Source organism: Oncorhynchus masou, chromosome 27, assembly GCF_036934945.1.
Source record: "Oncorhynchus masou masou isolate Uvic2021 chromosome 27, UVic_Omas_1.1, whole genome shotgun sequence".
NCBI classification, from domain to species: domain Eukaryota; kingdom Metazoa; phylum Chordata; class Actinopteri; order Salmoniformes; family Salmonidae; genus Oncorhynchus; species Oncorhynchus masou.
Genome location: NC_088238.1, coordinates 41,755,078 through 41,899,256, shown reverse-complemented (window position 1 = coordinate 41,899,256; position 144,179 = coordinate 41,755,078). Strand labels below are relative to the sequence as shown.

At 42.8% G+C, this 144,179-nt stretch overlaps 8 protein-coding genes across 8 annotated transcripts in view; 3 read left to right on the top strand and 5 right to left on the bottom strand.

Annotated features, from left to right (window-relative positions):
* Window positions 1-4,949, bottom strand: part of LOC135516193 (SLAM family member 8-like) — a 5,268-nt gene extending 319 nt beyond the window's left edge. Inside the window, exons 1-7 of the mRNA XM_064940298.1 lie at window positions 4,584-4,949; window positions 1,666-1,968; window positions 1,167-1,436; window positions 881-988; window positions 627-682; window positions 466-543; window positions 1-336 (exon numbers count right to left, since the gene is read on the bottom strand). The exon at window positions 1-336 is cut by the window's left edge and continues 319 nt beyond it. Coding sequence (XP_064796370.1) covers window positions 262-336; window positions 466-543; window positions 627-682; window positions 881-988; window positions 1,167-1,436; window positions 1,666-1,968; window positions 4,584-4,656 — 963 coding nt within the window. The 5' untranslated portion in view covers window positions 4,657-4,949 and the 3' untranslated portion in view covers window positions 1-261. The remainder of the gene's footprint in view (window positions 337-465; window positions 544-626; window positions 683-880; window positions 989-1,166; window positions 1,437-1,665; window positions 1,969-4,583) is intronic.
* A 34,420-nt stretch (window positions 4,950-39,369) lies between these two features.
* Window positions 39,370-43,513, top strand: LOC135515461 (uncharacterized). The gene is made up of 7 exons (XM_064939115.1): window positions 39,370-39,614; window positions 39,778-39,890; window positions 40,095-40,153; window positions 40,237-40,314; window positions 40,437-40,507; window positions 41,014-41,183; window positions 43,377-43,513. The coding sequence occupies exons 1-7, from the start codon at window positions 39,370-39,372 to the stop codon at window positions 43,511-43,513; spliced, it is 873 nt and encodes a 290-aa protein (XP_064795187.1).
* An 8,015-nt stretch (window positions 43,514-51,528) lies between these two features.
* On the top strand, window positions 51,529-57,508 carry si:cabz01074944.1 (natural killer cell receptor 2B4). Its single transcript, XM_064940297.1, has 7 exons — window positions 51,529-51,769; window positions 52,790-53,095; window positions 53,215-53,484; window positions 54,501-54,608; window positions 54,833-54,891; window positions 54,976-55,053; window positions 55,178-57,508. The coding sequence occupies exons 1-7, from the start codon at window positions 51,697-51,699 to the stop codon at window positions 55,250-55,252; spliced, it is 969 nt and encodes a 322-aa protein (XP_064796369.1). The 5' UTR covers window positions 51,529-51,696; the 3' UTR covers window positions 55,253-57,508.
* Window positions 57,509-63,017: 5,509 nt separating this feature from the next.
* On the bottom strand, window positions 63,018-67,851 carry LOC135516194 (uncharacterized). Its single transcript, XM_064940299.1, has 4 exons — window positions 67,625-67,851; window positions 65,041-65,355; window positions 63,954-64,226; window positions 63,018-63,222 (listed from the first exon to the last, which is right to left on the bottom strand). The coding sequence occupies exons 1-4, from the start codon at window positions 67,677-67,679 to the stop codon at window positions 63,086-63,088; spliced, it is 780 nt and encodes a 259-aa protein (XP_064796371.1). The 5' UTR covers window positions 67,680-67,851; the 3' UTR covers window positions 63,018-63,085.
* Window positions 67,852-68,547: 696 nt separating this feature from the next.
* Window positions 68,548-79,347, bottom strand: LOC135516190 (vang-like protein 2). The gene is made up of 8 exons (XM_064940293.1): window positions 78,561-79,347; window positions 73,311-73,572; window positions 72,977-73,100; window positions 72,148-72,755; window positions 71,184-71,320; window positions 70,880-71,015; window positions 70,104-70,350; window positions 68,548-69,656 (listed from the first exon to the last, which is right to left on the bottom strand). The coding sequence occupies exons 2-8, from the start codon at window positions 73,379-73,381 to the stop codon at window positions 69,396-69,398; spliced, it is 1,584 nt and encodes a 527-aa protein (XP_064796365.1). The 5' UTR covers window positions 73,382-73,572; window positions 78,561-79,347; the 3' UTR covers window positions 68,548-69,395.
* A 1,167-nt stretch (window positions 79,348-80,514) lies between these two features.
* LOC135516188 (rho guanine nucleotide exchange factor 11-like) lies at window positions 80,515-109,829 on the bottom strand. The gene is given in 43 exon segments (XM_064940287.1): window positions 80,515-83,911; window positions 84,110-84,242; window positions 84,406-84,737; window positions 85,037-85,135; window positions 86,326-86,559; window positions 86,669-86,839; window positions 86,977-87,035; window positions 87,153-87,233; window positions 87,391-87,472; window positions 87,961-88,143; window positions 88,383-88,458; window positions 88,873-89,021; window positions 89,244-89,361; window positions 89,446-89,571; window positions 90,939-91,015; window positions 91,305-91,445; window positions 91,663-91,811; window positions 91,907-91,957; window positions 92,259-92,462; window positions 92,571-92,700; window positions 94,980-95,009; window positions 95,205-95,298; window positions 95,598-95,727; window positions 95,989-96,012; window positions 98,763-98,885; window positions 99,071-99,167; window positions 99,288-99,330; window positions 99,601-99,699; window positions 99,789-99,893; window positions 101,646-101,714; window positions 101,879-101,974; window positions 102,080-102,117; window positions 102,202-102,250; window positions 102,382-102,489; window positions 102,864-102,935; window positions 103,128-103,177; window positions 103,180-103,320; window positions 103,481-103,538; window positions 103,665-103,714; window positions 103,811-103,915; window positions 104,005-104,096; window positions 105,583-105,618; window positions 107,611-109,829. Coding segments are annotated over 43 exon segments (4,380 nt in total). The 5' UTR covers window positions 107,646-109,829; the 3' UTR covers window positions 80,515-83,870.
* A 5,029-nt stretch (window positions 109,830-114,858) lies between these two features.
* LOC135516187 (myeloid-associated differentiation marker homolog) lies at window positions 114,859-122,219 on the top strand. Its single transcript, XM_064940286.1, has 2 exons — window positions 114,859-114,923; window positions 119,009-122,219. The coding sequence occupies exon 2, from the start codon at window positions 119,154-119,156 to the stop codon at window positions 120,003-120,005; it is 852 nt and encodes a 283-aa protein (XP_064796358.1). The 5' UTR covers window positions 114,859-114,923; window positions 119,009-119,153; the 3' UTR covers window positions 120,006-122,219.
* A 19,197-nt stretch (window positions 122,220-141,416) lies between these two features.
* LOC135515354 (uncharacterized) overlaps window positions 141,417-144,179 on the bottom strand; it is a 5,574-nt gene continuing 2,811 nt past the window's right edge. The window contains exons 8-13 of the mRNA XM_064939027.1: window positions 144,081-144,131; window positions 143,645-143,719; window positions 143,482-143,544; window positions 143,281-143,355; window positions 143,085-143,147; window positions 141,417-142,994 (exon numbers count right to left, since the gene is read on the bottom strand). Of these exons, the coding sequence (XP_064795099.1) occupies window positions 142,987-142,994; window positions 143,085-143,147; window positions 143,281-143,355; window positions 143,482-143,544; window positions 143,645-143,719; window positions 144,081-144,131 (335 nt within the window). The 3' untranslated portion in view covers window positions 141,417-142,986. The remainder of the gene's footprint in view (window positions 142,995-143,084; window positions 143,148-143,280; window positions 143,356-143,481; window positions 143,545-143,644; window positions 143,720-144,080; window positions 144,132-144,179) is intronic.

The window sequence follows — 144,179 nt, the reverse complement described above, 5'->3', positions numbered from 1 at the left end:
ATACGAGCTTGTGTGATCACAACACCTACTTCTGCCTATGACAGATTTCAGAATCTCCTAATTGTAACTAGGCCTTCAAAGAAAGGCATAAGGCCTTATGACATACTATATATATGAGAATCAAAGGGAGAAAGAAGTTAAAGTAAGCAAATAGACAGTAACGTCTAGGCCTATCTACAGAAAGTACACGTGTAAGATGCAGAGCATGCAGAGGGTTCCATATCTATGGGAGGCCCAACCTATGACCACATCCTGTTCAGCTCACAGTACATTCTGGTAGGGAGACTGCGGGCCTTCTGGGCGTCCAAATGCGATCTTGTCATACAGAGTCTGCGGCTACATGTGACAGATAATCAAGAAGAAACTGTTTCAGCATCAAGAAGGGTAGTGACTATTCTCAAAGTAGACTACATAGTCTTTCATTCAATCACAGACATTTTACCATTATGACCATTTATATATTACCTTGTTCAATCTTGGGATAACCAGATCATTGACAGTTTCATAGGTGGATATTGGGTTTACATGACTGTTTGATCTTGTCTGGAATCAAAATACAGCCCATTACAATACAGTACATACAGCTTTAACACATTCAGATACATAATAAGGCATTGTATACTTACATCTCTACTTCTTGTGTTGAACATAACATCAGCATATATTGTGTCAGGTAGATCTGCTGTGTTTCATAAGAACAAAATGTCAACCAATCAGACACATTTTATACAGGATATCAACAAACATACCCAGGAATTAATGAGGGGTCTCACTCTTTTTCTAGCAAATCCCCCCCAAAAATCTTATCAGCTGAAGAATAATTCTAGAACCACCTGAAATGTCACTTTAAGTGTAGCTGAGGGCCCTAAGCTGTACATACCTGTGTTACTTCGTCCCCTGCAATACCACACCGCCACAGCTACAGTGAGGATCAGCACCACAGTGCCTCCTACTGATATTCCGATGTAGATGGTGTACCATGTCAGTCCTGTCACATATTGCACAACACACATGATTAGACGATACAATATGATAAAGACGAAATGGCTCTATATCATATACATCCAATGTAATCACATGCATTACATATTATATTTGACAACATAAGCGTATAAGCACACTGAAAAGTGTATGGAAGGGAAGAGATTATTATGATATCGAGGTACCTGGGGTGGTTGTGTCATTTCTACACTTCACTGTTGCAAAGGCAGTTGCCCAACTGACTAGGTTGGAGGCGTTGCAATTTACACTGATGTCTCTCTCTGCTGGTGAGAGAGAGAAGTGAATCTGCTGGCCATCCCCGTAGATCTCATTGTCTCTCGCCCAGGTGTAGGTAAGGTTGGGGTAGCAGGACACGTTACACACCAGCCGTACCATACAGGAGTGGTTGGCCAATAGCTTGATGTCTGTCTGGATCGCCACCTTGGATATAGGCTCTGACCAACCAGGAGAGAGATAGAGACTCATAATGAGTGTACTAAATGAACCCTACCATAGCCATACCACCAGGAGATAGACGACAGGATAAAACTTTAAAATGTGATGGATTTTAACAAAGCACAGTGAGTAAGGTCAGTATAAAACCACAAAACCTGTGTTATAGTTTAAAGATCATAAATAAGAATTATATCAAAATTGGATGCAATAATGGTATTAAAATCCTACCGTGGACCTTCAGAGTGATGGTCTTACTGCCAATCTGACCTTTGTCCTCTTCACCTGTAAGTAGAAAATCGCCTGAGTCTTGCAGTGTCAGTTCTCTGACTGTTAAACTGTAGTTTTCGGCGTCCATCTTTAGTCTCCCCTTAAACCGGGATCCAGGTGAATATACAACTTCTGAATTGAATTCTGCAATATCCTTTCCCATAAACTTCCACACCAAGGATTTGAAATGTCCCGTCTCTAAGCCTGCCAGCAGCTCCACGGAGTCCCCCACTCTCTTGTTGATGATCAGAGGAACACCCACAACTGAAACACACAAATACACACCTTATTCTGACATCAATCAATGGTTGCACACTATATTACAATGATCTTATTACTGTGAAGTTATTCATGTAGTACAATGTAGCAAGTGTTGTAATTACTCATTGTTACACTCTAATACTTGTTACAGTGTGCCTACATGAATAATTACACAAAAATATACTGCAATGCAACGTCCTACCGAATCAATAATAGATAATAATGGATTAGATTTATATAGGCCATTTCCAGGTTTCATTTATACTGTACATGATACCTTACATATTATCACTTTATATATTTACGTATCTGAGTGCTTGGGTCCTCCTCCCCCAAATTCAGTAGAACAGGATGAAATTACAGGAAAAGAGAAGTGGGGGTGGATCTGATAACCCCCCCTCAGCACACAAGTACAACTCCCACTATGTTAGATGTTTAATAATTCACCTGAAATGTGTCATATACAACGCATGTCAGTCTGAAGTTATGAATTATAAACCCTTACACTAAAAAACATCTGTCATGAATTAAGACAAAATAAAGTTACAACTCAATGAGGTGGGATATTTAGGGCATAACTGCAGTTATCCTAGTCTGGCAATGTCTCATATTATGTAATAGAAACAATCATTTGATACAGTCCCATATCACTTTAATTTTAATGAATGGCAGCCATTAGGCACAGGGTCTTAAGATCTGTTGCGATCTAGAAGAACTTGTTAGGTTCTTAGACACGGGAGAAGCTTAAACAAGTTGAAATCTTCCCAAAGGGTCAACACAGCTGTAGTCAGACAAAGACATGTTCCCACCATCACAAGTACATATACTCCATCACAAGTATATATACTCCACAAATATATATATATAATCCTCCTTCTCTCCAATCCTTACATCTTATGGTTCGGCAGGAAGAGGGTAATAGGATAATAAACCATTATTTCTCCCTTCAGGGGGTTTGACCTGACCTCCTGACCTCAACCCCTCCTTCGCCTAATGCACAGATGTCCACCCCCTTCCCCTATAGCAATCCTGTGACCTCCTCCTGTCCACCCAACACATTCCAAAGCCATCTGTCCTTCTACAGAGACCCATTACCTTCTGACATAAAACCCAGTCTCTTTCACTCCTCTTTACACTATGCGTGTCTTTCGTATCTCAATTTTCAAAGTTAACCCCGAAACCAACACAATGCAACAGCTACTGACCAAACCACACCATTGGCACTCATTCAAAACTGCAGAATCACTTGTCAGGAAAATAACCTCACACTCAATGTCAACAAAACTAAGGAGATGATTGTGGACTTCAGGAAACAGCAGAGGGAGCACCCCCCCCCCTATCCACATCGATGGCACAGTAGTGGAGAGGGTAGTAAGTTTTAAGTTCCTCGGCGTACACATCACAGACAAACTGAATTGGTCCACCCACACAGACAGCATTGTAAAGAAGGCACAGCAGTGCCTCTTCAACCTCAGGAGGCTGAAGAAATTTGGCTTGTCACCAAAAGCACTCACAAACTTCTACAGATGCACAATCGAGAGCATCTTGTCGGGCTGTATCACCGCCTGGTATCGCAACTGCTCCGCCCACAACCGTAAGGCTCTCCAGAGGGTAGTGAGGTCTGCACAACACATCACCGGGGGCAAACTACCTGCCCTCCAGGACACCTACACCACCCGATGTCACAGGAAGGCCATAAAGATTATCAAGGACAACAACCACCCGAGCCACTGCCTGTTCACCCCGCTATCATCCAGAAGGCGAGGTCAGTACAGGTGCATCAAAGCAGGGATCGAGAGACTGAAAAACTGCTTCTATCTCAAGGCCATCAGACTGTTAAACAGCCACCACTAACATTGAGTGGCTGCTGCCAACACACTGACTCAACTCCAGCCACTTTAATAATGGGAAATGATGGAAACTGATGTCAAATATATCACTAGCCACTTTAAACAATGCTACTTAATATAATGTTTGCATACCCTACATTACTCATCTCATATGTATATGTATATACTGTACTCTATATCATCTACTGCATCTTTATGTAATACATGTGTCACTAGCCACTTTAAACTATGTCACTTTGTTTACATACCCTACATTACTCATCTCATAAGTATATACTGTACTCGATACAATCGACTGCATCTTGCCTATGCCGTTCTGTACCATCACTCATTCATATTCTTTATGTACATATTCTTTATCCCTTTACACTTGTGTGTATAAGGTACTAGTTTTGGAATTGTTAGGTTAGATTACTCATTGGTTATTACTGCATTGTCGGAACTAGAAGCACACGCATTTCGCTACTCTCGCATTAACATCTGCTGACCATGTGTGTGTGACAAATAAATTTGATTTGATTTGACCGTGATATGTTCCTGAATATAGGTATTATGTAGGTGTTATCAAACAGTAATAAAGCAAAATATTCTAAATACCCAACTAATCACTGATGGCAAGGCTTTCTACAGTTAATACACACTGTTGCAATGACCAACAAGTTAGCTAGAGAAAGCTAACGGTTTTACTAACTTCATAATTCAAGAAAGCACATGCAATAGATATACAAAGATTGAACAGGATAAATATATTTTTTTTACAGAACTTACCATAGTGTAAGTTGGAGAGTAGGAGAAGCAGTATTCCCTGTTTGGAGAAGCAGGAGAAGGGACCACCAGACATCTCTTTAAGGCTTGACTGTTTCCTCTGGCTGTATGTACTTATCTATCACTGTCACTGGTAGCTAGCGGTTGACTAACCGATACACACAGAGAAGGAATTGTAGTGTAGAGAAAGAGCAGAGACGTCCTTTTGATGAAGGCTGCTGTTCTATAAAATTATGATTGTATGTTAGCTGAAAAGGAAGTCACATTCTATAGTTGCTCTCTGAAAATAACCCTTGACTCAGCTTGAGAGTTAGACGATGAGACGTGGGTGTGTTTGGGGTCTGTCACTGTGTTGATCAGTCTGATGGTGCTGGTTTGGAGCATGTGTTTCCTAGCTGCTGCTAGTTGTGTGGTTAATGGTCGTGGTCTTGGTGTTTCACAGATACCGGTAACTTGTTACTTTATGAGCAAACCACTCAAAGTTGCAGAGAAAGATAGGGGGCTCAGGGGAGGAGAGAGAGAGTGAGACAGAGACAGAGAGAGAAAGAGAGAAAATGATAGAGAAATACATACAGAGAGAGAGAGAGAGAGAGAGAGAGAGAGAGAGAACAAAAGATAACAAAAGAGGGGGGGGGGTTAGAGAGAGTGAGTGAGGGAGAGCAAAAATATCAAAGCAGTTTGTGTGCATTTTCATCTATGCTTTGTATGCCTGCAGACGTGTTTGCATGACTTCTTCTGCATGCTCATATGTCCAGTGACAATGACCTGGCTGCCGGTTGTCTGTCTAATCACATACACATAAACACATAAACACAGGAACCCCCTAACTGGAACAGTGACCTTCCAGACCATGCAGGGACACTGGACATAGCAGTAAGAGTCATACACCACTAATGTCATCATTCGTCGGGACCAGTCTGTAGGATGAGGAGGCAATATGGGAGAACAGGTAGTCATTCATACGTAGGTTACTAGCTCCTCAGAAGTCCTGCAGAGTAAATTACATCATAAAACTGAGAAGAATTGTTCTCTTCAGACACAATCTTCCCCAAAAAGTAATTCTGAAAATCTCAATGGGTCTTCAGCTGATGGGGTACGGCATTTGAACTTTGCTCATGGGGCATTTATGTTATATTCTTCAAGATTCAATGGGTAGATGAAATTAAGTCCAAAAATCGATGTAGAAATAGCAGATTGCCCCTTTAACTCACACATTGTGGAGCATAAGATCTCTACTAGGCTGAAAGGAGTTTTGACCAAATTAGGTTTTATGGAAAAGTTGATGACGATGACAATATCCATTTACTGTAAGAAAGCACTCATTCCATCTGGTGGATAAAAAAAATGCTTATTAAAAAAGCACAGATCAAAGATAATGTAAAAGTACAGGCCATTAGAAGAAAACATGAATAATTATTCTAATATTTAGGAAATTCATATACAAATATGTTAGTCTATCATCTGAATTACAGATATAATAAATCAAAGACAGTAGGTTTTAATAAAGTTACACATAAAAAACATTACAATGCAATACACAATACATGTAAGGGGTGCGTACTGGTGGCAGAGAAGTCAGGCGCAGGAGAGCAAAAACTGTGTTTACAACGGCGCAATTTAAAAATTAAACCACCGGAAACAGAACAATATATCAATGGGTACAAAACCCGTTGTCACGCCCTGGTCGAAGTTTATTGTGTTTGTCTTTATTTATTTGGTCAGGCCAGGGTGTGACATGGGTTTATTGTGGTGTGTTTTGTCTTGGGGTTTTGTTAGGTATTGGGTGTGTGGCTTAGTGGGGGTATCTAGCATAGTCTATGGCTGTCTGGAGTGGTTCTCAATCAGAGGCAGGTGTTTATCGTTGTCTCTGATTGGGAACTATATTTAGGCAGCCATATTCTTTGAGTATTTCGTGGGTGATTGTTCCTGTCTCTGTGTTTGTTGTCACCAGATAGGCTGTATAGGTTCACGGTCCGTTTGTTGTTTTGTATTGTTCATTTTTCATCGTCATTAAACATGTCTCGAAAATACCACGCTGCATTTTGGTCCTCTTCTCCTTCACCAGACGAGAAACGTTGCATACCAGAATAACATGCACAAGCACTTACAATAAACAATTCCGGACAAGGACATGGGGGGGAACAGATGGTTAAATACACAACATGTAATGATGAGATTGAAACCAGGTGTGTTGGAAGACAATATGGAAAATGAAAGTGAAAAGTGGATGGAAAAATGGAAAATGAAAAGTGGATCGATGATGGCTAGAAGCTGGCGGCGCCGACCGCCGAACGTCGCCCAAACTAGGAGAGGAACCAACTTCGGCGGAATTCGTGACAATACAAAGCAGATAAAATTACTGAAGCTGCAGATAAGATCCATCATCATTACAACTTATAATAAAAAAATCTGTTACAGTGAAACACAAACCATGCTTAAGTATAATATACAGTGGGGCGAAAAAAGTATTTAGTCAGCCACCAATTGTGCAAGTTCTCCCACTTAAAAAGATGAGAGAGGCCTGTAATTGTCATCATAGGTACACTTCAACTATGACAGACAAAATGAGAAAAGAAATCCAGAAAATCACATTGTAGGATTTTTTATGAATTTATTTGCAAATTATGGTGGAAAATAAGTATTTGGTCACCTACAAACAAGCAAGATTTCTGGCTCTCACAAACCTGTAACTTCTTCTTTAAGAGGCTCCTCTGTCCTCCACTCGTTACCTGTATTAATGACACCTGTTTGAACTTGTTATCAGTATAAAAGACACCTGTACACAACCTCAAACAGTCACACCCCAAACTCCACTATGGCCAAGACCAAAGAGCTGTCAAAGCTGTCACATCATTACATGTCAAATGCATTAATCAATTTTAAAAAATGATTTACCTCTAAACACATCTAAGTTGTTTGTTGGAGAGTTTGAGACACTGTGTGACAAAACAAGGTAAACATCTGGGGTTTGTTATCGACCCCTTCTGTTCAGGCCTGAAACTACACCACATTCTTGTGGATCACAATATAGAAACTAATATGGTGATTGGTCCATAGCAACAACATAACCCCTTCCTCTCTCTATGTCATCATATTAGTTCAAACATGGACCACTTCTGTATGGGTTCAATAGAATCAATAGAAGTCAAATCTGGATGTGGTTTACAGAAGACTGACAGCAATATTTTCCAAGCAATACAATGATGTTGGGAATCAGGACTTTTGTTTGACGTATGAGATTTAATACAACATTTAAAATCCAAAATCCAACATACCCTATGTTGTCTTACGTCAGTTGGCGTCACTGCTATGCAATCACCGTCGTGTGAAATCATAGCGCTGTCTGACGTAAGACAATAAACACCCTCTTCGTTCAAGTTCCATAGTGGAATACTAATCTGGCTCCTATAACTACTGTAAAAATACAAACATAGAGACATAGAAGTGAAAATTATGTAAAATGTATATAAAAATAAGCCTTAATTGAATTAAAAACAAACAATAAATGTGCCAATTTAGCTGTTAAAGTGGTATTAGCAGGCCGGCCAACCAAGTATAAACCCAGTAAAACACAGCAGCCTGGGCAGCACAGAGATGGAGACAATGAAACCTGGAGGGACTATTGTAACACACACACACACACACACAGCTCTTCTCACCTCTCACTGTCGCCCAGCTCCATGGTGATTCTCCTTCACTATATTTACACTTGTAGGAGCCTTCATCTGACTTGGATACTACAAGGATGGTCATCTCTCCATTGGTCTCATTCCTGATGAGTACTCCATCTTTGTAGAAATCAGCTGTGCAGTTCGGTTTTGTTTCCTGATATCTATTTGTACAGCGCAGAGTCACAGAGTTTCCCTTAGTCATGGGATAGGCAGGGCTCTACAGGATCAGAGGGCCAACTGTGTAACATAATACATCATTCTGTAAATCTGAAGTAATCGTTCACAATATATGAACATTTTATTAGCTTGTATTTCTGAGATGCAAACATTCAGTTACAGAATTAAACATCATTATCATACATTGAAATATAAAAAATGTTAGTGAGTGTTCTAAAATAGACTTATACCCTGACTACACCGCTCGTGTGCACGAGCGTTGCAAAAGAAATTTAGAAATCTATATTCTTCAATTAATTAAACCCACACTGCAATTAGCATCTGCGTTGCCAAGGGCTAAAATAGAAGTCAGTTTTATGTGTGATGCAGATCACGCTGCCAGTCCTGCCTCTTCCATCTCCTCATTGGTTTAGAGAAGCAGATACCCACATGCCATCTCCTCATTGGTTATACCCACGTGTGTGATTGAAAGATGAACTGTGTTGTCGGTCGTCGTGGTAATACTATGAAAGTGTAGATGCCAATCACCATATAAGTTTTAAGAAGAAAAAGCCTGGAAGGAGGAGAGATGACTAGAAATGATTCGGTTGACCATTTTATGTGTGGATTAATTATTGGAGTAGAGCACCTTGTTCATTTCAGGTCAAATAATAACGCAATGTTTATATCCCAGGACAAATTATCTAGCAACAGCAAGCTAGCTAAATAGGACAAATTAGCTAGCAAGTGCAAGCTATATAGCTAAATTGCCATAAATGTTTAATGCTTTTCAACCTGTCCCAAAATTCATGTAATTGGTTCAGAGTTTGTTTTGATATATTAACCTGCGTGTCATGATCGCATTTGGTGTGGGGGGACAAAATAAATGTATGCACGATGGGGCACGTGCGCACGTTCTGGTGTGAACAGCCGGTGTCTTCCACCATGGCCTGGTCATCGCTCAGTTCTGCAGAACATCCACAAATATGATATGATTGGTTACAGTAAGCTAAAATAATCTATTTTCTTTCAACATGAAATGACATTACTGTAACATTGGCCAACAATCACTGAGTAACATAGGCCAACTGATATGTCAGACTGCAGTATACTACAGTATACATACATAAAGAGCATAGTGTAGATGTTAGGTAACTTACCGGTTCTCATTGCTGAATGTACGGATGATAGATGCAACTAGGTAGCAGCTCAGATTGGGCTGAGGTCTCCGCCCAGCCTCCCTCATACTCAATCCATGGTTGAGGACATGGTCAACCAATGTGGCCCTGATCTCATCTGAGACAACTGTCCTTCCTCGTCCTTGTCCACCTCTTCCTTCTCTTACTCTCACTCCTTCACCTCTAGCTCTTGCTTCACCATTGACTTCCATTTCCCTCCAAAACAGGAGAGCTCATCTGTGGCTTTTTATAGTGCTAAAGCTCTGATTTCTAAGTGAGCAATTCAGCAACTAGTGTTTACACCTGTGAGGAGTGGGTGTTGCCAATTGGTGTATAGAGCTTGGCATTGTGATCGGCATTGCTTTTCAAAGGGTCTAAAGAGATTTTAATTTTGAATATTGTGCCTAATGTAGAGAACTGTGTGTAGTGTTTTGCAAAAAGTGTGATATAGAATTGAAAACTGAGTGTAAAGCAGGAATTGTGCTTGCAATTTTGCAAACTTGGTTTAGGGAGTTTCAGGTTTTGGTGATGGCATTCCAATTTTAGTGTGTAAACAATTGGGAAAAACTGTAAATATGATTAAATGCAGTTTCAATGCAGTTAGTTACCTCTTGACCAGAAAAACTGAGGTTCACTGTAGAGTGTGTCATAGACTGGGTCTCCTCTCCCATCTCTACACACATCTGGGTCTCCTCTCCCATCTCTACACACATATCCTCCTGTGTGACGAGAACCAACAGGGATCAGAGTGTAGGAGTCTTCAGTATTCCCATTACCAGATAGAGGCTGTACAGAATAGGGCCTATCTGACAGGGAGGGTAACCCAGCTGTGTAGGCAACAGTTTGGTACCAGAAGAACCTCCAGCCTGTAGATGACTCTTTAACCCCACAGCTCAGAGTAACTGAGTCTCCAGGGTTCAGCCACTGAGGAGAGACACTCAGGACAGTTTGGGGTTTATCTGTTATGAAGGAGATGAGTCTATTAACGTGTTCAGTCTTTAATTAAATCATTTTAGTTTAACATTTCTGCCCATTTTGTTATGATGGTATTGTAACTTATCCCAAAATCAAACTATAGTTTTGTTCCATCATTGTTCTCACTGTCTGCTATGACCTCAAGCCTTTTGTATTTTTCTTACAATTCTGTCTCTTTCTATTGGAATCCCATAAAAACAGACTTACCTAACATGGTTAATTGTATAGCATTACTTGTCTGGGAGTGTTTTAAGCCATTTGTTTTCTGAAGACCTTCACAGGTATATAAACCATTCATTGCAAGACTGATTCTGTACTCAGGCTCTGTTTTGGAGTAGACTGACTTCCCGCTGTTATAAAAATAATACTCAATCTCTTCTCCCCCCTGTATGTCACATCTGAGAGTGACAGTCTCTCCACTGAATATCTGGGACCAGTTGGGTTGGAGGGTCAGAACAGCCACAGGTCTCTCTGCACAAACAAATATTATCACATTAGGTAACCTAGTGGTTGGAGTGTTGGGCCAGTAACCGGGAGGTTGCTGGATCGAATCCCTGAGCTGAAAAAGTACAAATATGTCATTCTGAGCATTTAACCCAATGTTCCCCCTGTGCCAAAGCTGAGAAATGAAGTTGGGGTTCGTCTTGTCCTTATCAACTGACACTGGTACTGACCAGCCTGATCAAGGAGAGAGATGGTGGTGGTTTTACTGGTCTGCCTGGAAAGCCGTTCTTTATTTATTAACCAGTGGTACATCCAGTCTGTGTCGTCTGATAGTTCACACTGCAGCTTGACTGTGTCTCCCAACTACAGTGTCTCCTGAGTAGTGACTATCTTCACAGACGCTGTAGGCAGAGCTGTGGAAAAAGTTCAATGAAGATAAATGCAGTTAGTGCACCAATCAGTTAAAAGTATGATCTTAGTACCATGCACCATATTTCTTCAATTATTACATGAAATGGGATTTAATTAATGGAGGAATCTGAACAGCAATGGTAGGCAATAGCCTTCTTAAAATGGGGCCCAATGTCAAGTTATTATGGGCATGGAGATATTGATGTGAGTGAGAGATACGATGATATACCTGTCACCGTCAGTCTGACTGCATCACTCCACTAGAGTGCTTCTTCCGATCAATATGTGTACCCAGACAACTGTAGTCACCAATGTCTGAAATCTTTAATCTCACTGATTTCATATTCATGCTCGCGACTGAGGAAGTCTACATCATCCTTCCTCCATGTGTATTTCCAGGCAGTGACTTCTCCCCTCTGTATGTTACAACTGAGAGTGACAGACTCTCCACTGAATATCTGGGAGGATTTGAGTTGTATGGTCAGAACACCCATTTCCTGTCCTGCACAAAATAAAACCAGCAATTGCTTAATTCGGGATCGGTGGCCTTTTCCACGGGACGGTTGAGCTAATGTAGGCTAATACAATTAGCATGAGGATGTAAGTAACAAGAATATTTCCCAGGACATAGACATACAGTGGGGAGAACAAATATTTTAGACACTGCCGATTTTGCAGGTTTTCCTACTTACAAAGCATGTAGAGGTCTGTAATTTTTATCATAGGTACACTTCAACTGTGAGAGACGGAATCTAAAACAAAATCCAGAAAATCACATTGTATGATTTTTAAGTCATTCATTTGCATTTTATTGCATGACATAAGTATTTGATCACCTACCAACCAGTAAGAATTCCATCTCTCACAGACCTGTTAGCTTTTCTTTAAGAAGCCCTCCTCTTCTCCACTCATTACCTGTATTAACTGCACCTGTTTGAACTCGTTACCTGTATAAAAGACACCTGTTCACACACTCAATCAAACAGACTCCAACCTCTCCACAATGGCCAAGGCCAGAGAGCTGTGTAAGAACATCAGGGATAAAATTGTAGACCTGCACAAGGCTGGGATGGGCTACAGGACAATAGGAAAGCAGCTTGGTGAGAAGGCAACAACTGTTGGCGCAATTATTAGAAAATGGAAGAAGGTCAATCACCCTCGGTCTGGGGCTCCATGTAAGATCTCACCTCGTGGGGCATCAATGATCATGAGAGTCCCATGCTATTTCTTGAGGAGAGTGCACAATTTTGAACATGAAAAGTTATTAATAAACAAATTAGACACATTTGGGTTGACTTGATACAACATTTTGAACAGAAGAGCTGTAATAATACATTATGGCCTTTCTCTTGTGTTTCAATAATGCTAGTACAAAAAAAATACAAAGTAAAAGTTGTATTTTCCTTTGTATGATCTTTTACCAGATCTATTGTGTTATATTCTCCTACATTCCTTTCACATTTCCACAAACTTCAAATTGTTTCCTTTCAAATGGTACCAAGGATATGCATATCCTTGCTTCAGGGCCTGAGTTGCAGGCAGTTAGATTTGGTTATGTCATTTTAGGTGAAAATTGTGGGGAAAGGGGCGGATCCTTAAGAAAAAAGGGGCGGATCCTTTTGAGTCACTCAAAACACAAAATATGTCTATCCAAAAGCAGCTTTAAAAATGACAAATAAAACATTTGATGAAGCATTAAGAGATGGAGGCTTGATCAAGTGTACAAATATCTACCACCATCGTCTTCAGTGTCCAGAGTAGATGTATGTACTCAACACTACAACAAAGAAATTCACATTGCACCAATATAAACATGAAATAAATAACAACATGCCATATTCATGTTACTGTTGTTATTAGTCACATGCACCAAATACAATTGGTGTAGACCTTACAGTGAAATGCTTACTTACGAGCCACTAACCGACAGTGCAGTTTAAAAAAACATGGATAAGAATAAGAGATAAAAGTAACAATTAATTAAAGAGCAGCAGTAAAAAATAACAATCTATACAGGGGGGTGCTGGTACAGAGTCAATATTTGCTGCAATTTCCTTTGAGTGCCATTTACTAAGCTTTTGCACTGTTTTCTCAATAAGGGCACACCAAAAACACCAAAAACAAAGCTAAAGCATGAAACTGACTTCATTTCCATTAATGTTTTATTTGTTTTTCTCTTAAAGTCATAATTAACTTCTTATGGGCAGGTGGGACGGTAGTGTCCCACCTGGCCAACATCCGGTGAAATTGCAGAGCATGAAATTCAAACTACAGAATTATAAATGTTTTACTTTCATAAAATTACAAGTGTAATACATCAAATTAAAGCTTAACTTCTTGTCAATCCAGCCGCTCTGTCAAAAAAGGCTTTACGGCAAAAGCACACCATGCGATTATCTGAGGACAGCGCCCCGCATTCAAAACCATGAAAAACATATTTCAACCAGGCAGGTGCGACACGAAAGTCAGAAATAGCTCTATAATAAATGCCTTACCTTTGATGATCTTCTTCTGTTGGCACTCCAAAAGGTCCCAGTTACATCACAAATGGTCCTTTTGTTTTATAATGTCATTCTTTACATCCATAAAAACTCAGTTTGGCTGGCGCACTTCAGTCAATAATCCACCCAGTTTCCCTCCATTAAAATGCATACAAAATTAATCCCAAACGTTTCTAATAAACTTTTCCAAACAAGTCAAACAACGTTTATAATCAAACCTTAGGTACCCTAATATGTAAATAAACGATAAGAGAATCCTTAGTCTTTACCAGAGAAAAATACCACAGAACGCGCTCTCATTCACGCGCTTGGAAACACTACAGCCAAAATGGGCCACCTAGAAAAACTACAATTTCTGGCTCAAAAACCAGCCTGAAACTCTTTCTAACGACTGTTGACATCTAGTGGAAGCCCTAGGAACTGCAATCTGGGAGGACTTCGCATTAAAATAAAAGTGACAACCATGGCAGGTGAAACCAATAGTGGTAGGCGGAATCTTTTTTTTGGGGGGGGATGGTTTGTCCAGGGGGTTTCACCTGCCATATCAGTTCTGTTATACTCACAGACATTATTTTAACAGTTTTACACTTTACAGTGTTTTCTATCCAAATCTACCAATTATATGCATATCCTAGATTCTGGGCCTGAGTAACAGTCAGTTTACTTTGGGCACGCTTTTCATCCGGACTTGAAAATAATGCCCCCTACTCAAGAGAGGTTAAGACATGAAGATCAGTCAATCCAGAAAATTTCAAGAACTTTAAAAGTTTCTTTAAGCGCAGTCGCAAAAGCCAACACGCGCAATGATGAAACTGTTTTTTGTGAGGACCGCCATAGGAAAGGAAGACCCAGAGTTACCTCTGCTGCAAATAAATGCTTCACAAGAGTTCAAGTAACAAACACATCTCAACATCAACTGTTCAGAAGAATCAGAGTGAATCAGGCCTTCATGGTCGAATTGCTGCAAAGAAACCTCTACTAAAGAACACCGATACGAAGAAGAGAGTTGCTTGGGCCAAGAAACACGAGCAATGGACATTAGACCAGTGGAGATCTGTCCTTTAGTCCGATGAGTCCAAACTTCAGATTTTTGGTCCAACAGCCATGTCTTTTATGAGACACAGAGTAGGTGAATGGATGATCTCAGCATATGTGGTCCCCACCGTGAAGCATGGAGGAGGAGGTGTGATGGTGTGGGGTTGATTTGCTGGTGACGCTGTCAGTGATTTATTTAGATTTCAAGGCACACTTGACCAGCACGGCTACCACAGCATTCTGCAGCGATACACCATCCCATCTGGTTTGTTCTTAGTGGGACAATAACCCAAATCACACCTCCAGGCTGTGTAAGGGCTATTTGACTAAGAAGGATAGTGATGGAGTGCTGCTTCAGATGTACTTGCCTCCACAATCATCCGACCTCAACCCAGTTGAAATGATTTGGGATGAATTGATAGTGATGGAGTGCTGCTTCAGATGTACTTGCCTCCACAATCATCCGACCTCAACCCAGTTGAAATGATTTGGGATGAATTGAACCTCAGAGTGAAGGAAAAGCTGCCAACAAGTGCTCAGCATGTGTTGGAACTCCTTCAAGACTGTTGGAAAAGCATTCCTTATGAAGCTTGTTGAGAGAATGCCAAGAGTGTGCAAAGCTGTCATCAAGGCAAAGAGTGGCTACTTTGAAGCATCTAAAATTGAGGAAATATATTCTGATTTATTTAACACTTTTTTGGTTACTACATGATTCCATATGTGTTTTTTTTTCATAGTACAGATGTCTTCACTATTACACTATGTAAAAAATAGTTTTAAAAAACAAAAAAAACTGGAATGAGTAGATGTGTCCAAACCTTTGACTGGTACTGTACATGGCATGTCTGTTGTATTTTCTATACTGTATTAATTCTCATATGTTAAATAGAAAGTGATGAATCCCCACATCATTGTATTTCTTTAAAATTTAATTTAATTCAAGGACATATTCCTTTTTACGGTCTGTATTGCTGAGTTGAAACAATGCTTTTACATCTTGAACATTCCTAAACACTTCTTATTGTGTAAAAATCAAAATCTCTATGCACCATAGTGCTCTCAGTTTTCTGTAAACTATATTCTAAGTTGACTTATATGAACCCATAGAGATGTGGTCCATGTCTGTACTAATATGATAACCTCAGAGTGAAGGACTGAGAGAGGAAGGAATAAGTGGGCAGATCCAGTAGACTGAGGGGTTATGTTGTTGCTATGTGACCAGTGACCATATTAGTTTCTACTCCACAAGAATGTGGAGTAGATACAGTCCTGAAGCGAGTGATAAGAAACCCCTGATGTTTTCCCGAGTAAACACAATAATAGTTATGATTTTTAACTGATTTCCCCTGTAACCTGTCTCTCCCCATGTTGGTTTCGTCACACATGTTGTACATGTGTCTCACACTATACACTCTAGAACATACCACTTAGTTATTTTTAGAGGTAAATAGTTGATAAAAATGGATTCAAGATTTCAACATGTGTTTGTGTATGAAGACTAATTACCTAATTTAATAAAGTAGTGATGAACTGTCTTTTCTCTTTGCTTATTTGAGTTGTTCTTGCCATAATATGGACTTTTACCAAAATATGGTCTTTTACCAAATAGGGCTATCTTCTGTATACCACCCCTACCTTGTCACAACACAACAGATTGGCTCAAACATATTAAAAAGGAAAGTAATTCTACAAAATAACTTTTAACAATGCTCACCTGTTACTTGAAATGCATTCCAAGTGACTACTTCATGAAGCTGGTTGAGAGAATGCCAAGAGTGTGCAATGCTTTCATCTCAAATATAAAATATATTTAGATTTGTTTAACACATGTTGGGTTACTACATGATTCCATATGTGTTATTTCATAGTTTTGAAGGCTTAACTGTTATTCTATATTGTAGAAAATAGCAAAACTGGTGCTTGACTGGTGCTGCATATAAAACATAGCAAAATCAGGTTTTTACCGTACAAGAGTGGTTGGCCAATAGTTTGATGTCTGTCTGGATCGCCACCGTGGATATAGGCTCTGACCAACCAGGAGAGAGATAGAGACTCATAATCAGTCCTACCATAGCCATACCACCAGGAGAAAGACAACATGAAAATGTGATGGATATTTAACAACGCTTGGTGAGTAAGGTCAGTATGAAACCACAAAACTTGTGTTATAGTTTAAAGATCATCAGCCATGGTTATGGATATAAATAAGAATTATATCAAAATAGGATGCAAAAATGGTGATAACAGCCTGCCGTGGACCTTCAGAGTGATGGTCTTACTGCCATTCTGACCTTTGTCCCCTTCACCTGTCATAGTTTAGATCCCCTGAATCTTGTCAGTTCTCTGACTGTTAAACTGAAGTTTTGGTGTTCAGCTTTAGTCTCCCCTCGAACTGGGATCCAGGTGAATATACAACTTCTGAGTTGAATTCTGCAATATCATTTCACACATTATAAAGGGTAAATATATATATATATATATATTTAATAATTCTGACATCAATCGATGGTTGCACACTAAATTACAATGATCTTATTACTGTGTAATTATTCATGTAGTACAATGTAGCAAGTGTTGTAATTACTTATTGTTACACTCCAATACTTGTTACAGTGTGACTGTAATACTTGTTACAGTGTGCCTACATGAAAAATTACACAATAATAAACTGCAAGCAATGTCCTATCTATTCGATAATAGATTATAATGGATTGGATTTATATACAGCGCATTTCCAGGTTTCATTTATGCTGTTTGTGGCACATTGCATATTTTCACTTTATATCTTTATGTATCTGTGTGTGTGTCCTTTTTAACTTCATTAAAGTCCACTCCTCCCCCACATTCAGTAGAACAGGATGAGATGACAGGAAAAGAGAAGTAGTGGTGGATCTGATAACCCCTCTTCAGCTCACAAGTACAAATACCAATGTGTTTAATGTGTAATTATTCACCAGAAATGCATCATATACTGCATGGGCAACATTATAATTACATATCAGTCTGAAGTAATGTTTTATAAACCCTTACAACAAGAAAATGTCAATGTATTAAGAAAGAAATACTGTTACAGTTCTTTGAAGTATTAAAGACATAACTGCAGTTATCCTAGTCTGGCAATGTATCATATTATGTAATAGAAACAATAATTTTAATGAATGACAGCAATTAGGCACAGGATTTTAAGATCTGTTGCGTTCTAGAAGCACTGCAACAGCTGCTGACACAACCACACCATCGGCACTCATTCATAACTGCAGAATAGATACATTTTGATATGTTCCTGAATATAGGTATTATGTAGGTGTTCAAACAGTAGTAAAGCAAATGTTTTGAGATATCCAACCAATCACTGATGACTAGGCATTATACATTCAACACACACCATGCAAATACCAACAACAAAGTTAGAGAAAGCTGACGGTTTTTCTTACTTCATCATGCAAGCAAGCACATGCAATAGATCCTGTTTGGGGATGATTCTAACCTCTTGGTTTCACATTAGAATAAGGAGACAGTTGAAAAGACCCTAAGCAGCCAACTGACTAAAGTCAATAAGTGGTTATCCATTTAGGCAAGACAGAATGTATCATGTTTGGTTCCAAACACAAAGTGAAAAAACTCTTCCAACTTCTCGGTCAAGTTTAATGGTGTAGTGGTGAATTAAAAATGCTCTGTTACATTCATTGGGGTGTGAACTGGACCAAGACATGACATGCGAACTTGAGGCTCTGAAGGCCATTGGGAATGTTCACTCCAGGACAAAGATCCTGTCTTGGATCTTTTCTGCAGCTGCAGTAATTGTATCTGCTTTGTTTTGTGTATTGAATTGTGATGTTGATTTATATCTGTCATTCAGATGATAGAATAAAATATCTGTACATGAATTTCCAACAAGTATTATTCACGTTTTCTTCTAATGGCTTGTACTTTTACAATATCTTTGCGTTGTGCTTTGTTAATAAACTATTTTCTTCCACCAGATGGCATGAAAGCTTTCTTACAGTAAATGGATATTGTCATCATCATCATCAACTTTTCCATAAAACTTCCTTTGATCATACCTCCTTTCAGCCGAGTATAGATCTCCGACTCCACAATGTGTGAGTTAAAGGGCAATCTGCTATTTCTGCATCCATTTTTGGACATAATTACATCTACCCATTGAATCTTGAAGAATATAACAAAAATGCCCCAAGAGTAAAGGTCAAATGCTGCACCCCATCAGCTGAAGACCCATTGAGATTTTCAGAATTACTTTTTGGGGAAGATTGTGCCTGAAAAGAATAGTTCCTCTCGGTTTTATTAGGTCATATACTCTGCAGGAGTTCTGAGGATCTAGTAACCACGTATGAATGACTACCATTTCTCCCATATTGCCTCCTCAACCTACAGACAGGTCATGATGATTAATGACATTAGTGGTGTGTGACTCTTACTGCTATTTCTAGTGTCCCTGCATGGTCTGGTAGGTCACTGTTCCAGTTAGAGGGTTTCTGTGTCTATGTGTTTATGTTTGTGGTCAGACAGACAGCCGGCAGCCAGGTCATTGTCACTGCTTCTGAGAAACAGTCACAGGAAGTGGCATCACCACAAGATGTTTCCTGAAACGTAGAAGGGGGGCCTCTGAGACCTACTGCCTTCCGATAAAGTTGGTGGGTGTTTCATGTCCCTCAGCCACACTGACCAATGAGCATGCAGAAGAAGTCATGCAAACACTTCTGCAGGCATATGACGCCAAGAGGAAACTGCACAGACATTTTTGCTCTCTCTCGCTCTCTCTAATCCCCCCTCTCACACTCTCTCCCCCCTCACTCTTCGTCTTTCTTTCTCTATCTCGCTCTCTCTCTTCGCCTGAGCCCTCTATCTACCTACTTTCTCTGCAACATTGAGTGGTCTGTTTATAAAGTAACAAGGCTACCGGTATCTGTGAAACACCATGACCGTTAAACACACAACCAGCAGCAGTAGGAAACACGTGCTCCAAAACCACCACCATCAGACTGATCAACACAGTGACAGACCCCAAACACACCCACGCTTCATCTTCTAACTCTCAAGCTGAGTGAAGGAGTATTTTCAGAGAGCAACTATAGAATGTGACTTCTTTTTCAGCTAACATACAGGAATGATGTTATAGAACAGCAGCCCTCATCAAAATGAAGTCTCTGCTCTTTCTCTACTCTTTCTTCTCTGTGTGTTTTGGATTATTATTACGTCATTACAGTAATCATGTCAATTTAATTAACTAAAAAGTCGGGGCACCACGGAAAATCTTTCTTTTGGGAAGGAAGGCTAAGGAACATTGGTCTTTAATGGACCTGGGAAGCTATTCTCACATAAATACATACTGTATGCCACAAACAATCGCTCAATCGGAAAACTAATGCACACTATTTACTTGAAGCTGGTGGTGTGATGCTCTGGTTTTCCCTGTCCTTTGTGGTATCTTCCAGGTCGTCTTGTGGTCTGGACTGCGGAGGCCCCGTTTACACACGTCTTCCGTCACTACGGGGTGCCTGAGGATATAGTTTCTGATCGGGGTCCCCAGTTCACTTCCTGGGTTTGGAAGGCGTTCATGGAGTGTCTGGGGGTCTCGATCAGCCTGACCTCTGGTTTTAAACCCGAGAGTAATGGGCAGGTGGAGAGAGTGAACCAGGATGTGGGCAGGTTTCTGCGGTCGTATTGCCAGGACCGACCTTGAGAGTGGGCGAGGTTCGTCCCATGGGCCGAGATGGCTTAGAATTCACTTCGCCACTCCTCCACGGACTTGTCACCGTTTCAGTGCATGTTGGGCTATCAGCCGGTCCTGAGAGAGAATAAAGTAGACGGGACGCGTCAAAATGTTGATTTATGACCCTATGTCCGAATGACACGTACATGCCCAAATATGGGCATCCGGACAGGACATCCTGTTGTCAGGTGTTAGAGGGTGTGTTATTTTATATCTATACTGCATCTATTCCTTTGAAGTTGTTATGATGATTGATGTGTGGGGACCTGGTTGAACTGGGGGGGTGTGTTTGAACATTTCAAAGAGAGTGACCCCACACCCACCCTATTTTATTGCCCTTAGGGTTGTTGTCTTCTATGAAGTAGGAATGTCTGGGGGGGGGTTGTATTTGCGGCAGAGGCATTACAAATAAAGCCCAGAACAAGACATGCGGCCCCAGAACACTAGCAGGTATATTTCGTAAGCTCTTTAGGATGGTTTTACCATTTATGAAGAGAGGCCTCAACATAGCCAAACCACATTTAAAATCAGCGGCTAAAAATATAGTAAGTGAGGTTGTAGCCAATTCTATGACCAGAAGGGCGTCACCAGATGCCAAGCATCAAGAAGGCTTGGGGCTTATGATGTTGTCTCGAAGACCACAAAAGAGACCTCCAGGTATAAGGCACAGGCTTACCCCTAAAAAGCGGAGGTTAACAGTTAAAAGAAACTCAGGAAGTCAAAGATGTGGCAAAGTGAGGAGGTCTGGACCAAAAATGACAAAAATAATACTCTGCTGTATTTTCTTAAAGAACAAGCAACATGGCTCTTTTACACCGCATATCCTCTGAAGCTATAAAGACAGCTTGATCTTCTCACTGCCCCCTTAACCCAACATTCAATAGATAGGTACAGTTATGTGGAGATAGCCCCACTCTCTGCCATTACAGACATCGGACCTATAGAATTGTTCATACCAGGCCACTGTGACAACTATCTGGACCTCAACAACACCTTGGTGCATTTACTTCTAAAAGTGTCCAAAAGAGATGGTGCTAATATTGCATTCATCTTTATTAATTACCCAGTGGCCACCATCTTCTCCCAAGTGGATGTGACTTTGGGTGAACGCCTAATCAGTCAAAGCAGTGTTACATACCCTTATAGGGCCATCATGGAGTGTTTTCTCAACTACTCCAAAGACACTCTCAAGACACAATTCAGCACCAGGTTGTTTAGCAAGGATACTGCAGGAGTCTCTATGGAATCTACAGACCTTTCCACCGGTGCAAACAAAGGACTGGAGGCACGCGCTCGCTACTGTGCAGAATCAATTTCATCTGCTAGGGCCTATACACTCTGACATTTTCTTTCAAGAACGTTTACTCTTAAATTCGGTTGATTTAAGCAAGTTTTATTTATTTATTTTTAAAATTATTTTTAAAAAATGACCCCCCTTTTCATGGTATCCAATTGTTAGTAGTTACTGTCTTGTTTCATTGCTACAACTCCTGTACGGACTCAGGAGATGCGAAGGTCGAGAGCCACGCGTCCTCTGAAACACAACACAACCAAGCCTTCTTAACACAGCATGCATCCAACCCGGAAGCCAGCCGCACCAACGTGTCGGAGGAAGCACAGTACACCTCGTGACCTGGTCAGCATGCACTGCACCCAGCACACCACAGGAGTCACTAGTGCACAAAGAGACAATGATATCCCAGCCGGCCAAACCCTTTTGCCTGCAATATCAGTTCTGTTATACTCAGACAATATTTTTACAGTTTTGGAAACTTTAGAGTGTTTTCTATCCTAAGCTGTCAATTAAAGCATATTCTATTATCTGGTCCTGAAAAATAGCCTGTTTACATTGGGAACGTTATTTTTCCAAAAATGAAAATAGTGCCCCCTAGTTTCAAGAAGTTAATAACACTAATTAAGCAATTGGTTAAGTTTTTACTTTTTTCAGTGACCTTTGTATGAAATTTAAAGGCTGAGGAACTTTCACATCTGTTTGTCATAGTTGAGTGGTCATGGTTGGCTCTCTTCAAATGTAGTAGAGTGGTTTTGTGAAGGAAGGCGTTGTGGGAACCTGTCAAATAGAGATATGGTTGTAGTCATGCAAAAACCTAGTTGTTGGGCTAATGAGTACACATGAAAAGGTGTGCAGGGATGTATGTTCTTTTCAGAGAGAAGAATATCTATGTTCTTTCAGCATACATATTGTATAGTTCACTTTTTAATGTACCTTTTACATTCAATCTGTCACTGTGATCACTATATTCCTGGGTTATTACTTTCAACAGTTGATAGACCCACCTTATTTTTGCTGTAACTCAAGAACAGAATGTTGATTTAATTTACAGCAAGAGGACGTTGTTTAGAGATGAACATGACATCAGATGCTATTTTTTTCTGTTCCTCAATAAGCGTGTGTACCTTTCTAATTCTGTCAAAGCCCCATTCGTGTCACAGCCTCAGGAACTGAAGGAGTGCTGGTGTTGACAGTCACTTACCAGCGGCTCAGAATGGAGCACACTTCACTTTATGTGATACTCTGTGAGTATGATTGATGTATTTATCTGTATTTTGAATATTGTTAGCTAACTATTTCCCCGGGGGACTGGGGAAAAGACTGTAAAAGGACTTATTCCTTTTACAGTCTGTATTGCTGAGTTGAAACAATGCATTTACATCTTGAACATTCTTTACACTTCTTATAATCTAAAGCAATACTTTCAAACAAAATCTCTATGTACCGGTCACGATCGTTTGTAGTTATGGACCAAGGCACAGCAAATGTTGAGTTCCACGTAATTTATTAATAGTGAAACTTAACAAAAACAATAAACAAACAACGAACCGTGACTACAGAGTGCTACATACACTTACTGAAAATACTCTCATAAACACAGGTGGGAAAAACAGCTACTTAAATATGATCCCCAATTAGAGACAACGATTACCAGCTGCCTCTAATTGAGAATCATACACAATCACCAACATAGAAAAACAAACCTAGACCCCACATAGAAATAACAAACTAGACTAACCCTCCAGTCACTCCATGACCTACTCTACCATAGAAAATAAGGACTCTCTATGGTCAGGACGTGACAGCACCATATTGCTCTCAGTCTTCTGTAAACCACATTTAGATTCTACTGATATGAACCAATAGAGAAGTGGTCCATGCCTGTACTAATATGATGGCATAGAGACTGGAAGAAATAAGAGGGCAGACCCAGTAGACTGAGGGGTTATGTTGTTGCTATGTGACCAATGGCCCTCTCCCAGTTGGGGAGAGTGATGAGCTCTACAGCAGAGTCTCACAACTCAGTCGCTGGTTGAAAACCAAAAGATAGAATTTGGCCTGTTGAGGATTGACGGATTCCCTTTTAGCTGGATGGGTGCTTTCATCTTATCTATTAACATCGACAGTGCTCTAACTCCTCTAGCTTCACATTGAAATAGGGTGTAGGCCAGGCAACAGGCTCTTAGCCAGCCTGCCAGCTTAGTGGAGTCTGCCACTAGCACAGTCATTGTATTCAGCTCAGCTATCCCCATTGAGACCGTGTCTGTGCCTCAATCTAGGTTGAGCAAAATTAAACATGGCAGTGTTCGCCTTAGCAATCTCACTTGAATAAAGACCTCCTCCATTCTTGTCATTATTGAAAGAGATTGTGATATCTCACATCTCAAAATAGGGCTACTTAATGTTAGATCCCTCACTTCCAAGGCAATCATGGTCAATGAACTAATCACTGATCATAATCTTGATGTGATTGACCTGACTGAAACATGGCTCAAGCCTGATGAATTCCCTGTGTTAAATGAGGCCTTTCCTCCTGGATACAATATTGACCATATCCCCGCGCATCCTGTGAAGGCGGAGGTGTTGCTAACACTTACCACAGCAAATTTCATGAAAAAATTATAATAATAACTGCATTTTGGTCTTTTGAACTTCTGTCATTAATACTCAATCCCTTTTTTATAGCTACTGTTTACAGGCCTCCTGGGCCATATACAGCGTTCCTCACTGAGTTCCCTGAATTCCTATCGGGACTTGTAGTCATGGCAGATAATATTCACATTTTTGGTGACTTTAATATTCACATGGAAAAGTCCACAGACCCACTCCAAAAGGCTTTCGAAGCTATCATCGACACAGTGGGCTTTGTCCAACATGTCTCTGGACCTACTCATTGCCACAGTCATACACTGGATCTAGTTCTGTCCTGTGGAATACATTTTGTAGGTCTAAATAATCCTGGACTATCGGACCACCATTTTATTACATTTGCAATCGCAACAAATAATCTGCTCAGACCCCAACCAAGGATCATCAAAAGCTGTGCTATAAATTCTCTGATAACCACAAGATTCCTAGATGCCCTTCCAGACTCCCTCCACCTACCCAAGGACGTCGGAATACAAATATCAGTTAACCACCTAACAATTTAAACTTGCGTAATAACCTAGATGTAGTCTCATGGCTAAAAAAAAAAAAAAAAATTAAAAATTGCTCCCTGGTATACAGAAAATACCCGAGCCCTGAAGCAAGCTTCCAGAAAATTGGAACGGAAATTGGGCTCCACAAAATGTCTTCCGACTAGCTTGGAAAGCCACTGTATATAGATTTTTTGTTTTCTTTTTTTCTACTGTATTATTGACTGTATGTTTGTTTATTCCATGTGTAACTGTGTTGTTGTATGTGTCGAATTGCTATGCTTTATCTTGGCCAGGTCGCAGTTGCAAATGAGAACTTGTTCTCAACTAGCCTACCTGGTTAAATAAAGGTTAAATCAATTAAATTAAATAAAAAGACAGTACCGTGCAATATCGAAGAGCCCTCACTCCTGCTGGATCATCCTATTTTTCCAACCTAATTTAGGAGAATAAGAACAATCCAAAATGTGTTTTCAATAGTGTTGCAAAGCTAACAAAAAAGCAGCATTCAACAAGAGAGGATGGTTTTCACTTCAACAGTGATGAATTCATGAACTTCTTGGATGAAAAGATGGTGGTCATTAGAAATCAAATTATGGACTCCTCTTTGAATCTGCGTATTTCTCCAACACTCAGTTGTCCTGAGTCTGCAAAGAACTGCCAGGACCTAGGATCAATAGAGACAATCAAGTTTTATCCTGTCTCTTGACACATTTATTAAAATAGCCATGGCCTCTAAATCCTGAAGCTGCATATTGGACCCTACTCCAGAAGGTTGTAAATAACATTTTAATGTTGTCAGACCAAGGCTCTGCATCTGTGCTCGTGCTCCTAGATCTTACTGCTGCTTTTGACATCATGGATCACCACAATATTTTGGAGAGATTGGAAACCCTAATTGGTCTACACAAGTGGTTCCCAAACTTTTTATAGTCGCACACCCCCTATAGCACAAGGTTCAGATCACTCTCAAATGTTGTTTTTTGCCTGCCACACACATACTATACGACACATTTATTAAACATAATAATGACTGTGAGTTTTTGTCACAACCCTGTTCATGAGAGGTGGCAAAGATCTCTTATAGGACCCTGGGCATAAATAATAATTGTCTGACTTTGGTTCCTTGTTTATGTCTTTATTTTAGTTGGTCTAGGCGTGAGTTGGGGTGGGCATTCTATGTTGTTTTTCTATGTTTTGTTCTGTTGTTATATTTCTATGTGTTTGACCTAGTATGGTTCTCAATCAGAGGCAGGTGTCAGTCATTGTCTCTGATTGGGAGCCATATTTAGGTAGCTTGCTTTCTGTTGTGTTTTGTGGGTGTGTAACGGGTGGGCGTCTGTCCATGGTGGCGGTTCCGGCTCGGGACGTGGAACCCGCTCCATAAATGTCATAGTTCCTCCCCTTCGCGTCCTGGGATGATCCACCCTCGCCGCCGACCATGGCCGAATAGTCCTCACCCAGAACCCCACTGAACTGAGGAGCAGCTCGTGGCTGAGGGGCAACTCAGGACTGAGGCGCAGCTCGGGACCGAGGGGCAGCCCGGGACTGAGAGGAAGCCCAGTACTGAGATGTAGCCCAGCCAGGCAGTTGAATCCGGCAGATCCTGGCTGACTGGCGGATCTGGAAGAGTCTGGTTGACTAGCAGATCTGGAAGAGTCTGGTTGACTGGCAGATCTGGAAGAGTCTGGCTGACTGGCAGATCTGGAAGAGTCTGGCTGACTGGCAGATCTGGCTGCTTCATGCTGACTGGCGGCTCTGGCTGCTCCATGCTGACTGGCGGCTCTGGCTGCTCCATGCTGACTGGCGGCTCTGGCTGCTCCATGCAGATGGACAGCTCTGGCGGCTTCTTGCAGACTGACAGCTCTGACTGTTCCATGCAGACTAACAGCTTTAGCAGCTCCTTCCAGACTGGCAGCTCCTTGCAGACTGGCAGCTCCTTGCAGACTGGCAGCTCCTTGCAGACTGGCAACTCCATGCAGACTGGCAACTCCATGCAGACTGGCAACTCCATGCAGACTGGCAACTCCATGCAGACTGGCAGCTCCTTGCAGACTGGCAGCTCCTTGCAGACTGGCAGCTCCTTGCAGACTGGCAACTCCATGCAGACTGGCAACTCTGGCTGCTCCAAGCAGACTGACAGCTCTGGCTGCCCCATGCAGACTGGCAGCTCTAGCTGCTCCATGCAGACTGGCAACTCTGGCTGCTCCATGCAGACTGGCAACTCTGGCTGCTCCATGCAGACTGGCAGCTCTAGCTGCTCCATGCAGACTAGCAGCTCAGGCTGCTGTATACAGACAGGAGGCTCCGGCAGCGCTGTAGAGGAGGAAGGCTCTAGAAACGCTGAACAGGCGGGAGACTCCGACAGCGCAGGAGAGGGAGAAAGCGCTGGCTGCGCTGAACAGGCGAGGCGCACTGAAGGCCTGGTGCGTGGTACTGGAACTGGTGGTACTGGATCGAGGACACACAGAGGAAGCCTGGTGCGGGGGTCTACCATCGGAGGACTGGTGTGTGAAGGTGGCACAGGATGGACTGGACCGTGAAGGTGTACTGGAGAGCCTGAGAGCAGGACTGGCACAGGACGTGCAAGGCTAGGTAGGTACACAGGAGGCCTAGTGCGTGAGGCTGGCACATTTTTCACCAGCCGACTAACACGCACCTCAGGACTAGTATGGAGCGCTGACCCAGGTGCCATTAAATCCCCGACACGCTCCGTCGGACTAATCTTATACCTAAAGCACCAAACTAGCAACTCCCTCATTACTCTCTCCTCCAATTTCCCCATTAACTCCTTCACAGTCTCTGCTTCGCTCACCTCCAACACCGGTTCTGGTCTCCTCCTTGGCTCCTCACGATAAACAGGGAGAGTTGGCTCAGGTCTGTCTCCTGACTCAGCCACTCTCCCTCTGAGCCCCCCCCCCCCAAGAAATTTTTGGGGCTGATTTTCTGGTTTCGCTCTGCGCAGCCGTGTCACTCTATTCGACTCCATTCTCCTATAGCCCTCTTCGCACTGCTCCAGCGAATCCCAGGCGGGCTCCGGCACTCTCTTTGGGTCGGCCGCCCACCTGTCTGTTTCTTCCCACGTCGTATACTCCAATCCTCTGCTGTCCATAACGTCCTCCTTCCGCTGCTCCAGCTGCCTGTTAACACGCTGCTCGGTCCGTGTGTGGTGGGTGATTCTGTAACGGCGTTCTTCGTTTGTCGCAAGAAAGTCGGACCGAAATGCAGCGTGTTGGTTACTCATGTCTTTAATGAAACAAATGACGATACATGAAATAACATATAAATACAAAAACAACAAACGGAACGTGAAAAACCTATACAGCCTGTCTGGTGAACACTAACACAGAGACAGGAACAATCACCCACGAAATACAAAGTGAAACCCAGGCTACCTAAATACGGTTCCCAATCAGAGACAACGAGAATCACCTGACTCTGATTGAGAACCGCCTCAGGCAGCCAAACCTATGCAACAAACACCCCTAATCAGCCACAATCCCAATAACTAAAAAACCCCACTAAGAAATACAACAAACAATAAACCCATGTCACACCCTGGCCTGACCAACTAATTAACTAAAACACAAAATACTAAGACCAAGGCGTGACAGGGTGGTTGTATCTTGTGCTAGTGTTTTCACCATACGGGACTGTTTCAGTTATTTGTTTGTACTTTTTTTCAGTGTTCTGTTGATTTTATTAAATATATCTTTATGGACACTTACCACACTGCACATTTGTCTGATCCTTGCTACTCCTCCTCTGAAGAAGAGGAATTCTGTTACAGAACCACCCACCACTCAAGGACCAAGCAGCGTGGTAACGGGCAGCATCAAAAATCTCGGGACTCATGGACATGGGAGGAGTTTCTGGATGGCAAGGGACCCTGGTCACAGGCTGGGGAATATCGCCGCCCCAAGGCAGAGCTGGAGGCAGCGATATGAGGAGGCAGCACGGCAGCGCAGCTGGGACGAGAGGCAGCCCCAAAAATGTATTGGAGGGGGCACACGGGGAGTGTGGCTAAGTCAGGTAGGAGACCTGCGCCAACTCCCCGTGCTTACTGTGGAGAGAGGTGGACCGTGAGAGAGGTGTGGAGGTGTGGAGAGAGGTGTTATGTCGTGAGGCGCAAGATGTCCCCGGTGTGCAGGCATAGCCCAGTGTGTTACAGCGCAGCACCTCGTATCGCCCGGGCTAGAGTGGGCATCGAGCCAGGTGCCATGAAGCCGTCTCAGCGCATCTGGTCTCCAGTGCCTCTCCTCGGGCCGGGGTACATGGCACCAGCCCTACGCATGGTGTCCCCGGTTCACCGGACCAAGGAAGCGCGCTGGAGGTCTCGAGCACCGAGCCTGCACAACTCCACCTGGTTGGATACTCCCCGTAGCCAGGCCAGTGCGGCGAGGTAGAAAAGACCGCACTGGCCTGGCTACGGGGAGTATCCAACCAGGTGGAGTTGTGCAGGCTCGGTGCTCGAGACCTCCAGCGCGCTTCCTTGGTCCGGTCTATCCGGTGCCGCCTCCATGCACCAGCCCTCCGGTGGCAGCCCCCCACACCAGGCTGTCTCTCCGGTGCTAGGGTCCCTAATCCGGGGTCGGTGGTGAGGGTCGCCACTCCTAAGGTGCCACATAAGTGGGCAGAGACTATGGCGGAGTGAGGTCCACGTCCCGCTCCAGAGCCGCCACCACGGTAAATGCCCACCCAGACCCACCCCTACAGGTTCCAGTTTTGTGGCTGGGGGGGGGGGGTACTGTCACGTTCTGACCTTAGTTCCTTTTTTGTCTTTATTTTAGTTGGTCAGGGTGTGAGTTGGGGTGGGCATTCTGTTTTCTATGTTTTGTTCTGTTATATTTCTATGTGTTTGGCCTAGTATGGTTCTCAATCAGAGGCAGGTGTCTGTCGTTGTCTCTGATTGGGAGCCATATTTAGGTAGCCTGTTTTCTATTGTGTTTTGTGGGTGGTTGTATCCTGTGTTAGTGTTTTCACCATACGGGACTGTTTTGGTTGTTTACTTTTGTTATTTTGTTCAGTGCTCTGTTGATTTTATTAAACATGTCATTATAGACACTTACCACGCTGCACATTGGTCTGATCCTTGCTACTGCTCATCTGAAGAAGAGGAATTCCGTTACAATAATATAAAAAAAGTCAATCATTTTGCACCTTATTCAACCATCTCACATATAAAACCTTATTTGTTCATCGAAAATTGTGAACAACTCAAACAGGTTAATGAAAGGGGTGTGCTTGAAAGGATGCACATAGCTCTGGCCATATACTCTTATAATATCCACCTGGCACAGCCAGAGGACTGGTTCCCCTCAGAGCCTGGTTCCTCTATCTATTTTTACATTTCTCTATACACTTGGCTGTGTTAGGTAAGTCTGTTTCTGAGGGATTGCAAGAAAAAGCAGACAGTAAGATCAATAATGGAACAAAACTATAGTTTGATTTTGGGATAAGGTACAATAACAAACTTGGTAAACATTTTAAGGACTGCACATTTGATTTGTGTAATTTCCTTCATAACAGATAAACCCCAAACTGTCCTAAGTGTCTCTCCTCAGTGGCTGAACCCTGGAGACACAGTTACTCTGAGCTGTGGGGTTAAAGAGTCATCTATAGGCTGGAGGTTCTTCCTTGTACCAAGCTGTTTCCTACACAGCTTGGTTACTCTCCCTTTTGGACAGGTCCTATTCTGTAGAGCCTCTATCTGGCAGTGGGACTACTAAAGACTCCTACACTCTGATCCCTGCTGGTCCTAGTCACACAGGAGGATATGTGTGTAGAGCTGGGAGAGGAGACCCAGTCTATGACACACTCTACAGTGAACCTCAGTTTTTCTGGTCAGGAGGTAACTAACTGCATTGAAATTGCATTTAGTCATATTTAAGTCACCCTCATGTGTGTGTATATATAACCACTGTAAACGTTTGACTCTGTCACTCTTTGTTTCAGATCAACAACCTTCAGTGTCTCAAAATAAGACCTAAACAGAACTCAACACTTTACATCAAAGTTTCTCTCACTAAGCTGTGAGGAGAAGAGGAACGACTGGACTGAAGAGATACAGAGAGAAAGCAGTGGAGACAGAGTGTGGCTCTAACTGGGGATCAATAGCAGGGTCCACATGTACCATCAGATTCACACGTAAAAAGGACAGTGGAGTTTACTGGTGTGAGTCTGGATCAGCAGAGTACAGTAATGCTGTCAACATCACAGTGGATGGTACATCTGTTGTACAACAGTGACTAACCTTTTTTACTTTTCAATGTATGATAATGTTCAATTCTGAAACTGAATGAATGTATCTTTTATCAAATGTAAGCTCATAAGAGGTTAATATATTGTGAGTGATTACTCAAGATTTACAGTTTAATTTATATATTATTTTACACAGTTGGCCCTCTGATTCTGGAGAGCCCTGCCTATCCCATGACTGAGGGAGACTATGAGCTGTACAAATATATATCAGGAAACAAACCCAGGGTTAATTTCTACAAAGATGGAGTACTCATCAGGAATGAGACCAATGGAGAGATAACCATCCCTGTAGTTTCCAAGTCAGATGAAGGCTTCTATAAGTGTAAATCTAATGAAGGAGAATCACCAGAGAGCTTGGTGACAGTGAGAGGTGAGAAAACGGTCATGATCACATGACCTGTTCATAATATCTGTGGTCATCAGTCATTTGTTGTGTTAAAAAGCATACTGTAGGTATGGAGTTACAAGCTCAGACTGGTCATCTGATCTCAAGTCAGTTGTCAAATATATATTCCCTTTGTCCACTATTTATTTTCTACAACTACCTCAGAACCTGATGGTGATTTGCTGTTCCCTCTCCAGGTGTAACTCCTGGACCCTCTACATCAGTCCTAGGTAGGAGTGGTTGTGGGCCTGGTTGTTGCTGGTGTTCTACTGGCCTTTATCCTGGTACTGCTGTGTCGATATAAACGTGTCAAAACTGTAAAGACCTGATATAATCATATACATTTCTCATTGCAGGTTCTTGTTGTAACAGGACATTCTTGTGAGTACACCTGTTTCAACTATGTTCATGTTTCATACAGTAAAATATAAGCTGTGTGTTTCATGACTATCTCTCTCCATGTAGGACCCCCCCAGCTCCAGAGGACCAACCTGGACCCCAAACAGGACCAAGGATCTACCCAGGGCCGAGCTCCTGATGCCGGGTATACACGTCTGCAGCATGGTTAGTCTCTTAGTCCAGACCACTGTCACTCTCCTCTCTCTGTAACTCCACACACTGACTTTTCACCATCCACTTTGCATACAACATGTTACCGTACTCTATGTCCCTAGGCAAGCTGAGGGAAAACCAACCAATTCCTCTTTCTCTCTCTTCCTTGACCAACAGGTGGCGCTAACATCTACGATACAATCACTTCCTCAGACAGTAATGACAGTGGAACTGTACACTATATGTTATGTCTAGCATGAATACAGTATATAGTTGTTGTTGCAGTTGTTCTTCATATGTTTAATATTACTAGCATACTAACAGTAAGTAGATATATTAGTGTATTACCTGTATATTGCAGATGCTGGTGCTGCTTACTGCTTGATCAAGTGAGGTGACGTACATACAGATTCAACTCAAAAAGTTCGACAAGAAAAAGAAAAGTAATTCTCAACTGTTACATAAATTAATACTAAATGTAGCAGTGTATTTACTCATCAAATTTGATAAAAACTTACAAATTCTCTCTTCCTCCTCCTCCTCCTCCTCAGAAATGCCAGCTGATCCAAAAGAAAAGCCAGTCTATTCTGAGGTCAAGACAGGGAAGGCCACAGGTGACACCCATTCCACAGATTGGCCATCAGTGAAATCTAAATGTGCGATTTTTGAGTTTCAAAGAAGAAGTAGAATATGCAATAGGCTAATTCCTTCATTTGTTGACTGGAAATGTCCATTTTCAGCAGCAACTGGTCTTGATGTTGATGTGACCTATGCTGAGGTTGACCTTAAACAGAAGGCCAAAGCCAAGAAGAAGAAAGGTAAGACTGGACATCCTGATTCACCCTATTAATATACACACCCTGATCTGTTTCAGCTGTCTTTGTGATTGAATCCACCCCCCTCCAGATGTCCCCTTTCTTTCCCATTATCACTTGTGTATTTATACCTGTGTTCTCTGTTTGTCTGTTGCCATTTTGTTTCTATAAGACTACCAGCGGTTTTCCCTCTGCTCCTGTCTTTCGATTGTTCCTGTTTCCTTGTTTTAACAGTGTTGACCATTTTGCCTGCCCTGACCCTGAGCCTGCCTGCCGTCCTGTACCTTTGCCCCACCTATCTGGTTTACTGACCTCTGCCTGCCCATGACCTGTCTTTTGCCTGCCCCTGTTGGATTAATAAACTGTTGTTACTTCGACGTTGTCTGCATCTGGGTCTTACCTGAAACGTGATAATTCTGTAATTAACTGGTAATATTATTCTGATATTTTATCTTCACCCCTTATAGAAACAGCAACCACCACTGAGGCAGATTCAGTCTGTTCTGAAGTGAAGCCAGGCACATCCCATGTAAGACTAATAGCCAAATGCTATTGATACTTAACATGATAACAATATGGAACTAATGCTCTGATATCAAAGTATACTCTATTTATTTAAGGTATGTCTTTTGGTTGATTCTTTAGAGTTTATTTGACTGCATGTCCTAAACAACTTTGTGTGGTGATATGTTGCAGGTCCTTGAGGGGGGCAGGGATGGAGGGATTGAGGGATGGAATAATGGAGAGATGGAGGGATAAAAGGATGGCGGGATGGAGGGATGGAAATATAGAGGGGTGGAGGGATGGAGTTATGGAAGTATGGAGGGATGAAAAGATGGAGGGATGGGTGGACGGATGGAAAGATTGCGGGATGAATGGATGGAACAATGGAGGGATGGAGGGACACACCATCAGAAGACGAGCAGAAGGAACACAGGAACATGGATTATGCACATTCAACGAACACAAGCAAACACACACATACACACACAATAACATCTTGTACATTAAGGATTTTTTTCTTATTTTATTAACAAACAGATATATTGTATTTAAGCATGGGTTAATTGTGTTTCACTGGAACAGTTTTTTTATTATAAGGTTGAAATGATGCATCTTATCTGCAGCTACTGCAATTGTATCTGCTTTGCATTGTGTACTGAAATGTTTTGTTGTAAATTTCTTAAAACATTATCTTTGATTTATTATATCTGTAATTCCGATCATATAATAACGTATTTGTAAATGAATTTCCAAAATATTACAATATAATATTACAATATAATATAAGTATTATTCACGTTTTCTTCTAATGGCCTGTACTTTTACAATGTCTTTGCGTGGTGCTTTTTTAATAAACTATATTTTATCCACCAGATGGCATGAGTGCTTTCTTACAGTATATTGATTGTAATCATCATCATCAACTTTTCCATACAACCTAATATGGTAAAAACTCCTTTCAGCCTAGTATAGATCTTACGCTCCACAATGTGTGAGCTATTTCTGCATCCATTTATTTCTGCATCCAATTATATCTACCCATTGAATCTTGAAGAATATAACATAAATGTCCCATGAGCAAAGTTCAAATGCCATACTCCATCAACTGAAGACACATTGAGATTTTCAGAATGACTTTTTGAGGAAGAGTATTTCTGAAGAGAACAGTTCTTCTCAGTTTTATGATGTCATATACTCTGCAGGAATTCTGAGGATCTAGTAACCTAAGTATGAATGGCAACCAGTTCTCCCATATTGCCTCCTCATCCTAGAGACAGATCATGACGATTAATGACATTAGTGGTGTGTGACACTGACTGCTATTTCCAGTGTCCCTGCATGGTCTGCAAGGTCACTGTTCCCGTTAGAGGGTTTCTGTGTCTATGTGTTTATGTCTATGTGGTGAGACAGACAGCCGGCAGCCAGGTCATTGTCACTAGAAGTGGCATCACGACAAGATGCTATATGAAACGTAGAAGGGGAGCCTCTATCAGTAACACGGGGACTACTACCTTCCGAAAACGTTGGCAGGTGTTTCATGTCCCTCAGTCACCCTGACCTATGAGCATGCAGAAAAAGTCAAGCAAACACTTCTGCAGGCATGTGAAGCCTAGATGAAACTGCAGAGACAGTGTTTTGACATTTTTTGCTCTCTCTCCCCCCTCTCTCTCTCTGTCTGTCTTCTCTTTCTCTGTCTCGCTCTCTGTCTCACTCTCTCTCTTCCCCCGAGCCCTCTATCTACCTCCTTTCTCTTTCTCTGCAACATTGAGTGGTTTGCTCATAAAATAACAAAGCTAATGGTATCTGTGAAACACCATGACCATTAACCACACAACCAGCAGCAGCTAGTAAACACATGCTCCAAAACCACCACCATCAGACTGATCAACACAGTGACAGACTCCACGCCTCTGAAGCTGAGTGAAAGGGTAGAATGTGAAGCTGAGTGAAGGGGTAGAGTGTGACCTCTTTTTCAGCTAACATAAAGGAATTATTTCATAGAATAGCAGGCCTCATCAAAAGGAAGTTTCTGCTCTTTATTCTCTGTGTTTTGATTAGTCAACCGCTAGCTATCAGTGACAGTGAAAGACAAGAACATACAGCCAGAGGAAACAGCCAAAGCCTTAAAGAGATGTCTGGTGGTCCCTTCTCCTGCTTCTCCAAGCAGGGAATACTACTTGTCCTACTCTCTAACCTCCACTATGGTAAGTTCTGTCACTGTTTTTATATATTTCAACATTTTAAACAAAGTAGAACCATCAACCAGGATGACACAAACAAGTTTAAAAACGTATCCCCATTGTGGTCCTCTTGAAAATACAATAAAATACAGTAAACACAAGATAACATGAACACAAAATACATCTCATCATTAGAGATGAACCCGTAAAAGGAATAAAATAGATTACCAAGTAACGTTCATTGAAACAATTATACTTGCACAGTTTTAAAGCATTTTGCACATAAACCCTTTCTTAACTTGATACTACTACCCATCCCGGATCCGGGATCGTGAATACAGCCTCAGGCTCATTACCATAACGCAACGTTAACGATTTCTGAAAATCGCAAATGAAATGAAATAAATATGCCTGCTCTCAAGCTTAGCCTTTTCTTAACAACACTGTCATCTCAGATTTTCAAAATATGCTTTTGAACCATAGCAAATCAAGCATTTGTGTAAGAGTATTGATAGCTAGCGTAGCATTTAGCGTATCATTTAGCACGCAACATTTTCACAAAAACCAGATAACCAATCAAATAAAATCATTTACCTTTGAAGAACTTCGGATGTTTTCAATGAGGAGACTCTCAGTTACATAGCAAATGTTCAGTTTTTCCTGAAAGATTCTTTGTGTAGGAGAAATCGCTCCGTTTTGTACATCACATTTGGCTACCGAAACTAACCGAAAATTCAGTCACCAAAACGTCAAACTTTTTCCAAATTAACTCCATAATATCGACCGAAACATGGCAAACGTTGTTTAGAATCAATCCTCAAGGTGTTTTTTCACATATCTCTTCATTGATATGCCGTTCGTGGAAGCCTGCTTTCGTCTCAGAATCCCATGGAAAAATACCAGCAGCTGAAGATGACGCACCAATTTCGACGGAGGACACCGGGCGGACACCTGGCAAATGTAGTCTCTTATGGTCAATCTTCCAATGATATGCCTACAAATACGTCACAATGCTGCAGACACCTTGGGGAAACGATAGATAGGGCAGGCTCATTCCTGTCGCATTCACAGCCATATAAGGAGACAATGAAAAACAGAGCCTCAAAAATCCTGCTCATTTCCTGGTTGCAGTTTCATCTTGGTTTTGCCTGTAGCTTCTGTTCTGGGGCACTCACAGACAATATATTTGCAGTTCTGGAAACGTCAGTGTTTTCTTTCCAAAGCTATCAATTATATGTATAGTCGAGCATCTTTTTGTGACAAAACGGGCACGTCTTTTCATCCAAAAATGAAATACTGCCCCTAGAGTTCCAAGAGGTTAAGGTTTATCTTAAAACTCCCTGGTGTATTGATATATTTTATATGGTTTGGTACACCATTCCATTCCTCTGCACCAGTGTTAAGGAAAGAGCTTTTTCCAGCCATGCTCCTATAGAGCAGCGGTCTCATATTGGCAACACTGGCTCTGGTGTGATGGCTATGAGAGTCTGTGATGAAATTAAAATAACCAGACCGGTAACTGGGGGAAAGGTCATGTATCACTTTAAACCATCAACAGTTTGATCTGCACCACCACCAGATCGTCTGGAAACTGGGACTTTAGTTTGTTTTGGGCCGTTGGAAGTTTGTCCTTCAGGTTTTTTGTTATGTCACTGAATCATGAGATACAAGCATAGTCATAGTGGCACTGTATCAGAGATGTTACCAGGGTCCTCTTGCCGGGAAATTTGTTCTGGAGTGAACATTCCCATTGGCCTTCAGAGCCACAAGTTCACATGTCATGTGTTGGTCCAGTTCACACCCCAATGAATGTAGCAGAGCATTTTTCCTTCACCACTACACTATTCAACTTGACCGAGAAGTTGGAAGAGTTGTTCACTTTGTGTTTGGAAACAAACAGGATACATTCTGTCTTGCCTAAATGGATAACCACTTACTGGCTTTAGTCAGTTGGCTGCTTAGGGTCTTTTCAATGGTCTCCTTATTCTAATGTGAAACCAAGAGGATAGAATCATCCCCAAACAGGATCTATTGCATGTGCTTGCTTGCATGATGAAGTAAGGAAAACCGTCAGCTTTCTCTAACTTCGTTGTTGGTTTTTACATGGTGTGTGTTGACTGTAGAATGCCTAGTCATCAGTGATTGGTTGGATATCTCAAAATGTTTGCTTTATTACTGTTTGATAACACCTACATAATACCTATATTCAGGAACATATCATGATGTGTGTATTCTGCAGTTTTGAATGAGTGCTGATCGTGTGGTTGGGTCAGCAGCTGTTGCAGTGCTTCTAGAACGCAACAGATCTTATGACCCTGCGCCTAATGGCTGTCATTCACTACATTTAAGGGGATATGGGACTGTATCAAATTATTGTTTCTATTAAGTAATATGATACATTGTCCGACTGGGAAAACTGCATTTATGTCTTAAATTCTTAAATGAACTGTAACTGTGTTTTTTTCTTAATTCAAGACAGAGGATTTTCCGTGTAAGGGATTATAATTCTTTACTTCAGACTGATATGTAATTATAATGTTGCTCATCCAGTACATGATGCATTTCTGGTGAATAATTACACAGTAAACACAGAGGTATTTGTACTTGTGAGCTGAAGAGGGGTTATCAGATCCACCCCCACTTCTCTTTTCCTGTCATCTCATCCTGTTCTACTGAATGTGGGGGAGGAGTGGACTTTAATGAAGTGAAAAAGGACACACACACAGATACATAAAGATATAAAGTGAAAATATGCAAAGTTCCACGTACAACATAAATGAAACCTGGAAATGCGCTGTATATAAATCCAATATAATCTCTTATTGATTATGTAGGACTTTGCATTGTAGTGTATTATTGTGTAACTATTCATGTCGGCACATTTTAACAAGTATTACAGTCACACTGTAACAAGTATTGCAGTGTAACAATGAGTAATTACATCACATGCTACATCGTACTTACATGAATAAATATACAGTAATAAGATCATTGTAATATAGTGTGCAACCATTGACTGATGTCAGAAAGAAAAATAAATCACCTTTATAACGTGTGTGTTTGTGTGTTTCAGATGTGGGTGTTCCTCTAATCATCAACAAGAGAGTGGGGGACTCCGTGGAGCTGCAGGCAGGCTTAGAGATGGGACATTTCAAATCCTTGGTGTGGAAGTTTATGGGAAAGGATATTGCAGAATTCAACAGAGAAGTTGTATATTTACCTGGATCCCAGTTTGAGGGGAGACTAAAGATGAACACCCAAAACTACAGTTTAACAGTCACTGACACTGCAAGACTCAGGGGATTTTCTACTTACAGTAAGACCATCACTCTGAAGGTCCACAGTAGGCTGTTATCACCATTTTTTGTATTTCTTATTTATATCCATAAACATGGCTGACGATCTTTAAACTATAACACAGATTTTGTGGTTTTATACTGACCTAACTCACCGTGCTTTGTTAAATATCCATCACATTTTTTAAGTCGTCTTTCTCCTGGTGGTATGGCTATGGTAGGGTTCATTTAGAAGACTGATTACGAGTCTTGTGGTAGATATGCAGACAGACATCAAGCTATTGGCCAACTGTTCCTGTACGGTACGGCTGGTGTGCAACGTGTCCTGCTACCCCAACATTACCTACACCTGGGAGAGAGACAATGAGATGTATGGGGACGCCCAGCAGATTTACTTCTCTCTATCACCAGCAGAGAGAAACATCAGTGTAAAGTGTAACGCCTCCAACCTAGTCATTTGGAAAACTGCCTTTGAGACAGGAAAGTGTAGTAATGACACACCACCCCAGGTACCTAGATATCATAATAATCCCTTCTATACACTTTTCAGTGTGCTTATACGCTTATGTTGAACGCAATGTGATTACATTGGATGTACTGTACATGATATAGAGCCATTCAGTCTATATCATATTGTATCGTCTAATCGTGTGTGTTGTACAATATGTGACAGGACTGGTGTGGTATACCCTCTACATCGGAATATCAGTGGGAGGCGCTGTGGTGCTGATCCTCACTGTAGCTGTGGCAGTGTGCTACTGCAGGGGCCGAAGTAACACAGGTATGTACAGCTTAGGGGCCTCAACTATACTTAAGGTGACATTTCTGTTGGTTCTCAAAGTATTCTTCAGCTGATATGATTTTGGGGGCGTTTTGCTAGAAATTAGAAAAAAAGTGAGACCCCTCATAAATTCCTGGGTATGTTTGTTGATATCCCGTATAAAATGTTTCTGATTGGTTGATAGTTTGTTCTTATAAAACACAGAAGATCTAATTGACAACACAATATATGTTGATGTTATGGACAACACAATAATTAGAGATGTAAGTATACAATGCCTTATTATGTATCTGAATGTGTTAAAGCTGTATGTACTGTATTGTAATGGGCTGTATTTTGATTCCAGACAAGATCAAACAGTCATGTAAACCCAATATCCACCTATGAAACTGTCAATGATCTGGTTATCCCAAGATTGAACAAGGTAATATATAAATGGTCATAATTATAAAATGTCTGTGGTTGAACTATGTAGTCTACATTGAGAATAGTCACTACGTTTCTTGATGCTGAAACAGTTTCTTCTAGATTATCTGTCACATGTAGCTGCAGACTCTGTATGACAAGATCACATTTGGATGCCCAGAAGGCCCCCCTTCTCCCTACCAGGAAGTACTGTGAGCTGAACAGGATGTGGTCATAAGCTGGGCCTTCCATAGATATGGAACCCTCTGCATCTTACAAGTGTATATTCTGTAGATAGGCCTAGATGTTACTGTTTACTTTCATCACAAACTACACTATTTGCTTTCTTTTTTACTATTGTAATCTTCTCCCTTTATTATTTCTCATATCTACAAAATATCATAAGGCCTTATGCCTTTCTTTGAAGGTCTAGTTACAATTAGGAGATTCTGAAATGTGTCACTACATCTCTGAGCATGAGGACTTCCACTGACCGGCGCCGACAGAGATGGCCGCCTCGCTTCGCGTTCCTAGGAAACTATGCAGTATTTTGTTTTTTTTACATGTTATTTTTTACATTGGTACCCCAGGTAATCTTAGGTTTCATTACATACAGTCGGGAAGAACTACTGAATATAAGAGCAACGTCAACTCACCATCATGACGACCTGGAATATGATTTTCCCGAAGGGGATCCTGTGTTCTGCCTTCCACCCAGGACAATGGATTGGATCACAGCCGACGACCCAAACAACGACGTCGTAAAAGAGGCTAAAGAAACGGTCTTCTGGTCAGGCTCCGGAAACGGGTACATCGCGCACCACTTCCTAGCATACTACTCGCCAATGTCCAGTCTCTTGACAACAAGGTTGATGAAATCCGAGCAAGGTTAGCATTCCAGAGAGACATCAGAGACTGTAACGTTCTTTGCTTCACGGAAACATGGCTCACTCGAGAGAGAGAGACTCTAACGGAGTCGGTGCAGCCAGCTGGTTTCTTCACGCATCGCGCTGACAGAAACAACCATCTTTCTGGTAAGAAGAGGGTCGGGGGGGGGGGGGGTAATGCCTTATGATTAACGAGACGGGGTGTGATCATAACAACATACAGGAACTCAAGTCCTTCTGTTCACCTGACTTAGAATTCCTCACAGTCAAATGTCGACCACATTATCTAGACACAGGAATTCTCTTCAATTATAGCCGTACACCCCCTCCAAGCAGACACATCGATGGCCCTGAACAAACTTTATTTGACTCTATGCAAACTGGAAACCACAGTTGCATTCATTGTAGCTGGGGATTTTAACAAGGCTAATCTGAAAACAAGACTCCCTAAACTGTATCAGCAAATTGATTGTGCAACCAGGGCTGGTAAAACCCTGGATCATTGTTATTCTAACTTCTGCGACGCATACAAGGCCCTCCCCCGCCCTCCTTTCGGAAAAGCTGACCACGACCTCATTTTGTTGCTACCAGCCTACAAAAAGAAACTAAAACAAGAAGCTCCCGCGCTCAGGTCTGTTCAACGCTGGTCCGACCAATCTGATTCCACGCTTCAAGACTGCTTCGATCATGTGGATTGGGATATATTCCGCATTGCGTCAAACAACAACATTGTTGAATACACTAATTCTGTGAGCGAGTTCATTAGAAAGTGCATTATGATGTCGTACCCATAGCAACGATTAAAACATTCCCAAACCAGAAACCGTGGATTGATGGCAGCATTCTCGTGAAACTGAAAGGGCAAACCTCTGCTTTTAACCAGGGCAAGGTGACAGGAAACATGACCGAATACAAACAGTGTAGCTATTCTTTCCGCAAGGCAATCAAACAAGCTAAGCGTCAGTATAGAGACAAAGTAGAGTCGCAATTCAACGGCTCAGACACAAGAGGTATGTGGCAGGGTCTACAGTCAATCACGGATTACAAAAAGAAAACCAGACCCGTCGCGGACCAGCATGTCTTGCTCCCAGACAGACTAAATAACTTTTTTGCCCACTTTGAGGACAATACAGTGCCACTGACACGGCCCGCTACCAAAACCTGCGGACTCTCCTTCACTGCAGCCGACGTGAGTAAAACATTTAAGCGTGTTAACCCTCACAAGGATGCAGGCCCAGACGGCATCCCCAGCCGTGTCCTCAGAGCATGCACACAGCTGGCTGGTGTGTTTACGGACATATTCAATCAATCCTTATCCCAGTCTGTTGTTCCCACATGCTTCAAGAGGTCCACCATTGTCCCTGTTCCCAAGAAAGCTAAGGTAACTGAGCTAAACGACTACCACCCCGTTTCACTCACTTCTGGCATCATGAAGTGCTTTGAGAAACTAGTCAAGGACCATATCACCTCCACCCTACCTGACACCCTAGACCCACTCCAATTTACTTACCGCCCAAATAGATCCACAGACGACGCGATCCCAACCACACTGCACACTGCCCTAACCCATCTGGACAAGAGGAATACCTATGTGAGAATGATGTTCATCGACTACAGCTCAGCATTTAACACCATAGTACCCTCCAAACTCGTCATCAAGCTCGAAACCCTGGGTCTCGACCCCACCCTGTGCAACTGGGTACTGGACTTCCTGACGGGCCGCCCCCAGGTGGTGAGGGTAGGTAACAACATCTCCACCCCGCTGATCCTCAACACTGGGGCCCCACAAGGGTGCGTTCTGAGCCCTCTCCTGTACCCCCTGTTCACCCACGACTGCGTGGCCATGCACGCCTCCAACTCAATCATCAAGTTTGCGGACGACACTAGAGTGGTAGGCTTGATTACCAACAACGACGAGACGGACTACAGGGAGGAGGTGAGAGCCCTCGGAGTGTGGTGTCAGGAAAATAACATTTACATTAACATTTAAGTCATTTAGCAGACGCTCTTATCCAGAGCGACTTACAACTCACACTCAACATCAACAAAACAAAGGAGATGATTGTGGACTTCAGGAAACAGCAGAGGGAGCACCCCCCTATCCACATCGACGGAACAGTAGTGGAGAGGGTAGTAAGTTTTAAGTTCCTCGGCGTACACATCACGGACAAATTGAATTGGTCCACCCACACAGACAGCATGGTGAAGAAGGCGCAGCGGCGCCTCTTCAACAACAGGAGGCAGAAGAAATGCGGTTTGTCACCAAAAGCACTCACAAACTTCTACAGATGCACAATCAAGAGCATCCTGTCGGGCTGTATCATCGCCTGATACGGCAACTGCTCTGCCCACAACCGTAAGGCTCTCCAGAGGGTAGTGAGGTCTGCACAACGCATCACCGGGGGCAAACTACCTGCCCTCCAGGACACCTACACCACCCGATGTCACAGGAAGGCCATAAAGATCATCAAGGACAACAACCACCCGAGCCACTGCCTGTTCACCCCGCTATCATCCAGAAGGCGAGGTCAGTACAGGTGCATCAAAGCAGGGACCGAGAGACTGAAAAACTGCTTCTATCTCAAGGCCATCAGACTGTTAAACAGCCACCACTAACATTGAGCGGCTGCTGCCAACACACTGACTCAACAGCCACTTTAATAATGGAAATTTATGTAAAAATATATCACTAGGCACTTTAAACAATGCTCAGGAGGCTGAAGAAATTTGGCTTGTCACCAAAAACACTCACAAACTTCTACAGATGCACAATCGAGAGCATCCTGGCGGGCTGTATCACCGCCTGGTACGGCAACTGCTCCGCCCACAACCGTAAGGCTCTCCAGAGGGTAGTGAGGTCTGCACAACGTATCACCGGTAATGGGAATTGATGGAAAAGGATGTAAAATATATCACTAGCCACTTTAAACAATGCTACCTAATATAATTTTTACATACCCTACATTACTCATCTCATATGTATATGTATATACTGTACCCTATATCATTTACTGCATCTTTATGTAATACATGTATCACTAGCCACTTTAAACTATGCCACTTTGTTTACATACCCTACATTACTCATCTCATATGTATATACTGTACTCGATACCATCTACTGCATCTTGCCTATGCCGTTCTGTACCATCACTCATTCATATATCTTTATGTACATATTCTTTATCCTTTTACACTTGTTTTGGAATTGTTAGGTTAGATTACTCGTTGGTTATTACCGCATTGTCGGAACTAGAAGCACAAGCATTTTGCTACACTCGCATTAACATCTGCTAACCATGTGTATGTGACCAATAACATTTGATTTGATTTGATTTAGTAGGCGTGGTGATCAGACAAGCTCCTATGTATCTTTCTTGATTAAAGAAAAGCGTTGTAGATAATAGTGTGACATTGATTAGTGAGGTTGATTTATGCCTGTGAATAGAAAGTTTACTATTTTGCATCAGGATTATGTGCTGGTTAGGCATTGTTGAGGTTATAATCAGAGAGTATATGATGGAGAGCCTTTGTTTCATGTGGATTGTAGTTGTTCTTATTTGATTTGTCCGCATGTCCAAAATGGCTTTCACGTCTGTCCCAATAACCAGATGGAATTCAATTACTTCCAAAAAATATGCCGTTCACCGAATAAAAAAGTTTCTACCTTTTTGCGTACAATGAGTGCCTTGCATTTAGAGTGAATTGTAATTAACACTCATGACTGTATTTGTTTGCGACAGAGACATGATTGTTGTATTGAATGGTTTTAAGTACTCTAGCCTTCACCAAGTGAGTGCCTAAATGAATATGTTGTCTTGAAAATTAAACTCATTATGACACACATTACATGAAACTCCTGGTTTACAGGCCACATCAAGCCTACAAGTCACATTATGTTGTCTGGCAAAGTGATGTTTATTTCCTATTGGAATCCAGGCAGAGTTAGGATATCCAACAATTGGAACTTTTAATCACACGCAACCTGCATTCAGAATGACTGTTGGGTAGGGAAGATTGATTAGAGACTGCCTAAATCATATGAACTGGAACAACCATAACAGTAATGGGTGAAATAAGTCGAACTACTAACTACTATTGGATTAGTTTGATTGGTTGATTAATCTTATGCTACACAAACATAGATAACATACATTTTTTCTAAAGTACATGCAAATACACAGGTATTGAAACAAACCATTCTGAAAATCACCCTGCAAGAAGAGATCATGCTGAAATAATGATAATGTTAATGATTGGTGTGGTTTTGAGTTATTTGAGCAAACATGAATTTGTAATTTTACTCAACAAGTTTGTTCAAATACAACTGACTTCAAGCAGAGTTTCTTGACTAAAGACATGAACACATTGGCTCAAATTCTTGTCCTTTTTAAGTCAACTCAACTTGCATAATAACACTAAATAAGTAATTGGTTAAGTTTGACTTTTTCCAGTGCAAAATGTATGAAATTAAAAGTCTGAGGAACTTCACATTTGGTCAGCTGTTTGTCATAGTTGAGGGGTCATGGTTTGCTCTCTTCCTCTTTAGTAGTGTGGGTTTGTGAAGGAAGGAGCTGTGTGATGCTGATCAGAGAGTGTCAAATAGAGAAATGGTTGTAGTCATATGCAACAACCTGCAAAAACCTAGTTGTTGGGCTGATGAGCACACATGAAAAGTTGTGCAGGGATTTATGTCCTTTTCAGAGAGAAGAAGGAAAATGTTCTGGCATTTTCTGTAGTTCACTTATTAATTTATCTTTTACATTCAATCTATCACTGTGATCACTACTTTCCTGGGTTATTACTTTGAACAGTTGACAGTAACTCAAGAACATCTACATGCAGTTGACCTCCAAATAGCTTCAACATAAACCAAAGGATAAACATGCCATAACCTCAAACCTTTGACATTAAAGATTGTACTGAAAATGTAAACATGACCAGGTATGGTAAATGCAATATTGACTTCACTTTTTACACAAATATGTTATTATTCACATACTATAGAATTATCTTCCTCCAATAGAAAGACCACAGTGTTGATGTGTTCATTCCTTTCACAGTAAGAGGACGTTGTGTAGAAATGAACATGACAATAGATGCTATTTTTTCTGTTTTCTTTAAGCATCTGTACCTTTCTAATTTTGTCAAAGCCCCATTCATGTCACAGACCGCCGGGGTCCGGAGGACACGCTGGTGTCTACAGTCACTTACCAGCGGCTCAGAATGGAGCACACTTCACTTTATGTGCTACTCTGTGAGTATGATTAATGTATTTATCTGTATTTTAAATATTGCTAGCTAACTATTTCCTTTATTTGAAGAGAAAATGTTTCAACCGTAGAATATGAAGTATGTCACATATGCGGCAACGTTGTTTGGTTACACTATGTTTACCGACTACAGAGAAATGGAGATGTTGGTCAATGCAGCTTTTACTTCTTCTATAGTATGAGCCTGAGAGACAGGAATCCATTTTTTATTTACCGTTTATTTAACTAGGCAAGTTAGTTGCAAACAAATTCCCATTTACAATGACGGCCTACCCGGACCAAACCATAACCCGGACGACGCTGGGCCAATTGTGCGCCACCCTATGGGACTCCCAATAATGGCCTGTTGTGATACAGACTTGAATTGAACCAGGGTCTGTAGTGACACCTCTAACACTGAGATGCAGTGCCTTATACCATTGCACCACTCATGAGTCTATATAGTGTAGTTGTATACTATATACAGACTGGTCCAAAATGATTGGCATCCTTGATTAAAGCACCATTAATAAATTGACAGGTGATCCATTTGTTAGAGTGGCCAATGATTTCAAGTCTATATGTAGGCAGCAGCCTCTCTGTGTTAGTGAAGGCTAACCTGTTGAATCTAGGGGGCACTATTTTCATTTTTGGAAAAATAACGTTCCCAAAGTAAACAGGTCATTTTGTCAAGACAAGATGCTAGAATATGTATATAATTGACAGCATGGGATAGAAAACACTCGAAAGTTTCCAAAACTGTAAAAATATTGTCTGTGAGTATAACAGAACTGATATTGCAGGCGAAAGCCTGAGAAAAATCCAATCAGGAAGGGACTCTTATTTAGAAACCTCTGCGTTCCTATGCGTCCCTATTGAGCAGTGAATGAGATATCAACCAGATTCCTTTTTCTATGGCTTCCCTAATGTGTCTAGTGTCACAATACATAGTTTCAGGCTGTCACGCCCTGGTCGAAATATATTATGTTTATCTTCATTTATTTGGTCAGCCCAGGGTGTGACATGGGTTATTGTGGTGTGTTTTTGTCTTGGGGTTTTGTGGGGTGTCTAGCGTAGTCTATGGCTGCCTGAGGCGGTTCTCAATCAGAGTCAGGTGATTATCGTTGTCTCTGATTGGGAACCATATTTAGGCAGCCATATTCTTTGAGTGTTTCGTGGGTGATTGTTCCTGTCTCTGTGTTTAGTTTCACCAGATAGGCTGTATAGTTTTTCACGTTCCGTCTGTTGTTTTGTACATTTCAGTTATTTTCATGTCTAGTCTATTTTCATTAATAAACATGAGTAACCACCACGCTGCATTTTGGTCTGCTCCTCCTTCAACAGAAGAACACCGTTACACAGGCTTTTATTTAGAAGAATTAGCCTGAACGTCAACATTGCATCAGTGGTCAGCTGGAGTCTCTCAGAGTGTTTTGTGCGTAAGAGACAAATGCGGCCATTGTTTCTCTCTTTCCTACTAAGAAGCCACCTGTCCCGGTTGATATATTATCAAATAGATATTTGAAAAACACCTTGAGGATTGATTATAAACAACGTTTGCCATGTTTCTGTCGATATTATGGAGCTAATTTGGAATATTTTTCGGCGTTGTCGTGACCGCAATTTCCGGTCGAATTCTCAGCCAAACGTGAAGAACTAACGGAGTTATTTCGGCTACAAAAATAATATTTCTGGAAAAAAGGAACATTTGCTATCTAACTGGGAGTCTTGTGAGTGAAAACATCTGAAGCTCATCAAAGGTAAACAATTTAATTTGATTGCTTTTCTGATTTTCGTGACCAGGTTGCCTGCTGCTAGCTAGGCATAATGCTATACTAGGCTATCGATAAACTTACACAAATGCTTGACTTGCTTTGGCTGTAAAGCAAATTTTCAAAATCTGATATGACAGGGTGATTAACAAAAGGCTAAGCTGTGTTTCAATATACTACACTTGTGATTTCATGAATATGAATATTTTCTAGTTATATTTATGTCCGTTGCATTATGCTAATTAGTGTCAGTTGATGACAACGCTCCCGGATCCGGGATGGGTAGTTACAAGAGGTCTGATGGCCTTTTTTCAGTCTCTCGGTCCCAGCTTTGATGCACCTGTACTGACCTCGCCATCTGGATGGTATCGGGGTGAACAGGCAGTGGCTCGGGCAGTTGTTGTCCTTGATAATGTTTTTGGCCTTCCTGTGACATCGGGTGCTGTAGGTGTCCTGGAGGGCAGGAACTTTGACCCCGGTGATGTGTTGTGCAGACCGCACCACCGTCTCGAGAGCCCTGCGGTTGTGGGCGGTGCAGTTACCGTACCAGGCGGTGATACAGCCCTACAGGATGTTCTTAATTGTGCATCTGTAAAAGTTTGTTAGGGTTTCAGGTGACAAGCAAAATTTCCTCCACCTCCTGAGGTTGAGGAGGCGCTGTTGGGCCTTCTTCACCACATTGTCTGTGTGGGTGGACCATTTCAGTTTGTCCGTGATGTGTACGCCAAGGAATTTAAACTTTCCACCTTCTCCACTGCTGTCCCGTCAATGTGGATAGGGAGGTGCTCCCTCTGCTGTTTCCTGAAGTCCACAATCATCTCCTTTGTTTTGTTGATGTTGAGACGTTGTTTTCCTTTCACCACACTCCGAGTGCCTTCACCTCCTCCGAGTGCCCTCACCTCCTCCCAAATTGCAGACAGTGAGATCATTGATGACTCAAAACTATAGTTTGATTTTGGGGTAAGGTACAATACCATACAGTGTTTCAGAGGCACGACTCTCAACCTTCGCCTCTCCCGAGTCCGTACAGGAGTGATGGGACCAAACTGTAACTACGTATTGGATATCACAAAATTGGGGAGAAAACTAAAAAAGTCCCCCTCCTCCAAAACGCCAGCTGATTTTAAAGAAAATCTAGTCCATTCTGAATTTTTGTTATTTAATTTTACTTGGCAAGCCAGTTAAGAAAAAATTCTAACTTACAATGACAGCCTACCAGGGAACAGTGGGTTAACTGCCTTTTTCAGGGACAGAACAACAGATTTATACCTTGTCAGCTCAGGGATTTGATCCAGAAAACTTTCTGTTACTGGCCCAACGCTCTAACCATTAGGCTACCTGCTGCCCCGAGGTCATGCCAGGGAAGGCCACATGTAAGACCCATTGGCAATCAGTGAAATCTAATTGTGGGATTTTGCAATTTCAATGTATATGGAATAAGCTAATTGCTTCATTTGTTGACTGAAAATGTCAATTTTCAGCAGCAACTGGACCTGTTGATGTGACCTATGTTGAGGTTGAGCTTAAACAGAAGGCCAAAGCCAAGAAGAAGAAAGGTAAGACTGGACATCCCCCCTTCCATATTCCCCCTATCATAACCTCACACCTCTTTGACCCCATATTGAATAGCTGCATAATATTCTGATGTTTTATCCTCACCTCTTACAGAAACAACAACCCCACCTGAAGCAGATTCGGTCTATTCTCAAGTGATGCCAGGCACATCCCCAGGTAAGACTAATAGCCATATGCTATTGATACTACATATGATACTAATATGGAACTAATGCTCTGATATCAAAGTATAATGTATGTCTCTGTTTAATTCTTAATATGAGTGTGTTTGACTGCATGTCCTAAACAACTTTGTGTGGTGATATGTTGCAGGTACTTGAGGGGGAGGGAGGGAGGGAGGGAGGGAGGGAGGGAGGGAGGGAGGGAGGGAGGGAGGGAGGGAGGGAGGGAGGGAGGGAGGGAGGGAGGGATGCCCGGGTGGAGGGATGGAGAGGTGGATGAATGGAGAGGTGTAGGAATGGAGGGAATTAGGGATGGAAGAATGGAGGGATGGAGGGACACATTTTCAGAGGAGGAGCAGAAGGACCCCGGGACCATGGATTATGCACGCTCAACGAGCACGCACAAACACACCAACACACTCACGCACAAACACACACACACACACACACAAAAACACACACACAAGCACAAACACACACACACACACACACAAGCACAAACACACACACACACCAACACACTCACACACAAACACACACACACACACACACACAAAAACACACACACAAGCACACACACACACACACACACACACACACACACACACACCTTGTACATGAAGGATTTTTTTCTTATTTTATTTACCAACCGATATATTATACTTTAGCATGGTTTAATTGTGTTTCACTGTAACAGATTTTTTTTATTATAAGGTGTAATGATGATGGATCTTATCTGCAGCTACAGTAATTGTGTCTGCTTTGTATTGTGTATTGAGTTTTATTGTTTTGTTGTAAATTCATTCAAATGTATAATCTTTATAGCAATCTGCTATTTCTACATCAACTTTTGGACTTAATTATATCTACCCATTGAATCTTGAAGAATATAACATAAATGCCCCATTAGCAAAGTTAAAATGCCATACTCCATCAGCTGAAGACCCATTGCGATTTTCATAATTATTTTTGGGGGAAGGGTGTGCCTGAAAATAACAGTTCTTCTCAATTTTATGATGTCATATACTCTGCCGGAGTTCCTTTTTAATATTGCAATGTGGACATGCACATCTATGATGGCAAAGCGGTCTTCCAAGTAAGCAAAGGTTAGACTCATGAGCCAAGGTGTGGTATTTACACAGAAACAATATTGAATATTTCCATTACTGTGTAGAATTCCAAGTAGAAGAGGGGCCTTTGTCAGTAACCAGGGACCCACTACTTTCCGAGAAAGTTAGCAGGTGTTTCATTTCCCTCAGCCACACTGACCTATGAGCATGCAGAAGAAGTAAGGCAAACACTTCTGCAGGCATATGAAGCCAATATGAAAACACACACATACTGTTATGATATTTTTGCTCTCTCTCACTCGCTCTCTCTAAACCCCCCTCTCGTCCTCTTTCTGTATCCCTCCTTTTAACTTTCTGCAACTTTGAGTGGTCAGCTCCTAAAATAACACAGCTACCGGTATGTATCGGAGTAATACCATGACCATTAACAACACAAGCAGCAGCAGCTTGGAAACACATGCTCCAAAACCACCACAATCAGACTGATTAACACAGTGCCAAACCCCAAATAGTGCCAAAGCCACGCCTCATACGGGAATTATTTTTTTTAAAACAGCAGTGCTCGTCAAAAGGAGGTCTCTACTCTTTCTTCTCTGTGTGTGTTTTGGTTAGTCAACTGCTAGCTACCAGTGACAGTGATAGATAAGTACATACAGCCAGAGGAAACAGTCAAGCCTTAAAGAGATGTCTGGTGGTCCCTTCTCCTGCTTCTCCAAACAGGGAATACTACTTATCCTACTCTCTAACCTCCACTATGGTAAGTTTTGTAAAAAAAATATATATAAAAATAACTTCCTCCTGTTCATGCTTTGTATCTATTGCATGGGCTTTCTTGTATTATACAGTTAGTAAAACGTTAGCTTTCTCTAACTTCCTTGTTGGTCTTTGCAACGGTGTGTGTTGACTGTAGATTGCCTAGTAATCAGTGATTGGTTGGGTATTTAGGATCTTTTGCTTTATTACTGTGTGATAACACCTACATAATACCTATAACTAGCAACATATCATGATGAAGTGATTCAGCAGTTTAGAATGAGTGCCGATGGTGTGGCTGGGTCGGCAGCTGTTGCAGTGCTTCTAGAACGCAACAAATCTTACGATGTGAAACGCATGTCATTCATTAAATGTAAGGCATTACGGGGACTGTATCAAATGATTGTTTTTATTACATTAGAAGATACACTGCAGGACTAGGATAACTGCAGGTATGCCCTAAATATCCCACCTCATTGAGTTGTAAACTTTATTTTGTCTTAATTCATGACAGATTATTTTTTTTGTGTAAGTGTTTATAATTTGTTACTTCAGACTGACATGTATTTATAATGTTGCCCATGCAGTACATGGCACATTTCTGGGGAATAATTAAACATTGTACTTGTGTGCTGAGGAGAGGTTATCAGATCCACCCCCACTTCTCTTTTCCTTTCATCTCATGCTGTTCTGCTGAATGTGGGGGAGGAGTGGACTTTAATGAAGTTAAATATATCAAGTGAAAATATGCAAAGTGCCACGTAAAACATAAATGAAACGTGGAAATGCTCTATATAAATCCAATTCATTATTATCTATTATTGATTAGGTAGGACTTTGCATTGCAGTGTATTATATTATTCATGACAGACACACTGTAACAAGTATTACAGTGTAACAATGAGTAATTACAACACTTGCTATACAGTACGTACATGAATAATTACACAGTAGTAAGTGCACTGTAATGTAAAGAGTAACCATTGATTGGTGTCAGAATACTAATGTCATGTTTGTGTTTCAGGTGTGGGTGTTTCTTCACACCTGTCATTCCACAAGACAGTAGGGGATTCCGTGGAGATCCCCGCAGGCTTAGAGGGGCAAAATGTCACCATAATGCAGTGGAAATACAGAGGAAAGGATATTGTAGAATTCAACTCAGAAGTTGTATATTCACGAGGATCCCAGTTTGAGGGGAGACTTGAGATGAATGTCATTAACTTCAGTTTAACAATTAGGAAACTGACTCTGCAAGACTCAGGGAAATTTCTAGTTACTGCTGAAACAGACGAGCAGATTCCCACTAAGGCTGTCACTCTTCAGGTTCACGGTAGGCAGCTATCAGCTTTTTTACATAGTTTGTTTCCTTTTCTATGACTATAGTGTTAATGACATCTTCCATCCATTGTCTTACACTCTGGTATCATCTCGTTGACGGCTCTCTCTCAGAGCCTATATCGAAGATGGTGATCCAGACAGACATCAAGCTATTGGGCAACCACTCCTGTACGGTGCGGCTGGTGTGCAACGTGTCCTGCTACCCCAACCTTACCTACACCTGGGAGAGAGACAATGAGATCTACGGGGATGGCCAGCAGATTCACTTCTCTCTATCACCAGCAGAGGGAGACATCAATGTAAAGTGTAACGCCTCCAACCTAGTCAGTTGGAAAACTGCCTCTGCGACAGTAAAGTGTAGTAATGACACATCCACCCGAGGTACCTAGATATCATAATAATCCCTTCTATACACTTTTCAATGTGCTTATACGCTTATGTTGTCAAGTAGAATATGTAATACTTTTGATTACATTTACATAATTTAGCAGACACTTTTATCCGGCTCAGGGGTTCAAATGGTGTGTGAAAAACGCTGTCTCAGACACCACTCCAGAATCCCCCATAAGTGTTCAATTGGGATGAGACCTGGTGACTGAGACACACACACCCTTTAAACCCCCTATAATCCATTGAGACCCCTCTTTCAAAGTTATTGACATCTCTTCTTCTAGTCATGGTAGCCAAAATAATGGACAACTGGGCTTTTTTTTAAACCCTTTTTCTCCCCAATTTCGTGGTATCCAATTGGTAGTTTCAGTCTTGTCCCATCGCTGCAACTCCCTTACAGACTCAGGAGAGGCAAAGGTTGAGAGCCGTGCGTCCTCCGAAACACAACCCAGGCAAGCTGCACTGCTTCTTGACACAATGCCCGCTTAACACGGAAGCCAGCCACACTAATGTGTCGGAGGAAACACCGTACACGTGGCGACGGTGTCAGTGTGCATTGCACCCGGCCCACCACAGGAGTCGCTAGAGTGCAATGGGACAGGAACATCCCTGCCGGCCAAACCCTCCCCTAACCCGGACGATGCTGGGCCAATTGTGCGCCGTCCAATGGGTCTCCCGGTCGTGGTCGGCTTCGACAAAGCCTGGACCCGAATCAGGATCTCTGGTGGCACAGCTAGCACTGCAATGCATTGCCTTAGACCACTGTGCCACTCGGGAGGCCCGCAACTGGGCATTTTTATTCAGGACCCCAAGCATGACGGGATGTTAATTGCTTAATTAACTCAAGAACCACACCTGTGTGGAAGCACCTGGTTTCATTTTACTTTATATCTGTCATTTACTCAAGGGTTTCCTTTGTTTTGGCAGTTACCTGTGTAAGACATAGAGCCCTGTAGTCGTTATCATACTGTATAGTCTAATCATGTGTGGTGTACAATATGTGACAGGACAGGCATGGTATTCCATCTACATCGGAGTATCAGTAGGAGGCGCTGTGGTGCTGATCCTCACTGTAGCTGTGGCAGTGTGCTACTGCAGGACACACCATAACAAAGGTATGTACAGCTTAGGGCATTCAGCTGTACTTAAAGTGACATTTCAGGTGGTTCTAGAAGAATTCTTCAGCTGATATGATTTTGTTTTCAATTTGGGGATTTACAAAAATTGGTAAAAGAGTGAAACCCGTTATGAGTGTTGTTTATTTATTCCTGGGTAAGTTTGTTGATATGCTGTTTGAAATGTTTCTGATTGGTTGATATTTTGTTCTTATTAAACACAGCAGATCTAACTGACAACACAATATATGCTGATGTTATGGACAACACAAGAAGTAGAGATGTAAGTATACATTGCCGTTATTATGTATCTGAATGTGTTAAAGCTGTATGTACTGTATTGTAATGGGCTGTATTTTGATTCCAGACAAGATCAAACAGTCATGTAAACCCAATATCCAACTATGAAACTGTCAATGATCTGGTTATCCCAAGATTGAACAAGGTAAGATATAAATGGTCATAATGATAAAATGTCTGTGATTGAATGGAAGACTATGAAGTCTACTTATAGTCACTACCTTTCTTGATGCTGAAAGAGTTTCTTCTTGATTATCTGTCTCATGTAGCCGCAGACTCTGTATGACAAGATCACGTTTGGACGCCGGGAAGCCCACCCTTCTCCTTTCCAGGAAGTATTGTGAGCTGAACAGGATGTGGTCACAGGCTGCGCCTTACATAGATATAGAACCCTCTGCATCCACTGCATCTTACACATGTACATTCTGAAGATAGGCCTAGATGTTACTGTTTAATTTCACGCCCTACACTTTTTTTTCATGTTTGTAATCTTCCCCCTTTGTTGATCTCATATATACATTTTATATATTTACAAGTATGTGGACACCTATTCAAATTTATGGATTCAGCTATTTCAGTCAATCTCCACAGACAAACATTGGCAGTAGAATGGCAGCACTGAAGAGCTCAGTGACTTTAATCATGGCACCGTCATGTTTTGTGACTGTTTTTCATGGTTCCCGCTAGGCCCGTAAGTTTCAGTGAAGGGAAATCATAAACCTACAGAATACAATAACATGCTAGACAATTCTATACTTCCAACTTTGTGGCAACAGTTTGGGGAAAGCCCTTTTCTCTTTCAGCATGACCATGCCGTCATGCACAAAGGGAGGTGCATACAGAAATGGCTTGTTGAGATCGGTGTGGAAGAACTTGCCTGGCCTGCACAGAGCCCTGACCTCAACCCCAGTGAACACCATTGGGATGAATTGGAACGCTGACTGCGAGCCAGGCCTAATTGCCCAACATCAGTGCCCAACCTCATTAATGCTCGTGGCTGAATGGAAGCAAGTCCCCAGCAGGTGTCCACATACCTTTGGCCATGTCGTATGTATACAGTACCAGTCATAGTTTGGACACATCTACTCATTCCAGGGTTTTTCTCTATTTGTACTATTTTCTACATTGTAGAATACTAGTGAAGACATCAAAACTATGAAATAACATATATGGAATCAAGTATTAACTAAAAAGGTGTTAAACAAATGAAAAGATATTTTAGATTTTAGATTGTTCAAAGTAGCCACACTTTGCCTTGATGACAGGTTTGCACACTCTTGGCATTCTCTCAATCAGCTTAATGAAGAATGCTTTTCCAACAGTTCCCACATATGAAGGAGTTCCCACATATGCTTAGTGCTTGTTGGCTGCTTTTCCGTCACTCTGTGGTCCAACTCATCCCAAACCATCTCAATTCGGTTGAGGTGGGGTGATTGTGGAGGCCAGGTCATCTGATGCAGCACTCCATCACTCTCCTTCTTGGTCAAATAGCCGGTACTCAGCCTGGATGTGTGTTTTGGGTAATTGTCCTGTTGAAAACCGAATCATAGTCCCACTAAGCGCAAACCAGATGGGATGGCGTAACGCTCCAGAATGCTGTGGTAGCCATGCTGGTTAAGTGTGCCTTCAATTATAAATAAATCACTGACGGTGTCACCAGCAACACACCCCCACAACTCCTCCATGTTTCACGGTGGGAACCACGGTTGGAACCAAAAATCTCAAATTTGGACAGATCAGACCAAAGGACAGATTTCCACCGGTCTAATGTCCATTGCTCGTGTTTCTTGGCCCAAGCAAGTCTCTTCTTCTCATTGGTGTCCTTTTAGTAGTGGTTTCTTTGCAGCAATTTGACCATGAAGGCCTGATTCACGTAGTCTCCTCTGAACAGTTGATGTTGAGATGTGTCTGTTACTTGAACTCTGTGAAGCATTTATTTGGGCTGCAATCTGAGGTGCTGTTACCTCTAATGAAATTATCCTCTGCTACAGAGGTAACTCTGGGTCTTCCTTTCCTGTGGCAGTCCTCATGAGAGCCATTTTCATCATAGCGCTTGATCGCTTTTGTGACTGCACTTGAAGAAACTTTCAAAGTAGTTGACTTTTTCCAGATTGGCTGACCTTCATGTCTTAAAGTAATGATGGACTGTCGTTTCTTTTTACTTATTTGAGCTGTTCTTGCCATAATATAGACTTGGTCTTTTAACAAATAGGGCTATCTTCTGTATACCACTCCTACCTTGTCACAACACAACTGATTGGCTCAAAATAACACATTTTTGGTTAATACTTGATTCCATATATGTTATTTCATAGTTTTGATGACTTCACTAGTATTCTACAATGTAAAAAATAGTAAAAATAAAGAAAAACCCTTGAATGAGAAGGTGTGTCCAAACTTTTGACTGGTACTGAATCCAGTTGAAGTCGGAAGTTTACATACACTTATGTTGGAGTCATTAAAACTTGTTTTTCAAGTTCTCTGTGTGTGTGTGTGTGTGTGTGTGTGTGCGCGGACGTGAGGATGCGTGCATGCATTAGCACCTTTTTTTATTCTAGAGATTCAGGCTAACTTTTTTTATTAAAGGTTCAGTGCATCGATTTTTTATCTCAATATAACATCATTTCAGGGTAACAATTAAGTACCTTACTGTGATTGTTTTCAATTCAAATAGTCAAAAAGAATCTAAAGACCTTAGCAAATATTTTCTCAAGCAAGAATTTTGGTAGCACTGTCTGGTAGTGGTCTGGAACACAGAAAATGTGCTGTTTTGGCAAAGAGGTTTGGAACTCTTTTTCTTATTGATCTATTAACTAATTTATCACATGGTGATGTCACCACCAAAAAGAGGCTGTTATTTCAGGCAGTGTTTTCAAACAGCATTTACACTAAAAGGGCATTATCATAATGTTCACAATTTCACAGTATTATTCCAACCTCAGTGTGGAAATATATATAAAACACAAGATAATCACGCTTTTGACTGCAAAGGGCCTTTAAGTTATAGCCTATTGTATTCTATTGTTGCATTAACTGTTCATAGTTGTGCAATAACGACTAATAATAGCAGTAAAATATATATATATTCTGAAAGCGGTGATTCTACAATTAGTGGACATTTGTGTTTTTGTGTATTGTAGTTTAAGTTTGTATTGTAGAGTAAATAGCTGTACATTTCCTTATAATAACAACTGTTTTAATACCTCATCTTCAGTCACATTCACATAAATTCAACATGCTATCTGCTCACAAAATGTGGATCTTTGCAATCAGACAATAAATATATCATATTACAATAATTCTGTCTATAAATATGGAGAAAAAATGAGAGACAAGGTGTTGAATTAACTTAGAAATGTAGTAGCACTTGATAAGCACATTATGAATGACTCTGACAGACATAATACATACATCTATAACAGTCCCATTTGATTTAGCAGCTATAAACACACATGGAAACATAGAGACATAGTGAAATGATATAAATAAAAATGTAAACCCTTTAATTAACTTCTGAGAACATATATAGAAAAACCTCAGAACACAAAACGAATGTTCCCAAAACAATTCCAGCATTGCAGTTCTCTTCCACTAATCACAAGGGGAGACATAAGAGTAAGAACAGAAATACAATAAACGCTGCTCACAAACCCAACAGCAAGTTGAACCAGTGTAAGAAGTCCCTGCCGATAGATTCCTGAATTCACAACTGTTTTCCTGGGTAAATAGTGGACAGAACACACGTCGATTAACTTTTGGCCCAGCGTTTTGGTCATTTAGTTGGGTTATTGAGCTATGAACAGATGGGTGGTATGTCTGTATTTTAAATAAATACTTGAATTACTTCTGAGTATGTTGTGTTGAAGTGGGCAGAACCAAACTGTATTTTGTAACAAGATACTTTCAGAAGCTGTAATTTGTATTTTCAAAATATTTTTATTTTCCTTTACTTCATGGCGGTTCACAGTTTTGTGGCCCCCTTTCACCTTAAATATGTATCAAAAGTTTGACAGCACTATTGTGTGATATAAGCATCTGCTAAATTAACTAAATATAAATGTATATGTAAAAATGAACAATTGCAAAGCATGCTGAGTATTATTCTAATGAGCTCTGCCATAAAAACCAAGGCCAATAACAATACCCAGGCTGCTTTGCAGTTCTTCATTTTCCCATATACACACATTTACATTTTGGTTATCCAGAGTGACAGTGCATTCAACTAAAGGAGATAAACAACATACAGTCTCACTGTCATAGCAAGTAAGACGTTACTGAGAAAATGGTTGATTGAGAGCATTCCCAGTAAACCGGGAACATTCCCATAACATTAGCTAACATTCCCATAACATTAGCTAACATTCCCATTGAGCTCTGGTTAGGGTTTGAAATTACAAACATTCAAAGACTGTTTCAGATCCCCAAATATATATTTTTTTCTAGGGGGCCCTCAATAATTGTGTTAGTCATTCTCATTCAGATATCATATTAACATAGACTAAGTCATTACAGAGTTTGAGAATTACAAGATTATCCAGAAGTCATGCAAACCCTTCTGCAGGCATATGAAGCCGAGATGAAAATGCACACAGACTGTATCTTGTTACAAAATACATTTGAGTTTAGATCTGCCCACTTAAATGCAAAATACTCAGAAGTCATTCAAATATGTATTTCTAATACATTCTCAATCAGATATCATATTAACATGGCATAAGTCAAAACAAAGTTTGAGAATGACAAGATTATCCAGAAGTCATGCAAACCATTCTGCAGGCATACTGTATGAAGCTTCCATCTCCGTCGGCAACATCTTCGAACCACACAACTAGCAGCAGCTAGGAAACACAGGCTCAAAAACCAAAACCACCACCATCAGCCTGATCAACACAGTGATAAACCCCAAACACGGCCACGCCTGATCGTCTAACTCTCAAGCTAAGCGAAATGGGTATATTCAGATAGGAACTATAAAATTTGACTTCCTTTTCAACTAACATACAGTCATTATTGTATAGAAGAGCAGCCCTTATCAAAAGGAAGTCTCTGCTCTTTCTCTTCTCTACTCTTTCTTCTTGGTGTGTTTTGGTTAGTCAACTGTTAGATACCAATGACATTGATAAGAACATAGGTGTCATGCCCATAGGGGTACAGGGGCATGTACCCCCTCAGATTTGTCCTGTAAAAAAATACATTAAAAACAACTTTCTTGAATTAAAACCAAAAAATGTTATGTTGTTTCTCTGAAATACTACTAGCCACCTAGCAATTTTATGAAGTTGGCTTGCCCAGATAGGTTCCCAATTTTCCAACCTCATAACTAGCTACCTAGAAGCCATTCCAGGCTGTCAGTCAAGTTAACTTGTCTAACTATCTTAGCTGGCATGCCTGCTGGCAAGTTTGGTAGACTTTAGAAAAGCAAGCAATAACTACATGTACTGAATAAGCATCACATTCCTTTCAATCTTTTACCCAGATTTGATCAGAGCTGCAGTGAAGCATATTTAGTTGGAATGGTCTGGCTGACTGGCAGATCTGGAAGAGTCTGGCTGACTGGCAGATCTGGCTGCTTCATGCTGACTGACAGCTCTGGCGGCTTCTTGCAGATTGGCAGCTCCATGCAGACTGGCAACTCCATGCAGACTAGCAGCTCAGGCTGCTGTATACAGACAGGAGGCTCCGGCAGCGCTGTAGAGGAGGAAGGCTCTAGAACCGCTGAACAGACGGGAGGCTCCGACAGCGCAGGAGAGGGAGAAAGCGCTGGCTGCGCTGAACAGGCGAGGCGCACTGTAGGCCTGATGCGTGGTGCTGACACTGGTGATATTTGGCTGAGGACACGCACAGGAAGCCTAGTGCGGGGAGCTGCTACTAGAGGGCTGGGGTGTGGAGGTGGTTCTGGATAGACCGGACCGTGCAGGCGCACTGGAGCTCTTGAGCACCGAGCCTGCCCAACCTTACCTGGTTGAATACTCTCGGTTGCCCTGCCAGTGCTGTGAGGAGAAATAGCCCGCACTGGACTATGTAGGCTAACCGGAGAAACAGAGCGCAAGGCTTGAATCCCCAAATGACTAAGTGAAGGATTTGTCGATGTGCCCTTCAGCAAGGCACTTAACCCTAATTACTCCAGGGTCACTGTCAATAATGGCTGATCCTTGGCCAGGGTGAGTGGGATATGCAAAAAAATAAAAAAATAACATTTGTATAATACACACTTTTAATGTAAGCACCCACCTAATGATCATTAAGATGTTACTGTTGAATTTCATCATGACCTGCACATTGCAGAATTTTTTTGTTGCCTACTTTTTCATTATTCAATATTTTCCTTTTGTCGATCGTAGAGGAGATAGATAGATATAACCTTTTATTTTGAAGAGATTTAGGCTGACATAACTTGTTTGATGAAGTTGTATTGTTTGATGAAGTACATGATAGGCATATAAGACATTTAGTATCTTAGATAAAGTGATAAGTCTGCATCACAAATGACTGGGTGACAGGCAGCATAAGGTATGAAAGAGGTACTACAGAAAGTACTTTTACTGGATTAACTATGGGAACCCTACACAAAATGTTCTTATTCAAGAACAACTAGCGTAGTAATCAAATGTGCTTCAATATCTTTATATTGTTACCAATTATGGCAATATTCTCTGGTCTGATGAAACCAAGATTGAACTCTTTTGCCTGAATGCCAAGTGTCACATCTGGAGGAAAACTTGCACCTCCCTATGGTGAAGCATGGTGGTAGCAGCATCATGCTGTGAGGATATTTTTCAGCGACAGGACTGGGAGACTAGTCAGGATCAAGGGAAAGATGAACGGACCAAAGTACCGAGAGATCCTTTATGAAAACCTGCCCCAGAGCTCTCAGGACCTCAGACTGGGGCGAAGGTTCACCTTCCAACAGGACAATGACCCGAAGCACACAGACAAGACAACGCAGGAGTGGCTTTGGGACAAGTCTCTGAATGTCCTTGAGTGGCCCAGTCAGACCCCGGACTTGAACAAACATCTCTGGAGAGACATGAAAAAAGCTGTACAGCAATGCTCCCCATCCAACCTGACAGAGCTTGAGAGGATCTACAGAGAAAAATGGGAGAAACTCCCCAAATACAGGTGTGCCAAACTCCCCAAATACAGGTGGGCCAGGCTTGTAGCGTCATACGCAAGAGGATTCAAGGCTGTAATCGTGGCCAAATGTGCTTCAACAAAGTATTGAGTAAAGGGTCTGAATACTTATACAAATGTGATATTTCAGTTTTTGTTTTGAATACATTTTTTTTTCTTTTCATCTGTTTTTTCTTTGTCATTATGGGGTATTGTGTTTCGATTGATGAGGATTTTAGAATAAGGCTGTAACGTAACAAAATGTGGAATAGGTTAAGGGGTCTGAATACTTCCTGAATGCACTGTACATGCGACAACGCGCCAGTAGGATCTCGCTAGCTCGTGCTTTGCTCACCTTCTTGCTTTTTCTGCCCACTATGCTTAATTTGCTCCCACTGTAAATGGCACAGATGAACTATATTGGGTTAGTTATAAATATATTTAGTAGAGTCTGGTGTAAGCAATACTATATTGGAATGGCAGCAATCCTAATACCTTTAATTGTTGATTACCAAAAAATATAAATAATAATTCAGCTTTATTTGAACAGGGAGTCATGCTAAGACCAAGGTCTATTAAACCCTGTATACACATCAATATACAGTTCATAAGCACATCAATATACATAGTGCACACATCAATATACAAAAAGCTAAACACAGTCATAGAAAACAAATACATTCTTCATTATAAAGGTCCTCACTTAGCCTTTTGAATTGACCTAGAGGCCCCAATTCATCCAACTTTAGAAAGCCTTGGAGATCTTTCCACAAGTAAAGTTCAAGATAACTAAAATCAGATTTACCTAACTCATTGGAGATCGAAGGGATCTCCAGAGATAGCCATCCCCAAGACCGGGTTTGGTATCTCACCACCACTGTCGAGAGGGAGAACATGGCCGCCTTCCAAACCCTGGGGATAACATCCAAGATAATTGACAGTTAAAAAACCTGTGTCAATTACTCCGCAGAAAGCTGCAGCAAGAAAGGACCAAGCAAATCAGCTGCAGCGGATTTTATTTTTTACATCAATTTTAAGCAAAGGTATCATGCACAAGAAAACAAAGTTTACAAAGTTGGTACGGGGAACATTTTTAACTCAACTTTAAAACAAATATATGTTAAAACACATCCAAACACAATTCCTAAGAGCAACATTAGAAAAACAATTCCAGGGAAGCGGGTCTCTCCCACCACGTCGGGCTCTGAGGAGACAGGGAGAGAATAGAAATACAGTCAGGTCCCAAAAATTTTGAAAGTGACAATTTTATGTTGTAAAGTAGTCAAAAGATTAGTATTTGGACCCATATTCCTAGCATGCAATGACTACATCAAGCTTTTTCAGTGTAAACTTAAACGACTCAAACCGGGTATGAAGTCTGTAGAAAAGATAATGGGGCAAAATGTTTTTAAATAACATAATCTTTGAGAACTATCACCAAAATAAAAAAAATATTAAAATCTGAAATTCCAAAAATGTCATGGCATGGGGCACCCATTGATTTTGTTATAATGTTTAAGTCACTCAGATAGCATTAGGACACGGCGTAAGCCATGGCAAAATGTGTATAATTGCAGGAAATCAGCTATAAAATGGAAAACTTTTGTATATGCGGCCATGAGGAGAGCCTCTAAAACTGTGCCATTGACCACACCCACTACTTTTTATTTTTTACAATAAAAGTGACTCCAAAATGATACAATACATTATTTACCATTCATTTCTATTGGACACAAAATATAATCTGAAACAACCTAAATGTGTCATTGTCCAAATGCTTTGGGACCTCACTGTGAGACAAACACCGTTCTCAAACACAACAGCAAGCTTGACCAGCGTAAGAACTCCCTGCCCATAGAATGATGAAATCACCACTGTTTTTCTGGTCAGATCATGTGTTCCGGGAAAGAATCCTGGCCCTAGAAGTGACCGTACCTTGGCATCTCTCCGTCACAACCCTGGAGGCTTTAGAGAGCCCATTGCTGGCAGTACAGATGAAGGTGGCATTTCTATTGGGGCTGTAAGACGTCCAGATGACAGAGACGTTGGTGTTGGGATTCCCCTTCCAGAAGGAATCCTCAAACGCAGCTTCTGGTTCCCAGGAGAGGTGGGTGTCCTTCACTGAAGAGGAGCACTGAAGAGCCATCACACAATGGCTGTCCTTCAACATGCTGAAGACCTTACGGACGCTGGGCTTGCTGAGACGCTCTGGACATTTGAATGGAAATACAGGAAGCTCTCATGAATAGAAAACACATTTTCCAGAAACAAAACTGGGAATACAATATGAATACAGTAGAGTTGTTCCACCAAATGAGTACCTTTTGCATCCCTTTGATATTTTAATTAGAAATTGTGCTCAAATATTCCGTTTTAAAAGCCTGTTATAAGAACAAGAGCTCATAGAAAATACAATAAATCTGTGAGAAAGTGCCAAAATTCTGCATTTTGACATGTCCCTCCTGTCCGCACCTACTCTGATTTCTAGATAGATCACAACATAACTAACCCCAACCCCAAAAGTGTTCACCATCATTGTAAAGCCCTAGTTATTTTGTTGCTTTCACAAATTAATTTCTGAAGATTATTATTTATTTCATATGATTAGTGATTCATCTTATCACATGAAACGCCTGTCCCTCATGTTAAGGTCAACCCTGTTACGTGAACTGGACTCTTGTTTTAATATTGTGAAACTATTCATATTTTTTCAAAAGAAACATTGAACATCTAATATTGAAATCATAATGTAAAAGCAGGCGAGCTGGTTCTACTCTTTTTTGGCCTTTTTCTGGTGTTTTGTGGTGGAAAACTGAGTGAGTCGAGCATAACACGTATACCCTGCTACCCATAGATAGACAGACTAGAAATGTTTAACAATGCATTTTTTGGGGGGCTGAAGCTTGCATTCAATTGCCATTTTGGGACCCTTGGGTTCTGGGCTCACTTGCGCCGGCAAATCTGATGGAAATCCTAGAGTGCACCTTTAATACAGGTACATTGTTGTGATTGAGAACCTTACCTGTCACAGTGAGCTGGACAAGTACCTTATGCTGCTCTCCCGTATAGTCTTTAAGGAGAACAGAGTAAACCAGGGCATCCCCTATCCTCACATCTCTTATCTCTAAGTCCCCGGACGAGATGTTGAGTCTTAGACGACCCTGAAACTGCCAGATACGGTCTGTTTTGAGAATGTGTGGTTCTTTCCTGTACGTTGCAATCCAGGTGTTGTTGCTGAATATAGACCACTCTATCTTGCTCAAGATCCAGGATGAGTTGGCTCCAGAAGACAAGGTGACCGATTCTCCGAGGTAACCAGTGGTATCTCCCATCACCACTGAAACATAATGGAATGGAATGATTGTCCTGATGGTATCATGTATAGTAATATACACAGAATTAGATATAACATAATTCAAATAGGGTATCCTTATGGTAATAACAGAGATCATCATCATTATCATCATCAATTGCTTCAATATTCTGAGTATAAACATAAATTATTATTCAGTTTAAATAAATAACTGGTTTTGTGATAACTGTCATTTAAATGAGATAGTATATAATTTAGGACAATTTAGAATTTTCTTTGTTTCTGTTTTCTATTTCGGTCATGGATCAAGACGTAGGCAATACGTATCAATGGAGGTTTGAAATCTTAACCTTAAACAAATTGTATCAAAAGTGGTCAAATTAGCCTAAACTACTTCATACGAGATGTGATATGGACTGATGAAAGGTTACATATACCTTGATCTTCAGTACACCATTAAAGTTCAAAAAGCTCATCGATAAAGGTGACATCATAGCAAGTGCCTTTATCAGGGTTTGGGGTCAGTCCCATTTTATTCAGATGATTTAATTCAAGAATGGACAATTTACATACAGTTGAAGTCAGATGTTTACATACACCTTAGCCAAATATATTTAAACTCAGTTTTTCACAATTTCTGACATTTAATCCTAGTAAAAATGTCCTGCCTTATGTCAGTTAGGATCACCACTTTATTTTAAGAACGTGAAATGTCAGAATAATATTAGAGAGACTAATTTATTTCAGCTTTTATTTCTTTCATCACATTCTCAGTGGGTCAGAAGTTTACATACACTCAATTTGTTTTTGGTAGCATTGCAATTAAATTGTTTAACTTGGGTCAAACGTTTTAGGTAGCCTTCCACAAGATTCCCACAATAAGTTGGGTGAATTTTGGCCCATTCCTCCTGACAAAGCTGGTGTAACTGAGTCAGGTTTGTAGGCCTCTTTCCTCGCACACACTTTTTCAGTTCTGCCTACAAACCTTCAATAGGATTGAGGTCAGGGCTTTGTGATGGCCACTCCAATACCTTGACTTTGTTGTCCTTATGCCACATCTTTGGAAATATGGTTGGGGTCATTGTCCATTTGGAAGACCCATTTGCGACCAAGCTTTAACTTCCTGACTGATGTCTTGAGATGTTGCTTCAATATATCCACATAATTTTACTCCCTCATGATGCCATATATTTTGTGAAGTGCACCAGTCGCTCCTGCAGCAAAGCACCCCCACCACATGATGCTGCCACCCCCGTGCTTCAGTTGGGATGGTGTTCTTCGGCTTGCAAGCCTCCCCCTTTTTCTTCCAAACATAACAATGGTCATGATGGCCAAACAGTTCTATTTTTGTTTCATCAGACCAGAGGACATTTCTCCAAATCTTATGATCTTTGTCCCCATGTGCAGTTACAAACCATCGTCTGGCTTTTTGATGGCGGTTTTGGAGCAGTGGCTTCTTCCTTGCTGAGCGGCCTTTCAGGTTATGTCGATATAGGACTCGTTTTACTGTGGATACAGACACTTTTGTACCTTTTTCAGGCAGCATCTTCACAAGGTCCTTTGCTGTTGTTCTGGGATTGATTTGCACTTTTTGCACCAAAGTACGTTCATCTCTAGGAGAGAGAACGCATCTCCTTCCTGAGCGGTAAGACGGCTGTGTGATCACATGGTGTTTATACTCGCATACTATTGTTTGTATAGATGCACGTAGTACCATCAGGCGTTTGGAAATTGCTCCCAAGGATGAACCATAATTGTGGAGGTCTACAATTTTTTTTCTGAGGTCTTGGAGGATTTCTTCTGATTTTCCCATGATGTCAAGCAAAGAAGCACTGACTGAAATGATGTCAATTAGCCTATCAGAAGCTTCTAAAGCCATGACATCATTTTCTGGAATTTTCCAAGCTGTTTAAAAGGCACAATCAACTTAGTGTAAGTAAACTTCTGACCCACTGAAATTGTGATACAGTGAATTATAAGTGAAATAATCTGTCTGTAAACAATTGTTGGAAAAATTACTTGTGTCATGCACAAAGTAGATGTGCTAACCGACTTGCCAACACTATAGTTTGATAACAAGACATTTTTTTTTAAACTTCCGACTTCAACTGTGCATTTTCAATGAGAATTTCCTTTAGTCTTGTAATGTAATTTCAATTGACTTACTTGATTGAAACAGAATTGACCTCAACCCTGCCCCTCTCATCACTCATTACTTCAAAGTATTAACAATGACAGACTTTTATAGAGACCCTCAATGAAATCAAGAAACATTTAAAAGTAAGCAGCCTACCTGGTAAGATTGTAAGAAGAGCGAGAACAACACATGCCATTTTAAAATGTGACATTCAAAATGGATACTTCTAGTGACAAGTGTGATGCAGAGGCTACATCCTGTATTGTTTGTGGTTAGGCTTCCGCTTCGTTAACATACTTGTCAAAAAACAGTTTGTCAAAGTCACAAGTATAAAAGGTTATTCCACACTATTCCTTTGAATTCTACATTCAGCATGAATTCTCTGACAAAACTATTAATATAAATTGTCGTTCCAATACTACTATAAATTTAAATATGAGACAGAGAGACAGGGGTGGGAGGGGCACATAGCATCATATCACGAGAGATAATTTATTTAAAAGGCCGTAACAATTTAGTCCTAAAATTATGAAATATGAAAAACAGTCACATCATAACTGCAATCTACAAATGTATTTACAACATGAAGTGATACTAAAAAAATATCAAATAAAATGCAGTTCTTATGTAGAAAAAAAGGGGGAAAAAAGCTACCATTGTCTCGAACATATGGTACACATATAAAAAGATAAAACCATTTATATACAACAATAGGAGACAGACGACAGCAGCTCTAAGCTGCCAAAGAGCCCAAGAATCGTTGTTTGTGCTGGACCCATAAGGACTGTTGATGATATTCACCTCAGAGCCTTGAATCGAACAAATCATATCTTAAACTGCACTCAAGTACAGGTTAATAAAAACAGATGTGTTGGTTTGTGTGTTTAGGCATGGTCAAATGTTCAGAACAGTACAGTGGTCATGTTGTACACATGACTATGGATGTGTCTCTCTTTCTTCCAAAAAATGACTTCTTCACTGACTTGATGACTGGTATAAGTAATATGGTGGAAACTCCCACTAGCCCTGGCCTCCACCAAGGCAATGCTTTTGATGGGAAGTAGTAAACGAGTCCACAATTCAGGAGAAATGAGATATTATTGGGACTCAGCCCTATATCTGATATGGACTTTTATTTGGCACGAAAAACAAAAATAACCTCTCATATCATGACGACAATAGGTTCAGTCTGTTTTTTGTATCTGTTCTGTCTTCTTCATTATAAAACCAAGACTGGAATACACATCAAAAGTCCCCAACATAACATCCATTAATTAACGTAACAAAAAATATCCTAAACGTTTCATTTCTTATGAAAATCAGCTGGTCAGTGTTTCAACTAAACATTCATCAGCTGTCCCTAGAACAACCCACTTCCTTTGGACCAGGGTCAGATTTTGTCCAATGAAAATGGTTCCACTGTCAGGAAGCAGTCAGTTTATTTGTCGATTCAGTGATTCCAATCACCTGATTGGTTGACGTCGTAGCTAATTTGCAACTTTTGCAAGCACAACTTTTCTAGTTCTTTTTTTTTTTTTTTTATCAAGTCTTCCTATTCACATTTATCTTTAATATTTTATCAGTTCATTGGTTAGTAATGTAGTAATGTCAACTTCAAATAATGCGGTCCAGTTACTGTCAAGGAATGAGAAACATACAAGTCCCAATGACTAACACAGTAACACACACAAAGACATTCACACACAGTTAATAAAACGGGATAGCCACAGAGGTCTCTCCTCCAGCCCTTGGTAGCAGACGCCACATTTCCACTGCTTTGTGCAAAAAAAGAGACAGATAGCCGTCTTCTCTCCCTTTTTCACACGGAGGTCAACACTGAGAGAGATGGGCTTTGAGGAAAGTTGTAGCATAGGTTCCCTCTTCCTCTCTCGCACCCCCCCCCTTATCCACTACTTTCTCTCCCTCTCTACACAGAGGTTTCCGACTGCAGCCTCATGACAAACTTGTGGCTCTTGGGGTCGATAAACTCCTCCCCCAGGTGGAGGAAGGGGAGGGGCGTCACCGTGACAACCAGGGAGAAGTCGAGACGTCGCAGGGAGAAGACGAGACCCCGACTCAGGGCTGATGTCACCGGCTCCTCGCTCACTAGGGTCCACTGGCGACCCATACCGTTCTCCCGCTGGTACTGCAGCGTGGGGCCTGGAGAAAGGTAGCGCTCCAGGAAGGCCTGAGAGAAACACACAGAGGAGAAGCAGATAGACAGCCAGCCAGGGTGGGACGTCATATCGATAGTGGGGCAACCGCTAGGAGTTAAGTGTTTGTAGTGTGCAATTTCTCTCCGTGGAATGTAAAGTAGGCTAGATATTATTCCTCAGGGGAAACATGCTTATATCAATCCCTTTACGGTCAAGAATAGTGTCTTATATGGGCGGTTATTTGGGGTATACGGGTCCTATTTAAGAGCGTAGTGGTCATATGTAAAGGGTATAGGTGTCACATCAAGAGTGTACATCTTACTGTCTGTTGGGCATCTTAGGGGTCATGTTGTGGGGGCGTTGGAGTCATGTTGTGAGGGTGTAGGGGTCATGTTGTGAGGGTGTAGGGGTCACGTTGTGAGCGCATAGTGATCACGTTGTGAGGGCGTAGTGATCATGTTAAGGGAATGGAGGCTCACCTTGGGGGTCATGTTGTGCGTGATACAGAACTGCAGGTGGTTGATAATGCTCTCCATGCTGTGATAGGGCTGCTGGCGCGTGGTCCTCAGGTACTTCTGCATGGCCCGGGCCATGGGGGCGAAGATGGCCTGAGCTGCCTCCCGGGGGTCCATCACCTCACGGGGGTGTTTGGGGGACGACGCGGCTGGCTCGTCATCCTGGAGACGCTTGATGTGGGTGAAGGCTTCCTCTACCGCCACCACCAGCCTGGGAGGAGAAAAGGGCACGCGTAATGAGTACGCAGGTGTTATTTCAGGCTAGCATTTGTATTGCAAGCGCTAAACCGAGAGGAGCTAAAATAACGTCAGCCTTATTGAAATAGCACAGGCGACGGAGAAAAACAAATTGGTACCATTTAAGGCCATGTGGCAAACAATAATGCAGGAACTAGGGATGGGTATATGAGCAGGCAGGTCTAGGCGGATGAGATGTAGCCATTGTTTGGATGCGTCTGTAAGTTGGTGTTCGTATGTATACGTTTGTTTTTGTATTGTAAATGTAAAAAAAGAAAAAGGAAAAATTCAAAAATATATATATTTAAATCTACTATTCTTTTTTTTTAACGGCAGCCTTTCTATACCTGGGGTTTGAAAAATCTGTGATGTTCCCTTGAACTGTTTAACTCACCAAATGACAAAAAAATGCACTTTTCACAAAAGCAGTTTTTCTACAACAAATGGATTGAAATGTTCTTTCTTTGACGATCTACCCAGCCCAGCGTGTCTCCCCTCCTCACCTGGCCTTGCGCTTGCGGACCCTGCGGTCCATCTCTGCCTCCTCGTAGTAATACTCGTTGTGGGAGTTGTCTCTCCTGCGGGCGGCCGCAGCGATCATCGCTCTGGACTGACCCGTAGAGTTGTTAGTGTTGTTCTCTGGAAGAAAAACCACAATAAAGAAAAAGGATCAACAAACATCTAATGTTACAATTTCTTTGCAAAAAAGAGAACACATAGAAGACAGAGGTGAAGAGGTGAGAAAATGACTGAGGGAAAAGAGGGGCGAGACGATGAGAGACGGAAAGGATAACATTCGAGACTTACCTTCACCCAGAGTGTAGACTTTGAAGCCAGAACTCTTCTTAGAGAGGATGGACTTGGGCAGGTTGAGGAGGGCAGGGTTGTAGACTGGGAAATCACTGTAGTACCGGTCCAGCACCCACACTGCTGCCCTCTGAATACTGGAGAACAACAAGGGAGGTACGAACCCTTATTAATCTATGTCATTACTATGGAATATGTCCTAATCATCATCAGTAGCAGCATCATCATCATTATCCCTTTGGCAGCATCTTAACTCTGGCGATGTGCCCTTGAGCAAGGCACTTAACCCGAGGTGGTCCTGCAGCTATTTTAGATGATCAGCTGGGTGGGGTAAGGTTGCACTCCAGGCCTTGCAGCTTCAAACACACTAAGGTGGGAACCAGATGACTAGCGGAGCAGGCACAACCGCTCCCATTTGATCATACGCATGACTGCCATCTAAATAGCCTGGTGCAACCAAAACATTTTGAGGGGGAATAAACATACACAGACACACACATTCTTTTTTTTCTTCATATTATTATTATTATTATGTTTTGCTGTATATCTTTGTATTTTACATTTGGGTGAGTGTCCTTGTCTATCAGTGTACCAGTGTTGTGTTACTTGTCATGTTTTGTGTCTTGTGTGGATCCCAGGAAGAGTAGCAGCTGCCTCTGCAAAAGCTAATGGGGATTCAAACAAAGAAACGAAGAGATTTGTATGCAAATAGCCCAAACAAACTGACTGATGAGGTAAAGCGGGTTTCGGTTAATCTCCGACTGACAGATTTGCAGGCCAACCACAATGATATCATAAGTCTCTGAAATCAGAGTACTAGGTTACTAAAAATGCAAACAAACTAAACAACCTTTACACAGAAGCCCACACAATAGAAACCCACTCCCCAATCTCTATACAAAACAGCATGTAAACGACAAACACAAAACACCTCAAAACACAACCACACGTCTCCAAGACCCACCTGAGATGTCCCACGTTGTAGAAGCGACTTTCCCCGTCTGTGGTGCGCACCACCTTGAGGCAGAAAGCAGGCTGCAGGTGTCTGACCTCCAGCAGCACCAGGGCCAGGTACTGGATGAAGAGCAGCGCGTCCACCAGCGACGCCGCGTACCCCACAATGCCCCTGTAGTCCCTCTCCCGGGGCTCCAGCACGCGCACGCCGTAGAACAGCCAGTAGGACGCCACGAACAGGAAGACGAGCGCCAGCAGCAGGCAGCGGAAGACGTAGAAGCGAGGCAAGGTAGCGCGCGGCGGGCGCAGGAACAGAGCCCAGGTGGAGATGAGGAGGACCAGGAGCTTAAAGGCCAGGGAGACGTAGAGACCCTCGCAGGGCGTGCCGCAGGGCTCCAGGGCCTCGCGCCACAGTAGCTGCGGCAGAGCCAGGAAAGCCAGGGGGGTGACCAGGGCGAAGAGGCCAAGGACGGCGCCCAATCCTGGGCCCAAGAAACGCCGGCATTCCAGCGGGGAGGACTCCTCGAGCTCCTTGGAGACGCGCGTCAGGTCCTCGTTGGAGACGCTGTGTTCTGACGTTCCAGTCTGCACGGTGGTCGTCTCACCCCAGTTATCATCCTGGAGTAGGGAGAGAGGGGGGGAGAGATTTCTTTGAGCATATGTTGGGAGGTGTGATAGGGAAGAGGCAATATTACCTGAACAAATGGGAGAAGACAAGAGGATGAGTGATAAGAGACAGAGTAGACAGAGAGAAACTAAAGCCAGGTATTGACCCCCAATCAAAGATCAGGGTGTGGAAGTGAGGGGAGATGTACTGTAGGAAAGAAGTGAACTCTGACCCGATCGTCTCCGCGGGTGGACTCGGTGTCCAGTAGAGGCTCTCCAGGGGCATGGATGGTGACCGACTTGTCTCCACGACTACTGCCGTCTCTGCTCTTGGAGCGGTGCCTGTCACGCCTATCCCTGAACATCACACACAGAGACAGAAACAAAAAGGGTTAACCGTAACTGTCATGGTTTTCTATTTTTGGGGGAGGTTTACCAAACCAGGTCAACAAAGTTATACACAGCTTCCCTGACATGCATGTTCACGCAAGTGAGAGTGTAGAAACAAGAGAGTGAGTGTGAGTACATGTACAGTATAAGTATCTATGTCGTACACGTGTTACCCACCTGTGCTTCCTAGAGTTGCGGGAGTGTGAGGACTTGTAGGAGTAGCCCGAGTACTGCGACTCGTTGTCCATGTCAGAGGCCGGTGGGCGGGGTTTGCCCCTGTGGGCACCTCCTCCCCCGTGCCGTGCTGCCCGGCTCCGCCCAGCTGACTCTTGCGGTGGCTGATGGACTTGGATGAGAGGGCCAGAGGCAGGCGGAGGAGCTCAACCTTACTCCTGAAGGAATCTATCTTGGAGGCCGGAGGAGAGGGGGGGGGACAGACCTGACGGAAGGGGGAGAGGGGTGGTGAGCGAATGAGGAGATAGAAAACTGTTTATTAATATGTTATTAACATGTCCGTCAGGACTAATTACATGGTAATACTGTATCAGACAGACAAGCGGTCACAACAGGACTAAAGGGCAGGTTGTGGAAAAAAGAAGAGCTCAAAGGGATAGCTTTTATATAAGACTCTAAACAGCAATGTGGGAAAAAAACTCTTATTTTAATTTGCTTGCATTGCCTCGTCACTCTGTCTGGGATATGAAGGAACTCAGTGAGTTGGCAGTTTGCTTTCATTGGATAAATGAGGATTATTTTGCAGCCCATTTTAGGTTGCTCTCACAAGACACAAACACATTAAACGGAAGGATTTTCCATATTTGGGAGATGGGTTATAGCAGCTGAAGAAGCCTCACAATGAAGTTGTGGTATAACTTCAGAGGTTATTAACCTCGTTTATACTCTCCTGGGGTAGAAGCTCAATTTCACTCCTCATACGTAAGTTCAGATGTTAAATGGTGTGTATTTTCCAGCAACAAAATGCATTTCACCAAGTTGACAGGAGCTTGCCACTGCCTTTTCATATTCCCGATTGTACTCGCACACACACACACACACACACACACACACACACACACACACACACACACACACGCGCACTGCATTCCATGCCATGCCCTGTGGTCTCCAGGGCAACAGAGCTTGGCTATTACTATGGGGATGAATAAGAGGCGATGGGTGAGAGGGGATTGGGGGGTGTTACCATGGTGGCCTGACCAACTCCCCACCTTCTCTCCCACTTGTGTCTAGAAAGACATTCGGGTTCTGAACTACTCCATCCTGATTTTGCCAGTACGTGTTTACATCAGGTAATATGTTGCAAAGAACCCAATGCAATTTCAGCTGGACTAGCACTGCTACCTCCAATGAGAGAGGCATTGATTCTTAATGTGATAATGTGTAGTGAATGAAAAACTATTTCTGTCACTCTCCCTCGTCTCTCGCTCCAATTCACTCCTCAACCCTTTTTGGGCCCTCACAATAGGTTTCATGTGAGAATAAGACAGGAGCTTCTTGGTTAAGACACACACACTCTATTCATACAAATGCCAATGACATTAGCTAGAATTCTATACATGGCTTCTAGAGGCCGAGAAGGCTAAATCATTTAAAGAACGATGACAACAAAATGAGGACGTTTGCAGAAACACCAACTGTTTGCCCAGGTGCCTTAACAATGAATGAAATAGCTGAATAAGAATGAAACCGACAGAAAAAAATATATATTGCCATTTAACATTTACTGGGGAATAGGCCTCTTTTGAGAGAGCCTGAGTAGCTCACGGAAGTAAAGGTCTCAGCAAATTCATCAGGACAGCTATATAGAAAACAGGAGAGGTAATGATGTCAAGAAGTTAACTACTTTTTGGTTATTAACTGTGTTAGAGAGAGTAAGCTAATAGCAATGTCGGCTATCCTCCTTTAAAACTCAAGTTAAAACAGTCTGTGCTAGCCGCAATCCTTGGGACGTTCCTACGCCATTTAAATTGGTTAAGGTAAGGATTATGGTTAGGGTTAAGGATGTCCCAAGTATCCTCTATAGCACTGACCAAGTTAAAACTATTGGCAAAGATCATCATTGCTGATGAAAACCTAAGGCATTTTTAACTCAAATACTTCTGATAATGAAAAGTCATTATTACTTAAAATGGTTGTGGTACTGACTCAAAACTAAATGAGAAGTCACATCAACTCTATTTTTTAAAAAGTTACTATAACAAATCATTTTTACCCCCAGGATGCTCTACTGCAGGTAGATTTTTTGGAACTGTTTATAATACGTGTTTTTCCATGTACATTGGGTGATTAATTGTATGCTACACAAAAGATAAATAAATGTTTATAAACAAATCCAATCATTTAGTTCGATTTTTAGCACCACTTAGTGAAATGGTCATTCCAGTTTAAAATGGCTTAGGTATTCTCCTCACACCGTTTGTTCCTAACGCTGGCAGACATTATGAATGCAGGTTACGGGTGAATAAAAATGTAAATTGCTGGAAATCTTAACTCTGGCTGGATTCCACTAGGAATTACACATCACTTGGCAAGTCCACATAATGCAACTTGCAGATAAGGTTGCAAAATATGGGTACATTTTCAAAGGTTTTCCACAAATCTGGGAATTTTGGTTAAATTACAGGAATTTTGCAACCCTACTTGCAGGGCTGATGTGGCCTGTAAACCATGAGTTTCAGGCCACTGTATTAGGGTAAAGCTAGGCTTCAAAATAAGGCCGTACAAGATATGTAATGTATTGTCATAAAGAGTTTAATTATAAAGATAACATTCCCCTAGGACCTCACTTTGTGAAGGGCACAGAACTGAAAATAAATACATTCAACATCCATGTCTCTATCACTAACAAATCAGTTTGAGTATTGATTACTAAAAAAAAATGAAGTAGCTGTACTCAGATATATGAAGTGAAATGGGTTTCCTCAAAAGTTTTGAGTAATGGTATCACATTGGGGTTTACAGTGTGGGTTCAATCGGAGTTCACCCTCTGTACTGGACCATAGATGTGGTAAGAAGTCATGTTAAGACGATAGTCCGAGCTGACAGTGGACGACGTCTCTTGCCTCTGCACCGCTCTCCCACCATCCTCTCCCAAAAGCCAAACTGTCTTCTTTCTTGACTTTATTTTCTTTGTGAATCACTGCTAAAAGTAGTTTGACTCCCTTCAGCTTGGTTTATTCAATGACTTATCCAACTCGGTTTTGCAAAAGGCAAATAAGCCTTTTTCAAATCTGTCCTCTCTCACACACATACACAGTAATTACAGTAGCTGGCATTGTTTCACAAGCAGCAGGGCACTATTGTGGTTGATGTGTGGAGGTGTGGTCATGAGTGTGTGTTGTATAGCTTAGTGGGGATATTAAATGACCTATTATTCTCCATTTCTTCTCTACCAGTTAACCCGAGACACGGGGAGAGCAACAGCCCCGTAGATTCTCTCTCCATCCCTAATCTAGCACACCTGATTCTAATAATTAGCTGGTTGATAAACTGAACCAGGCAGTGGTGTAAAGTACGTAAGTAAAAATAATTTAGTACTTTAGTTTTTTGGGATATCTGTACTTTACCATTTATACTTTTGACAACTTTTACTTTACTACATTCTTAAAGAAAATGTACTTTTTACTCCATACATTTTTTTGTCCTCACAACAAAGTGTTATGTTTGTGCAAATCCAACACAACACATCAATGAGTACCACTCTTCATATTTTCAAGCATGGTGATGGCTGCATCATGTTATGGGTATGTTTGTCATCTGCAAGAACCTGGGAGTGTTTTCAGGATAAAAAGAAACGGAATAGACCGTAGCAAAATCCTAGAGGAAAACCTGGATCAGTCTGCTTTCCAACAGACTTTCGGAGACAAATTCCCCTTTCAGCAGGACAATAACCTAAAACACATGGCCAAATATCCATTGGAGTTGCTTACCTAGCCGACATTGAATGTTCCCGAGTGGCCCGTTTATAGTTCTGACTTAAATTGGCTTGAAAATGTATGGCAAGACTTTAAAATGGCTGTTTGGCAATGATCAACAACCAAATGATCAACAACCAATTTGACAGAGCTTGAATAATTTTTTCAGACTGTACAAATGTTGCAAAATCCAGGTGTGGAAAGCTCTTGAGGAGACTTTCTCACCACTGCAAAAGCTGACAAATGTGATTCTAACATGTATTGACTCAGGGGTTTGAATGCTTATGTAAATTACATATTTAATTTGCAATACATTTGCAAAACATTCTAAAAATATGTTTTCACTTAGTCAATGTGTTAGATGGGTGAGAAAAAAAGATGTAGTAAATTGTTGAATTCAGGCTGCATCGCAAGTCAAGGGGAGTGAATACTGCGAAAAGCACTGTTAACCTCTAGTTTGTGGGACGAGTGTGTGTGGTAGAATAAATGTGTGTTCCTTTAATTCCATTGCAGTCCACTGCAACCATTTAACTGTAGGACTCCAATTTAGGCAACACACAAATGTTCTGGGTATTCCATCTGGAACCTCAAAAGGCACCTGCGACTTCATAATAGGCTGTAAAAGTTATAGCCCCTAGTAGCACTGCTATCGAAATGCCGGGGGCTCTCCTCCCTTCCACAGGCCTCGATGAAAGCCTCGGAGGCGCAGCAAGGCGCTAGAGCGTGGCGGCGCCTCAGCCCAGTGTAACTCAACTAATCGAGCCACAGGCTTCATGGGGCCTATCCATTACGAACCGGTCTCATTCCAACAATGAGACGCATGCAACTCAAACGCGCAGATATATGTTTAAAAATGGGTCAGAATAGCCTTTTTCCCGCAAAATATTTGCTACGTTTGTCGGTGAAGGTGTGTTTGTGCGAACCGACTTGAAACAATGTAAAACGTCTCACGCCCATGCAGCAGCACGGATATGTGGGTTGCCAATACAGATTTTAGGGGATTTGTTTATAGTCTGGACGAAAAACCGTCAGAATGCTCACATTCATCAACAAACTGTTATTAGCCAGTTTTATACCTGTGCTATATATGGCACACATGCGTAAAAGTGCAATTTGGGTGACAAGTGAGATACTTCATGTTGTTGCCTAGAGACATGCAAACTCAAACTCAATGGATTCAAATCGGAGTTTAATTTATCGGACTAAACTGCAAGTGGCTATCATCAAGCCATAATGGTTTACAGATACTGCGCCAATGTCAACGGATAATGTTCAATTACATTTTCTAATAAATTGACCAAATATCCTAACCATCAATGCCACCTATTCATTAATGATAAACAATCGGCCAGCAATCGAAGGAAATGAACGGGGAAATGAACGGTCCCAGAGTGCTTTGAATAGAGAGGCTGTGAATGACAAACCTGCCACGGAGAAAGGAAAACTATTTTAGAAGAAATAAATAAAAAGACTCCAAGCTGTTCAGAAAGCTTACCTTTCTTTTCAAAATGTGATACCCAAATGGGTGAACGTGAATCGTAGCCTAAAAATCTCGACACAAAGAAAACCCTAAACAGTGACTCAAATCAGGCAGCGGAGATGTATCCTAATTCAGTTTCTTCTCCAAATACATCATTCAGGAAGGAAAGGTTTGTAACTTGATTCCTCTTCATATACAATATAAATTTATTCAACTGAAAATCATCCAGGCTATACAAAAGCCATGAGCCGCATCCATTCTCGGTTTCTGCATCTGTTCTTTGCTGGAAGCCCCGCTGCGCGTGTGAATACAGTCATTCATCACCGAGAGGGGTGCGCGAGGCAGCGCTCCACAGAGACGCAAAGCTTTTGTATCCCGTTAAATCACAGAATACAATCCATAAAGATACTCCAAGTGTAGGCTTTATCGGACAACTGATATAAATTCAAAATGTTCAGTTCTTAGGAGCTCAAATTTCTTGCGCTCTTGTTCTGTGGTCCCTTGTAACGACAGAACACGTCGCCGGGTTTGGGACAATTGCTCGCCTCCTTTCCAAAAGGGCTAAACTACGTTACACGGTCCCTCGCGGTTTGGAATATTCAGCCAGTTTCCCGATTGGTTTCTGTTTCCGCGTATGGAAACGGTTACAGTCAGTCTTTCTGGATAATTAAGATCCAGATTCGTCTTTCCTCCATTCAAAAGTACTCTGCTTTCCAACCCTAAAAATCAATGGCCTCCCTCCACTCGCCAAAGTCCCCAACGGTGCTCCGCCTCCACTCGCTCCCCTCCCCCTGTTCATTCTGTTCCCAGACACTCACCTCTACTTTCTCTCGTCGACGAGGGCAGGACCATGGTGTAATCCTGCCCCGTTCTCGTCTTTACGAAGGACGATCCCTGAACAGCAGTTTGTCCCAGAACAGATCTACTACAAATGCGTAATCCTCCCTTAACCGTCTGTTTCATACAAAGCTAACTCTGACCCGTAGATGCTCCCCGAATTTAACAAACCTAACAGATGCAGGCCTATTCCATGTAGGCTGTGCCCCAAAATCAGTTCTAAGACCCAAATACTAGCTACAACTCTGAATTAATTCAACTCCCAGGCTCTTCAATGTAACGGATTTGGGATATTTGGCCAGACGGTGACTTAACTGCCCCAGTGAACGTGGCCCTGAGCATGCGTAGCAGTATGTGGAATGCAATTTCTTGTACCTCAGTTATAACACAATACTTGCCACATTACCAAACACAACATAAAACACACTTTACTCTGATATACATTGACTGCTCAACTGGAAAGTGCATTAGGCTTAACAGAAACCTACCAACTGTGCACAAATCCCCATAAAAGGGTCAAATATATCCTATACCAATTTACAGGGGAATCTCAATTGTTTCCTTGTGTACTCTTCTCACCTCCTTCTCACAGCACATTGGAGGACAAAGTCAGAGGTTCCTTCCCTTGGGTCATCTCCTCCAATGCATTTTTTAGAAGGAAGCAAGGAGAAAGGACACAAGAGTCAAGGAAATACAATTGAGATGAACCAATCATGTGGTGCCCTTGGAGGCAGATCAGTTAGGATTTCTCCTATTGAATAGAATATTTCCTAGCCCCAAAGTTTAATACTTGGCTTACTTGATTCCTATAAAAGGAGTGTAGGCCGCTAAACGAATGTCCTCCGCCTCACTCGGTTTGGGGGCAGGTTTTTCCAGGTCACACCAGTTACTAGGGCTGCCGCTCACTGTGATCTCTACCTGGACGTTTCTCCTCAGTGGTCGACTTCAATACGGCCATTGAGCTCGAGCGAAATAGGCCCGATTTTTCTGTAGACTCAATATTGGATATAAAATGTATGAATAAATATGCTTTGGGGTAGCTGCATTTGGTCAGGATCTATATATGTTCAAGGCAGAATAAGTTTATTTTTCACAACAGCCAGGGAGAGTTAGGACTCAAGTTCCAGTCCAGGACTTTCAAAACAGTTCTTTTTAATGTCACAAAACACATGTTCATTTTCCTTCTGTGCAGCTAACAATCTCACCTTTTTCTAAAAAACAGGGGAGAGAAAATAACTTACATCTTGTTTTGATCGAATCTACAAAAATCAAATCAAAAGAAAGGACTAAGGCTTTACAGAAAAAAAAGATTCACATATAAAACAAGGTTGTGATTTCTATATTACATGAGTGAACAAGATTTAAACAAGAGAAAGGATCGTTAAAGACCTCTGTATGCATACAGTAGTTTGCACTGTGCAGCAGTTTGCTGTGCAACGTTTGACAAAGGGAAGAAACATCAGTTCTAACCTCTGTATGAGCGAGGTGCGTACACAAACTCAGACTTCTGACAGACGAACCCCAGTATGAAAAACCTTAAGACGCTAAAAAGAAGAGGTAGAAAGTACAAAGATGAAGACTGAAAAAAATTAATGCTTCTCAAGAGGGTAAGTGAATGGAGAGATGGACGAATAGAAAAGTTAGAAAGTAAGAAAATGTATGAGAAAAATAGTCTGGAATTGTCCACCATGCCAAGTTAAACTGAAAACACTGCATCCCCTCAGAAATCCCATTACACACTGTGGTGTCACACACACACACACACACACACACACACACACATACATTGTATGCTGCTGATTACACACTTGAACAAGGGATTACATAGGGTTAACAGACTTCCTCTCCCAATATATACATGTCTGTGCCGAGGGTCTCTCAGTTCAAACGTATGCTACTTGGTATAAACAACCATCCCTTCATGTTTTGGTGTGACAATACGGTAAATACTACTCACGGTATAGTAGGGAAGAGGGGAATTCACAGTATTGTACACACCCAATACAGTAGAGCATTCTTTAGGGGAAAAAAAATGACGACATGTTAGACATTGGGTATTCATTGAACAGGTTTCCTTTTTCGTAGTAGTGATCCCTGTATGTCTAGGAGTAGTGGTGCAGAAGACAACAGCCATTCAGTAGAGAACAGTGCAGTACTAGTGTTGTGACCCTTAATATGTCGCCGCTACAGACAACCCATCCTGTAGCACAGCAGCTGTACAGAGACACAGGACTGACTGACCCGACCGGCCACCATCTTGGTTTTCCCAAAACATAACACACCTTTCTTCATGTGTGATTACGAAACGTACGTTTCTCATAACATGAAGAATATTATGGATGAATGATGCTTGTGTATGTTGATATCTTTACTCTTTATGACCCATTCCTTCCTCTGGGCCCAGGGCAATAAACCTGAACATATATAAACAAAAATATAAAACGCAACATGTGAAGTGTTGGTCCCATGTTTCATGAGCTGAAATAAAAAAAATCCCAGAAATGTTCCAAATGCACAAAAAGCTTATTTCTCTCAAATTTGGGGCCCAAAATGTGTTTACATCCATGTTAGTGAGCATTTCTCCTTTGCCAAGATAATCCATCCACCTGACAGGTGTCACAGATCAAGAAGCTGATTAAACAGCATGATCATTACACAGGTGCACCTTGTGCTGGAGACAATAAAAGGCCACTCTAAAATGTTCAGTTTTGACAACACAATGCCACAAATGTCTCAAGTTGAAGGAGCGCGCAATTGGCATGCTTACTGTAGGAATGTCCGCCAGCAATGCTGCCAGATAATTTAATGTTAATTTCTCTACCATAAGCGACCTCAAACGTCATTTTAGAGAATTTGGCAGTACATCCAACCGCAGATCATCATGTGTAATCACAGTCTCAGGGAAGCTCATCTGCATGCTCATGGTCCTCAACAGGGTCTTGACCTGACTGCAGTTTGGCGTCGTAACCGACTTCAGCAGGCAAATGCTCACCTTCGATGGCCACTGGCAAGCTGAAGAAGTATGCTCTCCCCGGATTGTGAACAGAGTGCCCCATGGTGGCGGTGGGGTTTTTGGTATGGGCAGGCATATGCTACGGACAACCAACACAATTGCATTTTAATCAATGGCAATTTGAATGCACAGATACCTTGACAAGATCCTGAGGCCCATTGTCGTGCCATTCATCATCTGCCATCACCTCATGTTTCAGCATAATAATGCATGGTCCCATGATGCAAGGATCTGTATACAATTCCTGGAAGCTGAAAATGTCTCTGTTCTTCCATGGCCTGCATACTCACCAGACATATCACCCAATGAGCATGTTGGGGATGGTCTGGATCAACGTGTATGACAGCTTGTTCCAGTTCCCACCAATATCCAGCAACTTCGCACAGCCATTGAAGAGGAGTTGGACAACATTCCACAGGCCACAACCAACAGCCTGATCAACTCAATGCAAAGGAGATGTGTTGAGCTGCATGAGGCAAATGGTGGTCACACCAGATACTGATTGTTTTTTTTGACCAACAGATGCATATCTGTATTCCCAGTCATGTGAAATCCATAGATTAGTGCCTAATTAATTTCAATTGACTGATATTCTAATATGAACTGTAACTCACTAAAATCTTTGAAATTGTTGCATGTTGCGTTTATATTTTGGTTCCGTGTGTGTGTGCACGCATACACACACACACCGTTCTTCGATTGGCCTCAATGGCAGGCATACTGTAAAGCAACCAGTAGTAATGAACTACCATCTTGGCTCAAACAAGGTGCAGCTTTGACTCACAATGGAGCCGGTGATCTGTCCAGTTTTCAGTCCCTCACTAATCCAATCCGTTGTGGAGTATGGATACGCGACAGATGATGTATTGTGGGTAAAGTGCTAGGGTCCTTACGTTGTCCTGTTCATCTGTCACTTCTCAACTCTCTCCCTTGAACCATCACTACTTTGTTCAAAGTATACTAACTTCTCCTTCAAATGTAACCAACCTTACTTCCATCCAACATCTCATCCATGGCATTATTCCTTGCCAATTTAGATTCTGCCCACTCTCCACTTTCATTATGATCTATTTGCTTCTTCACACATTTCCATCACTTGTTCTCTACTTTTCAGTCTCTTCCTTTTTTTTGTCCTTCATCTGTCCATCCTCTCGTCCCTGGACTCCCTCTGGCTCCACGGAGGTCAGAGTTCACCCTGAACCCGTGTTGGGGACAGATCCTTCGATGTCAGGGGGCCGGGGCCATCAGTCCTGCATCACTTCCTGGTCTCCCAGGGCAACACCAAAGACATCACAGTACTTCCTGGATCCTGCTCCTACGAGCAGTGTATGCTAGGATTGGGCTGAGGGTTAGGGGTGTGAGACGTGGGGTAGGGGGTAAAGGCTGGGGTCCCAGTCCATCAGTGTGTATGTGCGCATGTCTACGGCAGAGCAGGGGTGAATGAGTCTTAAGAATTCCTCATTGAGATAACATCTTTAGAATCCAGTGGAGAGGATCTCAGGCTTAGCTGGCTCTGCTGGACGGACAAATAGAAACAGAGAGAGTGAAAGGTTGATCAATAACAGAACTCAGAGAATTGATTTAAACCCAAACAAAAACAACAAGAACTGCCCCCATTGAATTTCATGGTTTGAGAAATGCCTTTGTGAAAAGGTTGTATCCAGACCATATCTTTCAACACATGGTGGGAATGACCCTTGACCGCTGAACTCACCATCCCCTGGGTCCCGGTCCAGAGACGGCGTTCTGACGACTGTTTCCTGGTTGCGAGGGAGATCGTCTGACTCCTGATTGACAGGCGGCTCTCTTAGTGTTTTCAGCAGCTGGTGATGAGCTGTCTCGATGTCCTGTTGGGGTTATGGGGGGAGAAAATAACAAGTAATAGTTAGCATGGAAATAATGTCAAAATGTGTATTCAACTCTGGGTTCTAAATTGTGAGTGGATTCTCCTGTTTCTCATGTAATAGCATGTCACATCTGTGTGTGTGTGTGTGTGTTTAAACGCCTTACCCTCAGCTGGTGCAGCTTGCTCATCAGCTCCTCAATTGTGTGGAAAATCTCATCCACGTGTTTGATCACATAGCTCTGGAGGACCTTTTGTGATTGGCCAAGCCCTCCCTCCCGCCTCAGATTCCCTGGCTCCAATTGGTTGCCCGCAGACAGGGTGGAAGAGACCTGCCCTTCTTCCTCATGATGCTTAATGTTTGATGACATCACTTCCTGGTCCAGATCAGGTAGTTCGGTGGAGGTCAGGGTGGGGGGATCAATGACCTCATCTGTGTGACTCTCATCCAGCAGTCCGTCTCCCTGCTCTGTAGGCAACACCAGGTAGAACACGTTTCCTACAGCACAGTGGAATTAAAGGCGATCGTCAATCTTCATGGTGAATTGACAGTAGAGCTGTGAAATCTTATAGTATGTGGCCGGTGTGTTTGGTCAGTAGGTATGAGTTGGAAAACGCTTCAAAATGGAAAAACTAAAAACAAGTGGATAAATTTAGGTAGAACCAAACAATCTGAGTTTCTAAAATGTTCTCTGGACGCGAGCCTAGTGTAGTAATCATAAACATTCTCAGAGAGCCAGGGACCTAAATGGAAGATAGGTTTAAAAAGAACAACTGGACTGTCTACTGGAGCATTACCCCGTACACTGGCCCCGGCTCTCGGCTCAGGTGATTGGTCGGAGTGGAGGTTGACATCAGTGATGTCATCAGGGATAGAAGGAGAGCCCGCAACCACAGCTGTGCATATGAGGACAGATGGCGTGAAAGAGTGTGTGTGTGTGTGTGTGTGTGCATGTGTCAGACAGTATACATTTATGTGTAGGGGAGCATGGTAGTGTCATGGGGGTGAGAGTTTGAGTGCAAGTGAGGGAGATGTGATATTGTACGAGGGCGTGAGAAGAAGGAGGCGAAAAGCAAAACAGAGTTGTGGAAAGAGGCAGAAAGATCAGAAGTGCACCCGACCAGTTGAATCACACAGAGCTTCGGGAACATGCCAAGAGAAAGGAGTGTGTATTATCAAACAATTAGAGACATTCAGTGGTCATTCAGTGGAGTCTAGGGCTGACCCCATTTCGTTCGATTATTTGGTCGACAGATTTTTTTCTGTCGAGCAGTCTAAAATATTGATGTTTTCTGGCATGAGACGCCTGTCTCAGTGGACTAATCCATTGGAGGCCGCGGGGATAGAGAACCAGTATCACCAGTAGTACATTTACTGTGAATTACCATCAATGTTTGTTTGGTTATGGTAATTTCTGTTCATAAATTCAATACATTATTATTATTACAGTCTTTTACCGTTTTCATTGTTGGAGTGGACACGTTGCTGGACACGTTGTTTGCGGACCGCACTACCTAGGCTATACTTGTGAGTTTTGGTTTATTTTGTTCCATTTTGGACACGCACCTGATTATACACAGAAGAAGGCATAGGCTACCTGGCCTGTGCACAAATGTAGGTTTATAATTGTGCCCTATTGGGGATCTGATAGTATTTCTGATTGTCTTAACTGACCACCACTGTAGAACTTCTCAAAGTATTTTTTTCTTTACCTCAAAACAGCAAGTAAACAAAGTCGGACTGTTTTTCGTCTTCTTCTGGTTAGGCTAAATTTATCTCTGGCTCCCTCCAGTCATTTGTGTGTCTTAATTATTTAAATCAAAGTGTCCTTAAAGCAACCGACAAGCTCAGTACATATAGTTGATTTGATTAAAAAAAACACAGGTTGTGTCTATATGTAAAAATACTTATAATTAATTAGTCGAAAGAACAGACAACTAGGTTGACCAAGATTTTTTGGGGGTCGGGGACAGCCGTAGTGGAGTCAGACTTGATTTGACCACAGTAGGCACCAAGAAACAAGCAGTCATTTAACCAAAACAGCCAAAGTTATTAGGTTGTTGTCTACACCTTCTGTCCCCATTACCTTTCCTCACAACATGTACACTGGGGGACCCCACCTCCGAGGGCGGGGCTTCGGAATGCTCAGCCTCCAATTGGCTGGGACTGGCACTGAGAAGAGTCTCAGAGGACGCCAGTCTCTGTCTGTCATTGAGCGGGCTCCTCTCATTGGCTGTCTCGTTTGTGGGCGTTCCGTCCGAGTCGTGACTCCACCCAACTTCCTCAAAGTTGTGGAAAATCAGCCGCTTTAGTATCTCCACTGAGACAGAAAGAGGAATTTAATAAGTCGACATTTGATTATCAAACAAACATATTCTAGTGACGCAAAAGTATATGTTCAAGTCAAAAGGTCTCTCTTTCAGTCTCACCGTCTTCAAGAGCTGCCTCAGCCACTCCAATCTGCTTCTTGACGTAGTCCCGTCCCTCAATGTGGAGGAAAGCCCCTGATTGCGCCGTTGGTGTGGTGGGCGTGAGCTCATTGTCCTCATCGTTAGGAGAGTTTGTCCCCATTGAAACAGCCTGCTCCGTCATCGAGTCGTCTAGGGAGATTAAAGATAATCAATATGGTGAACGACAGAGAATGATACAGAATATTACTGTATAGAAATGTACTCAATCTAAATACGATCTACTCCAAAACATATGTATGTTCCCTGTCTGACACAATCTCTCTTACCTGATTGGTAGACATGGCTGCCAGTTGAGACAGGGGAAGCATTACCAAGACTCGGGGAGCTGAGTGAGAGAGAATTTAGTCTGGGCAGTTTTGTTTAGGACCAACATAGTGAATAGACTACAATTGCATCTTTTCAATAGTAATTGATAGAAACAGATCAGCTTAGGGATACTCACAAAATAGGTGTGGATCTGTTATTGGTTGAAGGTGAGGAGCCAGCAGCCAATGAGATTGTCTTTTCAAGTTGGTCCTTCCAGCTGTGAAAAAAAAAAAAAAAAAGACCTAAGAACCAAAGCTTTTCCATGTGATAAGCAAAACGCATTAGTTAAATTGCTAATGATGACAACTCTTGTGTATAAAACTGGTGGACTATAATAGTCCTAGTATAGATATAGCTGGTCTAGATGTGCTTACATGTTTTTCTCTGAGGACGTCCCTGCTACCAGCTCGTATATCTGTTGCTCTGTTGTGCTAATGACGTACAGGGCCTTGTTATCTGAGGAAGGAATGGCACATGATGAGTGACAGCTGTCAATCATAAAAATAAAAAAAACAGTTTATTTTGGGCATCTCATTAAGATCTGCATTATTTTTTATTTATTTTACCTTTATTTAACTAGGCAAGTCAGTTAAGAACAAATTCTTATTTTCAATAACGGCCTGGGAACAGTGGGTTAACTGCCTGTTCAGGGGCAGAACGACAGATTTGTACCTTGTCAGCTCGGGGGTTTGAACTTGCAACCTTCCGGTTACTAGTCCACCGCTCTAACCACTAGGCTACCCTGCCACCCCAAAAGAGGCATCACTCAACCATACTATGTAATTATCATTATTTTAACATTAAACAAAGTATTGAGATCGTACGTTCTGCTATTACAGATGTCTATTACAGTGTTGTTACACCATTAACGGACAACTGGTGGTTACATCTAAGCCCAACCACTGACTACTCCACACGGCCTCCCATAACCCCTGACCTCTTACCTGTGGCCACAGAGCGCACCAGCAGTGAGTCTAGCTGGACCACGGGGCTGAAGGAGGCCTTGGTATCCCCGCTACCCCCACCTCCCCCCCCCAGAAAGCGGGATGGGCAGCGCAGCAGCAGCCGGTCGTCTGGACCTCTCTGGAGCAACACCAGAAGGTCTGACAACAGCAGCGCCTGGATCTCTGGGAGCGGCAGGGAGAAACAGAACCACGTGGTTAGAACCTTCCGGGAACAATGCTAACAAAAACGTGGTGGGAAACGGATGCATGGTTTGTAGAACGTTGGCAACCCAAAAGAGACCTGTGGGGCTTATTCGAGTGATTAAAAAACATTTTTAAAGTGTCAACTACAATGACAAGGGGGTTTGACTAGGGACTGTATGAGGTTTGACTCATTGTGGGGTGTGGTGGGCTTTTCTTACCCAAGGTTTTGTCTTTACTGACTTTCCAGGTGAGAGGACCCTCATGGATCATTCTCTTACTGGTCAGGTCCAGACTCTGAGAGAAGAGACAGAAGACAAAATGGTAGACATCAGCATCACCATAACAATATCTTTGGGTATGTCAAAAAATAAATAAAAATAATAATAATAATAATTCCTTATCTCAGGTAAAATTACTCAACTAAATATTTCAGATCTTCGCGGAAGTCTTTATTCTCTATCTATGCGGAAATCTTTATTCTATTTATCTTTATCCTCCTGGAGGGTCGCCCGTTTAATTGTCCTGGGGTAAGGGATGTTTTGGGGATTTTCAAGTCCCTCAGTCGAGCACCTGATTCCCTTTTTTGTTTAAGCTGGACTGAAGCACGTTTGGGTACACCTTATCATTGGGTATGTGTTGGAGGAAAAATCTAAACTTTGAGAGGAATGTAGGATAAGGAAAAATTAACAAGATCAAATTGGGCAGTACCTTGAACTGTGGCGTGGGGTCCAACCTGCGCTGGTATTGGTTGAGCCGCTGCCGGTGTTCCGTCTCCCTGACAACCTCGTTGACGGCCTGCAATATCCCCCGGCAACAGGCTTGAGCCTGTTGGAGAGGAGGGAGGTCTGTGGAACCGGCTAGGGGAAGAGAAGGACGTTATTCCAAGTGACAGCAAATAAGCTAAAACACCATAGCCAAAGTTAGAGTCAATAGCTCGTAGCTACCGTTCTGCTTCTAGTTAGCTATTACGTGAGTGAGCAGTTACTGAAAGCCTTTCATCAAAACAAACAAGGTTTCCAAATCACCATACATTCTCCACTGGGACGTCTGTCTGTGTGGTAGAAACCTATTCTACTTACCCTCTGTGTGTTTGAGGATGTTGTCAAGTAGCAGAGGGTACTTGGTGAGTCTCTGCGTCTCAGACACCAGCAGGTCCTTCAGCTGCAGCCTCCTACAGTGAGGACTGGCCTCACACTCCTGTTAACACATCAATCAACCAATACATCAATCAAATCAATCCATGAGCCGAGAAGCCATTGCAACTGTGTGCGCGCGTGTTACCTGGATGATGTGTGCGAAACGGGGGTCTTTGCGCTGTTTGTTCTTGATGAGCTCCAGGGCCTGAGACTGCTGACTGCACAGGTGGGACGCCTGCTCCTGAAACTCCTCCCCCGCCACGCCCTCAAACTACCAGAAAGGTACACACCGACGCCCCATTCAAAATACACCACAATTATCCCTAGACATTTTTTCTTTCTTTCTCTGATTTAAATCTATTTGGCAGGTATTAGCAATAGCAAAGTCTACAAATCCAGGAATGGGCATTTGAAGTTATCAGCCATTTTCCCCCCTCAGATATCCATACAGTAAATACATTTAGAGAAACAAAAAAGCTCAACTTTATTGACCAATCAGAATGATGCTAGGTGCCACAACCGCAGACCACGCTCCATTTCAGGGTGCTATTCCATTTCAGGGTGCTATTCCATTTCAGGGTGCTATTCCGACAGTATTTGGCTTAACAGTAGCCTAGGCTAAAAGCAACAGTGAAAGAGATGTCTGATGTTCATCATCATAGAACTGATTAGGTAAAAAAAAAATATATAAATAAAATTCCATTGAGTTTTGCATTGATCTATGCCAGGTTTTGTGGACCCTCCATTGGTGCGCACCTGTAGGCTAATCGCTGTTTGAAGTGGGGGGGAAATAGCATAACATTGTCAGGCCTGACGGGAGGGCTAAATGCGATATGATAGTAAAAACACCTTTCCATTTAAAACCCAACCCCATAATTAGGGTTGCAAAGCTACCGGTAAGTTGACGGCATCTTCTGTGATTTTGCTAATGAATAGAAATGTTATGTCAATCTACGGTCATTTATAATTGAATAAATTAAAAACACATTCATATATAGTATTCATTTCTTATATCTGTGTCCATATTGTCCATGAGTTTCTAGTAGATGGACCAAATGGTTCAAGAGGGGAAAAAAAGCATCTCATCAAAACGCCATTATTTTCAAACTCCAACTACTGACGCTCCACAACTGCCACCAGTTTGTCGCAAAAAAACATTGACAACAAATACATATTCACATAGTAAAATAAAAAAGGATATTTCATGCTGAAACCCTCATATTAAAACACCAACGGTATTCACTAAGTTGGTTTATATTTAGGATAATGATCTACAGCTTTGTCATTCATTTTATTATATTTGACATGTAATAAGACCACACAGAGGGCCAGAGTTAGACACCGGTGATAATATGAGGTACCCAAAAGGGCCACTAGAGGTCTTGTGATAAATTACATTTAAAAAACAAAGATACCAAAATGCTTTGTGGTTGACTGGTAAAAGTTGAAAGTTTCCAGCAATCCTACCCATAACCTGAGAAAAATCACTGTGTAAAAACTGGATATTCGATTAACACAATCCATCTCACTGACGAAGATTGGGGGATATATATAAATATATATATATATAAATATATATATATAAATATATATAAAAATAAGTGAGCGAGATGGGATGACATGGTTAGTTAAACTCACCCTGGCCAGCATGATGTCGCCGATGCCCTGAACGATGGGAGATTCTCGTCTCTTCTTCATGGCTTCGCACAGACTCGCTGTAACACAACAACAACATTGGAGCAAGGTTGATAACACACAACATTGACCAAAAAATAATAACTACATTGATTCAACATTGAGCATAAGCATCAATGAGACGGAATGCCACTCAAAGGCAATGCTGCAACATTGCACCAACTAAAACATATGACATTTACACAGCAAAGCCACTCAAAGGGAGGACCCCTTTTATGCGACGTGACCTTATCCGAACTTCAAATCCACATTGCTTGGATACATATCGGCAGGATTGAGAAACACGCACAGACACACACAGTGACTGACCGTGGAGCTCGTAGACCTGAGGCAGGTTGGGGAAGATGCAGGCCAGCTCGTCAGAGCTCAGAACACACCTCATCTTCTGGAAGAACACCTGATCCAACACCCTGAGTGTACGCAGGTGAGACGCCTCCGTTGTCAGCAACTCTGATAAAGGAAGGGGGGGGGGTAGAAAGACAAGGCTTACGTGTTGTGTATCTATATATGGGGTGATTTTATGTGTTAACTAATCTGGTAGACAGTGGTCTTTCGAGGTTACAGGCCCAGTTATAGATGTGACATTGCTATACGTGTTACTCTCAGCCTTGCACATTCCTCTGTTTCTAGACAATCAGTGTTTAAAAAAATAAATATAATGTTTTACCGTAGATGACAGCCTGTCTGTCGACCTCTCGGGGACAGAGAGTAGCCAGGACCTGCGGGGCCACCGTCTCCTGCCAGTTGTGACTGTCCACCACGTCCTCCTCTAGGGCTGGGGCGTCAGGGAGCAAGGCCACTGGGAACTCCACACTCCTACACACAAATACGCATGCGCGCACACAGATATTCAATACACTTGCAAGTCCCTCAGCAAAGCTTAACACATTATAGGAGTAAGGTTGACTTACTTTCTTCTGGAAGACCGAGGGGTGTACGGAGGGGTGGGGTTCTCGCAGGATCTGAGGAGAACAACACACAGATTTGCTATATATATTCAATGCTGCTGCTCAACCAGTCTCTAGGAGTGTGGGATTCATAGTTCCAAAGGAGCGTGGGATTCATAGTTCCATAGGAGCGTGGGATTTGTAGTTCCATAGGAGCGTGGGATTCATAGTTCCATAGGAGCGTGGGATTCATAGTTCCAAAGGAGCGTGGGATTCATAGTTCCAAAGGAGTGTAGGATTCATAGTTCTAAGGGTGTGTGTGTTTGAGCAGTGTGCATGCTCCAGATCTTGGATTGGGTGTGTGTTGTAGTCTCACCGTGCTGAGCTACTGGAGGCAGAGGAGGTGCTGTGGTGTAAGGGTCTCAGGCCCGGCCCTTCACTCTCCTCTCCACAGTCCTCCATGTCCACGTCGCTACGGGACCGAGGGACTGTCTCAGCCCCCGAGGACCCGCCCCGCCGACGCCCCTCCCCCTGCGCCTTCAGAGACTCACTACGAGCCAGACGCATCGACACCGTGGGGCTGAGAGAGGGAGACACACGAATCAAACAAATGCACGGGTTTGAACACACTAAGAATTTTGCACAAGGGTCGAGACACACACACACTCTCTCTCCCGCCCTCTGTTACCTGTCCATGCTGTCCTCTCCCAGGCTGCTGGAGGACAGTCTCGGAGGGTCTCCCTCGGCCCCCTCTTCCCCGGGGATCTCTGTGTGGTTCTCAAACTGCTGGATGATGTTCCTCACACTGCCCGGGCGCACTGAGGAGAGGAGACGCACAGAGATCAATCAAGCGTAAATGTATAAAAACGACATACACCGAGTGTACAAAACATTAAGAACACCTTCCTAACAGCCTTAATGGGTCAGTGCATGGACTCTACAAGGTGTCGAAAGCATTCCAAAAGGATGCTGGCCCACGGTGACTCCATTGCCTCCCACAGTTGTGTGAAGTTGGCTGGATGTCCTTTGGGTGGTGGACCTTTCTTGATACACACGGGAAACAAAACTAAGGAGATGATTGTGGACTTCAGGAAACAGCAGAGGGAACACCCCCATATCCACATCGATGGAACAGTAGTGGAGAGAATAGCAAGTTTTAAGTTCCTCGGCATACACATCACAGACAAACTGAATTGGTCCACTCACGCAGACAGCATCGTGAAGAAGGCGCAGCAGCGCCTCTTCAACCTCAGGAGGCTGAAGAAATTCGGCTTGTCACCAAAAGCACTCACAAACTTCTACAGATGCACAATCGAGAGCATCCTGGCGGGCTGTATCACCGCCTGGTACGGCAACTGCTCAGCCCTCAACCGTAAGGCTCTCCAGAGGGTAGTGAGGTCTGCACAACGCATCACCGGGGGCAAACTACCTGCCCTCCAGGACACCTACACCACCCGATGTTACAGGAAGGCCATAAAGATCATCAAGGACATCAACCACCCGAGCCACTGCCTGTTCACCCCGCTATCATCCAGAAGGCGAGGTCAGTACAGGTGCATCAAAGCTGGGACCGAGAGACTGAAAAACAGCTTCTATCTCAAGGCCATCAGACTGTTAAACAGCCACCACTAACATTGAGTGGCTGCTGCCAACACACTGACACAACTCCAGCCACTTTAATAATGGGAATTGATGGGAAATGATGTAAATATATCACTAGCCACTTTAAACAATGCTACCTTATATAATGTTACTTACCCTACATTATTCATCTCATATGTATACGTATACTGTACTCTATCATCGACTGCATCCTTATGTAATACATGTAACACTAGCCACTTTAACTATGCCACTTTGTTTACATACTCATCTCATATGTATATACTGTACTCAATACCATCTACTGTATCTTGCCTCTGCTGCTCTGTACCATCACTTATTCATTTATCCTTATGTACATATTCTTTTCCCCTTACACTGTGTATAAGACAGTAGTTTAGGAATTGTTAGTTAGATTACTTGTTGGTTTTTACTGCATTGTCGGAACTAGAAGCACAAGCATTTCGCTACACTCGCATTAACATCTATTAACTATGTGTATGTGACAAATAAAATTTGATTTGATACTCAGCAATGTTATATGGTTATTCACACAAACCGGTGCACCTATTACCATACCCCGTTCAAAGGGGCACTTAAATATTTTGTTTGGCCCAGTCACCCTGTGAATGGGACACACACACACAATCCATGTCTCAATTGTCTCGAGGCTTAAAAATCCTTCTTTAACCCGTCTCCTCTCCTTCATCGACACTGATCAAGGTGGATTTAACAAGCGACACCAACAAGGGATCATTGCTTTTATCTGGGAGGTCTATGTTAGGGAAAGAGCAGGTGTTAATGTTTTGTACACTCAGTGGAACTCGGCAGTTGTCAAAAAGTGCTTTACAGATACCCAGCTTAGATGACAGAGATCAAGCGATAACAGCAAATGATGTATGAACGCATGACTAAGTCGCTTTGGATAAAAGCGTCTGCTAAATGGCATTTGTTATTATGCAGTGCCTTCAGAAAATATGAAGTATACTATTGAATCGGCTTGAAAATCTGTCAAGACCTGAAAATGGTTGTCTAGCAATGATCAACAAGCAATTTGACAGAACTGGAAGAAATTTGAAATGATTTTTTTTTAAGGGCAAATGTTGACTTACCCAGAAAGACTCACAGCTGTAACTCACAGCCAAAGGTGAGTCTGACACATATTGATTCAGGGGGGGTTGAACACTTATGTAATCAAGATAAAACCAATTAAAAAATAGCATTGTTTACAAACGCTAGAATTTTTTCTTCCACTTTGACAGAGTATTTTTTGTAGAATGTTGACCCCCCCCCAAAAAAATGGCAATTGAACCATTTGAATACCATTTTGTAAGCACAACATCTGGAAAAAGTCAAGGAGCGTGAATACTTTGTGAATACTTTCTGGAGGCACTTTATATTAACGCTTTAAAAATTAACTTAGAAAACACTGAAGAAAAAAATGCAATAAAAAGGAAAGACTAAAATTATAAATAAAAATACATAAATGATATACCTTCAGTGGGAGACAAGGGGACATGGAAGGCTGGAAAATCAAAGTGAACCAAAAAAAATTAATGAAATCAGAACAATGGAAAAGTATTCGATCAATCAACTTTAAATCCTCTAAAACAAATCAATAAGACTGAAAACAAAGGATGAGGTCAATGGAATTCAATTATACTGTTAGATGAGAACAAGAAGTGTGTGTGTGTGTGTATATATATATATATATATTTACTGGACTGAGAGGTGCTCCTGGGCTTGCCGATATACTTCAGGATGGGGTTTCTCTTCCTGTCCTCACCGTCCTTCTCTTTCTTTGAACTGCTCAGCTGTAGTAAACATAAACAAAAGAACACCACTGGAAAATTGGATAAACTGGCGTCGAAGCAAAACTCCAACACAACGTTTCATACCCTATAACGATGAACGGTAAGACAGAGGAATTAGACCGAACACGTGAGACCTCTCGGTTGATCATTACCTCAAGGTTTGTAGCTTATGGACTACATGCTCTGCCAATTCAAAATAGCCTGAATCGCTTTGATGTTTCAATAAATACGACTGATAAGAGAATTACAAATCCATGCGTCGGTGGTAGGACAAGAGTCCTGCCTCCTCCCCTCCTTACCTTCTTGGTCTTGGGAAAGAAGGAGAGCCACTTCTCCTTCTCAGTGCTGAGGCCTGGGAACACCCTGGAGTCCCTCAGCTTTATGCCTGAGTGACGGAGATACAGCAGCACCGCAGAGGCTAGACGAGAACTGAAGGGGGGAGGGAGAGGGAAGGAAAAAGAGAGGGGAAAAGGTAGAAGGGGGAAAGAGAGGAGAGAAAAATATAGAAGGGGGAGAAGAAAGATACAAAGAAAGGGGAGTAGGGAGAGCAAAAGAGAGAGAGAGATGGGAAGAGAAGTGAGAGCGAAAAAAGTGAGAACGACAATTGAGTAGAGGCATCTCCATGCCGAACAGAGTAGTATTGAGAGTCAGTCATGCTCCTGCAAACACACGCACGCCGGCTTTAATTACCTGCTCTCCTCTTCGTGCTTCGAGCTGCAACACACAGGAAAAACAACTATTAGCTTATTCTAAATCGCTCGCCCTTTTGGCCTTCCACACAAAATAAAATTACAAAAAAATAGATTTTTATTAGATCCGGGGATTATTTCCAAAGAGTCTCGGCCCAGTAAAACAAGGTGATCAAAAAAAAAATCCTCCCTGAGAAAATTCAAGGCGTCCCGTTGAGTGTCTACCTGCTAGCAGTAAGTCATGTGATGGGAGTGGGCGGGTGTGTTTTAAAGCATCATGTGGCTAGGCAGCCATGGCTAGCCTGCTGAAGCTCCCAGTGATCACACACTGCCCTTTGGTACGGTGCAGTGAGAGGTTGAGCTGGCGGACTCACGGTCAGGCGCTCCAATACCGTTTTATTGGCCACCGGGCGGCTACAACTGCTGACCCGTTGCTTGGCAACCGCCGGGTTCAGTGCTCTGATGGCTACAAACAGTGTGTCCCACTGTAGTTGCTGTTGTGCTTTGCTGACATTGAATAATCAAGAAAAAAAGAAAAGGTAAGCGCAACACCGTATCATCCTTCGTATTGTTTGAAGTTATCATAGTAGTGACGCAAGAGCACAAAAAAAAAGAACTTTGAGGACACCTCACCCTGGGTGAACTTGATGGAATATTTGGGTTTAGATGATGCATAGACACAACCACCAGAAGCACTGCAACTAAAAATAGCACTTCCACCTCACGACACAGCCACCAGAGCACTGAAACTAGCAGCACTGCCACCTCACGACACAGCCACCCGAGCACTGAAACTAGCAGCACTGCCACCTCACGACACAGCCACCCGAAGCACTGAAACTAGTAGCACTGCTACCTCACGACACAGCCACCCGAAGCACTGAAACTAGTAGCACTGCCACCTCATGACACAGCCACCCGAAGCACTGAAACTAGTAGCACTGCCACCACATGTTTTCACAGCAGCACTTCATACGCCGCTTCAAAAATAGAATTCAGAGCATGGGTTGACTTGGTCCTGAAGAGGGAGTATATAAGAAGCATGCTTTCAATGGAAAGGCATGATAGATCTACTCGACTTATCACTGACAGGCAGCGTGTGATAGTTCAACCTATCCTCATCATCATCCCAAAAGGTAATATCTGACTTTCATACTCTAGAACAATTGTAACTTTTGATTCCTGGATTTTGTAAAGAGACGAACAGAGACAACTACCCCGTACACTTCTTAATAAATCCACCCCGTAACTGGAGTAGATACACAGCATCAGTGGTGTTACCAAGGGTCTTGATCTCGACACAGCCTTTTAACAAGATTCAGCGAATCATAGTATAAACTTCCAGTAGGAGGAACAGATACTGAGTGATTGGATAAAACCTATAGAGATAGTGTGAGTTGGAAGAACATACTCTTTGGGAACCAACCAGGTCAGCCTACGCTAAGGTTATTAACCGCTTGTTGTAATACATGTATGAGGCATTAAGAGTTCAAGTGTTTTGATGAATGTTGATGTTATAGATTAAGAACCAAAAAGAAACTGTAATAACATGTACAACTATGTGAATTGCAAAACATTGAATAAAAAGTATAAACTAGCACCAAAACCCTAGGGGAGAGAACACCTCTGACACTCCCAATCCAGGGAAACAAGACAAGCTTCTACACTAAAGACAATATAACGGTTTGGACAGAATAATCATTTTATTGTAACAGATATCCTCTATATTAATATTCAAGTAGTATTAGTCGACGGACATAGACTGTAAATCGTAACCAAGGTAAAGCTTGCGTGAGTCTAGATATAAGAGCATGCAAAGGGAAAGTGAAAGTAAAACAAGAGGTACTCTAAGTCTGATTGATATTATGTAAGATCCCAAAACAAGCCTGACGGCATCACACAAGGCTTATCTCTGAATAAAAGGGCAGGATACATAACCAGGTCAGTCCGGCGGACCTGTGAGTCATCTGTTAGCCGGGTGACATGAGAACTTGAGTGAGACGACTTGTGTCACTCTCAACGGGGGTACCTTAACGGTCCTATAGCAAAATCCCCTTCCGTGACAGTAGTCATATTGCTATTTAAAAAGTGGCCCTGAAAAGCTTGTGGCCCTGACATATACTTAAAATACAGTGGGGTCTAAAATGATTGACATCCCTGTTTTCAATACCTTTCATACCTCCCTGTGCAAGGACACAGACTTTTTAGAAAATGTTTCATGAGCTGGAGAACAAAATGGGAGGGATCTTCCACCATTCCTTCATACAGAAACCTTCCAGATCGTTGATATCCTTCATCTGCACTTATGGACAGCCCTCTTCAATTCAAACCAAGATCCACCACCTTTTTGTTTTACAGTAGACACGAGGTTATTTTCTGCTCGTGTGTTCACATTGCGACACCAAACCCATTGCTGGTGTACGTGGCCAAAGAGCTTCATTTTCATGTCATCTGACCAAAGCACTGATTCCAATCCAAGTGCACTTACAAGTGTTGGATGACATGAAAATAGAGCTGTTTGGCCACTCACATCAGCGGTGGGTTTGGCGTCGACATGAGAACACGCGAGCAGAAAATAACCTCCTTTTGAGCAGACAACAGTAGCAGACTTCTTTTACACAGTCATTTTCATCTTTATCAAGGGTGGCAATAACGTCAGACCACACTGTATGTATATACTGAATATCCAGTACTTCAAACTCCAACTCACAGTACCTGGCCCTTATAAGATATACTTTACGTATCATATAAAAATCGGTAGACATTCCAACTCACAGTATTTCCCAGAGAGCAGTGACCTGTCTGTCCACCACTAGCCTCTCCTTGGCTGGGTCTCCATCCAGCTGCTGCAGGTCTCCCTCTCCAAACAGAGAACCCAGACCCATCATCTGCTTACTCCTGCACACACACACACAACATAGGTTACACAAACACAACACACACGCAATACAAACACAATTAACACACACAGACATTTTCTGCATTTTACCACAAGCCTCAAGGCACACCTACGGTTTCATATACACACACACCCTTCCAAACAACACAGACACACACACACACACTACTCAACTAGGCAGTACCTGTAATCCTGTATTTGGTCCTGAATGTCAGGCAGCACCTGCTGTTGGAGCTCAGAAAGAGGTCCCCTGATGTCCTCCTGGGCATGGAGTCGACTCTCTGGGACAAGGGCAACAACACCAGACAGTAAGACTAACCGAATAACACAACACAGTGCATTCATAGCACAGATTGCCCAAACAGTGTAACAACTGTTGACCTATGTTGAGAGTAACTTACCTATATCGGACAGGTATTCTTCTCGTACTCTGATTTTCAACGGCTGCAAAAGAAAAAAAAACATACATTTAAGGAACCATTACATAACAGAGTTCAAGCTTTCTTTACAATCTCTCAAGATGAAATCGATGGGCTGAGTGAGTAGCAGGGCGGAACAAGGATCAGCCCCTACCCCGATCCATGGCATTTAATTCATTATGATCCAAAAGTCCAAACTGATCCTAAATTAGCACTCCCACTTTGAGATGCTTGATACCTACAGGCCCTGGTCTAACTGAATGAGATGCATTAATTGAACCAATGAGAGACATACAGCATCAGGGTCCAGGAAGTGGGAGCAGATCTGTGGGGCGAGGGCACGGGCGTCTTTAGGGCTGGAGCCCAGGTAGACCTCCACTGACAGGTAGAACAGCTGTTGTAAAGACACACACACTAGATTAATTCCCATGTAAAAGATATCAAACTACAGTAAATAACAGTATTCAAGGTCAAAGCACTGACCAGTGGGTTGGGATCAAGTAGCTGGCTGAAGAGGTATCTCATGAACACGGTCATGTGGGCCGGTCGCGACTTGAGAAGTTCTATGTCCTGAAATGGGCCGTCCATCTGGGGGGGGAGAAGGAGATTAACACAGTTAAACATAGCTACAGTGCCTTGCGAAAGTATTCGGCCCCCTTGAACTTTGCAACCTTTTGCCACATTTCAGGCTTCAAACAAAGATATAAAACTGTTATTTTTTTGTGAAGAATCAACAACAAGTGGGACACAATCATGAAGTGGAACGACATTTATTGGATATTTCAAACTTTTTTAAACAAATCAAAAACTGAAAAATTGGGCGTGCAAAATTATTCCGCCCCCTTAAGTTAATACTTTGTAGCGCCACCTTTTGCTGCGATTACAGCTGTAAGTCACTTGGGGTATGTCTCTATCAGTTTTGGACATAGAGAGACTGAAATTTTTTCCCATTCCTCCTTGCAAAACAGCTCGAGCTCAGTGAGGTTGGATGGAGAGCATTTGTGAACAGCAGTTTTCAGTTCTTTCCACAGATTCTCGATTGGATTCAGGTCTGGACTTTGACTTGGCCATTCTAACATCTGGATATGTTTATTTTTGAACCATTCCATTGTAGATTTTGCTTTATGTTTTGGATCATTGTCTTGTTGGAAGACAAATCTCCGTCCCAGTCTCAGGTCTTTTGCAGACTCCATCAGGTTTTCTTCCAGAATGGTCCTGTATTTGGCTCCATCCATCTTCCCATCAATTTTAACCATTTTCCCTGTTCCTGCTGAAGAAAAGCAGGCCCAAACCATGATGCTGCCACCACCATGTTTGACAGTGGGTATGGTGTGTTCAGGGTGATGAGCTCTGTTGCTTTTACGCCAAAGATAACGTTTTGCATTGTTGCCAAAAAGTTCAATTTTGGTTTCATCTGACCAGAGCACCTTCTTCCACATGTTTGGTGTGTCTCCCAGGTGGCTTGTGGCAAACTTTCAATTACACTTTTTATGTATATCTTTAAGAAATGGCTTTCTTCTTGCCACTCTTCCATAAAGGCCAGATTTGTGCAATATACAACTGATTGTTGTCCTATGGACAGAGTCTCCCACCTCAGCTGTAGATCTCTGCAGTCCATCCAGAGTGATCATGGGCCTCTTGGCTGCATCTCTGATCAGTCTTCTCCTTGTATGAGCTGAAAGTTTAGAGGGACGGCCAGGTCTTGGTAGATTTGCAGTGGTCTGATACTCCTTCCATTTCAATATTATCGCTTGCACAGTGCTCCTTGGGATGTTTAAAGCTTGGGAAATCTTTTTGTATCCAAATCCGGCTTTAAACTTCTTCACAACAGTATCTCGGACCTGCCTGGTGTGTTCCTTGTTCTTCATGATGCTCTCTGCGCTTTTAACGGACCTCTGAGACTATCACAGTGCAGGTGCATTTATACGGAGACTTGATGCAAGGAAGAATGGGAAAACACACAGGTGGATTGTATTTATCATCATTAGTCATTTAGGTCAGCATTGGATCATTCAGAGATCCTCACTGAACTTCTGGAGAGAGTTTGCTGCACTGAAAGTAAAGGGGCTGAATAATTTTGCACGCCCAATTTTTCAGTTTTTGATTTGTTAAAAAAGTTTGAAATATCCAATAAATGTCGTTCCACTTCATGATTGTGTCCCACTTGTTGTTGATTCTTCACAAAAAAAAAATACAGTTTTATATCTTTATGTTTGAAGCCTGAAATATGGCAAAAGTTCGCAAAGTTTAAGGGGGCCGAATACTTTTGCAAGGCACTGTACGTGAGACGCAGGGTAGTTAGATGAGGTGAGTGATGTTTTCTGATGAGGACCATCTCACCTCATTGAGCGGATAGCTGTCGTCCTCTTCCTCCTCTTCCTCTGGGCCAATGATCTGAACCTTCCCAGCCTGACAAGAGACACATCATGATGATACGAGGCAAATAGAACTGGCATGTGTTTTTGTGTGTAGGAGACATTGTTCACCTCACCAAAGTGTAGACTACAGGTATCTGCAAGTGTGTGTGTTCTCACGGAATCGGTGTGCGCGCAACGCGTGTTGCTTGGTCTCACCGAGTCGGAGAAGGTGTGTGTGTCAGAGCCCTGTCTCCGGTAGAGGGGGGTCCTGAAGGAGGAGGTGGAGGGGGAGGAGTGGGGGCTCTCACAGGCCTGAGGGAGGAGGAGTGAAAAGGACCATATCTCTCTTCCTCATTCACTTTCTCTCTCTCTCGCTAATCAGTCATAAAGAAAAGGATGAGCGCCTACATTACTTACCTCAAAGTCTCCTTCACTTGAATCCCCCGACAACCGACCTGCAGAAACATCAAGACAGTACATCAATTTTCCTCACACAAAAAAAAAACAAGAATCATGGACAAACAAAATCCCATAGAAACCTTCTCCTGCTACTACATAGCTGGTCACAGATTCCAATCGAGTTCCATCCTTGAGAGACAGAGAAAGAACAAAGATGTTAAACTGCGGTAATGACAACGTAATAGATAGTTCCTATTAGGTACTGACAGGTTTAGATGACTGGTGTTAAGAGTCTGTTGTCATGCACACAGGTATCTCACCAGATCTTGCTGGATTTTAACCCTGACTTGTTGGGCCCGCCGCTTGGCACTTTCGATTCGCTCCTCCAGGGATGGGGAGGGGTTCAGTAACAGTTCCTCCATCAAGTCCTGCGGGATTGGTCAAAGCGACATTATCAGAGGCACTGATTGGTCAGTGATGAGAACCCACCCCTTCAATGATTATTGGTCTGATGAAAGGGCTACTTTCATAAGCAGTGTGTCCTTTCCATTGCATATTCAGTGGGGCACAACATTTTGAGATAGACATATCCGTTCTATATATTGCATTTCTATATTCCAGATGACCGAACAGTATCCATTCTAAGTGTGTTTGACTGTTTGGAGTAGCAACATTTCCCCAAAGGATTCCGGATCCTGCTTATTACCTACTGATTCCGGGAATCTTCCAACCAAGATTTCTGGAAAACCCGGATGTTTGGTGAAAGTTACCGGAATTTCACAATCCTGTACGTAGCCGTTACCTGAAGCTCAGCCTCTCCCTGTTCCAGCATGTTCCTGAGGATCTGAGTGGCGTGTTTCTGTACGTCTAGGTTCTAACACACACAAAATGACAGAGGAGGAAGAGAGAAAATGCAGTGTTATTCAACTCATTGTCGTTTGACCCATGTTACGCAACATCGCTTGATCATACGGTCACAGAAATCGTCAGGTTTAGCCTACCAACCAGTGTCTTAAGTATTATGGTGACGGTTAAGGTATGGTACTCAGCGATTGAGGGAACTCACCTGCAGTGGTTTGGTGATCCTTTGGGAGGGGTTGCTGGTCAGTCCGGGGAGAGGGGTGGAGGTGGTGGAGGTGGGGCTTCTCCTCCCAGTGACGTCCGCTGATTGGGTAAGAGGTCAGTGGGGAGGGGATGTAGGGGGAGGGCAGCTGCTGAAGGGGGCGGTCCTTGAAGAGTCAGAGCAACATATGTCCCAGCTGGAAGGAAAGAGTACACGAGAGCGATAGAGCGTGAAAGAGCAACAGAGAGAAGACAGGAAGTGACAAGATATATTACTACTCCTGAACACATTTCACAAATGAAGGCATCCTAAGCAGAGGCGTCGCCACCAACGTTATAGTGACCAGTGACACTCACACTTGATGAGCTTCACCACTTCCTGATGAGACATGGACGACACCAGCGAGCCATTGACCTGAGAGAGGGAGAGATGGAGAGAGGATAAGAAAGACAGAGGAGCACTCACTCCGCTGAGTGTAGTCTCTGATCACGAAGACATAGATATTGGGTTCACGGTAAAAGTTTGAAATGAGGAGTAAACCTTTATGATTCTGTCTCCTTCGTGGACCCCTGCCTTGACCGCTGCGCCACCTGCATGGAGAGATATGAGTGACATACGACAGACTGTCCAGGAAGCATTAGAGAAGACGTGTAGAAATGTACGTGTTGGTTCTAGACGGTTCTGACCTGGTCGAACATTCTGCACCAGCTTGATCCTCTCGCCACACACAGTGAAGCCGAACCCTAGCTGGTCCTTCTGTACAACCACACATCTCTGAACCAGACCTTGACCTGCGCGAGGGAGAGAGAGGTGGGAGGGGGAGGTGAGATGGAGTGAAGGAGGGAGGGGAAGATCTATCTGTGCTATAAAACTCATGTACCTGTGCTCTCAGTGGGGAAGTCGGCCAGAGGCTCCCTCTGCTGGCCGCTGGAGGTCTTGCGCTCCGAGTCTCCTATCGTCAGGCTGTTGAGCCTGGAGGGAAAGGCAGGACAAGAGAAACGTGAGACACAAATAGGGTGCTACACGATGGAAGGATTAATCAATCAGGATCACACTGGGATGTCTGGGGAGAAGGAGAGGGAGGGAGGAATTCTGGCAGGTGGTGAAGAAGGAACGAGGAGAGAGTAAAGGGGAGTGTATGGGACACAGCGGCTGCATCTCAAGTCGCCTTTCCCTGGATCCCATCTCCTTGACTCCTTCTCAAGCGTTTTGGAGGATGTCCAAAATCCTGTGTCGCTCAGACCTTCAACGCATTTTGAAAAGGAGGCGAAGAGAGAGGATATTGAGGAAAAATGTACTGTAAAAGAGCCAGAGATATAGGCAGAGGAGACCAGGGGTAGTTAGATGGAGAGAGTGCCAGAGGTAGGAGGAGAGATCCTGTGGAGGGGGGGGGGCTGTGGAAAGTGGGCAAGCTGGAATCTGTGCTTAGTTTGCCTTTCAGCATTTCTTACAGCTCAAGTATAAACTGAGCAGAAAACTCACCAAGCAGCAAAAGGGCTGAAAGCGAGAAGCCAGAGAAGAAGAAGGGACCGAGAGAGAAAAGGAAAGGTGGTTAAGAATAAAAGTAGAAGAGTAAAAAGTAGACGAGCACTGACAGAAAAACAAGGAGAGTTAAAGAGTACGTAAAGTTTGATGACACCAAGAAAGGAAGCCTGCTGTAGCAGCGTTCTGAACCTCCTCCCCAGGCTGGTAAAACTGTGCTTCAAAGTGGAACTTGAAAGTGGTGTGGGTAAAAAAAGAAAAAAAAAATTGGAAGCGAGCTTGCTAAAGTTGTATTAGACGGGACTTTTACGAACTCAATTCTTTGTTTAAAATCACTTGCGCTGCTCGTGCTCTGATGTCCACAATGTAGAGGGAAGGTTCATCTAAGGCAGGGATCATCAACTAGATTCAGCGAAGGGCCAATTTTGTACTTGAGTGGGTGGTCAGGGAGGCACATAATGACAAATAATTTGTAGGCTGCAAATTGACCGCAAGAAGCCAAAACAGATATAATATTTGACTAAAACAATAATTTCAAACCTTGATTATATTTGTATACGATCACATATATTTCTATTATGCGTTGGAATACTTTGGAACAGATTTCCAAAATTAAAATCACTTGGAGCTGATTTGCTGTTTTTTCTCTCTTTTTATTAACACAGTCTATTAGGTCCAAAAATTGTAAAATAGTTCGGTTTTTTTTTTGCTCAGAAAACTTATGGGCCAAATAAAAAAAACCCGCGGGCCAAATTCGGCACACGGGTCGCTTGTTGGGGGAACCCTGATCTAAGGGTTATGCTAGATGTTGGACTGAGAGCTCAGCCATAGGTTTTCATTCAAGTTCCATTCTGAGGCGCTGTGAAACCAGGCGGTTAGACAGCGAGAGAGCCGGCAGGTGGACGAGATTTGCAGCGTTCCAACTGCAGATCTACATTAACCACCAACAGGGGCTCTTATTAGACAGCCAGCCTACCTGGGCAGATGAGAGTGTTTCTTAATGGCTGCCCCACTGTCACATGACACAGGAAGTGGACACAGAGATAGTGAAAGGAGGAAAAGGGAAAAAAGAGAGGTACACATGAACAGACAGACAGACATGCATGCAAATACATACAGTATACAAATACAATAGGACAGTGAGTCATAAAGGATACCACATCAAATGTAACCAGTGAATCAAATGTGATACAGCTCCTCCATAGTTGAGAATAGCCCTGTACGGAAATGTACACTCAGGGGGATCACAACTTAGTACAACATCCAACATGTGATAATGCGGGCTGGTAGAAGCAATAGGCTAAAGCTAGTAGATCTTTGAACATAATAGTCACTGACTGCATGTCTATCAAGAAGACATCAGGTGAATCAATTGTACAGTTGCAAGAATAAGTGTGTGAACCAATTAGTCATAAAATTGGATCTGATCTTCATCTAGGTCACAACAATAGACAAACAGTCTGCTTAAACTAATAATACATTTTCATGTCTTGATTGAACACACTGTGTAAACATTCACAGTGGAAGGTGGGGAAAGTATGTGCACCCTTGGATTTAAAAACAGGTTGACTCTCCTTTGGCAGCAATAGTTGCAGATCAGACCCACACAACGGTCAGGAGGATTTTTGGACCATTCCTCTTTACAAAACGGTTTCAGTTATGCAATATTCTTGGGAAGTCTGATGTGAACTGCTGTCTTGAGGTCATACCATAGCATCTCAAATCGGGTTGAAGCCATTCTGTTGTTGATTTACTTCTGTGTCGTTGTCTGTTGCATCACCCAGCTTCTGTTGAGCTTCAATTGGCAGACAGATAGGCTAACATTCTCCTGCAAATGTCTTGATAAACTTCGGAGTTCATTTTTCCGTCGATGATAGCAGGCTGTCCAGGCCCTCCATGACGCTCCCTTCACCATACTTTACAGTTGGGATGAGGTTTTGATGTTGGTGTGCTGTGCCTTTTTTTCTCTGCGCATAGTTTTGTGTGTTCCTTCCAAAACAACTCATCTGTAGTTCCATCTGTCCACAGAATAATTTGCCAGTAGCGCTGTGGTTCATCCAGGTGCTCTTTTGCAAACTTCAGATGTGCAGCAGTGACTGGAGAGCAGTGACTACTGTGGTGTCCTCCCATGAACACCATTGTTGTTTAGTGTTTTACGTATCGTAGACTTGTCAGAGATGTTAGCATGTTCCAGAGATTTCTGTAAGTCTTTAGTGTCAGCTGACACTCCAGGATTCTTCTTAACCTCATTGAGCATTCTGCACTGTGCTCTTGCAGTCATCTTTGCAGGACGGCCACTCCTAGGGAGAGTAGCAACACTGCTGAACTTTCTCCATTTGTTGGCAATTTGTCTTACCGTGGACTGATGAACATCAAGGCTTTAAGATACTTTTGTAACCCTTTCCAGCGTCATGCAAGTCAACAATTCTTAATCTTAGGTCTACTGAGATCACTTTTATTCGAGGCATGGTTCACGTCAGGCAATGCTTCTTGTGAATAGCCAACTCTCATTTTGTGAGTGTTTACAGGGCAAGGCAGCTCTAACCAACATCTCCAATCTCATCTCATTGATTGGACTCCAGGTTAGCTGACTCCTGACTCCAATTAACTTTTGGAGAAGTCATTAGCCTAAGGGTTCACATACTTTTACCAACCTACACTGTGAATGTTTAAATTATGTATTCAATATAGACAAGAAAAATAAACTAATAACACACAAATTATTGTAAGCGCACTGTTTGTCTATTATTGTGACTTCAATGAAGATCAGATCAAATTTGATGACCAATTTATGCAAGGGTTCACATACTTTTCTTGACACTGTACTTCCTTGATTACTTACATCCTCCCCACTCGTCTCCTTCTCAAAGCGCATTGGAGCTCCCTCCCCTCTGATCTTCTCATCCAATTGCGTTTTGAGAAAGAGACAAGGAGAGAGGACCAGAGAAAACAAGGAAATAAAACAGATTGACCCATCTGTCAGTAGCACCATCATTAGCCCTACCTGTCCAGTGTTGAGGTGGGGGGGCGGAGACTCATGGCTGCAGACGGCTCGAGTGTGTCCGTGTCCTCTCCTCCAGTCCAATGATGTCACAGCAGGGTGACCATCTCCTTTTTTCTTCAAGTTTCTTTGTACAGAGTTCCACAGTGCTGCTGCTGTCTGCCAGCTATGTCCAAAAGTTACAACTCCTCACGTCAGCTAGTGGGGAGCTTATTCCTTTCAGAGAGCGCTCGGTGCATATTCCTCATTTTGTCATAGGCAATCTTCAAGTATCTTACAGTAGACCGTTGAAACAGCGCTCCAGGCGAATTGAAACAGTATTAGAACAATCTAGCGTGACAGGAAAAGTAAAAAATAAATAGCTGGTGGGGGACTTTAAGTTGTGTGCTATCTCAAAGCAAAATACATGAAATTCAGGCACCACTGACTGTACAATATCTACGTGTTATTTTCATTTAGTCTGAAGACAAAGTGTAACTACATAGCAATACCAACAAGCAAATCAATACAAAAGTAAAGAGTATCTTTTTTTAAAGGCTTGTTGTGTTTCCAGTCCTACCAGGAAGTGATAGCTTGCACAATAACGTTGTCATCAAATGTCTTAGTGACAGAGTAATGCCTGTTTGTCAACAGCTCCTGTCCTATTGTATTTGTTTTCTGAGATAATAGCTAGTAAACATTCTAATTAATTACAATGCATATGCATTTCCACTAGTATCCCAAAATTAGCTTAAACTCATTAAAATCTAAGTAATATGGGTATATATAAAGATTTCCTCCAGCTTATTATGTTGATACTTCCAATCCAAGTAAAGTCAGCTAGACAACTGTACTCGCATTATCCTCAGTAAATTGGTTTCCATCCCTTGCGAGCTAAATTTAGTTACAGAGTCCTTGAGGCTAGTTTACTGGTGTGGCTCTTCGAAGAACAGTACATGATCTCCGTGCACGTGATGATGTTCGACTAGACGTCCCTTTATCTTGTGTTAAAACTTGGCCAATGTTCGATGTGGTGCTGTGAACTTTTCTAAAATGCCAGTTCGTGCAACATTTAAAATGCACAAAAAGTATCTTCGAATGGCATGCATTGGTGCAGCATGATTACCTAAGTGTTCCTAAATTGACTAAGAGGTGGATATCCGCAGTAAACAGGATGCCTTCTGACCTGACTGGACTTTCCACTGCAACACCAACTCGTAGCTGTACACTGGAGCCTGTTTAATGCTACAATATCTAGTAATGCAAAGCGAACTACGATGTAAGGGCTAGCTCCCTAACAAGCTAGCTAACGTTGACTGGTCAGTGAACGTTGCAAGTAAATGCTCCCGATAAACTTTCCCAAAATTGAAAAAACAATTATATCCACGACAAGCGACTAGTTGGCTGATGTTATTGATATCCAGCATTACATAACGTTAAGAACCTACCTAGCTAACAGTGCGCTAGCTTGCCCTTTACATCAAGTTGGCTAGCTTGCTAACTAGTTAACGTTAGCTATATAGCAATAATAGCCGTCGTTATGGCTAACTAAATATTGTTTTGATGCAAATTAAACACTTGCTTTTACCAACAAATTGGGTCTCTTTCTGCAACACTCACTGTTGTAGAGAATATTTTGTTGTGATAAGCAAATAATGGCTGGCAGGCTACTAACAAGCTAATTCCGATAGAGGCCAAAAGCCATCCGCGACATCACGTGAAAACTGTGATTGGACACAAGAGCGTTCTCATCGGCTATGACGCCGACGCGACAGGGAGCAATGGCGAGCAGCAATGGAGAACTAGCTAAACTAGTCTGCCACTCAAATGCATTGGCGAGCTAGCATCTGAAATGCAGACAGAGGCCAGTTACCCCTCTGGAATGTAAAGATATATCCAGTATCCTATTACTTGTATAATCAACTTGGATGTCTTGCTCTCAAAATACAGTCCATTCGATTCGGCTTAGCTTTATAGGTAGATGCAGGCGACGTCTCTCCTTCCCAAACAACTCGCTTCATGTGATCAAACTGCTGAATTCCATAGGGTGAGATTCCATTGTCCCATACTCCCTCGCATTCCTCGATTAATCCACATTTCTGATTGCATGAATATGTTCATGTATTTAGCTGTAGCCTTCAGGCCGATGATCCATATTATGTTGTTTTCCACCCACCTAAATCCAGTAGCAAGTCCTCCTCTCCCATAAAGTGGTGGTTGTGTATGGAAATCACACCATTTCCAAAGAGCAAGACAAACAAAAGAGACGCCACCAACTGGTCGGATTCCAGTATTGCAGCAGTCCATACACAAATACCCATAATTACCAATTGTGTGTGATTGTGGCAAGCAATTAGGGGCGTTCCTGCATGTAGGTAATCCAGCATCTGCATGAATAGAATATGTATAATTAGTTCAGTGGCGAACCTTCATATTTTTGTGTATATTACTTTGGCATTAATACGTGTCACATATTCGTTTTTAAAAGAAGTTGAGTAAATTAAGCCGGATACAAATATGGTCACTTTTTTTGCTTTCTTGAGTAAGGCAGGTGTTTCAGCCCAGCTCAGTGCTTTCTGGGGTGCTAGGGTAGCCAGCGAAAAAACAGAGCGTAGGGGTTGGTAATATTATCTAGTTGTACCGTGATTGGCTCAGTGTTCTGTCAGTCATTGGGACACTACATCACCGCAAAATTTACAGAGAGAGCTCAAAAAATCAAGTGCTGCTATCGGCTGTGGTGGAAAAAGTACCCAATACTCAATTCATACTTCAGCAAAAGTTCGCGCCCAGGCTCTGTCGCAACCGGCCGCGATTGGGAGGTCGTTGGGGCGACACACAATTGGCCTAGCGTCGTCTGGGTTAGGGAGGGTTTGGCCAGTAGGGATATCCTTGTCTCATCTCGCACCAGCGACTCCTGTGGCGGGCCGGGCGCCAGGTGCATGGTGTTTCCTCCAACACATTGGTGCGGCTGGCTTCTGGGTTGGATGCACGCTGTGTTAAGAAGCAGTGCTGCTTTTTTTTATTTTTTTACCTTTATTTAACCAGGCAAGTCAGTTAAGAACAAATTCTTATTTTCAATGATGGCCTGGGAACAGTGGGTTAACCGCCTGTTCAAGGGCAGAACGACAGATTTGTACCTTGTCAGCTCGGGGGTTTGAACTCACAACCTTCTGGTTGCTAGTCCAACACTCTAACCACTAGGCTACCTAGTTGTGTATCGCATGACTTTCAACCTTCATCTCTCCCAAGCCCGCTCCCCATCCAACCTGACAGAGCTTGAGAGGATCTGCAGAGAAGAATGGAAGAAACTCCCCAAATACATGTGTGCCAAACTTGTAGCGTCATACACAAGACAACTCAAGTCTGTAATCGCTGCCAAAGGTGCTTCAACAAAGTACTGAGTAAAGAGTCTGAATACTTTTGTAAATGTGATATTGCCATTTTTAAAAATATATAAATTAGCAAAAATTCTTAACCTGTTTTTGCTTTGTCATTATGTGGTATTGTGCATAGATTGATGAGGGGGGAAAAACTATTTAGAATAAGGCTGTGACCTAAGAATATTTGGAAACGGTCAAGGGGTCTGAATACTTTTCGAAGGCACTGAATCTACCGTAACTTTAGGTGGACTGATCATGTCAACGTCATACTTTCAAAATCTTAGGTAGCAAGCTTGACAAGCAGTCATCATCATGAATCAAGTCAACAATCTACTGACAAATCCATTTCAATCCTTGTCATATGAAGAGAAAGTATAGATAAAACATATCAGTGCTCATCTGCCATTGGACATAAACATTAGACAACAAATTGTAAAATGCCAATTCAACAATGAAGGATTTGGAAGGAATCAGTGGCTAACTGCAAGCGTTGCAAAGCAGTCACTAGCCTGCTATTCAGTGGAGAGAGTGTGTGATCTAAGTCTGGGTTTAAGGGTCTCTTTTCCAAGCTTAAAAGGATAAACATTCACATGCAACACCAAGGGCCAGAAAAGGTTGAATACATTGGCCATGCTGTCAATCCAGCATGACTTCTGCCGCATTCAAAACTGGAAACTCAGAACTGGGAAATCTCAGACTTCAGTGAGTTCAAGACAACTGAAAACTGAAAAATATTAGCACCGACTGGGAAAATACATTTTGAATGGTCATCCAACTCGGAATTCCAAGTTGGGAACTCGGGCCTCTTTCTAGAGCACCGACCTGAACATCACTGACGTCATGATTCTACTTAGTTTTTTTCAGAGTTCCCACTTGTTTTGACAGCACCATAAATCCAGTAAAAGATGACAAAGTTTGACAAAATGTGCCCACAAGAAGGACCACCGCGCCACCTTCCTGTTCAAGTGAGCTCAGCACAACAAGGTGAGTCCAAAAATGTATTGTATGCCTCTGCATAAATTATTTACTACACCAGGGAGATATGTATACTGTAGCTAAGAAAGTAATACTAAGTGTATGTTGTGTAGTAAGCTGTTCGTAGCCCATGTGCCTCACCCTAATAATTTGGTCCATTCCCCCTTCATAACTTAGCCTATTGTTCCGACTTGGTGGTGTACATGAAGCCTATAGCCTGTTTTAGAGAAATTTCATTGTCTGCTTATCTGATCCCTTTATTTATCCTACAGTTCTGACTTGGTGTATGGGTAGAATACAGTAAGAATGGCCCATGTTCTGAATTTTGTCACTGTACATTTCAAAAGTGCTGAGTAAATAGTTATAGTGACTATGTCCGTCTTTGCTCGCTCATTGTCTTAATCGAAATTACGGATCGCCTCTTATTCGCTCATCGTTCCTTTCTGCCACAGTTTGTCCATCTCAATTGTCAGTAGAAACCAGATTTGTTTAAGGAAGTCAACCATTTTTAGAAAGGCAGGAAATGAGGCTGAATGATCTGTTTCGCTGCCAGACAAGGCTCCGCTGATAGCCAGGTGTAGTGGTGGTAAGGATTCACTCCATGGTGCTGAAAAGAAAGCTCTGCTGTTAGGGCCTACATAAAGTAGGAAATTAGCTTCAAAACAACATTTTCCTAAATCCTTCAAATTAAACAAAATCATGCTGGTGTTGTATTTAATATAGGCTATCTTAATAAACAATAATAATGAAGAAAGGGGGGCGGGGTGAGAAAAGGAGGAAAATAAATGGAGCTAGGCAAGGAGGAAAGGCAAGGAAAGGAATATAGGAAAGAAAAGGAGGCGTTCACATGAATATGGAAGGGATTAACCATGGCCAGTAGAGAGGGAAGGAAAGGCAGCTAGGAAATGAGAAAAGGAATCTAGGAAAGAAAAGGAGTTCAGATGTGGTAGGTATTAACCACTGCCAGTAGATGGTGATAGTATTGGCTTTAGTGTAGACTAATTTTAGCAACTATTGCTGAAACTCTGGACCTGATGGAAACTGTTTCAGCAGACAATGCCTCCCCATACCTTCAAACAGCTTCCACCACTTATCCACACACATCTGGGCCAAGATCATTAGCCAAACGTTGTCGAACGTTGCAGATAGGAAATGCCATCAGAAGAGCCAACATGATTCCTTGTTCTCCATGTCCAAGAAGCACGTTTGTTATAGATAGCCTAACATTATTTATAACAGTTCCAAAACATTGTCCTGCTGAACATGCCCCTGGTTAAGTCCCCAATTCCAGTTCCAGGCATGACCTACTATAAATGAGACATATGACCAAATTTGGCGTGGAGTTTGTGAGAAAGTGAGGGGATTCGATTAATCTGTCCCGGGCGCCTGGATGGACGTGTTTTGCACACAGTGAATGTTGATTGCCTTCGTTTAGGAACCGGGCTGCCACCCGGGCGTGAGCCAGGTGCCCCGTTTAAAGCCCATGATGAAATCAGCTCAAAACAAAAGTGACATAATTAAGCACGTGGAGAATGAGTATGAGTTTCTGTTTTCACATGCTAAAGTGATTGTGTTTGATAAAAACGCATGATTTGCCTTCCCAATAAAAACTATTTTGAACATTCAAATATATACGTGTGTTTGTATATACTGTATATATATATATTATGGGAAAGAGATGTATCTTCGTGGATGATGCACCATGCTGACTGTTCGATTTGAGAAGGGCGCCAGCAATAGACCGTTGCCCCACGGTTCAGCATAATCGAATTTGCCCAGTTCTTCTCTGAGCTACTGGTAACTGCCAAAATAAAGGAAACGTCCACATAAAGTGTCACAATGAGGCATTGGGCCACCACACGCCAGAACAGCTTCAATGCACCTTAGCATATATTCTACAAGTGTCTGGAACTCTATTGCAAGGATGCGACACCATTCTTCCACGTGAAATTCTATAATTTGGTGTTTTGTTGATGGTGGTAGAAAATGCTGTCTCAATCACCACTCCAGAATCTCCCATAAGTGTTCAATTGGGTTGAGATCTGCTGACGGACACAGCCATGTCATATGGTTTACATCATTTTCCTGCATATTAAACCATTCAGTGACAACTCGTGTCCTGTGGATGGAGGTATTATCTTCCCATGGGGGCATACCCATGGTAGTCAAAATAATGTCCTGCCCAGCATTCTATACATGACCCTAAGCATAATGGGATATACAATTCTTATTTAAATGAGGAACCACACATTTGTATGGAAGCACTTGTGTTCAATATGCATTGTATCCAGTGGTGTAAAGTACTTCAGTAAAAATAATTTCAAGTAGTTTTTGGGGTATCTGTACCCGACTTTACTATTTATATTTTTGATGATTTTTACTTTTACCTCACTACATTCCTGAAAAAAAATGTACTTTTTACTCCATACATTTTCCCTGACACCCAAAAGTACTCATTACATTTTGAATTCTTGACAGTTGTATAATTCACGCGTCCCTGGTCATCCCTACTGCATCTGATCTGGCGGACTCATTAAACACATGTGTTGTTTGTAAATTATGCTGGAGTGTGCCCCTGGCTATCCGTACATTTTTTTTTAAACAAGAAAATTGTGCCGTCTGGTTTGCTTAATATAAGGAATTTGAAATTACTTGTACTTTTACTTTTGATACTTAAGTATATTTTAGCAATTACATTTACTTTTGGTACTTAAGTATATTTAAAACCAAATGCTTTTTTACTTTTACTCCAGTAGGAGTTTACTGGGTGACTTTACTTGAGTCATTTTCTATTAAGGTATCTTTACTTTTACTCAAGTATGACAATTGGGTACTTTTTCCACCACTGGTTGTATCCCTAATTTATTCAAGTGTTTCCATTATTTTGGCAGTTACCTATAGACGAAGTGGTCGCGAGCGTAAAAGTGCGCGCCCCGGCTCCAAAACGGTAACAGGAAGGAAGAAGTCCATGCGAGATCAGTGGTAAGAATAACCGTTCTTCTTTAAAATGCTATTTCTATTCCAGTGAAGGCTAGACGAGAAAGAAGGTGCAGAAAATACCGTTACTTTCTATTTTTAGTCCAATGAGAATGCCTCAGATACCATAGCATTAATCGGCCGGCCACAGCCCTTACGCTTGTGCACTCACCCACCCATCATTGATGATCCGTATGTGTTGGAAATACCATCAACAAGTCTGGTCATGCTTTGATGAACTTTTCTCCATGTGTTTCAGTTTGAACATCCTGCCAATATTAGAATCATTTAAATTCTAAATAAAACATTCATAGGGAATTTCTCACTGGCAGGAAAATAAACAAAACCAGCACTCTCCTGCTAAGAATATTGCAATACTTCCTTTTCAAGAGAGAGAGAGAGAGAGAGAGAGAGAGAGAGAGAGAGAGAGAGAGAGAGAGAGAGACTTGGGCACATACCATAACTGCACCCATCACATCCTCCTAACCCCCATTTCACCTCAGTTTAGTTTTGTTCCCCAGCCTCCAGATGTGAGTAACTCGGCCCCCATCTTAAAGAGAAATTAAATATGGTATTGACAATGTGGGCAAGCTTCCCAGACACAGATTCATCCTAGTCCTGGACTCGTCTAGGAGTAGCCTTGGTCTAATCTGGGTCCAGTAAACAAGCCCAAGGTTTGTGTAACCCAGTGTTATATCACAAACTTGTCATTTCCATGTGGACTAGGTCTGCGGTACAGTAGGCTAGTAGTATCTGGGCCCCTGTAGATGTGAGATGGAGACATTAGTTCAGCTTCCTGTTTTTCTTCCGCGGCCAGAGAGGAAGGGAGGCTCTTTTAAAGCTCTCCTCTGGCTAATAGACTCAGTAAAGAAGTACTTAAAGCAACAAAGCCTTAAAGAAGCCAGGTTTAGAGCTTGACACGCTGAAGAGGAAGTCAGTGTGTTACCGACAAGCATATGATGAGGATGACTGAAGTATCAGTGTACCTTGCATTCAGTTCATGAGTATATTAAATATGAGTCAAAGGCCACGTCCATAGGGCTCTGGTCAAAAGTAGTGCACTGTGTAGGGAATAGGGTACCATTTGGGATGCAGACGTGTCTCGAAGTCTTAGGATCTTTAGCTTTGGCCCAATGAAAAGGGATGATGATGCTGTGTGACTGACAGTGAACACCAATGCCAATAGAGAGCGACGACGTCAAGGAGGAAATGCCTTCTCAATTCAGTCTGAATTCACAGTTTTTTTTATTTCCTCATTGCTGTGTGCATACTCCCTAGCCTAGTACAAGTCACAGCTAGAATATATTTTTTCTCTCTGACTGCTATATCTTTCTTAGTGTGAGGAGAAGTGGGTCACATTTTATTTGGATAGTCTAGGTAATCCATCTGTAGATGCTTTACAGACGGTCATACTATACTATCAACAATATCTGTTGATAAGGGTTGGTGTTGAGGTTAGGGTTAGGGTTAGTATATCTTTCTGATATACTATATATAGTCTGTAGAGGATCTACAGATGGACTATCCAAATAAAGTGTTACCGATAAGTGTAACCTACTGGAGGAGTATAACATGTGACCAGGAGGGGGGATGTGGTAATCAATTAGTAGGCCCAACAACCCTAAAGAGCTGGGTTGAACAAAATGTATTTGTGCATACTGTAGCGAAAACATTTTACACCACAGCGAAAGGTTTTGCACTGGTTAGGGGTGTATTCATTCTGCCGATTCTGATGCAAAATGTTTCTTAAACGGAAGCAAACTAAACAGGGAGGGACTTACCTGAATTTGTCTAATAGAAACTCTATTTTTTGTTCAAATGTATTGAATATTAAAACATACAATCTACCTGCAGTGAAGCCGCTCAACATTTACGTTACATTCAGTCATCTAGCAGATCCCAATCCCATCCAGAGCAACCCACAGGAGCAATAAGGGTCAATGCACTCCTCCAAAGGGCATATTTTTTGCTCATATGATTTGAAAAACAAACCATCAGGGGTAGGCAAGGCCATAAGTAAGTGAAGTAAACTAAGATATGACTAAGGAGTTAATCAGTGTCATTTTGTCCCGTAAATAGACAGGTATTTACTTTTCCATGGTTGCAGGAGCTTGACTATTTTTATTAGTTTTCTATGGAAATTCATTGTGGAGAGCTCATTTATATACTTTGTTTACTTCACCATCAGACATTGTATAGGTAAACTGCAGGGTCATGAAAAAGCTGTATTTTAAAGATCCAATACTTAGTATGGATCTTTAAATTATACTGAATAAAAATATAATCACTACATGTAAAGTGTTGGTTCCATGTTTCATGACCTGAAATGAAAAGTCCCTGAAACTTCCCATACGTACAAAAAAAAACGTATTTCTTTCAATTTGTTAGCACGTATTGTCACAGTGAATACAATTCTCTCATGCTTTTAAACTTAGAACTGCGAGTCAAGCCATGTTGATGTAATGTGTGTACTTAAACTAGGAGAGGGTGTAATCAGGCATCTCTCAGGGGAGGGAGGGACATGCAGGGAAGAAGTGACTGGGAACCATTTTCAAGAACTGCTCTCATGTATGTAGAACTGAGAGTCATGTTAACGGTTTCAGTTTGACAATCGCATAATGGTTTCATTTTTATTTACAGTATATCACAAAAGTGAGTACACACCTCACATTTTTGTAAATATTTGAGAATGTCTTTTCATGTGACAACACTGAAGAAATGACACTTTGCTACAATGTAAAGTAGTGAGTGTACAGCTTGTATAACAGTGTACATTTCCCGTCCCTTCAAAATAACTCAACACACAACCATTAATGTCTAAACTGCTGGCAACAAAAGTGAGTACACCACTAAGTGAAAATGTCCGAATTGGGCCCAAAGTGTCAATATTTTGTGTGGCCACCATCATTTTCCAGGACTGCCTTAACCGTCTTGGGCATGGAGTTCACCAGAGCATCACAGGTTGCCACTGGAGTCCTCTTCCACTCCTCCATGATGACATCACAGAGTTGGTGGATGTTAGAGACCTTGCACCCCTCCACCTTCTGTTTGAGGATGCCCCACAGATGCTCAATAGGGTTTAGGTCTGGAGACATGCTTGGCCAGTCCATCACTTTTACCCTCAGCTTCTTTAGCAAGGCAGTGGTCGTCTTGGAGGTGTGTTTGGGGTCGTTATGTTGGAATTACTGCCCTGCGGCCCAGTCTCCGAAGGGAGGTGGTCATGCTCTGTTCCAGTAATCCATGTCCTTAGTCCTCTTGTCTTCAGCAAACTGTTTGCTGGCTTTCTTGTGCATCATCTTTAGAAGAGGCTTCCTTCTGGGACGACAGCCATGCAGACCAATTTGATGCAGTGTACGGCGTATGGTCTGAGCACTGACAGGCTGACCTCCCACCCCTTCAACCTCTGAAGCAATGCTGGCAGCACTCATACATCTATTTCCCAAAGACAACCTCTGGATATGACGCTGAGCACGTGCACTCAACTTCTTTGGTCGACCATGTCGAGGCCTGTTCTGAGTGGAACCTGTCCAGTTAAACCGCTGTATGGTCTTGGCCACCGTGCTGCAGCTCAGTTTCAGGGTCTTGGCAATCTTCTTATTGCCCAGGCCATCTTTATGTAGAACAACAATTCTTTTTTCCATGTTGAACTTCGAGTGACCAGTCAGTATGAGGGAGTGTGAGAGCGATGACACCAAATTTAACACACCTGCTCCCCATTCACACCTGAGACCTTGTAGCACTAACGAGTCACATGACCCCGGGGAGGGAAAATGGCTATTTGGGCCCAATTTGGACATTTTCACTTAGGGGTGTACTCACTTTTGTAGCCAGCGGTTTAGGCATTAATGGCTGTGTGTTGAGTTATTTTGAGGGGACAGCAAATTTACACTGTTATACAAGCTGTACACTCACTACTTTACATTGTAGCAAAGTGTCATTTCTTCAGTGTTGTCACATGAAAAGATATACTCAAATATTTACAAAAATGTGAGGGGTGTACTCACTTTTGTGTTATACTGTATTTCTAAATTGGTGTGTTCTGTGATTTGCCTGGCCCCTAAATCTTGCTTTGTTTCTTTATCTCCTTGCAGAACCCTGGATGAGAACAGGACACGTTCAGAGTCTTTTAATTGTATCTGAGGAAGGGCCAGAACAAGAACTATTACGGTGTTCAGCTATATTACAGTACATATTCCCCACTCCCCTGTATAACGTGACAGTATAACACCTCCCACCATGCCATTGATTGTGCTGCCCACCTCCCAGCTGCTGTGGGTGCGTGTGGCTGCACAGTTGTTCTCCTGCGTGGCCTTCAGTGTGGTGGCCCGTGAGGCCTCTCTCTCCCACGGGTTAGCAGACTGGTGTGTGTTCTGTTGGGCCTTCAGCTTCTCCATGACCCTGCTGGTACTGCTGGTGGAGCACTTTGGCCTCCAGGCCCGAGCCCCTGTCTCCTGGAAAAACTTTCCCATCACCATGGCCTGCTACGCCACCCTGCTCTGCTTCTCTGCCTCGGTCATCTTCCCTGTCTACTTCCTCAAGGGCCAGCAGAACCACGGGGAGGCCCGGGACAGACGCATCGCCTCCACCGTCTTCTCCTGCCTGGCCACCGTGGCCTACCTGTGGGAGGTGACCCTGACGCGGGCGCAGCCGGGCGAGGTGGTGGGCTACATGGCCACGTCTCCAGGCCTGCTCAAGGTGTGCCAGACCTTCGTGGCCTGCATCATCTTCATGCTGGTCAGCGACCCGGTGTCGTACGAACATCACGCAGCGCTCAAGTGGTGCATGGCGGTCTACTGTGTCTGTTTCATCCTGTCGGCAGCCGTGGTGGTGCTGTGTGTCGGGGAGTGTACCGGCTTTCTCCCGTTCCCCTTCGCACGCTTCCTGTCAGCCTATGGCCTGCTGGCTGTTGTCATGTACCTGACCGCCACCATCATCTGGCCCGTGTTCCAGTTTGACAAGAGTTACAGCCACATCCAAACCCGGCAGCAGCCAACACTGTTGATGGTTGCAGTTCTCACCGCTCTCAACTTCCTGCTCTACCTGGCAGATCTGGCTTACTCTGCACGTCTGGTTTTTGTCAGTGTGTGAGGGAGGAGGGGGAGAGATTGGAAGGGAAGGAGAGGGAGGTGGGACAAAAACTACTGTGTACAATTCATTCAGTTGTAAAAGTATTTCTGCGTTGCCTTTATCTTCAACAAGCATCTCTTCAAAGGGGGTGACACTCTAGACCCAAACTGTTATAGACCTATATCCATCCTGCCCTGCCTTTTCTAAAGTCTTCGAAAGCCAAGTTAATAAACAGATCACTGACCATTTCGAATCCCACCATACCTTCTCCGCTGTGCAATCTGGTTTCCGAGCTGGTCACAGGTGCACCTCAGCCACGCTCAAGGTACTAAGCGATATCATAACCGCCATTGATAAAAGACAGTACTGTGCAGCCGTCTTCATCGATCTGGCCAAGGATTTTGACTCTGTCAATCACAATCACCACCCACATTCTTATCGGCAGACTCAACATCCTTGGTTTCTCAAATGACTGCCTCGCCTGGTAGTCAACTACTTCTCAGACCAAGTTCAGTGTGTCAAATCGGAGAGCCTGTTGTCCGGACCTCTGGCAGTCTCTATGGGGGTACCACAGGGTTCAATTCTCGGGCCGACTCTATTTTTCTCTGTATACATCAACGATGTCGCTCTTGCTGCTGGTGATTCCCTGATCCACCTCTACGCAGACGACACCATTCTGTATACATCTGCCCCTTCTTTGGACACTGTGTTAACTAACCTCCAAACGAGCTTCAATGCCATACAACACGCCTTCCGTAGCCTCCAACTGCTCTTTAACGCTAGTAAAACCAAATGCATGTTTTTCAACCGTTCGCTGCCGCACCAGCCCACCCAACTAACATCACTACTCTGGACGGTTCTGACTTAGAATATGTGGACAACTACAAACTACAGTCTGGCAAGACTGTAAACTCTCCTTCCAGACTCATATTAAACATCTCCAATCCAATATTGAATATAGAATCGGCTTTCTATTCGCAACAAAGCCTCGTTCACTCATTCCGCCTCAACTTCGGCGATGTTCTTAACAAAATAGCTTCCAACACTCTACTCAGACTGCATCCAGTTTGCTATCATAGTGCCATCCATTTTGTCACCAAAGCCCCTTATACCACCCACCACTGCGACCTGTATGCTCTGGCCCTCGCTACATATTTGTTGCCAGGCCCACTGGCTCCAGGTCATCAATAAGTCTTTGCTAGGTAAAGCTCCCGCTTATCTCAGCTCACTGGTCACGATAACAACACCCACCAGTAGCACGCGCTCCAGGAGGTATATCTCAATGGTCATCCCCAAAGCCAACACCTACTTTGGCCTCCTTTCCTTCCAGTTCTCTGCTGCCAATGACTGGAACGAATTGCAAAAATCGCTGAAGCTGGAGACTTATATTTCCCTCTCTAACTTTAAATATCAGCTATCTGAGCAGCTAACTGATCTCTGCAGCTGTACATAGCCCATCTGTAAATAGCCCAAACAACTACCTACCTCATCCCCATATTGGTTTTATTTACCTTTCTGCTCTTTTGCACACCAGTATTTCTACTTGCACATCACCATCTGCTCATCTATCACTCCAGTGTTTATTTGCTAAATTGTATTTACTACGCTGCTATGGCCTATTTATTGCTTTACCACCTCACGCCATTTGCACACACTGTTTATAGACTTTTCTATTGTGTTATTGACTATATGCTTGTTTATCCCATGTGTAACTCTGTGTTTGTGTCGCTTTGCTTTATCTTGGCCAGCTCGTAGTTGTAAATGAGAACTTGTTCTCAGCTAGTTTTACTGGTTAAATAAAGGTGAAATCAAATTTAAAAAAGCAAATGAAAAGACCAGTCTTTGTCTTTATTGTATCACATGGGCTTCAGTTGGGCTGATACAAAACAGGTACAAACCCCAAAAAATTATACAATGTGGCTCGAACTGCACCACCAAGGGCATATTTCACAAATGTCACAGATGAATTTCATTACATGGGTTATTGTTAGATGATTGATTGCAAACAAACTTGATGCTTGGCATCACCCTGCAGAAGAGTTTGTCACAGTAGCAATGGAATGTTGCAACAGCACAGGCATTTTGAAAATAAATGTTTGAACCAACGTATCTGTGACCTGATCCACCTGTCGGAGAGCCAGAGTGTCTGGTTGAAGTGCTATGCTAATGTGCACTGTCACTGTATTTCTTCTATAAATAAACTCTGTTTTTATATCATTTTATTCCTTGAGTGTTTATGCTAAATGACAAACTACAGTGAGCTCCAAAAGTATTGGGACAGTGACCATTTGTGTTGTTGCTTTGGCTCTACTCCAGCATTTGTGATTTGAAATGATATAATGGACTGACGTGCAGACTTAACTTTAATTAGAGGGTATTTCCATCCATATTGGGTGAACTGTTTAGAAAGTACAGTACTTTTTGTACATTGTCCCCCCATTTTAGGGGACCAAAAGTACTTTGACAAATTCACTTATGTATTTAAAGTAGTCAAACGTTTAGTATTTGCTCCCATAGTCCGAGCACGCAATGATTACATCAAGCTTGTGAGTCTACAAACTTGCTGGATGCATTTGTCACTTTTATTGTAAATGAGTATAGAATATGTTTCTAAACACTGCATTAATGTGGATGCTACCATGATTACGGATCATCCTGAATGAATTATGATGAGTGAGAAAGTTATAGGCATCAATATCACACCCCACAAAAAAAGCTAACCTCCCCTGTTATTGCATGTCTTGGGGGAATGGTATTAGTGCACCTGTAACTCTCATTCATTGTTATTCACGATTCATTCAAGGCTATCCGTGGTCATGGTAGCATTGCATAATTTCAAATCCAAAGTGCTGGAGTGCAGAGCCAAGAAATGTATAAAAATGGACCACTGTCCCAATACTTATGGAGCTCAGTAGTCTTGTCATCATGTAGGGTGGGTATCTTGTTAGAACTGTAAGTAATCGCTGTTGTCATTATTTATTGCTTGCTGTTTTTTTAGCAATTGGTCATGTAGTTAAGTTCACTTGTGTAGTTTTTAATAATCAACTTAAGCACTTCTTGTTTGGCCATGACTGCATGGCCAAACACGACTCCCACACCATCATTATGTTTGCTGACGACACAACTGTGGTAGGCCTGATCACCAACAACGATGAGACAGCCTATAGGGAGGAGATCAGAGAACTGGCAGTGTGGTGCCAGAACAACAACCTCTCCCTCGATGGGAGCAAGACAAAGGAGCTGATCATGAACTACAGACAAAGGCGGGCTGAACAGGACCCCATTCACATTGACAGGGCTGTAGTGGAGCGGGTTGAGAGATTCAAGTTCCTTGGTGTCCACATCACCAATGAACTATCATGGTCCAAACACACTAAGACAGTTGTGAAGAGGGCACGACAAAACCATTTCCTCCTCAGGAGACTGAAAAGATTTGGCATGGGTCCCCAGAACCTCAAAAGGTTCTACAGCTGCACCATCTAGAGCATCCAGACCGGTTACCTCACCGCCTGGTATGGCAACTGCTCAGCATCTGAAAGTAAGGTGTTACAGAGGGTAGTGCGTACAACCCAGTACATCACTGGGGCCAAGCTTCCTGCCACCCAGGACCTATATAATAGGCGGTGTCAGAGGAAAGCCCATAAAATTGTCAGAGACTCCAGTCATCCAAGTCATAGACTGACTTGTCTGCTCCCGCATGGAGAGCAGTACCGGAGCGCAAAGTCTAGGACCAAAAGGCTCCTTAACAGCTTCTACCCCAAAGCCATAATCGTGCTGAACAACTTGGCCTGCTGAGGGTCAATACCACGAAAAGCCTCTCTAGCGCAATCAGTTAGCGCATGTATTCATATTAATCTGGCTAGTATGCCAACGTAAATGATGTCAATCTGGCATGAAAAACCTTAGCATTTATATTTATCTCGCTTGAAGGACAATGTTGGTTCAGTGTGTTTGTGTGTATATGTACGCCTATACGCCATGGAAGTGATTCGCCACTACATCATTCTTCCGGGGTCAGTCCTGCCAGATGCCTTTCAAAAAAATGTTGCGCTGACGAACATTGCGCTGCATTTTTGCCCTTTTAAGGCCATTCAAAAAGCTAACAAACATTAGAAAACTACAGGGCTACTTCTTTGAAAATGTTGCTGCACTTTCGATGCACGTTAACACAACCATTGCGCTCCATGATGTGGATGTGACATCCTGGACCTGTCATGAGATTTCTGTGACTTTGGCCTGCTGAGGGTCAATGCCAATGAAAGCCCATCTATTGCATTCAGTTAGCTTGTTTGACTGTCAATCTAAAGGTTGGTGCTTCGACACCACCCAGGGATGACATTTTTCAGATTGTAGAGATGTGAACTGACCCTTCCTGACTTGTTGTGAGCTTCCATGAGACTTTGACCTGCTGAGGGTCGGTATAACATGACCGAATACAAACAGTGCAGCCTTTCCCTCTGCAAGGCTATCAAACAAGCTAAGCGTCAGTATAGAGACAAAGTAGAATCTCAATTCAACGGCTCAGACACAAGAGGTATGTGGCAGGGTCTACAGTCAATCACGGACTACAAGAAGAAATCCAGCCCAGTCATGGACCAGGATGTCTTGCTCCCAGTCGTGTTAACCCTCGCAAGTCTGCAGGCCCAGACGGCATCCCCAGCCGCGCCCTCAGAGCATGCGCAGACCAGCTGGCTGGTGTGTTTACGGACATATTCAATCAATCCCTATACCAGTCTGCTGTTCCCACATGCTTCAAGAGGGCCACCATTGTTCCTGTTCCCAAGAAAGCTAAGGTAACTGAGCTGAACGACTACCGCCCCGTAGCACTCACTTCTGTCATCATGAAGTGCTTTGAGAGACTAGTCAAGGACCATATCACCTCCACCCTACCTGACACCCTAGACCCACTCCAATTTGCATACCGCCCAAACAGGTCCACAGACAACGCAATCTCAACCACACTGCACACTGCCCTAACCCCATCTGGACAAGAGGAATACCTATGTGAGAATGCTGTTCATCGACTCCAGCGTTGGCATTTAACACCATAGTACCCTCCAAGATCGTCATCAAGCTCGAGACCCTGGGTCTCGACCCCGCCCTGTGCAACTGGGTACTGGACTTCCTGATGGGCCGCCCCCAGGTGGTGAGGGTAGGCAACAACATCTCCACTCTGCTGATCCTCAACACTGGGGCCCCACAAGGGTGCGTTCTGAGCCCTCTCCTGTACTCCCTGTTCACCCACGACTGCGCGGCCACGCACGCCTCCAACTCAATCATCAAGTTTGCGGACGACACAACAGTGGTAGGCTTGATTACCAACAACGACGAGACGGCCTACAGGGAGGAGGTGAGGGCCCTCGGAGTGTGGTGTCATGAAAATAACCTCAACCTCAACGTCAACAAAACTAAGGAGATGATTGTGGACTTCAGGAAACAGCAGAGGGAACACCCCCCTATCCACATCGATGGAACAGTAGTGGAGAGGGTAGTAAGTTTTAAGTTCCTCGGCATACACATCACAGACAAACTGAATTGGTCCACTCACGCAGACAGCATCGTGAAGAAGGCGCAGCAGCGCCTCTTCAACCTCAGGAGGCTGAAGAAATTCGGCTTGTCACCAAAAGCACTCACAAACTTCTACAGATGCACAATCGAGAGCATCCTGGTGGGCTGTATCACCGCCTGGTACGGCAACTGCTCCGCCCACAACCGTAAGGCTCTCCAGAGGGTAGTGAGGTCTGCACAACGCATCACCGGGGGCAAACTACCTGCCCTCCAGGACACCTACACCACCCGATGTTACAGGAAGGCCATAAAGATCATCAAGGACAACACCCACCCGAGCCACTGCCTGTTCACCCCGCTATCATCCAGAAGGCGAGGTCAGTACAGGTGCATCAATGCTGGGACCGAGAGACTAAAAAACAGCTTCTATCTCAAGGCAATCAGACTGTTAAACAGCAACCACTAACATTGAGTGGCTGCTGCCAACACACTGACTCAACTCCAGCCACTTTAATAATGGGAATTGATGGGAAATTATGTAAAATATATCACTAGCCACTTTAAACAATGCTACCTAATATAATGTTTACATACCCTACATTATTCATCTCATATGTATACGTATATACTGTACTCCATATCATCGACTGCATCCTTATGTAATACATGTATCACTAGCCACTTTAACTATGCCACTTTGTTTACATACTCATCTCATATGTATATACTGTACTCGATACCATCTACTGTATCTTGCCTATGCTGCTCTGCACCATCACTCATTCATATCCTTATGTACATATTCTTTATCCCCTTACACTGTGTATAAGAAATTTGTTTTGGAATTCTTAGTTAGATTACTTGTTGGTTATTACTGCATTGTCGGAACTGGAAGCACAAGCATTTCGCTACACTCGCATTAACATCTGCCAACCATGTGTATGTGACAAATAAAATTTGATTTGATTTGATAACCACAAGTCTCTGTGGTGCAATTGGTTGGCATTTAAAAGTTGGTGATTTGAGCCCACCCAGAGATACTGTCTTTTCGATTCTAGTGATGTGGAAGCCCTTCCTGGCCTTACAGTAAGATTGCTTTTGACCTGCTGTGTTTCCTGTTGTCACACGTGATTGGTGTGTTGTTGAACATGAAAGACGACAAGTAACTATACCTACTGGTAAAATGGCTGTCAATGGTCTCTGATCTTCTGTTACTTAATAGCTTGATCATTCTGTGTTCTCCAAGGAACATATAATTTATTCTTATTAATCTGGCTAGTATGACAACGTAAATGATGTCAATCTGGCATGAAAAACCTTAGCATTTATATTTAAATTGCGGGAAGGACAATGTTGGTCCAGTGTGTTTGTGTGTATATGTATGCCTATACGCCATGAAAGTGACTCGCCACTACATCATTCTTCCAGAGTCAGTCCCCTAATTATTTTGAATGGGCTTGGCGATTATATATTACATTTGTGAAAATGCAGTTGTTTAATATATATATATGTATATATTTGTGATTGTGGCTGAATTTACTCCTGCCAGATGCCTTTTAATATAATGTTGCGCTGACGAACATTGCGCTACATTTTTGCCCTTTTAAGGCCATTCAAAAAGCTAACAAACATTAGAAAACTACAGGGCTACTTCCTTGAAAATGTTGCTGCACTTTCGATGCACGTTATGCAATGCTAATAATTTCAGGGAACTGAACTGGCTTCCAGTTGATCTGGTGGTGGTGCAGATTCAACTGTTGATGGTTTTTAAAGTGATACATGACCTTTCCCCCAATTACCTGTCTCTTTATTTTAATTTCATTAGAGAGTCTCATAGCCATCACACCAGAGCCGGTGTTGCCAATATGAGACTAATGCTCTATAGGTGTCATGCCTGCTCCCACTCCAGCGTCGGTCGTTACAGAATGCTGCAGCCACCACATGAAGCATTGGAGAGTGCTGGCTTTCCCATTGGTTGAGACGTCGGGTCCGGGTGCCGCCACCGATGGAACTGGGGGTGCGTAAGCCAGCTCGTTGGGCTGTCACGCCCTAGCTGGCAAAAATTGGTTTCTTTTCCGGTTGGCTCAGAAGGTGCCCATCCCACGTCAGGCCTCAGCCGGATTGGCAGAGTTTTACACCCAGCCGGCTCGTCAGGCTGCTACTCCTTAGCCGGGTAACCTTGCTCCCGCGTCTCAGCGGTATTGACAGGATTTCACACCCCAGCCGGATCGTCGGGCTCCTATGCCTCAGCCGACTCACCAGGCTCCCATGCCTCTGCCGGTTCATCAGGAGTTTAGGCCCGGCTTGTCCAGCGCCCATGCCTCGGCCGGCCTGTCAGGTTCGCACTGGTAGGAATGCAGGGTGGCGCCCCTACAGTGGGGGTACTGTCACGCCTGCTCCAGCTCCCCCTCCTTGGCGCTCGAAGGTTCCAGGATCCCCATTATTACACACTCCTGCCACCATCATTACGCACACCTGCCTTTCCCCCATCACGCGCATTAGCAATTATTGAACTCAGCTGGACTCAATCAAGTCTATCATCACCTCCTCTGTATCTGTCTGGTCCCCCGCTCTATTACCTGCTGCAGCATTGATTGTCAAATGTCCTTGTTTTCCCGTGTGCTGACACTGTGCCTGTCTTGTTTCATGTCTGTTCATTAAATGTTCAACTGCCCTTACCTCGACTTGTGCGTCTGTCGTTACAATAGGAGCATGGCTGGAAAAAGCTCTTTCCTTAAAGTGGCTGGAGTTGAGTCAGTATGTTGGCAGCAGCCACTCAATGTTAGTGGTGGCTGTTTAACAGTCTGATGGCCTTGAGATAGAAGCAGTTTTTCAGTCTCTCTGTCCCTGCTTTGATGCACCTGTACTGAACTCGCCTTCTGGATGATAGCGGGGTGAACAGGCAGTGGCTTGGGTGGTTGTTGTCCTTGATGATCTTTATGACCTTCCTGTGATATCGGGTGGTGTAGGTGTCCTGGAGGGCAGGTAGTTTGCCCCCGGTGATGCGTTGTGCAGACCTCACTACCCTCTGGAGAGCCTTACGGTTGTGGGCGGAGCAGTTGCCATACCAGGCGGTGATACAGCCCGACAGGATGCTCTCGATCGTGCATCTGTACAAGTTTGTGAGTGCTTTTGGTGACAAGCCGAATTTCTTCAACCTCCTAATGCTGCTGCGCCTTCTTCACAACGCTGTCTGTGTGGGTGGACCAATTCAGTTTGTCCGTGATGTGTACGCCGAGGCACTTAAAACTTACTACCCTCTCCACTACTGTCCCGTCGATGTGGATAGGGTGGTGCTCCCTCTGCTGTTTCCTGAAGTCCACAATCATCTCCTTTGTTTTGTTGACGTTGAGTGTGAGGTTATTTTCCTGACACCACACTCCGAGGGCCCTGACCTGCTCCCTGTAGGCCGCATCATCGTTGTTGGTAATCAAGCCTACCACTATGGTGTCGTTCGCAAACTTGATGATTGAGTTGGAGGCGTGCATGTCCACGCAGTCGTGGGTGAACAGGGAGTACAGGAGAGGGCTCAGAACGCACCCTTGTGGGGATGAGCGGGGTAGAGATGTTGTTACCTACCCTCACCACCTGGGGGCGGCCCGTCAGGAAGTCCAGTAACCAGTTGCACAGGGCGGGGTTGAGACCCAGGGTCTCGAGCTTGATGACGAGTTTGGAGGGTACTATGGTGTTAAATGCTGAGCTGTAGTCGATGAACAGCATTCTCACATAGTTATTCCTCTTGTCCAGACGGGTTAGGGCAGTGTGCAGTGTGGTTGCGTTTGCGTCGTTTGTGGACCTATTGGGGCGGTAAGCAAATTGGAGTGGGTCTAGGGTGTCAGGTAGGGTGGAGGTGATATGGTCCTTGACTAGTCTCTCAAAGCACTTCATGATGACGGAAGTGAGTGCTACGGGGCGGTAGTAGTTTAGCTCAGTTACCTTAGCTTTCTTGGGAACAGGAACAATGGTGGCCCTCTTGAAGCATGTGGGAACAGCAGACTGGGATAAGGATTGATTGAATATGTCCGTAAACACACCAGCCAGCTGGTCTGCGCATGCTCTGAGGAAGCGGCTGGGGATGCCGTCTGGGCCTGCAGCCTTGCGAGGGTTAACACTTTTAAATGTTTTACTCATGTCGGCTGCAAGGAAGGAGAGTCTGCAGGTTTTGGTAGCGGGCCGTGTCAGTGGCACTGTGTTGTCCTCAAAGCGGGCAAAAACATGATTTAGTCTGTCTGGGAGCAAGACATCCTGGTCCGCGATGGGGCTGGTTTTCTTTTTGTAATCCGTGATTGACTGTAGACGCTGCCACACAACTCTTGTGTCTGAGCCGTTGAATTGCGACTCTACTTTGTCTCTATACTGACGGCTTAGCATGTTTGATTGCCTTGCGCCGTGAATAGCTAAACTGTTTGTATTCGGTTATGTTTCCGGTCACCTTGCCCTGGTTAAAAGCAGTGGTTTGCGCTTTCAGTTTCGTGCGAATGCTGCCATCAATCCACTGTTTCTGGTTTGGGAATGTTTTAATCGTTGCTGTGGGTATAACATCGTCAATGCACTTTCTAATGAACTCGCTCACTGAATCAGCGCATTCGTCAATGTTGTTGTTGGACGCAATGCGGAACATATCCCAATCCACGTGATCGAAGCAGTCTTGATGCGTGGAATCAGATTGGTCGGACCAACGTTGAACAGACCTGAGCGCGGAAGCTTCTTGGTTTAGTCTCTGTCTGTAGGCTGGAAGCAACAAAATGGAGTCGTGGTCAGCTTTTCCGAAAGGAGGGCGGGGGAGGGCCTTGTATGCGTCGCAGAAGTTAGAATAACAATGATCCAGGGTTTTACCAGCCCTGGTTGTGCAATCGATATGCTGATAGAATTTAGGGAGTCTTGTTTTCAGATTAGCCTTGTTACAATGAATGCAGCCTCAAGAAATGTGGTTTCCAGTTTGCATAGAGTCAAATAAAGTTCGTTCAGGGCCATCGATGTGTCTGCTTGGGGGGGAATATATACGGCTGTGATTATAATCGAAGAGATTTCCCTTGGTAGATAATGGGGTCGACATTTGATTGTGAGGAATTCTAAGTCAGGTGAACAGAAGGACTTGAGTTCCTGTATGTTGTTATGATCACACCACGTCTTGTTAATCATAAGGCATACCCCCCCGCCCCTCTTCTTACCAGAAAGATGCTTGTTTCTGTCGGTGCGATGCATGAAGAAACCAGCTGGCTGCACCGACTCCGTTAGCGTCTCTCGAGTCAGCCATGTTTCCGTGAAGCAAAGAACATTACAGTCTCTGATGTCTCTCTGGAATGCTACCCTTGCTCGGATTTCATCAACCTTGTTGTCAAGAGACTGGACATTGGTGAGTAGTATGCTAGGGAGTGGTGCACGATGTGCCCGTCTCCGGAGCCTGACCAGAAGACCGCCTCATTTGCCCCTTTTATGGCATCGTTGTTTAGGTTTGCCGGCTGGGATCCGATCCATTGTCCTGGATGGAAGTTAAAACACAGGATATGCTTTGGGAGAGTCATATTCCTGGTCGTAATGATGGTGAGTTGACCTTGCTCTTATATTCAGTAGTTCCTCCCGACTGTATGTAATGAAACCTAAGATTACCTGGGGTACAAATGTAAGAAATAACACGTAAAAAAAACAAAATACTGCATAGTTTCCTGTGAACGCGAAGCGAGGTGGCCATCTCTGTCGGCGCCGGAAGTGGGTCATGCTAAGGCAGAGATTGTCGAGTGTAGGTCTTTCACCTCATATAAACATCTTGGAATTTTAATTAATGACGGCCTCACTTTTAAATTGCATATTCAACAATTTACACAAATTGAAATTGGGATTTAATTTTAGGAATAAGGTCTGTTTTTCTTTTGAAGCCAGAAGGAGGCTAGTATCAGCTACATTTATGCCTTTACTAGACTATGGGGATATTACTTGTAGTTTTTCATGTTGTTTATCTGGAATTTTTGTAATGACTTGTTGGTGCCTATCTTGGCCTGGACGCTCTTGAAAAAGAGATTTTCAATCTCAATGAGCCCTTCCTGGTTGAATAAAGGTTAAATAAAATAAAGACATTCCTGCAGAGGTGTTTGCATGACTTCTTCTGCATGCTCATAGGTCAGTGAGGGACATGAAACACCTGCCAACTTTTTCGGAAGGTTACTGATAGAAGCCCCCTTTCTACGTTTCAGGTAACATCTTGCGGTGATGCCACTTTCTGTGACTGTTTCTCAAGAACAGTGACAATGACCTGGCTGCCGGCTGTCTGTCTCACCACATAGACATTAACACATAGACACAGAAACCCTCTAACTGGAACGGTGACCTTCCAGACCATGCAGGGACATTGGAAATAGCAGTAAGAGTCACACACCACTAATGTCATTAATTGTCATGACCAGTCTGTAGGATGAAGAGGCAATATGGGAGAACAGGTAGTCATTTATGCAAAGGTTACTAGATTCAAATCAAATTTTATTTGTCACATACACATGGTTAGCAGATGTTAATGCGATTGTAGCGAAATGCTTGTGCTTCTAGTTCCGACAATACAGTAATAACCAACAAATAATCTAACTAACAATTCCAAAACGAATTTCTTATACACAGTGTAAGGGGATAAAGAATATGTACATAAAGATATGAATGAGTGATGGTACAGAGCCGCATAGGCAAGATACAGTAGATGGTATCGAGTACAGTATATACATATGAGATGAGTATGTAAACAAAGTGGCATAGTTAAAGTGGCTAGTGATACATGTATTACATAAGGATGCAGTAGATGATATAGAGTACAGTATATACGTATACATATGAGATGAATAATGTAGGGTATGTAAACATTATATTAGGTAGCATTGTTTAAAGTGGCTAGTGATATATTTTACATAATTTCCCATCAATTCGCATTATTAAAGTGGCTGGAGTTGACTCAGTGTGTTGGCAGCAGCCACTCAATGTTAGTGGTTGCTGTTTAACAGTCTGATGGCCTTGAGATAGAAGCTGTTTTTCAGTCTCTCGGGTCCCAGCTTTGTTGCACCTGTACTGACCTCGCCTTCTGGATGATAGCGGGGTGAACAGGCAGTGGCTCGGGTGGGTGTTGTCCTTGATGATCTTTATGGCCTTCCTGTAACATCGGGTGGTGTAGGTGTCCTGGAGGGCAGGTAGTTTGCCCCCGGTGATACGTTGTGCAGACCTCACTACCCTCTCGAGAGCCTTACGGTTGTGGGCGGAGCAGTTGCCGTACCAGGCGGTGATACAGCCCGCTAGGATGCTCTCAATTGTGCATCTGTAGAAGTTTGTGAGTGCTTTTGGTGACAAGCCGAATTTCTTCAGCCTCCTGAGGTTGAAGAGGCGCTGCTGCGCCTTCTTCACGATGCTGTCTGTATGAGTGGACCAATTCAGTTTGTCTGTGATGTGTATGCCGAGGAACTTAAAACTTACTACCCTCTCCACTACTGTTCCATCGATGTGGATAGAGGGGTGTTCCCTCTGCTGTTTCCTGAAGTCCACAATCATCTCCTTAGTTTTGTTGACGTTGAGGTTGAGGTTATTGTCCTGACACCACACTCCGAGGGCCCTCACCTCCTCCCTGTAGGCCGTCTCGTCGTTGTTGGTAATCAAGCCTACCACTGTTGTGTCGTCCGCAAACTTGATGATTGAGTTGGAGGCGTGCGTGGCCGAGGGGTCGTGGGTGAACAGGGAGTACAGGAGAGGGCTCAGAACGCACCCTTGTGGGGCTTGATGACGAGCTTGGAGGGTACTATGGTGTTAAATGCCGAGCTGTAGTCGATGAACAGCATTCTCACATAGGTATTCCTCTTGTCCAGATGGGTTAGGGCAGTGTGCAGTGTGTTTGAGATTGCGTCGTCTGTGGACCTATTTGGGCGGTAAGCAAATTATAGTGGGTCTAGGGTGTCAGGTAGGGTGGAGGTGATATGGTCCTTGACTAGTCTCTCAAAGCACTTCATGATGACGGAAGTGAGTGCTACGGGGCGGTAGTGATTTAGCTCAGTTACCTTAGCTTTCTTGGGAACAGGAACAATGGTGGCCCTCTTGAAGCATGTGGGAAAAGCAGACTGGTATAGGGATTGATTGAATATGTCCGTAAACACACCAGCCAGCTGGTCTGCGCATGCTCTGAGGGCGCGGCTGGGGATGCCATCTGGGCCTGCAGCCTTGCGAGGGTTAACACGTTTAAATGTTTTACTCACCTCGGCTGCAGTGACGGAGAGACCGCATGTTTTCGTTGCAGGCCGTGTCAGTGGCACTGTGTTGTCCTCAAAGCGGGCAAAAAAGTTATTTAGTCTGCCTGGGAGCAAGACATCCTGGTCTGTGACTTGGCTGGATTTCTTCTTGTAGTCCGTGATTGACTGTAGACCCTGCCACATGCCACTTGTGTCTGAGCCGTTGAATTGAGATTCTACTTTGTCTCTATACTGAGCTTGTTTGATAGCCTTGCGGGGGGAATAGCTGCACTGTTTGTATTCAGTCATGTTACCAGTCACCTTGTCCTGATTAAAAGCAGTGGTTCGCACTTTCAGTTTCACGCGAATGCTGCCATCAATCCATGGTTTCTGGTTAGGGAATGTTTTAATCGTTGCTATGGGAACGACATCTTCAACGCACGTTCTAATGAACTCGCACACCGAATCAGCGTATTCGTCAATGTTATTGTCTGACGCAATACGAAACATGTCCCAGTCCACGTGATGGAAGCAGTCTTGGAGTGTGGAATCAGCTTGGTCGGACCAGCGTTGGACAGACCTCAGAGTGGGAGTTTCTTGTTTAAAGTTTCTGTCTGTAGCCAGGGATCAGCAAAATGGAGTCGTGGTCAGCTTTTCCGAAAGGAGGGCGAGGCAGGGCCTTATATGCGTCGCGGAAGTTAGAATAACAATGATCCAAGGTTTTTCCGCCCCTGGTTGCGCAATCGATATGCCGATAAAATTTAGGGAGTCTTGTTTTCAGATTAACCTTGTTAAAATCCCCAACAACGATGAATGCAGCCTCCGGATCAATGGTTTCCAGTTTGCAAAGAGTTAAATAAAGTTCGTTCAGAGCCATCGATGTGTCTGCTTGGGGGGGGGGATATATACGGCTGTGATTATAATTGAAGAGAATTCTCTTGGTAGATAATGCGGTCTACATTTGATTGTGAGGAATTCTAAATCAGGTGAACAGAAGGATTTGAGTTCCTGTATATTTCTGTGATCACACCACGTCTCGTTAGCCATAAGGCATACGCCCCCGCCCCTCTTCTTACCAGAAAGGTGTTTGTTTCTGTCGGCGCGATGCGTGGAGAAACCCGCTGGCTGCACCGCCTCCGATAGCGTCTCTCCAGTGAGCCATGTTTCCGTGAAGCAAAGAACGTTACAGTCTCTGATGTCACTCTGGAATGCTACCCTTGCTCGGATTTCATCAACCTTGTTGTCAAGAGACTGGACATTGGCGAGAAGAATGCTAGGGAGTGGTGCACGATGTGCCCGTCTCCGTATTCTGACCAGAAGACCGCCTCGTTTCCCTCTTTTTTGGGTCGCGGGCTGGGATCCATTCCGTTGTCCTGGTTGAAAGGCAGAACACAGGATCCGCTTCGCGAAAGTCATATTCTTGGTCGTACTGATGGTGAGTTGACGCTGATCTTATATTCAGTAGTTCTTCTCGACTGTATGTAATGAAACCTAAGATGACCTGGGGTACTAATGTAAGAAATAACACGTAAAAAAAAAAAAAAAACTGCATAGTTTCCTAGGAACGCGAAGTGAGGCGGCCATCTCTGTCGGCGTTCTCAGAACTCCTGCAGAGTATATGGCATAATAAAACCTTGAAGAACCGTTATTTTCAGGCACAATCTTCCCCAAAAAGTCATTCTGCAAAATCTCAATGTGTCTTCAGCTGATGGGGTGCAGCTTTTGAACTTTGCTCTTGGGGCATTTATGTTATATTCTTCAAGATTCAATGGGTAGATATAATTAAGTCCAAAAATTGAAGCAGAAATAGCAGATTGCCCTTTAACTCACACATTGTGGAGCCTGACATCTATACTAGGCTGAAGGGTTGTTTGACCAAATTTGGTTTTATGAAAAAGTTGAAGATGACAATAACCATGTACTGTAAGAAGGCACTCATACCATCTGGTGGATAAAATATAGTTTATTAAAAAAGCACAATGCAAAGATATTGTAAAAGTACAGGTGTCACGACTTCTGCCGAAGTCGGCTTCTCTCCTTGTTCGGGCGACATTTGGCGGTCGACGTCACCGGCCTTCTAGCCATCGCCACTCCACTTGTCATTCTTCCATTTGTTTTGTCTTGTTTCCCCGCACACCTGGTTTACATTCCCTAATCACACTACATATACAGTGCCTTGCGAAAGTATTCGGCCCCCTTGAACTTTGCGACCTTTTGCCACATTTCAGGCTTCAAACATAAAGATATAAAACTGTATTTTTTTGTGAAGAATCAACAACAAGTGGGACACAATCATGAAGTGAAACGACATTTATTGGATATTTCAAACTTTTTTAACAAATCAAAAACTGAACAATTGGGCGTGCAAAATTATTCAGCCCCTTTACTTTAAGTGCAGAAAACTCTCTCCAGAAGTTCAGTGAGGATCTCTGAATGATCCAATGTTGACCTAAATGACTAATGATGAATACAATCCACCTGTGTGTAATCTAGTCTCCATTTAAATGCCCCATGCACTGTGATGGTCTCAGAGGTCCGTTAAAAGCGCAGAGAGCATCATGAAGAACAAGGAACACACCAGGCAGGTCCGAGATACTGTTGTGAAGAAGTTTAAAGCCGGATTTGGATACAAAAAGATTTCCCAAGCTTTAAACATCCCAAGGAGCACTGTGCAAGCGATAATATTGAAATGGAAGGAGTATCAGACCACTGCAAATCTACCAAGACCTGGCCGTCCCTCTAAACTTTCAGCTCATACAAGGAGAAGACTGATCAGAGATGCAGCCAAGAGGCCCATGATCACTCTGGATGAACTGCAGAGATCTACAGCTGAGGTGGGAGACTCTGTCCATAGGACAACAATCAGTCGTATATTGCACAAATCTGGCCTTTATGGAAGAGTGGCAAGAAGAAAGCCATTTCTTAAAGATATACATAAAAAGTGTTGTTTAAAGTTTGCCACAAGCCACCTGGGAGACACACCAAACATGTGGAAGAAGGTGCTCTGGTCAGATGAAACCAAAATTGAACTTTTTGGCAACAATGCAAAACGTTATGTTGGCGTAAAAGCAACACAGCTCATCACCCTGAACACACTATCCCCACTGTCAAACATGGTGGTGGCAGCATCATGGTTTGGGCCTGCTTTTCTTCAGCAGGGACAGGGAAGATGGTTAAAATTGATGGGAAGATGGATGGAGCCAAATGCAGGACCATTCTGGAAGAAAACCTGAGTCTGCAAAAGACCTGAGACTGGGGCGGAGATTTGTCTTCCAACAAGACAATGATCCAAAACATAAAGCAAAATCTACAATGGAATGGTTCAAAAATAAACACATCCAGGTGTTAGAATGGCCAAGTCAAAGTCCAGACCTGAATCCAATCGAGAATCTGTGGAAAGAACTGAAAACTGCTGTTCACAAATGCTCTCCATCCAACCTCACTGAGCTCGAGCTGTTTTGCAAGGAGGAATGGGAAAAAAAATTCAGTCTCTCGATGTGCAAAACTGATAGAGACATACCCCAAGCGACTTACAGCTGTAATCGCAGCAAAAGGTGGCGCTACAAAGTATTAACTGAAGGGGGCTGAATAATTTTGCACGCCCAATTGTTCACTTTTTGATTTGTTAAAAAAGTTTGAAATATCCAAGAAATGTCGTTCCACTTCATGATTGTGTCCCACTTGTTGTTGATTCTTCACAAAAAAATACAGTTTTATATCTTTATGTTTGAAGCCTGAAATGTGGCAAAAGGTCGCGAAGTTCAAGGGGGCCGAATACTTTCGCAAGGCACTGTATATTCCCTCTGTTTCCCCCATGTCTTTGTGTGGAATTGCTTTGTTACATGTTTCATGTTACGCGCCAGGCTGGTTTTTCCCTGGGTTCCATGTTGATTGTTTAACTATTGCATTATTGTGACTGTCGCGCTTTGCACTATTTGCCATTTGGCTGGAGGTTGTTTGATGCAGTTGCGTCCCTCTGTTGTTACTTCTGCCTATTCAAGTATGCACCTGTGTCACGTTCTGACTTTTCTTCCTTTGTTTTGTCTTGCTGGGGTGGGCAGTCTGTTAGTTTTTCTATATTTTCTATTCCTGTGTTTGGCCTGATATGGTTCTTAATCAGAGGCAGCTGTCTATCGTTGTCCCTGATTGAGAACCATATTTACGTAGCCTGTTTTCCTTTGTTTTGTGGGTGGTTATTTTCAGTCTTTGTGTGTCTGCACCAGATATAACTATTTCGGTTGTTACTTTGTTGTTTTGTATTTTTGAAGTGTTCAGTTGTTTATTAAAAAGATGAACACTAACCACGCTGCGCTTTGGTCCTCTCCTTCTTCCACCCAAGACAGCCATTACAGCCTGATCACAACTCTCCGCTCTCCTGCACCTGACTTCTTACCAGTAGCGCAAAACCTGACAACAGGCAAATTGGAAGAAAACGTGAATAACTTTTTGGAAATTCATATACAAATATGTTATTTTATCATCTGAATGACAGACATAACAAATCCAAGATAATACATTTTAATAAATTGACAACAAAACAATACAATTCAATACACAATAAAAAGCAGATTCAATTATTGGTTGCTGCAGATAAGATCCATCATCATTACTCCATATATTTAAAAAAAACTGTTACAGTGAAACACAATTAAACCATGCTTAAACTTCTCTAGGATAGGGGGCAGCATTTGGAATTTTGGATGAAAAGCATGCCCAATTTCAACTGCCTGCTACTCATCTCCAGAAGGTAAGATATGCAAATGTATATGTATTAGTAGATTTGGATAGCAAACACTCTGAAGTTTCTAAAACTGTTTGAATCATGTCTGTGAGTATAATAGAACTTATGTAGCAGGCAAAACCCCGAGGACAAAGTTTACCCACTCACTGTCACAGTCATACGCTGGACCTAGTTTTGTCCCATGGAATAAATGTTGTGGATCTTAATGTTTTTCCTCATAATCCAGGACTATCGGACCACCATTTTATTACGTTTGCAATTGCAACAAATAATCTGCTCAGACCCCAACCAAGGAACATCAAAAGTCGTGCTATAAATTCACAGACAACACAAAGATTCCTTGATGTCCTTCCAGATTCCCTCTGTCTACCCAATGACACCAGAGGACAAAAATCAGTTAACCACCTAACTGAGGAACTCAATTTAACCTTGCAATACCCTAGATGCAGTTGCACCCCTAAAAACTAAAAACATTTCTCATAAGAAACTAGCTCCCTGGTACACAGAAAATACCCGAGCTCTGAAGCAAGCTTCCAGAAAATTGGAACGGAAATGGCGCCACACCAAACTGGAAGTCTTCCGTCTAGCTTGGAAAGACAGTACCGTGCAGTACCGAAGAGCCCTTACTGCTGCTCGATCATCCTATTTTTCTAACTTAATTGAGGACAATAAGAACAATCCAAAATTCCTTTTTGATACGGTCGCAAAGCTAACTAAAAAGCAGCATTCCCCAAGAGAGGATGACTTTCACTTTAGCAGTGATAAATTCATGAACTTCTTTGAGGAAAAAATTATGATTATTAGAAAGCAAATTACAGACTCCTCTTTAAATCTGCGTATTCCTTCAAAGCTCAGTTGTCCTGAGTCTGCACAACTCTGCGTGGACCTAGGATCAAGAGAGACGCTCAAGTGTTTTAGTACTATATCTCTTGACACAATGATGAAAATAATCATGGCCTCTAAACCTTCAAGCTGCTTACTGGACCCTATTCCAACTAAACTACTGAAAGAGCTGCTTCCTGTGCTTGGCCCTCCTATGTTGAACATAATAAACGGCTCTCTATCCACCGGATGTGTACCAAACTCACTAAAAGTGGCAGTAATAAAGCCTCTCTTGAAAAAGCCAAACCTTGACCCAGAAAATATAAAAAACTATCGGCCTATATCGAATCTTCCATTCCTCTCAAAAATCTTAGAAAAGGCTGTTGCTCAGCAACTCACTGCCTTCCTGAAGACAAACAATGTATATGAAATGCTTCAGTCTGGTTTTAGACCCCATCATAGCACTGAGACGGCACTTGTGAAGGTGGTAAATGACATTTTAATGGCATCGGACCGAGGCTCTGCATCTGTCCTCGTGCTCCTAGACCTTAGTGCTGCTTTTGATACCATCGATCACCACATTCTTTTGGAGAGATTGGAAACCCAAATTGGTCTACACGGACAAGTTCTGGCCTGGTTTAGATCTTATCTGTCGGAAAGATATCAGTTTGTCTCTGTGAATGGTTTGTCCTCTGACAAATCAACTGTAAATTTCGGTGTTCCTCAAGGTTCCGTTTTAGGACCGCTGTTGTTTTCACTATATATTTTACCTCTTGGGGATGTTATTCGAAAACATAATGTTAACTTTCACTGCTATGCGGATGATACACAGCTGTACATTTCAATGAAACATGGTGAAGCCCCAAAATTGCCCTCGCTAGAAGCATGTGTTTCAGACATAAGGAAGTGGATGGCAGCAAACTTTCTACTTTTAAACTCGGATAAAACAGAGATGCTTGTTCTAGGTCCCAAGAAACAAAGAGATCTTCTGTTGAATCTGACAATTAATCTTAATGGTTGTACAGTCATCTCAAATAAAACTGTGAAGGACCTCGGCGTTACTCTGGACCCTGATCTCTCTTTTGAAGAACATATCAAGACCATTTCAAGGACAGCTTTTTTCCATCTACGTAACATTGCAAAAATCAGAAACTTTCTGTCCAAAAATGATGCAGAAAAATTAATCCATGCTTTTGTCACTTCTAGGTTAGACTACTGCAATGCTCTACTCAATTTTACCCGGATAAAGCACTAAATAAACTTCAGTTAGTGCTAAATACGGCTGCTAGAATCCTGACTAGAACCAAAAAATTTGATCATATTACTCCAGTGCTAGCCTCCCTACACTGGCTTCCTGTCAAAGCAAGGGCTGATTTCAAGGTTTTACTGCTAACCTACAAAGCATTGCATGGGCTTGCTCCTACCTATCTCTCTGATTTGGTCCTGCCGTACATACCTACACGTACGCTACGGTCACAAGACGCAGGCCTCCTAATTGTCCCTAGAATTTCTAAGCAAACAGCTGGAGGCAGGGCTTTCTCCTATAGAGCTCCATTTTTATGGAACGGTCTGCCTACCCATGTCAGAGACGCAAACTCGGTCTCAACCTTTAAGTCTTTACTGAAGACTCATCTCTTCAGTGGGTCATATGATTGAGTGTAGTCTGGCCCAGGAGTGGGAAGGTGAACGGAAAGGCTCTGGAGCAACGAACCACCCTTGCTGTCTCTGCCTGGCCGGTTCCCCTCTTTCCACTGGGATTCTCTGCCTCTAACCCGGTTACAGGGGCTGAGTCACTGGCTTGCTGGGGCTCTCTCATGCCGTCCCTGGAGGGGGTGCGTCACCTGAGTGGGTTGATTCACTGATGTGGTCATCCTGTCTGGGTTGGCGCCCCCCCTTGGGTTGTGCCGTGGCGGAGATCTTTGCGGGCTATACTCAGCTTTGTCTCAGGATGGTAAGTTGGTGGTTGAAGATATCCCTCCAGTGGTGTGGGGGCTGTGCTTTGGCAAAGTGGGTGGGGTTATATCCTTCCTGTTTGGCCCTGTCCGGGGGTGTCCTCGGGTGGGGCCACAGTGTCTCCTGACCCTCCTGTCTCAGCCTCCAGTATTTATGCTGCAGTAGTTTATGTGTCGGGGGCTGGGGTCAGTTTGTTATATCTGGAGTACTTCTCCTGTCCAATTCGGTGTCCTGTGTGAATCTAAGTGTGCGTTCTCTAATTCTCTCCTTCTCTCTCTCGGAGGACCTGAGCCCTAGGACCATGCCCCAGGACTACCTGACATGATGACTCCTTGCTGTCCCCAGTCCACCTGGCCGTGCTGCTGCTCCAGTTTCAACTGACCTGAGCCCTAGGACCATGCCCCAGGACTACTTGACATGATGACTCCTTGCTGTCCCCAGTCCACCTGGCCGTGCTGCTGCTCCAGTTTCAACTGTTCTGCCTTATTATTATTCGACCATGCTGGTCATTTATGAACATTTGAACATCTTGGCCATGTTCTGTTATAATCTCTACCCGGCACAGCCAGAAGAGGACTGGCCACCCCACATAGCCTGGTTCCTCTCTAGGTTTCTTCCTAGGTTTTGGCTTTTCTAGGGAGTTTTTCCTAGCCACCGTGCTTCTACACCTGCATTGCTTGCTGTTTGGGGTTTTAGGCTGGGTTTCTGTACAGCACTTTGAGATATCAGCTGATGTACGAAGGGCTATATAAATAAATTTGATTTTGATTTGACAAACCAAATACGAATTTTACTTTGAGGTCACCCTTTTTTCAATGGACTTTCATTGGGATTCCAGATTTCTAAGGGACTTGCTTGCAGTTCCTACCCCTTCCACTGGATGTCACCAGTATTTAGAAATTGGTCGAGGTTAATTCCTTTGTGTAATGAAGAAGTACGGCCATCTTGAACAAGTGTCACGTCATGTCTATTTTTTGACACAGGCGCAAGACCAGAAAGCATGCTTGAGTTTGTTGTCTTCCTGTATTGAACACCGATCACCCTGTCTTCAATTTTATTGATTATTTACATTAAAAATACATAAAGTTGTATTACAAAAGTATTTTGAAATGTTTTGACAAAGTTTACAGGTAACTTTTGAGATATTTTGTCGTCACGTTGCGCAAGTTGGAACAGGTATTTTTAAGGATCGAACAAAAGGACCATTTGTGATGTTTTTGGGACATATTGGAGTGCCAACAGAAGAAGCTCGTCAAAGGTAAGGCATGATTTATATTTTTATTTCTGCGTTTTGTGTTGCGCCTGCAGGGTTGAAATGTTCTCTCTCTTTTGTTGACTATCAGTGCACAGAAAATAGCATTGTTTGCTTTTGCTGAAAAGCCTTTTTGAAATCTGACGTGTTGGCTGGATTCACAACACGTGTAGCTTTAATTTGGTATCTTACGTGTGTGATTTCATGAAAGTTAGATTTTTATAGGAATTGATTTGAATTTGGTGCTCTGCAATTTCTCAAGCTTTTGGCCAAGTGGGACGCTAGCGCCCCACATATCCCAGAGAGGTTTTTAAATAATATATCTGTTGGTAAATAAAATAAGTAAGAACTCCTTAATGTACAAGGTGTTATTGTGTGTGTGTTTGTACATGTGTTTGTTTGCTTGTGTGCATTGAAAGCGCAGAATCCATGTTCCAGTTTCCTTCTGCTTCTGCTCCTCCTCTAATGGTGTGTCCTTCCTTCCATCCCTCCAACCTGCCATCCTTTCATCTCTCCATCCCTCCATCCCTGACCCCCTCAGGTACCTGCAGCATATCACGCACAAAGTTGTTTAGGACATGCAGTTCATATTATTATCATATTAAGTATCAATAGCTTATGGCTATTAGTCTTACCTGGGGCTGTACCTGACTTCAATTGAGTATAGACCGAATCTGCCTCAGGTGGGGTTGCTGTTTCTGTAAGGAGTGAGGATAAAACATTAGAATAATATAACAGTAATATACAGAATATTGTGCAGCTCGTAAACATGGGGTCAGAGGTGTGAGGTTATGATAGGGGGAATATGGAAGGAAGGATGTCCAGTCTTACCTTTCTTCTTCTTGGCTTTGGCCTTCCGTTTAAGGTCAACCTCAGCATAGGTCACATCAACAGGTCCAGTTGCTGCTGAAAATTGACATTTCCAGTCAACAAATTAAGGAATTAGCTTATTGAATACTCTGCATCCTTTTCAAATCTCCAAAATCACACATTGAGATTTCACTCACTGCCAACCTGTAGAATGGGTCTCACCTGTGGTCTTCCTTGCCTTGATCTCAGAATAGACTGGATTTTCTTTTGGATCAGCTGGCATTTCTGAGGAGGAGGAGGTGAGAATTTGTATGTATTTATCAAATTTGAAGAGTAAAAAACACTGCTACATTTAGTATTAATTTATGTAACAGTTGAGAATTACTTTTCTTGTCCAACGTTTTGGGATGAATCTGTGTGTACGTCACCTCACTTGATCCAGCAGTAGCAGCACCAGCATCTGAAATATACAGGTAATACACTAATATCTCTACTTACTGTTAGTATGCTAGTAATATTAAACATATGGATAACTACAGCAACAACAACTCTATACTGTATTCATGCTAAATTTAACATACAGGTAGCCTAGTGGTTAATAACTGAAAGGTTGCTGGATCGAATCCCTGAGTTGACAAGGTAAATGTCTGTCGTTCTGCCCCTGAGCAACCCACTCTTAACCAGGTGCCGAAGACGTGGATGTCGATTAAGGCAGCTCCCTGCACCTCTCTGAATCAGAGTTAAATGCGGAAGACACATTTCATTTGAAGGCATTCAGTTATGTATAACTGATAGGTATCCCCCTTTGTCTTTCCCAGTACCATTGTCGTTATTGTCTGAGGGTGTGATTGTATCATAGATGTTAGCGCCACCTGTTGGTCAAAGAAGAGAGCGAAAGAATAATAGGTTGGTTTTCCCTC

Excerpts from the sequence above, each read along its gene's own strand:
- LOC135515461 (XM_064939115.1), top strand. The coding sequence starts at position 39,370 with ATGCAGACAGACATCAAGCTATTGGCCAACTGTTCCTGTACGGTACGG. Across the intron at positions 39,615-39,777 it reads TGTAGTAATGACACACCACC|GACAGGACTGGTGTGGTATA; the intron begins CCAGGTACCTAG and ends TGTACAATATGT. Across the intron at positions 40,508-41,013 it reads TCTCCCTACCAGGAAGTACT|GACAATGGATTGGATCACAG; the intron begins GTGAGCTGAACA and ends CCTTCCACCCAG.
- LOC135516194 (XM_064940299.1), bottom strand. The coding sequence starts at position 67,679 with ATGTCACATTTTAAAATGGCATGTGTTGTTCTCGCTCTTCTTACAATC. Across the intron at positions 64,227-65,040 it reads TGTCCAGCTCACTGTGACAG|AGCGTCTCAGCAAGCCCAGC; the intron begins GTAAGGTTCTCA and ends TCAAATGTCCAG. Across the intron at positions 63,223-63,953 it reads TGTGACGGAGAGATGCCAAG|AGCCCGACGTGGTGGGAGAG; the intron begins GTACGGTCACTT and ends CTGTCTCCTCAG.
- si:cabz01074944.1 (XM_064940297.1), top strand. The coding sequence starts at position 51,697 with ATGTCTGGTGGTCCCTTCTCCTGCTTCTCCAAACAGGGAATACTACTT. Across the intron at positions 54,609-54,832 it reads CAGGACACACCATAACAAAG|CAGATCTAACTGACAACACA; the intron begins GTATGTACAGCT and ends TATTAAACACAG. Across the intron at positions 55,054-55,177 it reads TTATCCCAAGATTGAACAAG|CCGCAGACTCTGTATGACAA; the intron begins GTAAGATATAAA and ends TGTCTCATGTAG.
- LOC135516190 (XM_064940293.1), bottom strand. The coding sequence starts at position 73,381 with ATGGACAACGAGTCGCAGTACTCGGGCTACTCCTACAAGTCCTCACAC. Across the intron at positions 70,351-70,879 it reads GTCCGCAAGCGCAAGGCCAG|GCTGGTGGTGGCGGTAGAGG; the intron begins GTGAGGAGGGGA and ends TTCTCCTCCCAG. Across the intron at positions 69,657-70,103 it reads CGCACAACATGACCCCCAAG|GCCTTCCTGGAGCGCTACCT; the intron begins GTGAGCCTCCAT and ends TGTTTCTCTCAG.
- LOC135516187 (XM_064940286.1), top strand. The coding sequence starts at position 119,154 with ATGCCATTGATTGTGCTGCCCACCTCCCAGCTGCTGTGGGTGCGTGTG.